This window comes from Neltuma alba, unplaced genomic scaffold (genome assembly GCF_004799145.2).
Source record: "Neltuma alba isolate B1F8T4 unplaced genomic scaffold, ASM479914v2 tig00011485_pilon, whole genome shotgun sequence".
NCBI classification, from domain to species: domain Eukaryota; kingdom Viridiplantae; phylum Streptophyta; class Magnoliopsida; order Fabales; family Fabaceae; genus Neltuma; species Neltuma alba.
The window spans coordinates 365307-507697 of NW_021636154.1; the positions used below are offsets into that span (position 1 = coordinate 365307).

A 142391-nucleotide genomic window follows, 5' to 3' on the forward strand; every position below is an offset into this window, starting at 1 on the left:
CACATATGGAAGATGTCATTCATGTGATTCATATTGAGAGAGAAGTCTAAAATTTTCCTCACAAATGGATGCATATATATGGTTACGAACATTGAATTTTGTGAAGCTGTAGTGTGAAATCAAACCACACTAATGTGCTAAAAGTTAAGAATCTCATGTTGCAGGTGTATCCACCGTGTGTTCCAGGGTTAGTGCATGAACCTTATTTCTGTGGACCTACCGATTTGAACTTGTGAGAAGCTTTTTTTGAGCGCATGTCTTAAGTCAGCAACAATAACTGTGCCAAGTGAAAAACTTTTTTTTAATGATTAAAATGTTAGAAACTGGGAATCGTCATGAATAATTAATCAAACGCGCATATGTGTGGGCGGGCATGGCATTTGTATACATGTGGATTTTTTAATTTGGTGAGACCAAGAGAGCATCCAACATACATATACTTTTTGGTCCTATCATATAACAGAAAGAGAAGATATTTTTTGTCCTATTTATAGGACACTGAAAGAAATTTTTTATATGGATATATAATTTACCCCTTATTTATTATTATATTGACTTTGTTTGTATGATGTTTATATATATTAAATAATAATAAATTAAATAGTTATTAAATTTTAAATAAAAATTAATGAGGTTTAAGATTTTTTTAGTCGAAGTATTTTATAAGAGCAGGAGAGTATTGTTCAATTCACCCAACGTGTTTCAGCTAAGCTCAGTTATATGCCGCCCATCAATGATTCTTTGTGCCCAGAGTCTTCCATTGATTAGACATCACTCGCCTGTAGCACTCATCGATCTTGCGTTCAACATATGATTCATATATTCACAATGTGCGTATCGGTATTGATGTGCGCGCGCGCGTCCGCTTCGATCAACTGCCTTTGTAAGAGCAGGACTGTTTCTTTAAAGTATACCTGTGTGAGCATCTTCAAATGTCTTAAAAGAAAAATTATATTTATTGCTTATGACGTGCCAAGAAATTAAAAAAAAAAAAAAACAGTTTCATGAAGACCATAAAAAACATGCCCAAAAAAAAACGACAGAGTAAAGTTAATTGCTCAAAATCTGAGATTAGTCACACTGCTATTTAAAAAATATTATTTTTTAATATTGTATTTATTTATTTTTTTGCTAAGCACAAGTATCTTCCAATTTGTTTGAATCACTGTCAGATAATTTCTAATGAGATCCGAATCTTAATTCATCATATTATAGGGGCTAGCTCTTTTTATTAGACTCAAATTCTTATCAGTATATTTGTATTTTATTATTGATAAATGAGGTCTTGAAATTGAGTAAAAGCTATCCGTCTCGGCAAAAGATTAAAAAAAAAAAGGGGTAAAGCTATCCGGTTTGGACGTTTGGTGTTTATTGTTCACTATTAAAGAAAGTATTATTAAGTGCATAAAAAAAAAGAAAATCTTATTAAAAATGAGTAATAAAAATAATATGATATAAGAAGTTATTACGCACTAATATCATTCTACTTTTTCCCCTTAAATCCAAAATTACTATCATCAACTCTCAATTATTTTCTTAAAAACATGTCAAGCAAAATTACGTGTATTATATCATTGTCATCCAATTCTACGCACAAACACTACATATTTCATGATGTGATAATGTTAAAAACATACATTAAGAATTATTAATATGATGAAATATTGTTTTTACATATAGTGTGCTCAAAGTATGTATGCCAAAGTAACATGTTTAATATTCAATTCGTAAAACTTGTCTTAAAGCAATGCTCCTAACTAACAATTATGTGTAACACCAAAGTTGGTTGTAAAGCGAACATGTGTTGCTCAAACTAGTTAATTCTAATGATTGAAGAACATATAGATTATATTCTCACTTCAATCACACGTCATGAATAGCATTCATATATAGCTCAAAAAAATGTTTGGGAAAGGAACATATATACAAACATATACATATATATATATATATATAAACACTGATATTTGGGTCCCCACATGCCCCTTGTATGATAATGATAATTAAAGTGGTCCTTAATTCTTATCATTTATCTTATCTCATCCCATTTACTTTACATTTCTTTTATTAAAATTGTGTTATGCCGTGGTCCTCGTGGATCTACTTTAGTTGTTGCGAAAGAAAGAAAAGCGAGGAATTAATTAATTAAGCAGACTTGAACATTCACTGACCAAGACAACAGTATATATTTAGTCATTTAATTTTATATAAAGTTTTATTTTAACTCTGTGATTTTATGCTATAGCATAACTTTTCAGTCTTTTAACTGTAATGTCACAAATAACGAATTCTAATATTGAAATTTCAAAGATTGACAAAATATTATAAAAAATTGTCATACATAAGTTTAATTTTTCAGTATTATAACTAAGGTTGTTTGGATTAGAAAATTGGAAAGAGACTTTATAAAATTAAAGAATATAATCAAACTGAAATCTTATATAAAACCAAAGCACACAATATACACTTTTAGCCTGTAATTAAATTATGTTGGCTTTTCCCCCCCTGGTCCGCTTCTTAGATTACTTTAGATCAAATAATCCACCCACAAAATCTCTTTGACGCAAAAGAAAAAACAAATAAATAAAAAAAGCACTAAAGATCTGGTGCCACATTTCGAAGCCCAACTACCAAATATCCTCAATCATGACGTATACACTATTATTTCCTGATTTCTGTGCCTATGTCGGTGTGTTTTCTTTTGTGGGGAAACTGCTGAAACCTAATTGAGACAATTTAATTGCCTAAATAAGAATAATTCTTTTGAATGTAAAACATATTTTTGTATCTGTACGAAGTACGAACTCAAAGCTGAAATATCGTGGCTAATTAAGTGACTATATCTCTTATAAAGAACCAATTTCTATTAGTTGCAGCAGACATCGTACAATTGCTTTTGCCATGTACAAAATGCTGAGTTTAAGTAAATTAAAGTTCGTGATTCGTATGTAATTAAAAATGTCAGATTTGTGGAAATTAAGGGAATCATAAATGGTGTCATGGGAGAAGAGGCAAGAGTTTAATTAAATGATGAAGGGGATTATCTGGGGAGACAGTTCCGTTCCGTTTGCAGATGGCGTTTTATTCCTTGAGATTAATTGGATATACCTTGATATATTGGATATTCATAATTTTTTTTGTAATTAATTGATGAATATTAACTGTATACATTTATTTACATGAAAAAGGAATAGCACAAATTCTATCATAAATATGAGATATGTGAGCATAATCTGATGGCTTAGGGAAAGAAAGAAATTGAGAAAGTGAATAGAGCAGCACAAGAGAAGGAAAGGGACCTATTAATGGTAGCAACTGGCAAATCCTCAGTGATGATTCCTGAAAGAGCTCCAAGGACACCACGTGATTCACAAGGACACATCCTCGTCAGCATCTTAAAAACCCACATAAATACTCCACCTTTTTAATTACCCTTTCTTACTGCTACCTTATCACAATCATCACATAATTCTTCACCTGCATCATAATGTTAACCTATTTTATTTAACCTAACACCAAAATTATAATTACATGCCGCCTGCAATATTCCAAGCCAAAAGTGAGTTTTGGCGACGATCACCAGAACAGAAAGAAGCTTCATTTTTTAGTTTCCATGAAATATGGGGCTCTGCTCTGCTCGTTGCTCCTCATGTTTGCCTGTTCATAGGAAGATCAGAGCCTCGTATGCGACCAGTTTAAGGGTAAAGCAGCATCCACATACCTTTGATTCGCTGTTTCCACATGCTTACGCTACACCCCGGCAGTTATATTATCGTTGTCGAGGCGGGTGGGGTCAAAATCGCAGACCCATCAAACAATTAATTACTGTCAGAAAGAGAAAGGAGGGTTTTCTGATGCATTTATCACATGCCTGAAAACGAAAGCCCTTTCTTTCAGCTCCAGAAGCTGCGAGTTTTTGACCCTACAAGGTCCTCTTTTCTTTTTTTTTTTTGCTCAATTCCATGTTACCAAACATAAAAAGGAAACTCTGTTTCATGAGGATCAAGGATTTCACCTTCTTCAAGACATTTAACCCCCATATGAAGTGCCAACATATTCAAACACAACTCCAGAATGACGAACAAACCGTCGTCACTGATCATATCTAAGAAATTTCATGCATTGATCAAATTTATGATAATATATACAAACACAATCTAGTTTGACAATATCGACACTAAATTACTCTATTTTCATTTCATCGAGGTACCTATCCCTGCCCACACTTGATTTGAATGACGTCCCCTGGCTCAAATCCGGCTTCCCAAATTAAATTAAATAACCTCAAGATTTAAACCAAGCTACCAAAAAACTAAAGCTACCGGAAACACTAGGACAGTAGTATGCTACAGAGTTTCTGGCGGGGAAGACTCAAAAGTATTCCATAGCCCAACACCACAAGGAATAGCCTTATATTCCCATTGTTAAGGACCTATCGGACATCGCCAACTTTGGACGACAGTGCTGAACAGAGTTGCTCCTGCGTGTAGAATTGACCCCCCATCCTCACCGTTGCTTGTTGGATCATCAAATCATTCATCACCGAGACGCTCGCGTGGCTCACATCCAGGTCTAGCTCCTTCAATGCCGCCATCAACCTTGCTGCTGGGTGGTTCTTCCGGCTGCATTGAATCCGAATCATCGCGTCCCAACCTATGATCTTCACGTCGATATCCAAATCAGTAATCTTGCCAGCATGATGATTGGGCGGCTTTGGTTCTTTCTCCCGTGGAGGTGGCGCTGAACCTTTGTGGGCCAGCTCGAGTTCCTTCTTCACAGAATCCAATTGGTTCTGCAATTCGTTCTTGTCTGATTCCGTTCTCTGAAGCTTCGACTTGAGCTCAGAGATATAAGATATGGCATCACCCAGAAGGGATGCTTTATCCATCTTTGAAACGTTTGGAACCACAGCACGAAGCGCATAGAACCGTTGATTGAGCTTCTCTCTCCTCTGCCTTTCAGCTTCAACGTGATTCAGAGGCTCCTCTCTGCCATTTGCGGGCTTTCGTCCTCTCTTCCGAGGTTTTTTCTCTGGTTCGACCACCTTACTATCTACCTCCTTCATCGCAGAAGCTTCGAGATCGGAATGATCAGAATCGCCGCCGCAGACGGTCTTCACATTTGAAGCGGGCAAAACCACACCTGAAGTGAAAGAAAGCATGCCTTCGTCATTGCTACCCTTAGACGTAGGCGACCTCCTCCTCTTCTCCTCAGCATTGAATTGACATTGACCTGAAAGTAAATTTCCATTACCATTATGACCGTTTCTCTTGCTCTCCCCGAAATTCAAAATCTCACCCGAGTCCGTCTTCAAGGAATGCGAATTACCGTTTTTCACGCCGCTTCCGTCCAATCCATAGTCCGAAAAGTTCAACTCCCGTGAAAAGCAACCCTGGTTCAGCGAATGACGCTGCTGTTGCCGTTGTTGTTGGTGGCTATGGTGAGCGTTTGGGATATGGATGGAACTTGGGGTCTCAGCTAAAGTCGTGGAACCTCTTGTGTCTAACTGCATCGGCTTCGGATTATTGTTATGACTGTTGGTAGAACTGGGCACTGAATTGGGGGCAACAGTAGTCACCGAATCCCTAATTTCAATTGCAGAAGGATCGTTGAGCCAGAGCGAAGGGTCGTTCTCACCCTGATCAGCCGCAGCTGAAGCATTTGACCCCCATAAAAAACTCCCTTCGGCGCCACTGAAATTGAACAAATCCCTGACCATATTCATCAGATCAGAGTTTTGAAATATCAGCTCCGAGGAGCCTAGTTCGACCACCCCACTCGCCGACGGTATACAAACCAAAGTCTGAAGCCCGAACAATTGACCCTGCCTCGCCCTCTCGCATGTTGAAGCTACCAGCCGGTCGGAACCTGCGACCCAAACAGGGCTCGAACTGAGGAACGCCTGCCCCGGCAATCCGCCGCCGTTGTAAAACGACTGAGTCATCGAAACCAAAAAGAACCACTCGGTATCTGTTACTTCTTCGTCTACAGCGTCATCTGGGGAGGAGGAGGACCCAGAGATGAGCGAATTAAGCTCGCGAAGAACCTTTTTCCGGTGCTCCTGCTCCGCCGCGGAAGACGCCGTCGTTTTGGCCTTCCCCTTTCCTTTTTCCTCCTCGCCTTTGTAGTAGCCATCACCCCAACCCAACACGGAAGCTCCCGAGTGATCACAAGAAGATTGCCAGAAGATAGCGTAGGTCCAGCTCTCGCTGGCTTTTTCAATCAGCGCCTGGAGACGTTGCTGGAGAGTCTCCTGATTGAAGATGCAAACCGAAAGATGGTTTTGAGAGAAAGCTTTGGTGGGGTCAGTTCCAGTGGTAGTGGTCGTTGAGGCAGAGGATTGCTGAGGAGGCCAGAGAGAAGATAGATCGGAACCAATGAAAGCGTCCATGACGGAGGAGTTATCGTCGGTCCAAATATTCATCGTTACCGGCGATCGATACTGTGTCCTTCCATGCACCAGGCGCAAGCACTGAGCCTGAAGATAAACAAGAAGCACGAAGCGCTACCGAAGGAGAATGAAGGGGCTGAGGGGGTGGGTGGTGGCGATGGAGGGAGAGGAATACGTTAAATACGAAGAACGCATTTGGATTTGAGATTTATTTGAAGCGCATTTGGGTTGAATTTTAGGCGTCGGAGGGTAGAAAAGGAAAGTTGGGGTTTCTGAAGAAAAGGGAAAGGCCATTTAATCCAAGGGTTCGGGAAAACGGCGTCGTTAGAGCGTGGTAATAGTTGAGGTGACTTGAGTGGACAATGTCTGGCCATGGCACGTTGAAGTTAGAGGACCTTGTCAATTACGCCGCAACCCGCGAGCGTGTGAGTTGGGACCCAAAGAGAGTTTCATATTGCTGCTTGAGTGACACGTGTCATTTGACGTTGGGCACCGGTAAATAAAAATTGAATCAATTTAGAAAAAAAATTAACATATTTATTTTATAAAAGTTAATCTATGCACTGCATAAAAAGAAAAGTAATAGAGGCCAGATTGAACTTTTTTAAAAGAAAATATTATCTAATTTTGCTTACATACAAGTATTAATTTTCAAAATAAATATGTGTTTAAAAAAATAATTATATCAAATTTTTATTTCTATTATAGTATTAAGTTTCTTAGGTATATGTGGTCATGGGTTCTTTATTCATGCGGATTTATAGTTCAATAATGATATTTTTTGATAAAATTCAATAATAATACTTTAAATATAAGATACATCAGCATGTATAGTTAACGAATAATGTAATAAAATTGATCTAAGTATTGTTTTTAACAAAATATTAAGGTATTCAACAATCAGCGGCGATTTAAAAATTTAAAATAAAAATAAATATTGAGATAAATTTAAATATACACACAAGCACGCCAAATATTTACAAAAAAGTAAAATATGATTATTATCTTCGTATGGCTTCTCCTCACTTTAATTTGAAAACGTTATTTGGTTTATTACTTTTAATTTCTTTTCTCCATTTAGCCTCCATTTACATAAAATGCAACGCTTAACAAGGTTTTTTTTTGGGAAAAAAAAAGCGCGGGAGAAGATTGTTCGTCACGAAATTTTCCACGCAGCCGGTCTTGCTATTTGAGTCAAAGAACCACTACAGTGATAATACAAAGAAAGTTACACATGAAGCAATCAACAGTGATTTACAAGAACGACTAAACAAGGTGAAATAAAATTTTTCTTCAAATGCCCTGTTTATATTTTGCCTCTTCAAGTGTTAAAATTTGTCTTTAATAATCTGGAAAATCTCCTCATTCTGTTCAAAATTGCGGAATTTTTTGTGAATTCGTGGATGACACTCAAGGAATTTTGTTCAAGTCATGCTTTTTATATTTATTTTAATTTTGATTCAAACATTATTTTTCATAGTGGTTTGCGTTGATTTTTTCCTTTCCTCTTTTTGTGTTTCTTTTTTTTTTTCAAGCTTATCTTTGAGTAATGGATACTAATATGGTTCCCAAAGTTGCTCACGAATTTAATAATATAGAAGAGGTATGGTAATATTGGATTAGCTAGCGGGAAAGAATGGGATTTGTTGTTAGGAAGAAAAAAACACTCTAATGAAAATAGGAAAAATAGTTTTATGACATATTACAGATTTGTTTGTCATAAGAAAAGAGTGAGAAAACTAGATTAAAAAACATTTCAAAACTAATAAGCCTTGACATGAGACGAGAATGGAATGTGAAGTCAGAATAATCATTAAAAAAATAAACAAAACAAATAAAATTACTATGTTTTGGAGATTGCTAAAGATGGGATTAAGAAAAAAGAAACTTTTAATTTAATGATTAAATATGCAGGAAGAGGACTAATTCGGGGCATGCCAAAGAAGATGTAGAGAGTTATTTAACAGCAAGAAAGAAACGCTCAAATGGATTGGGAAATAAGGCTGTAATTTTTTTTTTAAGAAAATGGTTTTAACAAATAAAAAATATTAAAAGCTGCGTTTTATGTAAATGGAGACTGAATGAAGAGATTCCGTACCACAGAGGGAGCACCGACTAATAATCTGGCTCATAAAATCAACAATTCAGGCAGATGTTTCAAGTTTTTGTGTAGGGAAAAATGTTACTATCCGATCTTAAATAAATTAGAATCGGAGGAGTATCATTTTTTTGTTGTCAGGAGAAAATAAAACTCTCAAAAACATTATGCGGTACTTTGTTTACAACTGCGACCTACGAGCGATCCAGAGCATGTCATCCCAGTTTAATTGTGCACGTGAATGCAGGTGAATAGAGGTGAGAAATTTCTTATTTACACGTTACTCATTGAATTTAAAATATAAGCATCAAATTTTTGGGAAAAAATTGATTTTTTTTTACCGCAAGCATCAAATTGGATTTGCCTGGTCATTTAATACTTTTTTTTATTTTTACTCCTGATTAATTATATGTCTCTCTTATTTTCTTTTTCGCCCATCCTCTCTCATTTTGTTTTCACTCATTCTTCCTTTTACTTACCTTTTTCCATAAATAAAGGTGTTTTACAAAAATAAGTTACTTTTCGTTTTTTTTACATATTTAGTGCTTTTAATTAATTTTAATCAATCTTTTGAGTTGCATAGTTTAATTATTTGTTGCTTATATTTTGAACTGGGGGGATTATTATGCACTGTCAATTCATCAAGGGCAAAAAGTAAGTAAATGCATGGTTTATTTTTCATTAATTACATTATGCTAGCATGCAATCTAACACAAAATTGCAAATAATAATTGTGATATACTCTTATGGTCCTATTTATAAGTTACTTCTAACATGTTTCACATGGATCAAGAAAAACATTAAACTTCATTACTCATTTAAAAGCTAATAACTTTTTAATTTTATCTCTATTTAATATACATTATACTTCGTATAAATAAAATTAACACAATAATAAATTATGGGTAAAATTGTACATTCATATAAAATTTCTCTTGTTACCATATAAATAGGACCAAAAAAATACATTTTTCTCTACTTTATAAATAGAACAAAAAGAGTGAGGTTATAGTAATTTAGATTGTTGTTGAAATTATAAGAGAAAGATAATTTGCTTGGAAAAGAACTGTTTTGTAAGTCATCATTATATTCTTATCAAGATATACCACCAACTACAGCAAGTATACAAGTTTTTCACCACCGAGAGATGGGCATATGATTTTTTACACAGCATGTTGTGATTCAAAAAATACTGAAAATTTGAAAATTGTTTGTGTTGGCACGAAATGTATTACAAGACATGCTAATCTCAAAATGCAGCCGAGTAACTCCCAAACAAATGAACTGATTCTTAAACCCCCTAAATACTGTAATTGCAATTGGCCAATTTTCGTTATGTCTCACATCTTCCATTTAAAAGTGACGCCAAAGGCTCATCATATTGTATAGAAGTGTTCAATTTGTCCCGTCTCGGTTCTGATAAGTTTGAGACGGGACCAAAAAAATTTCAAAACAGGATGACTACAAGACAAGATAGTAATTGGGACGGGACTGGACACAGGACGGGATTGTCCCGTCCCGGAGTTTTTTTTTTTTTTAAAATTATTTATTAATAATTATTATTAGATTATCCAATTCACTTATTAAATACTAATAGTTATTTCTTTTAAACTGCAGTATTGTCTCAACAAAATTTTCTTTCTCAATAAAATAATTCACAAAGCCATTATAAAATGTTTCTTTTATGGTATTTTTTTATAATATTCTTTTTACACCTTTTTATACTATGTAATTGAACTTTTTACAAATTTTTTTTTTATAATTTGTTTATCTTTAAGAGCCCAATAAAAAATAAATATTAGCACATGAAAAAAAATCATATAAAAATTATAGTGTTTTTTTTTTGAAAAAAGAAAGAGAGGAAAAAAACATCCTGTCCCGGATACAAGACAGAGATTCCGTGCTGTCCCGTTACTGTTTATCAGGACAATCTTCCATGTTAGCCCACCACCTTTATGCTCTTATCTGGATAAATCTCATTTCAGCTTTTCATTTAATACAACTAAACACACGCAAATACATAGCTTAACGCTAGATTTAAGTATGAGACATCATCTAAATGTGATGGGTTGTATTGCTAATGTGAACGGATTTTCCAGTGCTTGAACGCTGTCCCCCTCCCCCTGTTGACCATTTTTACGCCCTTTTTTGTTTCAAACAGTATCAATACATTTTATGTTGATGATTAGATTAGCATTGATAGATCCTGTACTTGGACGCTCCAAGTCAGTCACGTGTCCATAGTCGGGGTAGGGCCCAGGAACGAGCACGCGGGCACCGACCAGCAGATATCGCCTAGACGCCAAACATCGCCCAACGCGTCTCAACTAATCGCCACGCCCCTTCACCCAACTTTGGGTTTTTTTTTTTTTTAAATATTTGAATGAAATTAAAACTATAATCTTAAAAATATTTTTATGGTATACAAAATAAACATATGAATGAATTTATTTTAATTTATAAAAAATGTTTTTCATGGTAACCAAACAACTTTTTTAAATTTTAGGTTTCAGATCTATTTAACATCTCAAAATATTTTTTTTATATTTAGCACATTAAAATATTTTGTGTCTGAAACATTTTTTTAGTGCCCCTAAATAATTTTTCTTATACATCTAATAGCCCAATGTTTTGACTCGCATGTTTCAGGACTCGGATTCTTTGGTCGATGTTTCGAACGAGTGTAACTACCAGAATGGCCCTGTAAATTCGCGAAGGAAGAGGATAAAGCAGGAGGGAAGGGCACGTGGCATATCATGACAGACAATCCCGGCTGTTCAGTGGGTCCCCACTCATCAAATAATTTTTTTTCGGTTTAGGGAACATGAAATGAGACCTCTGGCCAAGTCGCCATTGCTTTGATTTTTTTTCCCTTATAATTAAATATCGGGGTCACGTTTTGCTCGATTTGGTCCTGCGTTAACAATAATTTCTTCCTCTTCTTTGTTTCGCGAGGGGCATACCGACTTTTCGTGGTGCATTATTAGAAATCTAGTTTCTATTTTCCCTCATCTGCCGCGCAACATCACTCGGCTCTTTCTGAAATGAAGTTAAATTGCATATTAATATTTGATCCGGATAATTGTCCTTTGATATTTTTTAATCTTAATATTTTCATATTCAAGACTAGTTGTTAAATTTAAAAATAATAATTTCAATTAAGCAAAAAATATTAACTTTAAACAATTTTAATTAGATTGAAACTATCTAACAAATAAACATGATACTACTTCCGGTTCTTAATATAAGAGCTAGTTGATTAGTTTGAGTACATTAAGGTAATTAGTTAAGTTAGTTATTTGTAATAAATAGATGTTGTCTTCTTTAAAATACTTTATTAATCAAGTGTCATTTGATAAAATATTTAATATGTGTAATTACTATAAGAACTATTCTAAAAAAAATAAATATGAGAAATAAAATGAATTAAAACCTTATATTTAGAATTAATTAGAGTGTGTTTGGATGAAACCAAACCATGATTTGGAGAATAGCTTTTGGAGAATAGATTCTGGGAAGAATAGATTTTGTAAAAAAGTGATTCTGAGAAGTGAGAGTGTTTGGATAATTGTTATCAGAAGTACTTTTATATATACAAATTACTAAAAAAAACACAAGTTAATATGATAATTATATAAAAAATAAATTTTATGATATATTTTAATTTGAAAGAATAAAATTGTTAATAATATATTTTTTACCAACATAATTATAATATATAAGATAATGTAATTAATAAATAATTAATATGTGTATATATGTTTATAAGATATAATGTTAAATATGTTTATTAAAAATAATTGAGAAATGTTAAGTCATATTATTGTTGAGATCTACTCTGACAGGCACAATCATCTCTTCAATTTGAGCTAGAAGCAGAATGAATTCACTTCTCCTGAAACCATGGTTTTGGATTCCAAAATCATGGTTTTGATCCAAACCATGGTTTCAGATTATTGGTCCAAAATTAATACTGTTTGGGTGACATCTCACCAGAACCATGATTTTGCCTCCCAAACTATGGTTTTGAGAGTCACCCAAACATGTTCTAAATTAAAAATCAAACTAACTTTTTATATTAATGACCTGAGGGAGTATGTCCTTATCTAGAAGGGAGGCCACCCTTGCCTACGACCTACGGTGACAATGGCATGCTGGTGACATTGATTGAAAAAGGGAAAAATTAATCTTTTGTTTTATGTAGTTTTGATGTGACTATAACTCACTCCTAAAATTTTAACTCTACGCAATCCAGTGGCTATAACTTCGACTTATCTCAGTCCTTGTATTTTAAGAAACATAAGCACTAACGTCTTAAATATTTTTTCTTTTTTCAAAATATTTAAAATGATTTAAGCCATAGGGAATGTGTTGTGTGGAGCTAAAACTCAACAACGCAGATCAATTACCATACAAGGTCGAAGTGAGAGCAATTTTATTTGGTTACAGTTATTCAACTAGCCCTAGGGTGAAGAAATTTCTCCAGAAAGGGAAGTTCGCCAAACAAGATTTTAAGTGACTTCGAAGAAGTTAAATCCCACATTGATTTGAAGGTATGACGAGATTTCATTTTTAATCTTAATTATGCGCGGCATCCCACATCGAATCTCTAATCTAATCCGAGAGATTCGGCTTTTGCACTGTGCTGTATTTTCATGTACAGTTTTGATTTAATGTTGGGCCCATGCAATTTGTCAAATAAATTAATGACTTGTTTTTCACTTTGAGTACTAGAGCGGGCTGAGGAATATGCATGTGTTTTTATTTCTTGTTGACACCCAACATGAAATGTATCAAACTAAAAAAATGTTTGGTTGGTGGTAAAAACACTGTTAAGAAATATTGTTACACATTATTTTGTACATCATAAAATCACATTTAAAATGATTATTTAATTTTTATCCAAACATCCTAAAATCTAGACATGACAAACCCCAAGTTTTGACAAAAATCATGTTAAAAAAATGTTTAACATTATTGAAACGCCGAAATTGTTTTTTTTTTCCGGGCTTATTACATAATTTAATGTAAGTTACAGTTTTGAGCAACCTTCTCAAAAAAAAAGAAAAGATATCAACTTTTAAAAATCAATACCTGATTTTCTTAGTGGGTAAGATGCGCGTGGTGTGTGTGTGTGTGTCTATATAAATATATACACACACATATTCTTTTAAAAAAAAATCCTGCGTTGTAATTTCTGGCAAAAAACAAATTTTCAGTCCGATGTGATTAAAAGAAGGTTATCATTGCTTTTCGAAAAATCGAAACAAATTTGAGTGAAGCTAGGGCGGAAGCATTTTAGGCGGTGACGATCGAGGTACTCAATATACATTAGTTTTTTTTTTTTTTTAATATCCTTTTTTCAGGTGAATTCTTAAATATCCTTTTTAGTGATTACCCCAATAATGAAAACTGCCTTTAATATATGCAGTCAATAGCTTAGGAAAAAATTATAAATCTAAAAAATAAAGTGAATTGAGATTATTTTATTCAGAACAAAAACAAAATTTTTAATTAGTTAACTCCTGCATTTAGGATTAGAACAAGAATTTTTTTTTGTAATCACGGAACAGTGATGAGATATTATTGAGTGCGAGAACATCAGTGTTGAAGACACAATAAAGCAACCAGACAACAAGCATAAGGAAAAGCACAATCCCCGTAGGGTGAGTCATGAGCATCCAGAAAACAGATTAAGGGAGTGTTTGGATAAAAACAAAACCATGGTTTCAGAAGTGCTTTTACGGATTATGAAGTAAATATGTGGAGGATGTTACCTCCTTTTACAGAAAAGTGCTTCTGAAATCACGGTTTTGGAGCATCCAAACAGAGCCTAAATGATGCAAGAAGCGAAGGATGGGAGGAGAAAATAATAATTGATGGGACGATTCATTTGGGCGCATGATACATAATTGAATTGTTGGGAGTTTACTTAGATTCCTGCACCAAGGACTGTATTTGGGCGCCTTTTAAATAAATATTTTCATTTTATGGAAAGCGGTGACCTAGCCTATTCTCGTCCTCAACTCTCAATATTCTTTAATTTTATGAACCTGTTGAAGATATATTCAGCTGTTTTTATTAAGTCCTGCTCCTGCCATTAATGCAATAATTTTATATATTTTGAGTTAATTAGGATAAACTCTTTAACTTAATATGAGTACCCATTTAAATGTTTTTTCTTTTTTTTAATTAAGACGGCAGGTATCAGTGACGTGAAATTATAAGTGGGATTGAGATTGTGATCTCTTACTTACAAAGAGAGTTTTTAGCGCCTTTAAACTACAAATTATTGGCTTAAATTAGATTTTTGTGTGACGAAATTAAAATCGAAGGTGAGGGGGGCAAGAGAGACGAGGTGGGTCATGGGGAAAGAGAGCAGAAAAATCACGTGTAAGTAGGAGGAACAGGTGAAAAGAAAACCCAGCTTTCCATTCAACTACCTCCTGTGCATGCCTTCATCAACCCTATCATTTCTTCCCTTTTCTTTTAATGTACATACACACGTAACTACCTTCGGTTCTTAATGTGAAAATTAGGTAATTAATTTAAAGAGATCAAAAAAATTAGTTAAGTTGATTATTTATAACAAATATATATTACCTTTCCTAAACTACATTTTTTTAATCATGTAAATTGAAATTATCCTTGGTGAGGACTCTTTACAATATTTAGAGGAAACATTATAATTTTTGAGAGATAAAATAAATTGAGATCTTATATTTAGAACCATATTCAATCTCTAACTAGCTGTTATATTAAGTACCGGAGGTAATACGTCGCTAGCATTTTTTTTCTTTTTAAAACGCTCTTTTTCTTTTTAAAAATACAGTATATTTTGTTATCGACATAGACTAATTTTTGTCACGTTCAAAGAGTAGAAAATAAATCTCTCCAAACTAGCTGTGTCTGCAACGTATGTTCCTATCATTTAGTCAGATGACTATAAAATACCTATTCAATTTTAAGATGATAAATACGCGGTGCTCACTATTTTTGTGAAAATATCAACTATTTTTATAAAGATTTTGACATGCTAAAATCACTGATTAGTCATTTGGAAATTTAACAAGTATTTTTGTCATTTTTCTATTCTTTTTACAATTATTTCAGATATCTATTTCTCTATTTGTTTCATTTTTGTATAAAAATATACTTCTTCTAATTCTAAATATAAAAATAAGCAATGAATCTATAAATACTAAAAAATTAATTAAGTTAGTTATTTATAATAAATATATTGACAAAACTTGTATCAAGTTCTGTATATTTATTATATCAAGTTTTTCAATCACATATGATTATATGTTGTATTTTTAAAATATTATCATTCAATTCTTTTGTTGTTGTATCTCTACTGTAAATATCTTGAATAATAAAATTCCTTTTCACTCAAAAAAATATTATCATTTATTTATAAAAATACATGAATAAAACAAGACGGATAGTTATATATTATTAGAAGGACTTGATATAATAGATGCAGGGAATTTGAACTACGTAGTTTCTTGGATATATGTTAGTTTTTCTAAAGTATTATTTTTAATTATTATCCCAATGATAAAATTTTATTTAATTCATGTAATTAACAAGAATAATTTTTAAAAATTATAAATTTAAAATTCATAAATCTAAAACCGGGGGAGTATATTAATATTAAAAAACGTTGGCAGCTGCATGTGATCCCCGTTTGCATAGAGCGATCTGGTCTGAGCATGCCAGATGTCCACCTTCCATTGATATAATATATAATAAATTTAAAAATAGCCGCCGCCTTCTCTCTACCGTCCCAATCATTCAATCTTCAAACTTCTAATACGGTGTGCTTCCGAGTCATAATTAATGTCTCAATCTTATTTTTAATTTTAATGATCACGGCAAAATTTAAGAAATATATCCCTCCATGTTTATTTAATCAATATTGCTTTACCAACCATTCGTAAAACTCGCAAGTGTGCTATAATGCATTAGATATATCCCAGCATTAGATTATAAAAATGGAGTTATGATGATAAATAACACAACCTTCCAATTAATCCCCGTGAAATAAGAGTCTAGTATCAATTAATAATACTCTTGAAGGCATATGTACTTTCTACTCTACAAAACATAGACAAGGCTTCCACACAGTCAGTATGTAGCTGTATTTTGATAACCTTTGTTCTAACAAAGGTGGAGACCATGAATTATGCCAAGGAATTCTACAATACTTGGTGGCTCAAAGATAAGTTTCACAGATGAAACCCACTAGTCACTGATCATGATTGTTCTAAACAATATTGCCACAACTACTTCTGTCATCCTGTAAGACTGAACCATCTATTTCTAATTTTACAAAGTCATCTTGAACATGGGGTGTGTCATCTCTTCCAGAGTGGAGGCTAGAATAGAATTTACAACTAATTATTCAATCTTTATCTCAGCAAACTCTGGAGAAACTATTCTGCGTATTTGAATAACTATCACTTTTGTAAGAATCAGACAGTTTGTTACAATAAGAGACCCTTAATCCCAACACATGTATCCAAAGAGGGTAATTCATTAGATCTTCTCAGGATAGGGACAGCCTGTCTCTGCAAAAAATTCCGTTAGATCTTCAGAATTTAATCTTTAAATATGCCGTTTTAGTTAACAAAATAAAAATATGTCGAGCTTGCGATTTAATAACTTTGTTTGTTACATTATGTATAATTGCTATGTGAATATTTTATAAAATAATATGCATTTTTAATAAATCTATATATAGATATTTTTATGAATTGGGGTATTTCTGGTAAAAAAAAACGAGTGTGTTCAATGACTGTAACAGTCCCCCCCCCCCCCCGGGGGGAATAAAAAAGAGTGTAACAATTTTTAATGCTGTGACAAAGCACAAATGAAGCACCGAATGGGGCTGCTAGACGACAAGTGAGCCGACCAATGAGAAAACAGAGCACGTTGTTCATGCCTTGTCTTTTAATTTTGAATGATGATGCTGACATTTTGCAACTTGTCCCTTCTTTTTCAGAATGCACTACCTCCGTGGATTTATTATTCCCTTACGGTTAATTATTCTCAACAATTTAAATCCCTATTTTATGCAATAATTCCCTCAAATTACACGCAAAACAAAATTCAAATCTTGACTATATAATTAACTAAGTAGTCGAATGACCCCCTTAATTAACTAAACAACACACAACTTGCTTTGTTTTGTTCCTTTTACATTCTATCATTACCATTGTTCCCCCTGTAGTTTTAAGGGGTGTTTGGCAAAATCAAAACCTAGGTTTCAGAAGCACTTTTCCGCAAAACGAGATAACCTCCTTTACATATTTACTTTGTAATCCGTAAAAACACTTCTGAAACCATGATTTGGTTTCTATCCAAACACCTCCTTAGTTGTACACGAGAAATCATCATGCAAAACAAAGGAAGATTTACGCGGATGTGAATCGCCCGGATCCGTCACCATCAACTCTTATCACATAGAAATTTTCACGATAGGAAAGAATCTGCATTTATCTCACACCTCTGCTAATACGTACGCACTTCTGTTTATATCATTTGCCCCGCGAGACCCCATCCCAATTTGTCCGTTTTTAAATTGTCCTTTCTCCCTCACCTAAAATTAAATCCAACCCTGTGTCTCTCCCACCACCTACTCTTCATTAAACTACCGTATAATTATTCATATACGAATACGTAACACTTATTTAATCTTAAATACAATATCTGTTTTATAGTATAATTTACATTACAAAACAGGTGTTATATTTAAGACTAAAAAAAATATTGTACATGGTAAATGTTTGGAGCGTTCTTCTTCTGTTTTCTTCCCTAGAATAACACGTGGGAGATTTTAAGAAAGAGAGGACGAAAAAAAAAGATATGGCACCAAGGGAAGCTAGGATAGTGCATGGTGGGCAATAAAAGGCGTGGAAAAGTGATAAGAACCGGAGTATAATTCTGGCTATAATCAAAACGTGGGAAAGGGAGGGCACTGTAATTGACGAGAGACGACAGGACGTGTGGTGTCGTATTGAGGGGGGATTGTTTGGGCTGAATAAGGCTGAAGGAACGATATGTAGCCAAAGATCGCATCTTTATTTTGTTGAAAGCAATAGATTTGGTGGGGATTGTTGGTGAAGACATCATTGGCCATTTATAATGTAGCATAGGATAAATATCTCTCTGCCTTCTTTACCATTACTGGCTTGTCCTATTCTTTCATCACCCTCCTATTTTTTCCTTCCTTGATTCTTTGAGTCTTATTACGACGGTCTCATTTTAATGCACAATGCGCAACTAAATAAAAGAAATTATAAATGAGAAATCTTCAATTAAAAAAAAAAACTAAAGAGGAATGACAGTAAGCTACTACCTCTGGTCTTTAATATAAGACTTTATTTGATTTTTATTTTGATCCTAAATATAAGACCCCAATCTACTTTGTCTCTTATATTTATGCCTTTTTTTCTTCAAAATAATCATTCTAACAATGGTAGTTATCGCTAATACAATATATTAATAAGGATATTTTAGAAAATATAACACCTATTTGTTACATATTTGCGTTTTTAATATCCTCAAATTAGTCAACTAGCTCTTATAATTGGGACCGGAGGTAGTGTATTCAAATAAAAATAAGATTAATCGAGTATTACATATTTGCGTTTTTAATGGAAGAAGGATATTTTCTTCCACTTGGATAAAATCAACGCTCAAATGCATGTTAGGGGTAGCATTGTGAAGCCTTAAAAGTTAGTTGGGACTAGAAAAAGCTAGTTCCATATAAATAAAAAGGACGCTTGAACTTTCAGAGCAGCTAACTTTTTACAAAAAGCCATTTCAAAGTTAGTTTAAGCAAGATCTCTTTCAGTTCTGCCTTCCTACTTTTCCTGGAATTTGAAAATTTTGAAACTAATTTTTCAATATACCATCAAAACAAGTTTATGTTGAACTTGATTTTTATCCCAACTTTAGTTTGTGAAAATTAGCTGAGATAATAGTTGTTTTTGCCAACGTTAAAAATTATAATTTGGGATTGAATTTTTTTTTTGATACAAAAAAGTTTAGGTGAGTTGGGTCCCGGGGACTCACCAGGGTCAGGGCATGCCTACAGGCTCAAAGAGCATTTACAGAGGTACTTACAGATCGCCCACCAACAAGGTCCTCACATTGGTAATGGGATTCGAACTCACAACTTTATGGGTTATGAGCTGACTCCTTACCAATTGGACCAACTCTTATTGGTAATTTGGGATTGAATTTTTATTTTGTAAAACGTGAGATTAAAATTTAAGAAGCCCATGAAGATGGAGTTGATTTGGGGCCCGTATTTGTCTGAGATTTATGGGCTGCATGAATGTAATTTTTATAAGGCCTGGATCGTCTTTCTCCAACAATTCCTCCGAACCTTCGCGCTTCGTACTTGTAAAATATCATCAATATATATTACATCAAAAATATATATTAACCAGTAGAAAAGACTAATATCTCACAGCATAACGAATAAAGGTTCAGATCACCCATAAAAGATGTGCCTACATTTAATGCCTGAAATTATATTAAACAGGATTATCATTAATAGAAAAATACTTTTTTTTTAACCAGGAGATACCAGTTCTTAGCGATATATAAAGTATAAATATACATATTAATATGCACACCAAGTATAAACCACCAAAACCCGTATTGGTTGTTAGCGCCGTCAGTCACCAGCATGACTTTTAACCTTAGCTAGCTTTTTCAACTCTCCTTCGGTGACCATGAGACAGTAATCGAAAGGCAAGACACACAGAGATGCAAACCAAATTTTCTTTTTTGCTCCATATAAAATGCAATAATGAAAAGAAAATAGTTGTTGATAATAATTACAGAGATATAACCGATGCTATTCAACATCTTGATTTTCGGCAAATCAAAATGATTACTTTTCGATACTTCAGTCGACTAGGTTTTTATTCTGCAAATTCTACTCATTGCTGAGCAGCCTCTGCTGATCAAACCTTTTACGATAGTCGTGTCATATAGATCATGCGAAGATACGAAGCCAGAACCAATTTTTATTCATATTACAATTGATTGATTGATATGCTTTAGGGCATGTTACAAAGCACGAGGCCATTATTTTTCCTTCTTTGTTTTGGCCAAAAAGGCTACTATTCATCTTAATCATTCCCATACATGCAAGTTTTGCATAAGATTTTGGTATGACTTGTTCATATTTAAAGACATGGTTGCATTCAGGACACAAATTGTAGAATTTCCAAGGGGTTCAAGTTGAGACCCCAGAATTCTTGGGAGGTGTGTTGGCGACCCTCCAGCCCAGTTTGTCCAGCTTATCAAAGTAACGATCACCTGCCACTTCATCAATAGGAACCATCTCCGAAATTTCTCTGAGGTCCTCATCTGAAAGTTTCACTGCTAAGGCACCCACATTTTGATCTAGGTTCTTAATCTTTGTTGTCCCTACGAAAAATCCATGAAAGTTACATCAGATGACAAAAACATGTAAGATTGCGACCGAGAAGATACATAATAACTCCGATGTGTACAAATGATTGGCACAAACAACTTCAACACCACGAAATATTTTAAAACTACATAGATTCTTTCCTGTTCCGAGTTTGCAGAGAAGCTTTAGACAGAGTTATGCAGAATAATGGCTTATTCCAAAAGAATCTAATTCCAGTTCTGTCCTTGGATACTGATTTAAGGAGGAGTATTGGGAGGCACTCACCAGGGATAGGCACAACATCACTGCCTTGATGGAGTACCCATGCCAAAGCCAACTGAGCAGGAGTGCATTGGTGCTTCTTAGCTAAGCCTTCCATTCCTTCATATATCTTCTTGTTCTTCTCCAAGTTCTCTGCCTTGAAGCGCGGATGTGAGTTCTGATATGTACAAGAAACAACTATCAGACAAGCCTTGGTTCTTGAAGTGAGGAAATCCAGGCCAAATTAAACGAAGAAGAACAGACTAAACTAACTTTCAACTGATGATTGAAAAACAAAACAAGAGAGTAGTTATATTGTATACCAGGCTGCTAGCCGGAGGCAGAGTCTCCAAAACTCCTCGGCCACCAAAGAAGCCACGGCCAATGGGGCTATATGGCACGATTCCAATTCCAAGCTCTCTGCAGCAAAAGTCCATCACAAGAGTGGACTCACATTATCAGCCACACTAACTGAATAGACAAACATGTAGCCAACAGTGACAAAGTAATTGTAATTTTTAACTCTATGTTCAAGCAGCTGCTTGTAATTGAAGATACTGTTCATATTATTACCTACTACGAATAAAGATTCATGACACAGAGTAGAACTAACCTACAGAGCGGAATTATCTCCTCTTCACTGTCACGAGTCCAAAGGGACCACTCTATTTGCAGAGCTGTGATGGGATGAACAGCATGCGCCCTCCTAATTGTATCTGGACTCGCTTCTGATAACCCAATATACGTGACTTTTCCTTCTTCCACTAACTTCTTCAGTTCACCTACCTATAACATGAGATGAAAAACACATTATTATATTAGTCATGTGCCTGTCAGAATTCTCCGTGGCGTTACAACTACAAATCTAAAGAGAAAATCCATCTCAAAAGACTAGCCCATTCAGTAGAGCTCCTTAAACTTGTAAATTTCATTGAGGCTTAACACAATGCCATGATAGAAATAGACAGTCATAAGGGGCAGAAACGACTAACCGTATCTTCTATAGGAACTGATGTGTCCACCCTATGTTGATAATAAAGATCAATGTACTCAACACCAAGGCGTTTCAAGCTGGCTTCGCAGCATGAACGCACATATTCAGGCGTGCCATTGACCCGGAATTGGAAATTAGAGAAATTTGCTTCTTCAATGCCAAACTTGGTTGCTAGTTGTATCTTTTCTCTAGGCAGCTCCTTCAGGGCCTGCTCAACAAAACGAGAATTTTACGCATTCGAAAGAAACTAACCCATTTGACGCAAAAGTCTTCTTCATAATAAATCGAAGAGCCTAAAATCTGGAAGGACATCGTGTTTGCTCACCTTGCCAACGAGAATTTCATTAGCATTGGCTCCATAAACATCGGCAGTATCAAAGAATGTGATTCCTTGAGCGAATGCATGCTTGATAACAGAGATTCCAACGGCATCAGGAAGAGGTTCATTGTAGCTGCCACTTAGTCCCATGCAGCCAAAACCCAGCTTTGAAACCTGTCAATTGCAAAGATTAGCCAGGCGAATGGAAAATAAAATTACATTGTATGGTACCAAGACGGTCAAAGAAAATACCTCAAAGCCTTGGGATCCAAGCTTAACGCGAGGCATGGATGGTGCGGCCATTTAAGTGATTCAAGAATGCGTGTGAGAATATATGTTTCAGTATCACAACACCGATCGATGCAAATATATATAGCAGATGAGGAAGAGATCCTGTTTCCAGGTGTCAGTGATATGGAATTTTGTGATCGTCACTGAGTATGTTAGCTTCGACGTTTTCTGAGGTCAGCGATGACTGGTAATGCGGGGACGACAGTCAAGAAATGATGAGAGTGGAATATAATAGTCAGAGTGCGGGGTGGGGAAATGATGGATTCCTGAATCTGCATTAGGATCCAATCCTCATCGTCGCTTCCTTCCAACGGCGACATTTTTCCTAGTGATCACACAAATTTTGGTTTTCTCCATTGAACTCACCAAGCCGGCCCCCTCATGATCCTCGCACAAATTTCAGCAATGGAAGAGGGATGTGAGGCAAGCATTTTTGCTTTTTAGTTTATATCAAAGGGTACAGTCAGATCTTTTTAAGTATATTCAGCATTCCGATCTTTTTTATAATGCATCTAGTATTTTGATTTTTTTTATGCATTCAACACTTTAATCTTATTTTTAGTACATTCAACATTCTAAAAATTAGGTGTTAGATGTACTTAAAAAATAATGTCGAGGTGAGATGGACTAAAAAAAAAAATCAGAATGCTAGGTGTATCATAAAAAAGATCAGAGTGCTAGATGCACCTGAGAAAAAAGATTGTGGTGCTACATGCATATTTACCATATATCAAACATATTTTTAAAACATTTTTTAATCTGTTTTTCCAATTTTATTTAATTTTACAGTTGTTTCGGATATAATTTCAATTTCAATCATTTTAAAAGTCTCCTACCATGCTAAATAGGCCCTTATATTGGATAAGAAATTATATAATTAGTCCATCAAATTATGAAAGGCATGAAAACCCAGTGAAAAAAGACACCAAAGGATGAGAACAATTTGTTCTTGTTTATTCATTTTTTACTCCGCCGAATATGATGTGATTAGATGCGACTTCGCTTTTGTTTTTTTTGTTTTCTTCTGTTTTTTTTTTTTCAAGTTAACGCTCAGTTAGTTCAACTCTTTATCTTTTAATCTTTATCTTGGCCAATCATCTTTTCAGTTTTGGCCTTTATTGAAAAAATTTCAAATATATTATTCCGTGAAATTAGATTTCGAAAATATAAAGCTCCTTGCATCTTGTATATATGTATATACTCGTATAAAAGTTAATAACAAGATAGATCATGAGATTCTTTATCTGGTTTAATAATATACACTGCATAGTCTTATATCTTATAACCTCCTTGCATCCTAAGATGAGATAAAATTGGAATAGATTTGTACACCAAAAAAAGGGTTAGATTTTAATGCTTGTTAGCATGCGACGACGTGTTGTAATTATAAGTCATGCGCAAGGATCAATGCACAAATCTTATGTTTGAAAAAAATCTTATGTTTGAAAGATACCGATTCTAGTTTGGGAAAAGAAAATCTTAAAAGTAGGAAAAAAACGAACAACTATCAATGCTCAGTTGATAACGGTATCGGTAAATAATTTTGATTTAGACTCAAGAGTATTGACTATTTGTATACATTTGCCAAAACGAGACTGTGTGTATATATCTGATAATTGATTAGAATTATTATTATGTTATAATACAATATAATTACAGTTATTATGCGTACACAAAATAAAGAAAATCGCACAAAAGATTTTAAAAATTAAAAAATTGCATGCAAACACCTATTCACAAGATTTGTCATTTACTTATTAATTATTGTCAGTGATAATAGTCTCTATTTGCAATTTTTTTTACTTTTAAAGTTTTTTGATTTTTTTAAAAAATAAGTACAGTAATTATATATTATACATGTGATGGCCAACAAAAAAAAAAAAAAAAAAAAGCAAATAAACCCACCTTCGGTCATTCCTGGTGCTCGCGCCAACGAAAAACCCTTGTCTTTGCTTCTTTTCATCGCGCCTCTTCTTTGCGTTGTCGCCCGCTGCGACCATCTCTCGCTGCCGTCAGCCATTATTTTCTCCTCCCTAACGAAGAAAGGTTGCCTTCCTCTTCCATCGTTAGTTATTGCTATGCTTTTATTTATGAGCTTTATCGCACAGCAGCATTCTCGAACTCCTTTTCCTGCTCTTAGAGTATCTACTGGTTTGGCGTGCCATCTTGAATCCCAACGTCTTTGATTGTTCTCTTTGATTTTCCAAAGTTACAGTGTGACGGTTGTGGTCACTAAAACCTTTTCATACGGGCTTTTCATTGTTTATATGCCTGACCAGCAGTTTGCGGCTCTTTTACTGTACGTGCCTTTCAACATGCATATGTTTTCATCGCAGAGTTTTTCTGCTCATTGGAAACATAATATTACAGATTTTGAAGTAAATTGAATTTTGTGGGTTTACAATGCCATCCAAACAATGCTATTTAATTGAATTCCATGGATGTTGTTGGGACTTCCTTTTCAAAGTTCAAACAGGAGAACTTGACAAATAGGTTCAAATTCATTTTATTAATAAAAATTTAGCCGATTTTCTCATGAATTTGGTTCCGAACAGGGTAACAAGGATCTCACAACTGTGTTCAGCATGGGAGGGTCCCGAGATCAAATCAATAAGCGTCACAAGTCCCGCTTCTCTTCTAAATCTTCTCGGCATCAACATAGAACCTCTGTCAAAGGTTTATATACTGTGTTTTCTCTGCCTTTGGAGTTTGTACTTCACATGTTTTTCTGATTAAATGTTATTTTTGAGTATAACAGTTTTTTTTTTTTTTTAAATGGCATTTGTTGAAGCTTTTGTGAAAGGGTGGTTGATCCGATATCTTTACACAAATTCAGGAATTTTCTTTTGATTTTTCATGCCAATTCAGTTTACTTTAGACTCTGCACCTGAGTTTTTGACTTCTGATGTGAAATCATGGTGGTACTTCCGTCTTCATCCTATCACGTAGTAACTTACTGAGATATTTATTTTTTTGTTGTGAAATTGGATTTTTTTTAGAGAAGAGTTTGATAGCAAAAACAGAGTGCAGTAATGTCAAAGGAGCTCGAGCGGCTCGATTACAGAGAAGTAAAATGGTAATCTTTCTCTCTATCTGTTTCTTGCTCTCATATTCTATCACTTTAATTCCCCCCCCCCCCTCTGTGTTACATTTGCCTCACATAGTTTGTAAATTCAGATACGTGACCAGAAAAGGGCAGCCCTTATGAAAGAAAGAAGAGAACTTGGTGGATCAAGAAATCCTCCCAGAGTAATAGTGAGTGAACCTGTATTTTTGTTGGAACGAATTTGACATTCATCAGATATTATTCTTAACTTGGTTTATTGTTTTGGTTCATTTCCACATAACTGTACTGAGTGCATTGCTAGAATGTTCTTATCTTTTATGGATGACAGGTTCTGTTTGGGCTTTCTTCTTCTGTGGATTTAGATTCAATTGCTGAAGATCTTTTATCACTACTATCTGAAGAAGCAGTTACGGTGGCATCAGGAACAGTTGCAAGTTCTGAATATAGGACTAGAGTAACTGTATGTCATATTGCCATCTTATTGTACCTCTGGTTTTTCATGTACTATTTCTTTGTATTTCTACTGCATATTTGCATATGAAAAGGCTCAGTTTGTCTGCTTTGTTGTAAACGTGTAATCTACTTAGGACATCACAGGGTTTTGAAGGTATTCATTTGCATGCGTTTAAACATAAGCCTATGCGTGGTGAACAAGTGTAGTCTATTATGATTTGAATGGAAGTCATTTTCTCAGATATATTATGGAGAATATTTTTGTTGACCAAATATTTTATACTCTAGGTACTAAAAGCACCTCATGGTGATCTACGATTGTGTCTTGAAATGGCCAAGGTATTAATTTTTGCTTGTTCTGTTTGTTTCATGGTTTCGATGGCACCTGAAGTGCAAAGCATTGGGTATTTTCTGACTATTTATTTCATAGGTTGCTGATCTGATGGCTTTTGTGGCATCTACAAACTCTTTATATGCAGAACGTGATTCCTACTACATCGATTCATTTGGAGATCAATGCCTTTCTGTCTTTAGGTCTCTTGGTTTGCCAAGTACTGTTGTCTTCATTCGTGTAAGTTAGGGTGGATGATATCTGCCAGGCTCTATAAAACAACTTACATGATCTTACTGTCATTTCCCAGAGAACTAAATCAGGTTTTGTATATACACATTGATGTGGAAAATTTTCTTTACATTCCTTTAGGATCTACCCAGTGAAATTAAGCATAGACATGAGATAAAGAAGAGTTGTATTTCTAGTCTTGCCTCAGAATTTCCAGAGGACTGTAAATTTTATCCAGCTGATACAAAGGATGAACTGCACAAGGTAATATTTCATCTAGTGTTTTGGCTGCAATATATCAATGTTAAACACAACTTTAAGCATATGACGTGATATGCCCATTTTGATGTTCTAATCCGCATGTTTCTTTCCATTTGATTGTTATATTGCAGTTCTTATGGCTCTTCAAAGAGCAGAGGCTTAAGGTTCCTCACTGGCGAACTCAACGGCCTTACCTCATGGCGCAGAAGGTTTGAACTGATTTTCATAGTTCAATCCACATGATAATTGGATTTATCAATTTTCAGCCTTCTATGTTGATTTTATTTATCTTTTTTCTTGAATTACAGGTAGATGTGGTATCTGATAACGAAAATCCAGGGAAATGCACTCTCCTTCTTACTGGTTATCTTCGAAGTCACAGCCTTTCAGTGAACCAACTGGTAATCACCATACCCATGATTTGGCTATTTTAATTTCACTGATTTATCAGATGTCTTGACTTATTTATGTTTCGGCTCAGGTTCATGTTTCAGGTGCAGGAGATTTCCAGTTGAGTAAAATTGAAATTCTCAAGGATCCGTTTCCTTTGAATTCAAGGAAAAAGCAGGACCTAATGGATTCTGATGAAGTGGATAAATCAGAGGTATCGGCTCTTCTCACATATAATCAATGGGGCTTAAATAATGGCATTAATTGTGTTTTGGTCATTCTTAACATGCCTTGTTTAAATATTGAAGTTTTTCATGTTTTTTCCCATTAGCTTTCTATGCTTTGAATTTTATTTGTTTGCTCATTTCTTTCCTTTTTTTCCCTTTGATTTTGTAGGCCATTGGTTCTCTGGTTCCAGATCCCCTTAAACAAGAGCCTTTACTTGTTGAGAATATTCCTGACCCTCTTGCTGGAGAGCAGGTGGATGATGAATCGAATTCCTTTATTTCAAGTCTCTTTTAACATTTTAATTTCTGCTTACATGCGTCACTTGTAACTATTATTGTGTTTGCCAATCATTACCTGTTTAATTTATATGCTGTTTTATAGTCCTTGCTTTTGTTGTGGTGGTTGTTGTTGTTGTAGTTTTTTTTTTTTTTTTTGTGAGTACATGGTGCAAGTTGTTGCTTGAGGGTTTAAGTTAACTGGATCACCCATAACCTCTCACCTTTAAGGGTGAAACTCATGCCACTAGTCCTAGAGGCCACTGGCATGGTCCTTGCATTTTTGTCACTGCCCTTATTAAGCGGACCCTTTTTGGTAGTTTACTGCCACCAATTTTTTGGAGTAACATTGTTTTAGTGCTTTAATAAACCAGAATTCATTTCTTCTCAACTTCCACCGGTGTAATTAAAATTATTCTGGAAAATTGTTAGACTTTTCGTTATTTACCTTCAAACCTATGACTTTAACCCGCTTGTTCCTAAATCTTCTGAATTCATTTGGTCAGCTAACAAACATGCTCTATTGATGATTTTTTTTTAGCTTCAGATTCGGGTGAAAGCCAAATGATGCAAACAACACCCCCCCCCCCCGGCCCAAAAAAAAAAAAAAGGAAAAAAAGGGAAAACGAAGAAAGAACCCTGCCATCCTTGATAACTAGCCAAAATGGCTATAAGTTATTTGTTGTTTTCTCTTCTTGGCCATGAACCCAGGTTTATTTTTTAATTATAAGCTGTCCTGGTGTTTTGGACTGTGGCCTCTTTCTGACATTTTTCCTTATAAGTAGACCTGGCCAACAGAGGCTGAAATGGCTGAAGCTGATAGAGATAAAAGACAGAGACGAAAGAGGACTCTCCCTCGAGGCACTTCAGATTATCAGGTCTAGACTTCATGAGTTCTCTTATTTCTGAGTGTCTTTTGTTCCTCTCTTTAGTATCTTTCATGATGCCTTTTTTTCCTTGTAATTTACTGATTATCAAACACCTCTATTTAATTATAGAATGCATTTTTTATTTTAATTTTCAGGCTGCATGGATTGTGAATGATACTGATGAGGAGGTATCAGAAAGTGACAATGAGGATATAGATGGCATGGTGTTGGATGAAGGGGAAAATGATTTTCCTGGTCAGGAGAGAAACAAGTACTTGGACTTTGATGGAGATGAAGCTTCCCTCAAGTTCGGAGATTCTGAGGAAGAGTTGGATAGTGATTCAGTGATGATGGTGAGCTTTTAGTTAGCTACGCCTATATTGAGTGTGTCAGAGGAGCCTAAGCCTTTTTGAAATTGCTGTTGCATCAGTTATTCTTGCACATGTAACCTACATGCATTATTTATTTAATTGAATTTTTAATTTGTGTTTGTATAATTGTGTTTTATGCATTTTTCAATTTGTTGAGCTTTAGTATGGTAGTCCTAACCCCTGGCAGTGTCATTAACTTTTTTAAACCTGTCAAGTGACAATTTTTTAGTGACATATCTATTGTTGATCAGCAAAGAATAACTTATTTTTGTTATATTGCAGGACGAAGATAGCATGACTAGAGAGAAGATAAAAGATGAACTTAAGGAAATTAAAGAAGCACATGCTGCTGATGAGGGTGATTTGTTTTTTTCCTTCCTTTGTCTTTGATATTATTAGTCACAGTGGCCACTTGAAAGAAATAGATGCATTTATGTAAACCAATGTTTGGTTTTTCATTTTGTTCTCTCTTTTTTGTTTTAGATGTGATGATCTGGTTCTTATTGAGTGTGTCTTGTTACAGAATTTCCTGATGAAGTGGATACACCATTGGAGGTTCCTGCTAGGAAGCGTTTTGCTAAGTATAGAGGACTCAAATCCTTTAGGACTTCTTCATGGGATCCTAAAGTATGTGTGTGTGTGTATATATATCTATATATTATATTGCTTTTAGATTATTTATAGTCAGCTATCTAGCCTTTGAAAGCCTAAAAACTGATGTTTTCTTTGACTATACTAGGAATCTCTGCCTCAAGAGTATGGCAGAATTTTTGCATTTGACAACTTGAAAAAGACTCAAAAACATGTCCTTGCCAAGGCTTCGGAAATGGAGCAACAAAACGGAGAAAATTTTGTCCCAGTAGGTTCATATGCTAGATTGCACATCATGGAAGTACCCTGTGGTGCTGCTTCCGAGCTTTGTGCACTAGCACAATCGGTCCCTATCACAGCATGCGGCTTGTTGCAGCATGAGTCAAAATTATCTCTTCTTCATTTCAGGTATTGTTGTTGTGTTTTTTTCCCCCTTAATATTCTTTTTTATTTCACTGTTGAATATTTATGTTATAGGTTTATATTCTTTATTTTCAGCGGAACTAATACTTGTATTCTTTCTAGTGTGAAGAAGCATGATACATATGATGCGCCCATCAAATCCAAGGAAGAGTTAATATTTCATGTTGGATTTCGCCAATTTATTGGCCGGTATTGTATTTCATTTCATAGATCATGGCATTTAAATTTTCTCTAAGGAAATGATATTGAGGTAATTGATAATTTCTGTGCAGGCCAGTTTTCTCTTCTGAGTTCATAAATACAGACAAGAACAAGATGGAGCGGTTTCTTCATCCAGGCCGTTTTTCTGTTGCTTCAATTTATGCTCCAATTTCATTTCCTCCTCTTCCTGTGATAGTCCTGAAGAAAGCTGATGAAGGTGCCAAGCTTTCAGTGGCTGCTGTTGGTTCACTGAAAACTATTGATCCAGATAGGATAATTCTCAAAAGGGTTATTTTGACAGGGTATGTTCTCTCTATATTCTTTTATGATAATCTGATTGATACCATGAAGAAAAAGTGATAATGATGGTTATATTGTCTGTTGTATAGTTTGTGGAATGATACTGGTCAAAAAAAAAGAAAAAAAAAAAAAAAAAGGAAGTTTGTGAAATGATCAGCCAATGTTTAATGATATTTGAAGTGTGTTACTTTTTTGTGGCGTAGTTACCCCCAAAGAGTGTCAAAACGTAAAGCTTCTGTGAAACACATGTTCTATAATCCAGAGGACGTCAGATGGTTTAAGGTAAGAAAATGTATACCCGGCTTTTGCCTGAATTCTAGTGCAGATAAGAGTCTCTGTCTGTCTGTCCCTCTCCCTCTCTATATGTATATATCTATCACTTAACACCCCAAGAAAATAGATTTTGCCTTCTCACTTTAACATGACCTAATATGGATGGTGATTGCAGCCTGTGGAACTCTATACCAAATGCGGTCTTCGTGGGCGGATTAAAGAACCTGTGGGTACACATGGTACGTTGCATACATTAGAGATCTTAGCGTTTTCTTCTCTCTCTTTTTTAGGGCGGAGAGTTTTTTACGTTGTGCATTTAATACGTTTTAGGCTTGTACCCGCTTCATCAATTTTCTTGCTGTTTTTGATTCAGGGACAATGAAGTGCCTTTTCAATGGAGTCCTGCAACAAAATGATACTGTATGTATCAACTTATATAAACGCGCCTACCCCAAGTGGCCAAGCCATCTTTTTCCACTCACTGACATTTGAAAGGTTGGTGATGCAAATCATGGTCCAGTTTTCAAGGATCATTTGCATTTTCACCAACAATACGAGTCATTGATAGAAGAATCAAGGAAGCAATGCATGCATTAGTAAATGAGCTGAATATCATTTTTTATTTGAGCTGATGTATTGAATTTTGTTTTTTATATAAAAGGCTTTCTTATTGTAAATGGATTACTAATCCTATTTGGGTTAGAAATCCATGTTAATTTTTGTTTTAGTCGGGCATTTTTTGGTGTAAATGAATTCTAAATCCTATCTTGGCTGAGAATTCATATTGGGTTAACATTAGTAGGTATAATCCATTAACTTGAGTTCACCTTATTTTCTTATGGTGCTTAACTTCTTAGAGGATTTAAATGAATAGTGAGTTTTCAGAAAGTTGGTAGTTGGCTTTGACGCCTAATGGGTTTGATTCCATCTATGATTTTATACCATCGGTGCTTACCCTCGAGTTGTGGTGTATGTATTGGTGTATTTATTTTTTTAAAATAAATTTTCATTATAAAATTATTTTAGAAAATTTATATTTTAAAGGATCCGAAGTCAGCGTAATGTTTGCCTCGCCCCAACCACACCACCCGAACCTCAAAGCCGAAGAAACAAAAGCAGTTACGGAGGTGGTTTATTCAATTCACAGGACTTGCTTGGCAAAATGGAACAAAATAGGGAGAAAAAAAGGTAAAACCAACAAACAAAAAAACGAACGCAAGATATCTTTTTCGAAACTTATGTCTCAAAAATAATAATAATGTTAATAGTTGAGTGATAATAAATATTTCACGTGGGATGAAAAAGGACCCCTTAAATTGTACCGAACGGAGCCTACAGAGTGCGAGAACTGGAAAATCAAATCAAAAGAGAACCCGAGAATCAGGTTTTATTTGGATTCCCTGCCCCAACTCCACATTTACCCAAAGAACAGAGAGAGGAAAATCTACCCACACGCAGGACATCAAAAGTTAAAAATGTAAAGATTAGTCATTCTCTATTCAATACACATGACACCGATGAGCTCATTGCAAGCTGGCGTAAGTAAGATTTGCCTTACAAAAAACCTAAATATATTGGCAACCTCAAAAATACCTGTGCTACATATATAAAAAGCAGACCGCCCACAAGCCTCAAAGCTACATCTTTTGTTCCCCAGAAAATTGTACAATTAAGCATTGAACTCTTTTGTTACATTCAAACATAACTGGCTGGTATTGTTTACAAACTCCAAAGATTCTCTCTGGTTGAATACAGAACATACAGAATTAAAGAATTCTGTCCTGAAGGTCCGTTAACAAATTGGAGGCCAGGGAGCTGAGCTTCTTTCCGGTCTCCCCCGCAATATTTTTAATGTTAGATATATCCTGCTGAGCCTGTTAAACAAGACAAATATAGATGTACAATGGAGGGCGGGATAAAATCGCCAAAAATCCCCCTAAAATAAAGTTCAAATGATGTTCCTCAATGCAGCAAACTGTTAATTATACCTGGAAGGACAGTCGATTTAAGAGGTCGTTAGCAGTGAGATCAATGGAGGATTTGTCATCCGAATGGCCAAAAAGATCAGCACTGGAGATGGCAGCTGAACCCTAGAATAACAAGAGGATAAGTAATGCCAAATATTCAGCATAGCCGAGCAACAGCACTTTTAACAAGAGGATAATTATTTGCAAGATTCTTCCACGCCATGTTAAATTTGGTTCAAGAGGGGATCGAAATGCCAAAACCATGCTAGGTTCAATGTTACTTCCGAAAAAATAATAAACTTCAGTGAATGAGAGGGCAACATGATTCTATCATATAGTGGTTTCTACTATCGCAACTATAGAAAATAGACAACTGCGATCCCATTAGAAGATGAGATTATTTCCTAGAATGGTTTTTCTTTCCAAATCATTTCACGTGACTTTAAGAAATCCCGATTGAAATTGTTATCAAAGAAACCACCCAACATTGGCCAAGATGTTTAATATACACAATACAAAATGCACAGCGAGTTATTAATTATAGATACACATACTGAAAACTTAGACAGAGTAACTTGAGCATCCACATCTGTGGCTCTGTTCTGATCCCCGTAGAATTGGGCTGAAGAAATAGATTTAGCATTTGAGAACTTCCTTCTCGCTTCATCAGATTCTTCAACCTGACAAGAGAAAGAAAAACAAAACAGGAGTACTAAGCATTTGTCTCAAGGTATGCAACCTAAAGACCCCCCCATCCACCAAAAAGGATGTTATCTGTGTATCATATGAAACTTAGAAAAACTAATATTGATCGAAAAATAAGCAAGTGCATATTGCTTACTTGCACTTTTGAGGAATTTGATCCATATTTCTTTGGAAAACCACTGTCCATTCCAAAATCTGCAAAGAAACTTGATGACTTTGGTGGAGCCACATGACTAATTAGATGAGACCCTCCAGAGTTTGACTCAGAAGGCTCGACATCATCAGCATACTCAAAACGAGATGTCAGGGGTGGCCCAGCAAGCAAACTGCTATTTGCTGAGGAAGAAACTGGAGCAGGTGGTTCTTCTGGCTTTTGCTCATAGAGAGACTCGCTTGGCTGCATTATATATTGTAGTATTTTAAAAGATTATATCTTCAGAGTATATCACAGAATGAAATAATGATCAACCAAGAGATGATTAAATGTGCTTCTTCAAAGTTCAAAAAATGCTCATAAGTTTACATACCTTTTTAGAAAGCTTCCGGGCACCAAGACCACTCTTCCCAGGTTTTTTTGCACCAATAGGCTTCTTTACAGCAGAAGAAACAATTGCATGTGAAGCTCTTGGTGATGCAGAGCTTTCAGGCATTTCTGTCTTCCCCGCAATGTTCTCTTTTGGTTCTTCCTTGGTTTTAACCTCAGGAGGTCCATTAGAAGTTTGTACAGACTGAGAAGCAAGAGGTGATGTTGGCAAATCAGCCTCCTCGGCCATACTTTTAGCAACTTCCTTCGAAAGAATCTGTCTATACAACTCTGCAGCTCTAGATGTATACTTGGCCTCTATTTTACCACCGTCTGTCCAACCATGTTGCTTAAAGAAAACCTGTGCACGATTATTTCCTCCAAAGCTCATCGTTCTTAGTTGCTCAGGGGTCCATGAATCCAAATTCGTAGATCTACATAGAAAAGGCATATGATTATAGGGAGACTAATATCCTTCCTTCTTCTATCATTCTTCTTCCTCCATTTTCTTTTATTTTGTTTGTGGAGTACAGTCTCATGAATATGCAAGTAAAGAAAACTTGCAGTTACCAACGCTCAGAATCACGAGGAAATACATCTAGTGTGATAAATGCATATCATTTCAATCTAGCCGGTAGCCATCCAAAAGTAAGTAATTACTCATTACCAAAGTAATACCATCATCTTATCAATATACCTTATTTTCTGACCCATAAATGTAATAGTAAACAAGAAGATCTGGAGCGTTCCTGGTTGGCTCCCTTTTTTTCAGTAAAGTAGTAAATAGTTAAGCTGTAAGACCCTACAAATCCCTTTCACATAGGACGACTGAAGAACACGACAAAGAATGGCTTCATATCACAGATCAAGTTTCCTATGCAAGTGAAGGCAATATGATATAATGGCTGTCACAACTAATCTAATGAATGCCACCTGTTATGAAGATTAAATCGAAAGAGATAATATTCAACATATGCCAGTCAAAGCCTAGAGCCAGTGACCAACACAAATTTATCATGCTATCCCCGGAAAACCCTTCATAGCTATCCCAACTAGCAAGAAAAACCCCTGTTTTGCACACTTCCGCCATTTACCTAACTGCAACCTCAAAATTCAAGTTTCAAGTTCTTCTTCATGGATCAAAAACAGTTTTCCCATTATAAAAATCCATAGCCAGCTTCTGAATGCATCCCCAATTTACTATTCGAATTTCAAAAAATTATTTGAGACGATTCAGCCACTCAGTGAGCTATCCTAAATTAATTGGCACATTCTTATCATCAAAACGTAAAAGGCATTGACTCCTTAACACTTCCCCACATACGAATCCCAACAGACAGTCGGCTAAGGAAGCAAATCAGTTCTATCGAATCCCAAATTTACGTTCTGGGCACAATAAATTCGACGTCTTCCTCCCTTATAAGAAAAAAATAACTCCCACCAAAATGTATTTAATAAGTAAATAAAAACCATCCCCTCTTCCTCCTAGAGAATTATAAGAAAGCAACAAAATCAACTTGCCTCACAAAACTTATGTGGACACCAAGACTGCGATGAACAGCCGAGCAATCGATGCAGAGAAAAATCCCATAAGTGATGGACGCCCAAGTTGGATTCTTCGCATTACAATCGAAACACATCTGAAACACAACCAAGCAAAACTAAAACTCGTATCGCAGATCTGAATCCGATCTCGCATGGTCAAAAACAATCCGAGTTCAAAACTTCAGAAAAGAATACGTTGAAAATATAAAATTAAGAGGCCAGAAAGCAGGAAGCCAGAGATGTGCTTCATAAAAGAACCTTATCACCAAAAAAAAAAACAGAGAGAGAGAGAGAGAAGAACCTTATTATCGGACTTCGCCTTCAGTTTTCTGAAGACAACGTTCTTATCGGTGAAGCTATCGGGCGCCATCAGGGAGGGGGAATGAAATCAAAAGTGGGAAGGATATCACCAGATGTGCTGGGACGCTTGAGCAACGATATATATACAAGAAACGGAGGAAATAGGAGGAAGTGAAACCGGAGAAACGAAGATCTCGGTGTGTTTCTTTCTGATCATTTCTCTGAAAAAGATCCTTTATCGGAGAAACGAATGATGACTGAAATGACGAAAGGGCCCCGGAGATTAGTGGACTCATGGCAGGCTTGACTCCAGAGACCAGAATATTTGTTGCCATTCTTTTTTATGGAACTGTTGACTTCAGATTAGAGAATCACAGCCCCTGTAACCACATAGACTATGGGAATCTCTGTTTAATTTTGTTTGGTATTCGTAAATTTTAAAATTATATATATTCTTAAATTTCTTTTTGATGTTTTTCAGCTTTTTATGAACTTAAATAGAAAGACTTTTCCTAATCATATATCAATATCCAACATAAAATATCTGTAACAAACCCCATTTTTCATAATTTATAAACAAATAATTTTTTAAATCTTCTTTAATACATAAAAATATTTTAAATTAAATTTAATAAAATTATACTTTATTTCTCACAAGAAAATATATCGTTGTGAGAAAATTGTAAATTTGATAAATTATATTAATATCTTCAAATTAAATAAATTTTTATTTGATAAACATGACACTATTTTTTTGCGTCTAAAATAGACTATAATCATATTATTCTGCCTAAAGTAGCTTTACATTAGTTGACTAGCAACAATTCTCATAGGGAAACAACTAGTTCAAAATCGCATTATATTTATGAATATATATAATAAAAAAAACGCCACGTCATACTTGCGGCCGGAGTTCAACTGAAAATTATTCTGCCTAAGGATGCATGCCAAGTTTTGATTCCCTGTTTTAATTTATGGATTGCATAGTTGTGACAGATGTTGTAGAAAATTAAAACATGAATTATTTTGGTTGTAGTTGTAGAAAAGAAGTTGAAAAAGCAGTCACAGTGAAACCTCGTAATGATGAATTGATCATGCATCAGTTAGGTTATTTGCTACCTTACAAGAACTGTATACAAATTATTTGAGTGACGTTGACTAGTCTATTGTTTGGCATATTAGTTAATGCAATTTAGGCCCTTGACAGTTATTAATATTATTAAGGAAATGTGGTGGGATCAAATTGCAAGCTAAGTAGATCCGATGAAGAATATATACGGTCAGTATGAAATATAGTAATATTGCAGTAAAATACCACCTCCTCCTCTTCCACCGTTATGACCACTGCTTGCTCTTCCTTCATCACCACCTCTTCCTCCACCGCCACCTACTCCAAGGCCACCCTAATAGCCACTTGCTTGGAGTTCTATATCTTACTACGTCCCTTTCACCACCTCCACATGCACGAGGATTAACACCGCTATCACTAGGTCCATATCCTCCATATATAGCCACCTGGACCTCCGTATCCTCCTCCAGAACCTCCCACGCCACCATTGTTCACGATATCCGAATCAAAGTTTAGATGCCCCTTGAGATCATGGATTGATCTTGCAGCAGCAACAATAAACTTACAAGTCGCCACGGGAAATTGTTGCAATCCCACCACCATGGTTTCAGCCAAGAGGTGATGGGTGCGTATATCGGCAATGGGAGGGTCCTAAGGCGTGCACCGTGCAAACTAATGACAGTACAATAGGACCTGTAGTGAAGAAAAATTTCAATTATACTAACAAGACTTTTTTACATTTATGTACCATTCCGATAATAAACATTAAAAGATTTTCCACAATGCAGCTCAGTATATAAACAAACGCATTCACGTACCATTAATGTAATTAGACACTATTGGGCCTTTTTCTTTGGGGGCCATACCCTAATGAGCTTTTGCTGTCGCCCATTTGTTTATTTGTTTTTTTTTTTTCGGCCGTCAGTTTGTTTGATCTGATCTTATTTATCATAATGATCATGAAAGGAGTTGGTTCATATTTCCCCTCTCAGTTAAAGGCTCAATATTATAACACCACTTGATTTGGACAACGCTGCCTTCGATTCATGACTTCACAAGCTTTTCTCTTTATAATAACAGACTGTAAATTTTGTGCACTACCATGCTTATTTGCTTATTGAAACCAGGGAATGAACGTTGTTATAGATGGTGTGAAGAACCCGATAAGCTAAGTGGGCATAAGGAAGGCCAAATTGCCAGAGAAGAAAGCGTGTGGCGCTGGAAGATAAATATTAATACAAACAAGAGAAAATACCATAATTGAAGTCATTAAAAGGCATGTGAGACTATGAGGCGAGGCTCTCCTTTTCTGCATATAAATGCTTAGAAAAAAGTCTTATAATTAAGACGGAAGAGAGTATTATAAATCAGACATCTTACTATATATGAATCACGAGCTTCGAATTATGTGCACCCCTTGCATTTTTATGGCTTATGATTTGGTTATTTGGGCACTGTATAACCATGGCACGCACTTAATTGAATTAGAATCCCCCCAATCTCCCATGGCACGAGGGGGGGGGGGAGGGCCGATGAAGAGGGCATGCTTGAAGTCTTCAGTAGAGGTGTCTTTTAAGAGTTACTCATTTCTGTTAAAGTCCAATTGTCCAATCGTTTTGATGTCATACTTGTAACTAGAGATTTAAACAACATTTTTTTTTATTTAAGCTTCTAACTCATGATCAATCTTAGTTCTTGTATTTCTGTGATTCAAGCTCTAACGTTAGGTTGCCTAATGGGTTATATCAATAAAGGCGAATAGTAATTGTGGTGTTATTTTGTTTTTATATATTTTCTTAACTTCGTTACTTAATTTCAATAATTTCTTAAGTGTATCCAATTTTTTTATGGAATATTAACGTTCTGATGAGAACAAGGTAAAATTAATAGATAATATATTTTCATATTTTAAGTTCAGGTTAATTTAAAATTTTTAAAAATTATATTTTTCATTGAGCTTATTTGCTTGCGTCATTTAGCTTATGTTTATTTAGGTTGGTGTCATTTGGTGAAGGATGATAAAATAGTTTGGATGAGGAGTGAGTTAGATAAGTGAAGAGTGTAAAGCATTGAGTTTATAATTTAATTGGTTGAGTTCACACGCTGCAGGATTCGATCGGACTAATTGTGATGGCCTGAAAGAGGTAATATGGAATCATCAGTATCTGAATAACCGATAACAAAACAATATATAATACTCCTCCGGTCCTAAATATAAGGCTCTTATATATACTAATATAAGAATTTTATATTTAGCCGGAGGAGTAATAGTACTCCTCCGGTCCTTATTATAAGACCCAATTTGACTTTTTATTTGGTCCTAATTATAAGACCCAATCCATTTTCTCTCTTATATTTATGCATTTTTTTCCAAGATAATCCTTCTAATAATGATAGTTTTAGCCAATATACTTAATTAGCAAGGATATTTTAGGAATAACAACACTTATTTATTATAAATAACCAACTTAACTTACTTCCTTAATCTCCTCAAATAAGTCAATTGGGTCTTATAATTAGGACCGGAGGAGTACATCACCAAATACTTCATAACCAGGCTACCATCAACTTTATACGCATTCTCTTATTGTAAATTTAATTTAATTTCTCTCTCACACACACGTTACCTTTCTTAATATGGCTGGTTATTGGTAAGACTAGGAGAGGAGCCACTCGATCTAGGACACACATAGTGTCTGTAACGTAATCTCAGGGATAATATCCACCGTGGCCGCCTCCTCCACCTCTTTCTCCACCAGCCCCATATCCACCGCCATAAGCCGCTGCCGCCATACCCTCCACCACCACCACCTCCTCCTCCGGAGCGCCACCGTCGCCAAAAGATCCTCTGCCTTATCCTCCGCCAGCTCCTCCACTGCCACAGCCACCTTCATATGCTCCCCCAGCTGAACAACCTCCTCCCCCACCTCCACGCCCACTTCCTCCCCCACCTCCATATCCTCCTCTATTTTCTCCACCATATCCGCTACCAGACCCACCTCCTCTACCCCCTCCATAACCTCCGCCTGCAGCACCACTACCTCCACCACTGCCTCCCATTTGTTTAGTTGATTTGCCGATGCTCTTATTTCTCATGATTCTCATATCCGAGATCTGGTTCACACACTCCACCACTTGTCCGTGTGTTGTGAAAGTTGGTAGGGAAATACCGGAGGCCCATAGCTATCATCCGTAAGAAAGGCAAATTGTTTGGGACCAAAGAGATCGAATTTAATAGTGAGCCGTAAACGAAAAAGAAAATAGTTGATGTATGTGCTATCCATTTTTCACATCTATTCCACTTACCGACCACATGATATAGAGTATAATATATTGTTCATTTTAATTACACCACAATTTGATGACTTGACATATATGGTAAGTATAACTTCTTTGTATTGGCAAATATTATCAACCATCATAATTAATTAATACGAATGAAACATCCTTTACACACACATTTGTGCACTTTGCATTTTTCATAGCTTAAGATTTGGTTATTGGGCAGTACCTACGTAGACATACATATTCTGAAGCGAGTATGACCATGGCATGCAACTTGAATTTCATGGCTTCCCTTCCTATTTATCTCTACCAACCCACCACCGACTCACTAGTGTCTACTTCACATCGGTTGCATCATTGCATGTTGGTTATTGTCTTCCATGATTCTTTCTTTTATTTTGTAGAATGAAAACACGAAATTCGTATCTTTGTCTTTGTAGCTCGGACAAAAACATGCTGCTGTACTATGATTTGTGAATTTATTCGGCGGATGTCCCAAATTTATATTATCTCGTAGATTTTCTTTTTCCCTTGGCCTGAATTTATATATATCTTAGAGATTCAACATTTTGTTGCTTTGGAGCAGGCTCGTCATAGAGGGTATTGTGCTCTCTCTTCTCACCGTTCAACCATTATTTACAGCTTATATATGCATTACAGGACCAACTTTTTCTTTCTAAAAATATTTTTTGTTCTACTTTCATCACTAAATTAACAAGAAGATCTTTGTCACATTTTCTTTTTTTTTTTTAAAAAAGCAATGTTTTTTTAATTAACATTATATTATCCCCATTGATGATGTTTTGCTTTGATTTTGGTTTGATAGGGATATTGCTTATTTGTTTTTAACTTCAGTGGTTAAAATCACGGGCTTCTACACATATGTCCCTTAACCAACCCGTATCATCTGAATGACCATTAGGTGGCCCCAAAAAAACACTTTATTTTATTTTTAGTGATATATGATTTTGTTTGATTGTAAGTTATAAATATAAATGCAATTAACAAACCCCTCTTGTCCATTAATCCTATTGCCAACAATATTCATATATCATTTGTTGAATGTGTTCACAAAAGTGACTCTATTATTGCCATTGCGAGCTACTGATTAAGATTGTCTGTTATCTTAGTTCCGCATTAATTGCACAATTATTGAAACTGGTAATGTACGTTATCGTCATCACTATAGGGATATACTCCTCCGGTCCTAAATGTAAGACCCTTATACTAGTGTGTATAAGGGTCTTACATTTAAGACCGGAGGAGTATATAGAGAGAGCATATGTAGCACTAATCTTGACAGCCTCTTGCTGGCACACATATTACACTTGAAAATAAAGCATAGAACGTAACTCAGTAATCGTTACTTTCTTATTATGCATATAGTTTGTTATATTAGTAGTACGAGCAAAAGGAGCTGTTGTTTCTGGACCCGATTGTTATCATCCAGTATCAGGGGTAATATCCACCGTGGCCACCTCCTTCACCACTTTCACCGCCCCCGCCATATCCACCTCCATGAGCACCTCCACCGCCATACCCCCCCCGCCGCCGCCGCCACCAGCAGCTCCTCCACCGGCTCCTCCTCCACTGCCATACCCGCCCCCATGTCCTCCACCAGCTGCACCACCTCCTCCGCCACCTCCATTTCCTCCCCCACCTCCATATCCTCTTCCATTTTCTCCTCCATATCCGCCACCAGCTCCACCTCCTTTCCCGCCTCCATAACCTCCACCGGCACCACCTGCAGAACCACCACCTCCACCACTGCCACCACCGCCTCCTCCTCCATACCCACCTCCTTGGGCTCCTCCTCCACCATAGCCCTCACCGCCACCTTTACCAGCACCCCCACCATATCCACCAGCTCCAGCACCGCCACCTCCTCCTCCTCCACTTCCACCGCCCCCACCTCCTCCTCCTCCAGGACCATATCCCGCCCCACCACCTTCACCTCCTCCATAGCCACCCGCACCATGCTCTCCTACGCCTCCATCTCCTCCACCTCCACTGCCCCCATAACCCCTGACCACCACACCACCATGATGCACAACATCTGCACCGAAGTTGAGATCCCCCTCAAGACCAAGGAGAGATCTCGCAGCAACGCAAATAGTCACACCCAATAACAGAAAGAAAGCAATACTGATAAGCTTAGAAGTTGCCATGGGAAAATGCTGAATTCCCACAACTATATGGTTTTAGCAAAAGAGGTTGTGTGTGTATAGGGAATGGGAGTGGGGATGAAGGGTCCTAAAGCGTGTATCGTGCAAAAAAGTGACAGCACAAGCTCATATAGGACCTACAAAAAAGAACATTCTCAATGACACTAAAGAATTTTTTTTTCCCCCCATAGAAACTTATATATTAGTGTTTGGGGGGAGGAGTAGTGAGCTTTGGCTGTCGCCCATTTGTTTATTTGATTGGCAAATGGTTCACACTTGGCGCCACTTGCCACTTTTGTAAGAGTTAATTAGCTAGCAGAGAAGTTCCGAATTGCACCACCAAATTATGAGCCCCTCTTGATTTAGGCTCCATGTCCAAATTGGACCACTTGGCTATGATACGTATATATCTCTCGAGCCTTTTCTTTTCAGAACACTGCATGCGTACAAATTTCTTGACTGGCTATTGAAGTTTGGGAATGAGCATAATTACATATATGGAGTGAATGAGCCATCATTAGAGGTCGGTTGTTTGAAACCAAAGAGTGTAATATTATACAACATCACAAACAAAAGAGGTTGATAGGATTTAGCTAATATAGTGTACAGCCGGAAAAGAAAAGGAAAACTGCTCATGTACGTAACATCTATTTCATCAGGCTATTCCACTGATCCAGCACACACGATTTTGTCTGTTTTAATTATGTGACAAAGTACTAATTTCTTTGTATTGAGGTAACTATATAAAATTGCCCCAATGATAGAGTGCTTTTGATGAGCTTCAACTTCTCTGGAAACATGCATTTCAAATACTCCTCCTCCGGTACTTAATATTAACCTAATTGGGAAGTCGATGTTGATCTTATATATAAGACTTATTTCACATGTTTATCAATTTTTTTCCAAATTAACCTTATTTATATTTTCTTGACAATGATCAAGTAGGAAAAGGAAGGAAAGAATTAAAAAAATATCATATTAATTAATTTAACTAACATTCTTAGTAGACTCAAATTAGTTATTAGGTCTTATATTACGGAGAGGAGGAGTATATATGTAGTTTGCACTTTTCATAGCTTATGATTTGGTTGTGAAGCACAATATTTATATATATATATATATATATATATATAATCTGTACCGAATATGTGTGGCATGCGATAACTCGATCGCATTTCATGGCTTTCACGTATGAACTCGTAATAAACCTAAACTTGGTAATTATCTCTGGCTGCCAACTACCCACTACCGACCCTCTCATGTCTACTTCGCATTGGTTGCATGTGGGCTGTCTTCCATTCTTGCTTGTTTTCATTACTTTGTATCATGATGTTCGTTACTTCGGATTTGTAACTTGGACAGAACTATACATAATTTGTGAATTTATGGGGCTAATGTCCCATGAAATTTATATTATCTCATGGATCTTTTTTTCTTGGCCTGATTAATTTATGTCATAGATTCAATAAACTTGGTGAGGGAATATTGTTATTACAATTACTTACATATATTGCCAAGTGGGGATAAACAACGACTACAATAATTTAATGAACTAGAGTGTATTTTGCTTACTTTGTTTGAAAATTTGGGATGAGGGAATAAATTATTAGTAAAACGTTAGCAGAGAGAGTTACCAATAGTTCCTGAGCGAAAATTTCCAGAGGAAACAAGATTGAACCTTAACCCTTGTTATAACAACTGCCAAGAGTTTACTTATTTACTGCTGGGGTATCTGGAACTATTTGAAGGCAAACTCAAGGCCTTCGGATCATTTATAAATATTATTTAGTATTTCTATAATAATCAAACAAGTCAGTTAAACTTCAAAGGGAAAAAATAGTTTTTTTGTTTTTGTTGACACGTCAAGAGAGTTTGAATCATGGACTTTGCATACATCCTAGCTCACCCACATATATACCATCTAAAATCTGAATCAGTATTATCATGTGGCAAGAAACAACGTTTTATATTTAATATTCTATTAATATGAAATCAAACATCTAATTGAACTGATTACTACCTTCGATTCTAATTATAAAATCTTATTTATAGACTATAAACAATATCTTATAATTAGGACCAAAGGTAATAAATGTGAGGTGATTAAATATTTTTCTTATATTTCTCATGGAGGTCATTTTACTGTCTTTTTCTGACGTACGCAGCATCATTTGAGTAGCAAGGATTTGAGTTGTGGGTGAAGTGCTAGCATTCAGTTGGCGGTAAGTATTGTTGAGCTCACAAATGTACAATAATAAACTGATTAATTAGTTGTGCTCTAGGCTTCAACTTTCACCTTTGTTACTTAATAAAAAAACTAGTTTGACATGCAATTTGGTCCTAAATACAAAATCTAATTTAATTTATCTCTCATATTTATCTTTTTTTTTTTTAAGATAGTCCTTTTAGTAGTTATACATGTTAAAAATTTGATTAAATGGTAGTTATAATTAATATATATGAGTAATAAGGATATTTTAGGAAAGACAATATTTATGTATTTCAAATAACTACCTCAACTAATTTTTTTAATATACTCAAATTAGTCGATTAGCTTTTATATCAACGTACGGAACTAGCTCTTATATTAATGACCGGAACTAGTACTTCCTAACAAATTTCCTAGTATGCTGCAACATGTCTGTGCCTGTGATTTTGTTCGATAACATATAAATATACAATATAATCCCCTCAATCTTGTCCATTTGTTCTGATGCGCGCCAATATTCGTCATTTGTGGAATCGAATTTATCCATTTCTGACATTGTAACTTAAATGAAGACTTTGTTCGTTGTCCGCGTGAACCATATATATATATGTGCGCGCGCACACACACATATATATAGCACAATTACTGAAACCGGTAATGTAATCATCAATTACTATTATGTATATATAACAATCTTGAGACGGCCTTTTGACATGATCATACACTTGACGAAAACAAAGCACACTCATTACTTTATATCAGCATCCTCGTACCCATTTTCTTATTATAAATTTTTCATAGTACATATTTCTTATCATATCTAGTTATATTAATTAGCATGAGTATGAGGAGCTCTTCTGTTTGCGCCATTGTTGTAATCCAATCTCAGGGGTAATATCCACCGTGGCCACCTCCTTCGCCACTCCCACCACCAGCTCCATATCCACCTCCATGAGCACCTCCACCACCATACCCCCCACCACCGCCACCTCCAGATCCGCCTCCACCGCCACCAGCAGCTCCTCCGCCATATCCTCCACCACTGCCATAACCCCCTCCGTGTCCTCCACCAGCTGCACCTCCTCCTCCACCACCTCCACTTCCACCCCCACCTCCATATCCTCCTCCATGTTCCCCTCCATATCCGCCACCAGCTCCACCTCCTTCTCCACCTCCATAACCACCACCAGCAGCACCACCGCCTCCACCTCCACCACTACCACCTCCTCCTCCATAGCCACCCCCGTGAGCTCCTCCTCCACCATAGCCTTCACCGCCGCCTTTACCAGCACCCCCACCATATCCGCCAGCTCCAGCACCGCCACCACCTCCTCCTCCACTTCCACCACCAGCTCCTCCTCCTCCTCCAGGACCATATCCTGCACCGCCTCCTTCACCTCCTCCAGCGCCTCCTCCATAGCCACCTACACCATGCTCTCCTACGCCTCCGTATCCTCCGCCTCCGCCAGAGCCTCCACCACCACCATGACCTCCGACTACCACACCACCATGATGCACAACACCGGCACCCAAGTTGAGACCCGCCTCAAGATCAAGGCGTGATCTCGCAGCAGCACAAATGCCCAAACCCAATAGTATGAAGAAAGCAACGCTGATAAGCTTAGAAGATGCCATGGGAAAATGGTGAAATCCCACAACCATGGTTTTAGCAAAGAAGTGGTGGGTATATATAGGGAACGGGACTCCATCATTAGAGTGGTCCTAAAGCGTGCACTGTGCAGAAAAAGTGACGGTACACCAGAACATATAGAAAAGCTACATTTTCATTCCCACTCAACAAAATAATACCATTTTCTCTTGTTGCATAATACCACTCAATTAAACATCTTGCTTTCATTTCTGCATATGCCCAAAAATCTTTTTTTCCCCCCTTTCCATACACATATATCTCTATTCCATTAACATAACCGACCTAAAACATTGTCCACTATATTGCATATACGAAGTACATGCATCTACAGTGGACACTGACGCACTAGTTAGTGAGCTTTTGCTGTCTCCCAATTGTTGATTTGATTTGACCTCATTTCTTTCTCGTCATGCTTATCGAAGAGCTGCTTCATTCATATTTCCTCTCTCACATAAAGCAATCGATACAGTTCACACTTAGCCCCCCTTCATTTCAGTTCTATATATCCTTTTGGACCACTTGGGAATTTGATGCATATATATATATATATATATATATCTCAAGTTTTTTCCTACACATATCTTCACTGCTATGATTATCTCTCTCTCTCTCTCTCTCTATATATATATATATCATGCTATTGTCGAAATTAATTAGGGTTTAAGATCTTTGTTATAGATCGCGTGAATGAGCCCGATAAGTGTCGATGAGAAAGCCAACTTGTTTGAAACAAATGAAGAAATAGGTGGAGGATAAATATAGATAATAGCCAATAATACAAACAAAAGCAAGTGCTACAACAACTTAATGCCGAGCCCGAAAAGAAAAAAAGAAAACTGTAGAATGTGCAATCCTTTTCAGACTATTCCACTGATCCAGCACATGATTGTATAATATATTGCTCATTGTATATAATTATTAATATTTTGTTAACCAGAGTGATTATCATGTGACAAAACTCTAATGTCCGTGTAGTGGCAAATATAATTATAATTCGTCATCCTAGCAACTATTGAATTGCACCAATCATAGAGAGCTAATTGTGAGCTTCAACTGTTTATAATAGTGTACCACACTGAGCTTGAAATAAATATGCATATTGGCTACAGATGTGGACTCCTTTTACCTTGAAATCTTATGATTCAGTTATTGGGCACTATATTTTGAGGTGATTATAATCATGGCATGCTTGGCGAATTTATTCTTATTGTCACACGATGTAGATATTAATTCCCCCAATCTTTATATATGTGTGATATATTTTTCATTACTTTAATTTTTGGTCCTATCCGTTGGAAGCTTGTATATTTATTTAACTAAACTTCCTTTATGTACAATTCATCTTCTCTATGAGCAAATTATTTCTAATGTTTTGTACAATCCATCATCCTAAGGACTATTTGCCAATTAATTTATTATTAATAGATTTATCCCTAATGTTCCCATCATCCTATTGGTTACATCATATGATAATTTTTTTTATGAATCATTGCTATTTTTTATCATCAAAAGTTTAGATGAGATAGAACTCAAAGGTTCACTAAGATCCAGTCCCTGAGGATCAAGAAGTGTTTATAAAAATACTTATCAGTAAGATCCTTACATTAACGATAAGTGCAAGTCCACGTACACTCAAGGATGGAGCGATGTTGAAGTTAGGGGTTCATCGATAAATAATAATTAGTTTGGAGCAATTGTTCAAATCCCTCTAAAATTATCAAGAATCTTATATGGCGTAGACATCTCTTTCTTTATTAAAAAAAAAAAAAAAAAGCCTGCTCACCCAAATAAAAAGTCTGGCGACATAGGAGTAATCATTCAGATTAAGCTCCAAAAACACTTTGCCCCTTGTACTAGCATGACTCAGTTAAAACAAACAATTAATATTCATTTAATTAATATTACTGTTATAAATGTGAGGATTTTTTTTTTTGGAGAATTACAATGAGGTTCCAAGCAAGGAAAACAATTAAAAAAAAGTCCCGGAGGTTGTCATTCTCACTATAGGACTTGTTATTATATGCTGTTGAGGTTGTTATTGGGACCTTTCAGTAATTATTTTTTTTCTGTGGGACTTATTGTTGTAATTCCTCCTTCTTTTTTTTCATCCACCACATGCGAAGATTTTATCAGTGCGTATATAATCTTAAGACCTGAATACTCATATACGTTCTCTAGACCTTAACACCTTATCACCGAAAAACAAACCCAAGACCTTTCATCATTCTGATGAGTTAAGTTTTTTTTTCCATCATGATATATAAAAAGTATTATACAAAAATGGACTAAAATTAAATGAGTTGTTTTCTTTTTAACAAGGCAGGGTTAGGTAGTGACGGAAAGGGCATTGCTTAGGGCAGGGAGAGGAGATAGGAGGGCAGTGGCTTCCAGTGGTGTGATGGTGGATACTCTAAATTGGGCAGCAGCCCGCGTGAACTTGGGACCCACCCCGCATATCCTCCCACTGGACCTTGCCTTTTCCGCCTTTTTTCTCTGCCAAAATATTGTTTTAGACCCACTAGGATATGTATTCATATTTAAGTATCTGATAGTATCTTAAATAGAATTACCTTTAATAGAAAGATACATATACTTTAGAGAAAAAAATATTGTTTTAGATTTTTTTCTTTCCTATGGGGCTATGTTTGGTATTGGAAATTTTTAAAAAAAAAAAATTAATGAGCTCAATTTAAACAATCAGAGAAATCGAGTTTTAAAATTTTAATAAATAGAACATGTAAGATAAAAGAATAATAAAAATTAATTAAAACTTTGAATCCTTATTTTTTTATTTTTTAAATTGAGCTTGTTAAAATTTTTTTCTTCCCTCCGTTTTCTTCATACCAAGTAGACCCTAGAAGATTTCAACCCATTAATTTTTATGGGCATGTATATATATTAAGATTAATTTTTTTATAATAATTATTTCATGGAGGGTCCTAATGTTATTTACCAGTAAACACCGAGGAGTAAGAAACTAATGTTATTTCTAAATATATTTTTGTGCTTGCAACTCGAGGAAACTGCGATAAGGGACCTCAAGATGCGCAAAACCGTTGAAAGTGAGGTTATTTTTCAGATAGGTAAGATATCTCAGATCTTTAGTATCAGGGGGCAGATTAGGAGTACAAGGATTTGACCAAAAAAAAAAAGATTAGGAGTACAAGGAGAAGAGCAAGTTTGAGGAGTTAAGGAATCTGGGCAGTGGCTCTGGAATATGATGGGCTGGCCCCAAGAGACAATAATAGGCCTGGGATGGGGGCCTTTATTGGGCTTGAGGCCTGGTTCGTCCCTCACAATCAACTTGCTTTCTCACATTTGGATGGGCCTTGAGAATGAAATGAACAATTTAACGGGAGATGTGGTTTGGATGCGTAATTAAGGATAGTTTCTCATAACATAGAGAATCAAAGTTCGAATTCCCGTGATAAGAGGTGCCAACATTTAGATTGTGTTTGGTAGGAAGCATTAAAAATGAAGGATTGAGATTGAGATTACTATTGAAAAAAATCATTCAAATAGTATTTAGTATGAGTAATTACTTATTATATGGGATTAAACAAACCCATAGAGGTGGGATTGGAGAATACCACTTCCCCCCATGGTATTCTCTAATCCCACATACATGGGTTTACCCAATCCCATATTACAAGCAATATTTGATACTAAACATTTTTTTAATAGATTTTCTCAATTGCAATTCCAATCTCAATCCCTCATTTTTAATGCTTTCTACCAAACGCAACCTTAGTGTCCCATAGTGTCTTGAATATGATTACTTCCAATAGAAGGATACTTATGCTTTAGCATTAAAAAAAAAAAAGAGGATACTACAGTAACAGTAATGGACAACATGGGGATGCATTTAGTTTGATTTGGGCAGTGTTGGGTGGGAGGGGGCACCGACACAAGGAAGTGAAGGGAACAACAACATATTCAGGGAAAGAGAACTGTAAGCATAAAAGCAAAAGAGCAGGAAGAGACGTGAAAAATGAAAGTGGCGCGGCCGTAGTAATATGGAGGTTTGGTTCATTGCCTTAGAGTGGGCTAAGCCTGAGGGCATGAGCACGTAGCTTTTATGTTTTGGGTACAACCTGCGACTCGTCTGCCCGCCTTCTGTGCCTGCACTCGCTTTCTTTTATTTTGTCCCAATTATAACTGTCTAGCTACTGTCTACTATAATCTGCTATTCTGATTTGCTTTCATGCCGGGGCCCAAAATAAAAAAATAAAAAATCCAGTGACCATTTTGGTTTCCTAATGCTTATCAGCTTTAATCTCGTCATTTAATATTCCCTTCAAAATTTTCAGTTTTCTTCTTTAACTGGCTGAAATTAACATTTCTACGAGCTTGCCATTTCATCTTTTCTTTTTTTCTATCGCAACAGCTGAAAGTTTATATTTTCTGAGATGAAAAGATTCACAGAATGATCACCCTCTATAATTTAACTATGATGAGACAATAAATTTATTAAAGCTGAGCCCATAAATAAAAATCATCACGCAGTCAAAACCACATACACGCAATGCCTAACAACTAGCTCGGCCTCGGCCTGAGCCCCTGGCGATTGCATTTTATGACTGAAACTGCGCCCACAAAGAGGAGGAAATTAAAAAAAAAAAAAAAAGGAGGAGAAGAAAGAAACAATAAAAGGAACAAAAACAAATATAAAAGCAAGATCGCACATTGATTTGTAGTGATATTGTGGGTCAACATTTGACTTTTCTCAAAGTGCTTCCATTTTATGACCTCAACAGTGTGAATAGAATATATGTGTGTGTGGGTAGACACAAGCACACGCTCAAAGCAAGATCCATACATGTGTGAACGATAGTTGAATTGTGGTGGTAACATTTTGACTTTTCCATGGGAATGTGAGGGCATATGTGATCAAGCAAGATATTATTCTATGACTCTTTTTTTTTCATGTTGGGTTCATATTATTATTAGTTTTTATAGTTTAATCGAATTTTAATTTTAATTTTGACCTTTTAAATCATGATTCTTTCTCTTTATAATTTTAGGGTTAATTAATCTGCAAGTCCTTATAGTTTCAACGAATTTTGAATCAGGTCCCTATAGTTTTTTTTCTTTTTATCAGGTCCTTATACTTTTACCTTTTTTTAATTAGATCCTTGTATTTATTTTTCTTTTAATAAGTCCTTATAATTTCACTAAATTTTTAATCAGGTCCATGCAGTTTTAATTTTTATTTATTAATTAAATATAAGCTTAATTAAATAGATTAATACTGAAATATAAAATATTAATAATTAAATTAAATTAATAACTATGTAATAAAAAAGTAATAGAATTAATTAATTCAGGAAATTTTTTTAGAACAATTAATTTTTTTTTGCTGAAAAAATTGAAATCATTATAATAATTCAATATCTTTATAATATTATTGTTTATAAACTAATATTAAATAATATATACTATTTTATGTTTATATAATAGTACTATTAGAATTTATAAAATAAAGAATAAAAAATTCAGGGACTTAATTAAAAATAAGGTGAACTTATAAGGACTTGATAAAAAGAAAAATAAATAGAAGGACCTAATTAAAAACAGGTGAAAGTATAAGGACCTGATAAAAAGAAAAAAAACTATAAGGACTTGATTCAAAATTAATTAAAACTATAAGGAGCTATGGATTAATTATCCATAATTTTATAAAGACTTGGTCTGAGTTTCATGGTATTAACTTTTAATAATAATGCTCAGCATATGGAACAAAATCAAAATTCATCAAAAGTATAAGGAATGAGTAGGTTTTGGTTTTGGTTCATAGCTATACTTACATGGTTAAATTATACCAAATTCTTATGAAATTATAATGACCAAAAGTCAAAACTACAATTTAAAACTGTAGGGACTGCAATTTATTTTTTGTGAGTAATTAAAAAGAGATCATATATAGAAGTTTAGCAATTCTAAGCTACATAGAATGAGTGTGTAATTGTATAGAGTTGAAGGAGATTACAAAATTCAAACCAAACACCACCGTTAAAGTTAAGCACAGTATAAACTACAATTAATGATTTGACCTTGTCAAGTAATCTCACACCTCTTATCGTAACACTTATATATAAATTATTTTAATATTTTTTATGTGTAATCGGGGTTCAAAATCAAAACAAAAAACTTAAGAATAAGATAGTTTTAAAGTAACCACCATCACCAACCTCATTCTCCATTTAATTAATATTCAGAAGCTCGTGTGTTCATCCCTTTCAATTAAATGAAACTTTTGACCGCCACTTATTTAATTGTTTTATCCTTTTGCATATTTGCATGGTCACAGGCATAGACCTAACGGCCGTTGTTTGCATAATGACAGTAGTTATTAATAGCAGCAAATATTCAAATGGAGACACTAATAATTGAAGAAAGGAGTGTCTCCATAATAAAATAAGACATCGTATACTTTTTTTCCCAATAAAAACAACATATAAATTTCAAGACTTGTCGATACAATTAAGCACATTTTTTAAAAATTTTCTTAAATGTGAGATTGTAAGTTTGACTAAGTTCAAATCATCTGTAAAGAATATGATAATAATAAATCACGGTTACTTTCAAATTATCAAATATATTGAAGGGTTTGAATGTAATTTTTCAATATATTTCATCTTGTGTCACATAAAAATCTAAAGGGAACACAATAATGATGATCAAATTCAAAGCAACCCACTACCTTCCTTATATAATTCACCAAAACCAACTTAAAATGACATGATAAGTCGATAACTTCTTTTCCAATTATAAATCCAAAGTAAAAACATAACTATTTGTATGCAACAAAACGTTTTATTGGTGCTAACAAAACTATGTTTTAGATGTGAAGAAAATACAATATCCACAAAATTTTTAAGATATTACTACTATTCATATATATCCCTGTATTATTGCACGGCGATAAATAATTTTTTCCAATTGATACTGCATGATATATATTTATCCAATTTTAGCTACTATATGTAACAATTTATTTAAATTCAGGAAAGAAAAAGAAGGATCTGGGGAATTTTGTCCAATTTTGCGCCCCTTATTCTTATCGGAAAAGGAAAAAAAAAGAAGATCTGGCTTGGAGAGCTTCTTTTGCATCAAAAAGGAGAGACGAATATCATTTTCACACATCTGTTTTCTAGCCTGTGTTTTGCTAAGCAGCATCCTTTTCTTGTACAGACAACATAATCTCTTATAATTCAATTGCCCCGTGGAGGCTTCGAAAGAGTCAGCAAGCCTTTTTTTTTTTTGGCCTTCACAATAATGACAATTCAATTAGATATTTTGGTGCTTTATTACAAAAATATCTAACATTATCTCTATTCTCTAGGGCGCATGCAAGTGCAGTAACAACTATTGGAGCTAAAAAGGTTTTTTTTTCCCCTATTCAAAATATAAGAAGGTAATCAGATAATTAATAATGATTTTTCACTTTTATCGGTTGTTACAGAGAAGAGAGAGTTTTAAAGAGAAAAAAGAAATTTTTTTCAATCACATTCTTTGATAAGGATAAATTAGGTAATTTTTATTATGATTAATATAATATTTGGTCATTTAAATTTGCATTCATTTTGGTTTTAGCCCATCAAATTTCAAATCATAGATTTTGATTCTTCAAAAGACAAAATGATCGAAGTTTTTATTGAGTTATAAGAACTAATATTATAAATGAAAAGAAACTTAAGGGACCAAAACTAATATGAAGGCAAATTTAAGGGATCAAAGTTTGTATTAACCTTTTTTATTAGTTTAAAATATATTTAATGATTTAATTAATATGCGTTAGTCTGTGAAAAAATTTAAGGCGTCTTATATTATGGATCTATCGGAAGGAGTATTTTGAATATTGTTGTATATATGCAATAATGATTTTAAGTAATCATCAGAAAACATGAGAAATGATCGAGGGACTAAAAATGAAATGGCCGATAATTTTCGAGTTTCGAAAGAACATGGGATGACCCAAGCATTATTAATTGTGTATTGTGGGGCACACTGTGTCAGGCGTCACCTTATATTTTTCAAATATATAACGTCAAATGATATTTTATTTTATTTTTTGTTCAATGATGGTCGAAGATTGAAATTTCCATTGTTCGCAAATTTAATTTTCCTAATCGTGCTTGAAAAGTACTCACCCTTAACCGTTAGCCTGGCATTTATATATATATATATATATATATATATAGACACACGTGATTAATTCTAAACACAGTATTGAAATTTGTATCTTCCCTATAAACTGACCTAATAAACCGATAATCCAGTCCCCTAATTGATCCAAAAATGAGATTGAATTGGATTAACTCAGTTAAACCGATATGATTTTGACCCTAGTGCAACTTGGTCAACTTGGCGAGCTGAACAAGTCAATCAGTTCGCGCGGCCAACACCGAAATGATGGATATTGTTTTGGCTGAGTTAATAGCAAATTTTTTTTTTTGGAATGTGCTGAGTTTAAGATAATTTTGTGGTTAAATTATAATTTTCATATTTAAGTGACTTTAGTCATTCGTGTAGTCCCAGGATTAAGTTGTTGCTTGATAATATTGTATAAGAAATTAAAACTTTCCATGACTTATAGATAAATGTTACATCTTGATGGTTAATGTCTTGCTTTTAATTCAAGTATTACTCCTCCAGTTCTTAATGTAAGACCTATTTAACTAATTTGATTAGATTAAGGAAGTTAGGTAAGTTAGTTAATTATAAAAAATATGATATGTTTTTTTCAAACACCATAATCATTTTCCTTAATATTCTCATTCCCTCTTCTATTTGATTATAGTTAAGGGAGTATCCATAGGGGTAATTTAGAAAAAATTAATAAATATGATAAATATGTCTTATATTTAAGATCAAAATCAACTTGACATTAAGTCCTATATTAAGGACCGGAGGAATATTTTTTTACAATTGTATGTAAAGATTTTTAATATTTTAATTCAATAACATTATTTTAAGCATAATCCATCCGACCCTCGTTTAAACTACTGAAACAAGGTGTAAGCGAGGCAAAAGAAACAAAGTGTTTGAGTTTAATTCCAGTTTATCAGGGAACACTGGCTCTCGCAAATACTAAATCTGGACAAATCACCAAATACTGTGCTGCCTACATGTTGCTTTGATATACAATTAGTTTAAGATTAATATCAATATAATATATAGATATTGAACCCATATATAATTGATTAACATAGTAAGTGAAGAAAGTTTATGCTCTTCTTGCCTGGCTTTATTTATTTATTGATCTTTGTGCTTGTGTTTGCAAAAACATAATAACGCAGAGCCTGAATACGCATCAGTGGCCGCCTTAATGGCATTGTGCAGAGTGAATACTTTATATATATATATATATATATTTATATATATATCCTGTTTCATTCATATAAATATTCAAACATGCTTGCAATATTGATGCTATATTGATTGATGGAGACCAAAACATGGGAAACATATGTACTCCCCAATCCGTGGGGCAAATGTATAAACTAAGGCAGTTAATAAGGCTCGCAAGCTAAAGACACTTTGCCTCTAATCATACACTTTGGTCCCTTCCTACAATAATACATCTCTAACATATGCCCCTTTTCCCTTTTCGGCCCCCCTACCACTCTTGCTTTTTCTTCTCCTCAACCAAACACGCTTCAATCGTAATTCTATCATCATTTTTTTCACATTACAAAGGAAGAAGAACAAGGCCTCATATTTTATCATTTTTATTCAAGAATATGCAGATCCGGCATGTTATACAAATATCACTCCCAAAATGGAAACCTTGTAACCAAAGGATCAATATTTGCTGAGAATTTAATCAGTAGTTAATCTCACACACAGGGCACAGCATCTCCCTTGAATTTATAAGATCTATTAGGCCTCAAATCTTAGGATTAAAAGCAATCCTCTTAATCTTTCATAGGAGATACAATATATTATTATACGTATATATATTAAGTTCTCTGTTCATGTAGAGCATTTCATTTTTATCTTAACATAGTTTCACCTCTATGCACACGCCACCGCCTCCTGAAGGATTTTCGACGTCCTGTTGGATTGCCTGAATGCCTTCATTGGACTCGGAAAGTTCCATCCCCTTCCCTTCTTCGCTCCTCTGACCTCTCCCATGCCACCGCCATCGGGAACTGCCACCGACCTCGACTTCATCAGCGTCGCCGTCTTTCCATCTGCACTCTTCACATCCTCTCCCATCACGACATTCTGACAATTCTGCTCTTGCATTCCGCTCCGACTGCTCTTCGGTGGCTTGAACATCGACCAAAACCACCTCGTCGATCGGATTCTGGTGAGACCCGGGAAATCCTTCCCAGAGGCTCCGTCATGATCGAACTCTCTGTCGCCCCCGCGGAACCTTGAGCTCGAACGGAGAAACGGAATGGCAACGGACCGCGATCGCTTCAATCCTCCGGCGGCCTCGCCTGCGAGGGAGAGTCGAGAAAGGGAAGAAGAAGTGGAGGAGGATGGAGAGGAAGAGCTGGTGGCGGCGGAGCAAGAACAGGGGCGGACGTTGGCGCAGTCAGGGCAGAGAGTGGCGAGGCGGTCGCGAAGGCAGGCGGGGCAAATTCCGGTACGGCGTCGTTTGGATGGATGCTTGGGACACTTCCAAAGCTCTTCCTCTTCCAGATAAGATCCCATTTTCGCTTGTTGGCCTGAGCTCCCTCGCGACGAAATATTTTGCTGTGATTTGAATCTGTTGCTCTTTCCGGGGGCCAAAGCCGCCAAGGTTTATATAGACTACTGAGCGAAGGAAGCGAACAAATTAACTTAACCATGGTTAATGTGGACCCGACTGGGGTTACGAGGAACGGTCGGCGTAGAATGGTTAAAGCGGGGGCAACGAATTCTGGTTCATTATGTCTAATTTAATTATTTGAATTAACATTTAAGTTAGCTCTGTTTTTTATTAAAAAAAGAAAATTAAAATGCTACCGCTGAATTGTCAAGAGGAATCCTATTAATTTATGCTTCATAAATTTAATATCCATCTTTTTTGGGGAAAAAATGTACGCTCTTTGGTTTGAAAAGAAGAAGAAGAAGAGTTAAAATGAATTATCAGTGAAGCAATTGACAAGACATCTTAATTTGGAGATCATTCTCACAAACTCTTGACGATTAGCTATTTAAGCAAACAATAACTCAAATTGTAGGAATTTTAGCTTAAATTTTTAAAATCACAATTATTTTTTAAGTTCAAGTCATGACAGTGTTGTGAAATTATAATTTTCAATATTTTTTTTCAAAAAATAATAATACGATTGCTTAAAATAATAATGACTGACTTTTAAAAGTATGCCATATAAATTTTATAAAATATGATAGCTTAAATTTAATTAGCCGTTAAAATTAGAAAAGCGAGAGGGACGGTTGAAAGTTGTGGGGTTGTTGAGAAGTTGAGAGAATGAGGGTCTCAGTTTTGGCCCTTATTTAAATTCACACAGCGTTTATCACTTCATTGAAATTAAGACCCACGTTTTCACATTGTGCATGACACGTGAATCCACAGCGTGTATAAGCAGACTGCTTCTTTTATTATTATATTCTTATTTATAAGCTATTTCGTAAATAAAAAATATATTAAATTGATAATTTTTTTCATATTTGTCATTATAAGAAAGGTATTAAGAAGTGCGCTTATATTTTCTCTTGCGTATTTAAGTTAATAAATACTTATATATAGAAATAAGCCTTTTTCTACAAATAACTCATAAAAAGTAACAAAGTAGTATTTACGTTTTAAACCAATAACAATAAACTCAATAATAAATAATAAATTAAAATTAAAATAATATATTCATATTAAAAATTTATTAAGTTATTTATAAATAAATAAATAAAACACCTCCCTACCGTATAAATTTTATAGAAGAGCATAAGGGACAGAGAAGGTTAATTTATAAATAGCACTTGAAGAGGATGAGATAAGATTCATCTACCGCCTTGATTGATGCGACGGCTGACGATATAAAGCCATCCAAGAACGCATAAACTATTTACTAATTTGCTTTATGAGAAAAACTATTTATTAATTTGCTTGTGTCTAGTCTAACAATAAAAATAATGCATATTAATTGCATGATGATCAAAGGCATTTTGTTGTTTTTTGACCCGAATGATCAAACGCATTGCCATTGAATAACACTGGAATTGTTTGACTGGGCACCGCCTTGGTTGGCTCACGCGAGGGAAGCAGCACTCTTATTTATTGGCAGCTCAGTCCTCATGTGTCATATCCTTAGTACTCTATGTGATATTTATTACGAGTTTTAAACAGATAATTCACGAATTAAAAATAAATATATAAAATTCATTAAAAATAATAAATAAATTAGAAATATAATTTTATTTTTAAATAGTCGTTGTAATAGATTAAAAAAGAACGAAAGAAAATGTCCAGAGAAATGTGACAAAAGAGTATAGCAAAAGAAATAAAATAAATAATTAAGATCTATATTAAATATTTAGACAAACTTAAATCGAAACTTATATAAAACGGACCGTATCTCTCTATAAATTTAAAACTTATAAAGAAAACTGGAAAAGCATATAATTATGCACTTTCCTTCAACTTCTATACTATTTAGAAGGTATTTTCAATATATTTTACTGAAACTAAAAAAATTTAATCTCAGCAACTATATTTTAAAATCTAATAAATTTTTAATTTTATTTCTATTTAACAATACTCTATATGTTAATAGCTGGTTCTCGTAAATAATAAATTAGCGGTACAGTTATCATAGTTATATAAGAAAATGGGCTCAATCTCAGAGCGTGAAATTCAATTTGATTTAACTGTGGCCAAATTCAACAAGGGCGTGTTTCATCCGCCCCACGTGTGATGATTTTCAACTTGAAATCATGGTATTAGTGAACAAATAGCATCATCCCCTGATTTATTGTTTATAACCGAAGCCGACGCGTTCCATATTTCGGTCCACAGCCATCTACACCGCCTTTTGGTTTGGGCGTCTCTTTTATTCTATCCCCCCCCATTTTTCCTGCTGCTAAAATCTTTTATTTTATTTTTTTTGCTGAAGAACATGTATCTTTATATTACAGGCAATCCTATTCGTGATACTGTCGGGTACTAAATATAGACATCTCTCTCAATAAGGATTCGAATGGTACATCATGTTATGAGAAACTAACTTTTTTTGCTAAATCCAAGCCGTTGGTAAAATCTTTTATTCTGTTCTCTATGTTTAAAGTCTCCCACTGATCAATTACGCCTTGAATTCCACATTAGGCTTCACTGGGTCTGGCAGCAAGCCCATATCAAATTGTATTTTAGGTCAGGATCCCATTGGGTCTGGTAGTAAGGTCCATGTCAATGTTTGGGCTCACTGAAAACAAATTCCGTGAGTTGGACTTATTGACATCGGCAGCCCATTGGGCCGCACACAGGGCAATTAGATTTTGGCCCATATCAGTGTTTGGACTCACCCAAGCACAATGAAGATGACCTGGGCTCAAAATAAATTCTCATCTAAATAATTAAATTTTTAGCTCCAAATCCAGAAAGCCGAAATGATATCCCACTTATCAAAAACAAAGTACGTCTATTACCAACAGGAGTTAAACTAACAGCAGGGACTAGTCCTTCATAATATAATATACCAAAGTTTGAATCCCTATTAGGAGAGGTGTCCACAATTAGTATTCAACAGTGTCTTAAATATGATTGCCTCCAATAAGAAGATACTTATAATTACCGAGAAAAAAAAAACTGTCTGTTAATGATACCTTCAAATCTAGTAATCACTAAACGGGCCTTTTTTAACTAAACATTTTTGGAGATAAAATTTTCATACTTTATTATTTAAAATAAACTAAACCTCAATTTAGGTGTATAATACTTTAGAGCACTATTATTAAAGTGAAAAAGAGTGAAATTAATTTAAACTATCAAAATAGAACCTGAACACTCCATAATTGGAATGGAAAAATCCATTCATCGGTTATTTTGATTGTTGGTTCTGCTTGTATACCGTAGGGTGAGTAGATCTAACCTGTTGAAATTGAGCTTGGTCATCTGAAAGAGACAGCTTGTGGCATAGTTGGGATGATCCAGAGAAAGGGAAGAAGAGGAATGATCACATGGCACTGTGTATTTCCTCAGACCCGGAAACGAAAAATAATAATCACGTGCTATTTCCATTTTTGAAGTTCTTCATTAGCAATCCATAAAGCAAGCTTTAAAAGCCGCCATGGAAGGGTCTGAGATCATGAGGAGGCTGTGTATGTGGGTGGAGAAGCAGAACCAATGTTCACATCAGAAATCTAATTCCCTGACTTCCAAAATCACCTCACGTACGCTCATACTGGTCGCTTTGAAGTCCAAGCTTTTATATTGTTCTGATCTGCAGCTCTAATTATCTATTCGAAACCAACAAATTAATTAATTGTCCCAAAATAAACATAGTCCAGGCAATAATGAGTAGTTTCTGGCACATAGAATTATGGGTCTTCACAACACGATATCAATTTCAGAGGGAGACGGGTAGCTTGTGATCGAGAGTGGGGACTGATCATCTGAATGTAAATTCAAATGGGGCTCTCAATTTATATTAAGAGAATTCCACGTGTGTCTATTGTATATGTCCCCAAACTAGGTGATGGAAATGAAAAGAAAACTTAAAAAAGAAGAAGAAAAAGAAGAAGAAGAAGAAAGAAAGAAAGAAAGAAAGAAAGGGAATCGCTCGTTCGATGTAACAATACAAGTTAATGGTATTTTATTGTATGTAGTCTTTTCATCTTTCTGTGCATCAAAAAAAGAGAAGAAAGCTCCCATTTTGGTGTTTCAGGTATGCCAAACATGGGCGAAATACGTGGAGGAAGGTGATAAAGCCGATTTTTTTTAAAAAATTAAAAAACAAAAGAAGAAGAAGAAGAGAGAGGTTAAAGTTGTGGACGAGAAGAGTTGCAAGTTGCAGAGTGGGGTCCTACTCACCACTGATAGAGACGCATAACATCTCAACTCCAAACCTACATTCGCTGAATTATGCCAATCCAAACATCCTCACTTAGCTTCCTACGACATCCATCCTTCTACTTTCACTTTCACCCTCCCTCTTTCCATTGTTTACAAACCCTAACTATCATTTTAGTTTATCTTTTTCCTTCGTCATGAAATTCATAATTTCAACGTCGATCGCTATCTTCTCCCCCCCCCCTCCCCGGCTCTCTCTATTTTTAATTATTCGGTGAAGGGTGAGACGAGAGATAAATAAAGCAAGTGGTTGATGAGAAGGGGAAGTATGTGGGAGGCTCAGTGTGATTCGCACTACGCCTCACCTTTTTGGATTTTATGAAAGTAGAAACTCGTCTCTTTCAGTCCACTTTCCCACTTTAATTACATCGTAAACATTATTTTACTTTGATTATATTGCCCTTTCATCATTTCTTCTTTCCTTCACATCCATCCATCCATCCATCCCTATTCTTCTTCTTGCCGACTCTTCTATGTATGTACTGTTTGTACGACCTTCACACAATTTCACTGCTACTATTAATTACAGCGTGCCGTGCCATGACATTCTGGTGTTGAAATTCCATCCCAACACACAAAAAGTAAACGCTGAATTTCATAACCATCATTTTTCGTTTCATACAAGGACGTTTGTCTTGATTTTTAAATTGGGTACGAAAAGTAGTTAAGCTAATAACTAGTTTGTTGGTTGCTACGTTCTTTTTTTTTTTTGGGGGCATCAGTTGCTTGGTTCATTTCTGTTTTTAAATGCACTGCATAATGGTTTATTGGCTCTTGTTTTTTTTCTATATATATTATATTGCACCTCTTTAGATGGCAAATGCTGATTGCTAATTTTAGTTAATATATATAATTAACTCTCGCATATCAAATCAATGCTTATTAATTGAATTAATGTCGTAGTTTATTTTTTACAAGCTACTACCTCCATTTCTTAATATAAACGCTCGTTTCAAATCTACTTTATCTTTCATATTTATTCATTTTCTCTTTCTATTTGTAAGAGACTAATCTGTTTATTTAAAAAAAATATTGGACCATTATATTGTTTGATGTGTTTATCGCATTTTTTATCATGCATTGCATCTATTAATTATACGAAATAATTAAGTCATTGTCAATTATTTAACATGAGCAGTTTTTTTTATAAAGAATTTTAAATTTGTAACACATTTAAGGAGGTTAACTAATTTTACTAATATTTCTTGATCTTATAACAATTCGATTACTTATTCCTATAACAAGAAAAAGTTGTGAGATATTTATTATATTATAACCATTTTTTTATTATTAGGATAATTAATAAATATTCTTAGTGTGGCTTGTAATCATTTTGGCCCAGTTTAAGATGGCCAATTGACTTAGTTAATTAAAATTAATTTTTTGATGGTGAAAAATAACATACGGTATACTTAGTCTAAAACGAAATTCTAATTCTTTTCTCTGCTTATTCTTTGAGGATTTCCCACTAGTGATGACTATACTCCAATTGCCATCACTATGCCCAATTACCAGCTGAAAGATTCTCTGTATTGTTTTCTTTGACAGTGTTCTTCTTGCAAAAGTGTAAATACCTCTTGTCGGGATACAAAAATTTCCAATGGGCAAGCCTGCCCGGGGCCGCAAAGCATTTAAAGTTCAATAATTTACCCACAATAATAACTAGCCAGCCACGATTAGTATTAATATACTATAACACAATTCCTTCAGAAGCAACGAACGAAAATTCTGCGGTATTTCTGGCGGAGACTTGTCCGGTAGGACTCATCCGAATTTTCTCGCTTTCCAAACAAACAAAGACACAGTAATTCATGGGAATTACTATTGACTATGCTGATCTCATAATTCATAATTGTGTCCTCCGCGTGGAGACCGACCGAGCTCGATTATTGCGTCCCGTCAAACCCCTTTTCTAATCTTTTTGATCCATCGGTCGACCACCATGAAATTCTTCGAAACTGATCCTAAAAATAGAAAATGCCTTGTACAATCTTGTTCTACAAGACAAGAAACAAGATACGAAATAATAATGCAGAGTGAAGGGGTGTATCAGAATACGATATGCTGAAAGCACTGTTTAGTGTTAATTATAGGGATATATGGATTCGAATTTACTTTATTCCGCTGATGGCAACAAAGTCACACTCCATAATTCATTTTTTAAATGTAGTTTTTGAACTTTGATTTGATTAAAGACCTTTTTTCAGCGTGTCGATCGGTTCTTGTTTCAGAGTGAACAAGTACATATAGTTTAGCAGATAGAGAGGCATGGACCACCCTAGAGAACTTATAATATATATAAATATCTCCCGCGATTCCCACTTACTACCGCAAAATTGAATGTCGTCCAAAATCATATATAATGACAAACCAAGTCAGTGCTTATCCTTTGATTGATTACACATTAATTAATATAAAATTGATGAAGAGGAAAACAAGAAATGTGTTGTTGGGGTCTCATCATGATGCTGTGCCATTCTGATTATACCGTCACAGTAGGGAAAAGGGAATAGTTTTCAGGGTGAGCTCACATTATAACAAATTTTCCCATGGAAGAAAGCGATGAGAAAGAACGAAGAAGCGATATGGGATAAAGAGGAAGGTAGTTTGATTTGTTGTGGGGTTGATGTATGGTTTTGTTGAGGTTGAATGCGAAATTAAAGGCAGAGGGATGGGAAAGAGAAGGCGGTGAACAAAGTTGCAACTTGCAAGTTTCGTTGACAAATGATGCAATTCGCCTTTTTCATTGTTGAAAAGTCTCTGCGATTCTTAAAAACACGACGAAGCATTGGAGGAAGCTTAAAAGCTTCATAGGATTTGCCGTCATCCTAGGCCAATTTTTCTTTTCCGCTATTTTCTTGTTTTTTTCCTGAGCAAATGAGAATAATCTGATAAATTAAAATTTTCATATTCAAGTAGATTTTAATTTTCCATTCTTTCCTTATTTCTTTCTTAAGTTTTATTTTTGTCTACTGATTTTATTTAGTTTTAACTACTTTTAATACCTCTCTCCAACTTTCCTTAACTTTGCCAGTGTTCTTCTATTCTGCCAATGAGTTTTCTATTTCTCTATTAACGATTTTCATTTCATATTTTTTGTTGCTAACATTTTCATTTCATATTATAGAAAAGTATTCGACTGATTTGACGAAAGTAATAAAATTTTTCCCCCCAGCGATTTAAAAATTTGAATGCAATCATAGCTAGATTCGGCAGAGGATCAGTGGCAGTATAAAGTCTGGTAATTAAGGATTAGTGCCATGAGTAATTATAAATTAGTGGCTGCTTTACGTTGAGCATTTATTAAGAAAAGAAATTTTCCCATCCTAACTAACTACATTGCGTGTCCTTTTTGAACTTTCACATCTTTTTTTTTTTTTTTATCGGGAACTTTGACATCTTTTTACCTACTAGAATTCTTCTTATGCCCACAAAATCGTGGAGACTAAAGATTAAAAAATTGACGAAAGATGATTTTAAAAAAAAAAATTGGATAAGTCTCATTAAAAATTTTGTTGATAAAAAATATCTAGTATATAAAAAATTTATCAGATCATTTTTAGTAATAAAATTTTAACGGGAGATTTTTTCCCTCAATTTTCCTTTTATGGGGTAAGTAATGAAAGATGATATTGAATTGCAGAGCGTGGCTTCTAGGCTTTTACCTTTTTACTTAAAACCAAATTTATTTTCTAGAAGAAGGCAGGTTTATTCCCTTTTACCCAATATTAGGTTCTTTTTATATATGTGTGTGTGTATTGTTTTTACGGTTAAGGTAATTGATTATGATTTATTTGTAATTTCATATTTAGCATTCTAAATTTCCTATTCTATTTAAGTTGATGAGTTTGTTATGTTCATACGCTGTGATTATTGTCATTAATTGTATTATGTTTTTCCATTAATTTTTCTGTTGAGTTTGCTATTCTTGTTTTGTACAAACCCACTAGACAAAACATTTACTCTTAATTAGCTTTACCACTTATTCTCTCCTGTCGTTCTTTTTATGCGCCTTTCGTTAGTTTTCGCCTTCTAAACTCCAATCATTCCAACATATATAAATTTGATTAAATTAAATACCAGTAGTTTAGTTGCATCATGAATCGTTTTGAATTGTAAGTCACATAGCATCAATTTATCAATTTAATCTTCAAATTCACGTGTACTTATAGATTTGGTATCTAACTTTTACCTTTTCCTTACGTGATGTCATCGCCAATTGTTTGACAACATTTGGAACCAGTAATTCTAATATTTTGTATAATTTCATTTATAAATAATATATTATCATTTGGATACAGATTTATCTAGCCTAATACATATGTGCGAGCGTGTATATATATTCTAATTTAAATTATATAAATATACTATACCGCCATCTAATGAAATAGACACCCTACTATCAATGGTATTTAAATTGGTTGAAATTGCCCAATATGTTTTTTATATTTAACTATCTAATTAAGTCAGATTCAAATATTGTTATGCTCAGTTGAAGTTAACTCTTTTTAAAATGTTATTTTGCACTTATTTGATTTCAGGCTTAAATTTGATACTTCATCTCTAAACGACTACTATATATAACTCCTTCCATTAGGAACAACACTTGTGGGTAAATTGACTCCATATGTACTTGTGAGTAAACATCCAAATTCAAATTTTGTGGATAAAAAAACACACATGCTAAGAAAACTATGTCTTGCATGTAAATCTAAGAATACTTTAAAAGGTGAAAATTGTTGTGCTAAAAAACTTGAGTCAGTTACTGAGCATCTTTAATGAAGGATTACTTAGCTTGTTGAAAGAACATTAATTAAAATGTGAGAGTGGGAAGAATTGAAATAGAATTTGTTGCAGAAATTGGGGATGGCCAAGCTAAGCAAGTCGACCGACCTAACCTTGCTGCATGATTAGGGTTAGCTAGGGACAAGCTTGTGGTGCCCTCCCTTCCAGCTAATACCTCTCAAATTATTTCATATACAACCTTTCTTTACCGGTGCTTGTCCTTTTTCATCATTCATCAATCATCATTCCTTTGCTCCTCAATATATATATATATATATATATATATATATATATATAGCTCGCCTTCTTCATCCCATCCTCCATTGTTTGCAAAACCCAACCTGCAGTGTTGCTTTTGGCTTGTAACATTTAAATCATCCTTCCATTGTGAACTTTGAAGACTATTGCTTGAAAGCAAACCAAATTTTAGTTTAAATCATTCATGAGATATGAAAGACGATTGACAACGCGATCAGAATTCTCAATCTTATGGACCAGATTTTTATTATTTGAAAATTTTATTAGCCATAAGAACTTGAATTTGAGTATTATCGATATTTTCTGTATATGAAATTTTACACGCAGTACCAATATTTTTTGCTGTAAAAATGTATCATGTCTTTCTAACTAATAAAACTTTCAAACAGGAATACCTTTATTTCCTCCTATGAAAATGTATTAGTTTTTTCTGGTAATTGAAATCTATAAACAGGGATTTCTTTTTACCGAATTTCATAAATAAAAATACTATAAAAAATTCAAAATTCAAAATTTGACTCCCATTGCTCATGAAGTTGACACTTTGGGAGAGCCCTACTCAATAGTCCGAGCAGGCATTCATACTGAGGACAAAACCCAAACAGCTTAGCCGAACTGGTCATCAAGTTTTTAGTGACTTAAATATTAAGGAACCAAACAAGTTGGGGACAGGACAAGAGTGGAAAGGAGCAGCCTCATGTAATGAGAATTACACTGAGAACAAACTGAGGGCGAAATTCATGTATGTGCCTAAACCGAGGCAGCAATAAAATACTATGTTATATATACCAATGCATTAATCACGAATAATAATGTCTGAGATCATAGGGTTTAATTAATTAGGGGAACTGAGGCATTAGTTTAATTAAATTAACAAAATTGATGAGACCAAAGCAAGCCGGGTAAGGAAAAATTGAAAGCGAAATAAAAAAGCAAAGAAGGAGGCGAGTTCCTTGCACCCAACGCATCTGCTTGGTTCGGGTCCGGAGTTGGGTTTGGCTGTCGACTTCGTGAGGATAAGAACGACCCCTCTCTTGTTCGCCTTCTTCTATTCCCTGTCTTAAAGCCATCATCTTCTACCGCCTCCCTTGTACATACCCTCTCTCTCCCTCTCTCGCACCAATTTCACTCTTCTAAAAGTTTCTGGTTAAATTTTCTCTCAAAATCCCTCACATTCCTCATTAGCTCATCGGAGTCTGTCTCTACTCAGTTCTTTCAAGCTGGCGATCGAAAGCAAAGACTCCTTTGTGAAGGAAATTAAACCCAAGAGCAGGAGAATCATGGTATTAGTTGATGCTTACAAATATTTCTCATTGTTTTTTGTGCTTGTGTTGATGCTCTGTTCTGCTTTCTGGGTGTGATTCTGATTGTGATTTCTGTTCTGTTGTTTGATTTTGGAAAGGGTGCTGGCGGTCCTGGCGATGAGGACAATAGGTGGCCGCCATGGTTGAAGCCTCTGCTCAGAGAGAGCTTCTTTGTTCAATGCAAGTCACATGCTGATTCCCACAAGAGCGAATGCAATATGTATTGCTTGGATTGCATGAACGGCGCTCTCTGTTCTCTCTGCCTCGCCTTCCACAAAGACCACCGTGCCATTCAGGCTCGTTCCTCACTTCATAACTCAATAAAAAAAAAAAAAACACTTTACTCTTCCTCACATTCGTGCTTCATCTCTTGGGCTCATTGTTTTCATCATCACCACTCTTGTTCTTTTTCCGGATTCTGGTGAAAAGTCACATCTTTCCCTCATTAATTGAGCTCTGTTATCATAATTTTCTATTATAAATTCTTAACTGTCAACCGTTTTCTGATTTCCACTCTCCATTCGGCATTCATTGGTTCATAAAACCGAGTGAAACTCGTGTTCTGTTACTCTTATTGATGGAAACCGAACTTTCATGTTTTTTGGCAGATTAGGAGGTCCTCATACCACGATGTTATTAGGGTCTCAGAGATTCAGAAAGTTTTAGACATAAGTGGCGTCCAGACCTACATTATCAACAGCGCAAGAGTAGTATTCCTGAACGAGAGGCCTCAGCCCAGGCCTGGAAAGGGCGTCACTAACACCTGCGAAGTCTGTGAGCGGAGCCTTCTGGATTCGTACCGTTTCTGTTCTCTGGGTTGCAAGGTACTTAAATTGCTCAATGCCTTTATAGTTTGAGTCGTGAAACCAGAAAAGTGAACAATGTCCTTCTTTGGTTAAGCTGTTGTGGAACAAATTGGGAAAGAAAAACTGAAAAAGTTTGCCTTTTGGAATTACTGGATCTGAACATGGTCTCTTTTTAACAGATCGTTGGGACGTCGAGGGATTTCCAGAAGAAGAAGAAGCAGTCGGAGGTAATGGCGTCAGACTCGGAGGATTCGTACAGCAGCAGCAGCAGCCATGGCCGGCAGAAGAACGGCAAGTGTCGGGTTCAGAGCTTCACTCCGTCAACGCCGCCTCCAACTTCGGTGAATTACAGAACGGCCAAGAGAAGAAAGGGAATCCCCCACAGAGCCCCCATGGGAGGACTAATCATAGAATACTAAGAAAGTTTAGTATTTTAGGTTAATTTGCTACCAGGTCCTCGCGCAGATATAATATTACGTACCAGTGCAAGTGTCACGACGTCGTTTCAGCAGCAATACTCGACCCTTCTGGGATCGGAGTGTTTTGTCCTGTGGGTAGTGGTTTCTAGCATTGTATATAGAAAATGCAATAGGAAGGGGGGAAAAAGGTTAAGAAAGTAGAAAATAAGGCATCTATGAAATAGTGGGTGGTGATGTGAGGAAAAAAAAGAACGGTGTAGCAAAATAATAAGGAAAGCTCCTTTCGGTGGAGCCATATATATATGATCAGGAAAATACATAGGACGGGCTTTTTACCAGTTATCATACCTAAGTTTTGGTGGTCGAGTTGTAAATATACTAAATAGTACTCCTTTGAAATAGGTGCTTGGGTGTCCCTTTAATAATATATGTGAAATGCTGAAGTTAAGAATTTTTATTAAATTCTCTCCCTGCATCCGTCCAATCCGATGCCTCTATTAGTTGATGCAATTATTTCTGTCCGTAAATACAAAAAGAATTTTTATTGAATTCTGTCCCTTATCCGTGATTTTGGAAATAGAATGAGATTGCTACTCGGATTGTGTTATGAGATCTTCAATTAGCTGGTAAAAAAAAAGAAGAAGAAGAAAAGATTTTCAATTAATTTTTGACATTATAAGAGATATTAATAATTTGTCTAAAATTTTTTAATATTATTTATTATTTTTCTTTGAATAAATTTTTTTTCAAAGGAATAAATTACACATTCTATACATTTATTGAAATTAAATAAATTTTAATTAATTTTTTAATGTATATAAAATTTGATTATTTGGACCGTGTAGAAAAGAATGGGAGTAATTTATTGAAGATCGGGTTGGCATATTATAGGACAGAATTTCTCGGAATTTTAAAAAATACAGTATAATATGTGGTGAGTGTGAGTGCCCAGGAATGCTGTCAGTGGCGAAGGCAATACAAGCGTCCCAACATTGTGGGACCCGCGGAAGCCGGTTTATGTGGGGCGGGTTGAGTTCGCGTTTGTCTCCATTCGCACGCGTCGCTCTTCTATTGGCCTGCGGGAAAGCGCGACGTATTGGTTCTTGAAAATAGCGTGCAGGTCAGCCGCCCGGCATAAGTAAATAAAAAAATATTTTTTAATGTCGTGGCGGTTCCGTAGTACGTGGGTTATAACAAAGCAAGGCCTACAATTTTTTCGCCTTGAATCAACGGTGACGATTGGCTGTCACCAAACGGCGGTGATGATGCTCAGAGCCTGAGATCAATGTAGGGTTAGATTGGGAAATTAAAAAAATTGGGGTCTGGGAATCTTGGCCAACTTTGAACGCGCGGCTTGTATTATATGAAGAGGAAAAGCGAAGTAGGATTAGTGATAACGTGAACACGTGGTGTGACTGAATATGAATGTGAACTTTTCCATAGTAGTAATTAAATTTGCCGGTGGGTCCAATCAAAGATTATGGCGGATACTGTTGATGCAGAAAGGAATTATGCTTAATGTGATATTTCCCTGCTAGAGCTGGGCCTGCACAAACTTCCCTCCCTCACCATTTTGCTCAAGTTTCCTTCCCACTCAAAGGGTTAACAAGGATTCCGTTGGCCTCCCTAGTTAAGAATGTATTACATGTAATGAAAAATACAAAATACTTCAATTGAAGAACAAAATTTTACCAACTATACTCTTACATAACATTATTAATTTTAAAATTATTAAATTTTAATTATATTCACCCTAAATATAAACGATAAATAGGAGGGAGTAGGGGCCTAAAGTGAAGGGCGTTTGGTGTCATATCACAAGGGTTGTTAGTTGTTTCTGCTTTTTATTGTGTTACCACCGGGTAGTGTGTGAGGAGGGCGGCGTCACTTCAGAGCTGACACTGCCACACGTTGAACGTGGAAAAATAGAAGTTGCACACGTGACTGGGCAATGCCTTACGTGTGGGCTCCGCCCACTGGGGACCTCTTTCCATTACTAGCTTCCGTATTCATTTGATCCTGGCACATAGGACTATAGGAGTCATATTACCGACCACGTTTCGCAGTCATACTTTTTGACCATGCTTTTTAACCCCCCTCTCTCTCTTCTGTTCTTTTCATGATCTTTTTTTTTTTAAAAAAAAAAAGAAGAGCCCGAGAATCAGCACGAGAACAAGACCAAGCGGTCCGTGCATATGAAAGTTACTCTTGTTTTGCCCAAGCGGGGACTCCGAACGTGTGTAGATTCTTCCGGGGGGTGCTGCCGACACGTGGAATGGCCATGTTACGGAGTACTAGTACTGTATGAAATTAAATAAAAAGGGTGAAATAATGGTGATAATAAAAGAAATGGGAGTGGGGGGGAGTGAGGAGTGACGCGTGGCATGACGTGTCGAGCAGCCAATGGGGGCGGGTGCATGAGATGGGTGACGATGATGGAAGGGGATTCGTTGAAGGGTGAGGAATGTGACACGTGGCATGGAAAGTTCGAGGTTTTGGCGGTCAAATGTCCGACGCATCATAAAACCATAGATAAATGAGGGAAGAAAAGGGGAGGGGGGAGGCATCGGTGCCACACAACATTCTGCTGCCATTCTCGCACTAGCCAATAGACGAAGGCACTGATGCCCACTTCCCCTCCCTCATTGGCCCACCCCACTGTCTTCATTTTTCGCCCATTTTGGCCTCCTGTTTTCATTCAACCGTCTGTTGGGATTCTTATTTAGTTTTTTTTTATCAGATTAAAAGGCTAATTTTATGCTGTATGAAATAAATATGTAAAATAATTTTGGTCCCATAAGGTGCAAACATGATTTAAAAAAAAAAAAAACTGAAGCCAAAGAGGTACTAAATATCATCAAAGCTCAAAAGAAACACGTTCGGAACTAGTGTTTCATGCTTTCATCTATTTTTACGGGCTTACATTCAAGACTTTATATTTAAATAATTATAAACTCTAACAATAGGACCAACATCTATTGGTCCCATTTTTCACCGTTACTCCTATTCCTAAGCTGATGTGCCAACTTACGTTTGATTGGGCTTTTTTCTCTTTTTTTCATATTCTTTAAGATTTCTTTTGTATTTGTTTTTCAAATTATTTTTCAGTATCAGACGGTCCAAACATTTCTTACACTAGATCATCAAATTCTTAGTAGTCATGTGCATCGCCGAGGATGAATGCCTGGTTTAACAATAAAATTATAGGTAATGGTATAGGACATCTAATTAATTTTTCTTGAGCAACTTGATTGTCTGAAAATATGTTTATCGGAGTATTACTCAAGAACGATGATTGCGTAGAATTGGGTCCATTGTAGAAGAATACACACACACACACACAGACTAGTATAATTTTATGATGTTGAGCAGGAGGGTTTTGATATTTTGACTTTTGTTAAAATATTTGGGAGTACAAGTGATGTTGGTAATAATTTCCAACTAATCATTCAGTAAGTTTGACTTCCAAAACATGACTGTTTCTTTGGGGACACCCAATGGTATGTGGTGGGACACCAACGTTGGCTTCGGCCTTTCATCTTACCCCTGTAATTATAGTCAACGTTTGAACCTTTCCCCCATTTTTTTCCCCAAAAATGGAAAAAGAAAAAAATTTCAAACATTACTAGATGTTTATTTAGGCGGCCCGTAATGTTGACTTAGTCATAGACCAAGCAAATCTCAACTGAAAAACCGTCACAAATCATATCACACTTTTCTTCACAAGTATCATCAGTTTTATGTAAAGACAAACCCTGGCCTTTAAGACTCATCAGTCCGTGACAATGTTTCATCCTTTATGGCAAATGGGATGGTTAAAAAAAAAATTACAGTACTCGTAACTTTTTTGGTTCACTTTATTTACTTCAACCAAGTGAAACATATGAGAAGTGACGTAGCATATAATCTTATGAAAAGATAAAATATTCCAATCAGTGTTGGAGCTTGATAAGAATCTCTATTATTGGCAAGCAGATACTATAGACTTAGTCATTGAAAGTAGAGAATAGAAGTTGAATATATATAATTGCCCTATATATATCTAATATATATCTCCTCTTTAACAAAACATATATATTTTTCTGATTTTACGGATCTATCCGTTTCGATATATGGATAATGGATTCGGTGGTTTGTGGCCTGCCTTATTAATGCGTCTTGATTGTACATCTCAGGACATCACATCTGCAAGACATTAAGTATTGACAATATTTTTCAAATTAAAGATTCTTTCAGAGGATTATGGAGACTTTAAAAGCTTTAAAAAAAATGCAGGGTCTGTAACTTTTGAAAGACAGATAAATATGTAGAAGCTTGGGTTCTGCATGTTAAATATATGGGGAAATGCATGCATTGTGGCAGCCATATCAGAGTACACTGTAACATGAAAAAAAAATGGTGGGTGGATTTGTCCCTCACTCTCCACATTCTATTCTTGTTATTGTTCATTTGCTCACCATCCCCACATACAACTCAGACAAATTATAAGTTAATTCGGACATAATGCCATAGTTAGATTCTAAAAAATTCAAATCTGATAATGTATCCTTCATATTTTAATCTATCATGCCCTTTAACACTGAAAAAATAGTGACGTTTAATTTTTAACTATATATCTCTTGCACATATATTCTTCCACAGCAAAAAATCGGGAATTAGCAAGGAATAGAAATAATTAATATTTTTTAAAAATTTTAAAACAGCAGTTATTTTGAAGCCAAAGTAATTAATTACTATATATTTTCTTTGGAATCAACAGATAAATATATTTCAGAAGGACATCAAACGTGATCGACTAATAAAGCATGAACTAGCTCGTTTAATAATCTTTCACGACTACACAAATGAAAAGTAAAAAACAAAACATAATAACCGGAATAAACTACTCTTCCGGTCCTAAATATAAGACCTTTATATGGACCAGAGGAGTATATTTTTAAAACTCCCTGAATTGATAATTGGGTAATTAAAAATGAATACATCCGACGTGAATCATGTTACATCTAATAATTTAATTAAGATGAAAGGATTTCCTTACATTAAATTAATGAATTAGGGTTTGCAATTTCACTATCACGCTATGCTCATCAAGCACGAACGCCGCATTAAAAGATTGAGCCATTCTTTTCACAAGTTGCTATGTGCAAGTGAATTAAGTGGGGCCTAGTTAATCAAGTTGCTTAAGCCGTGATGTCACTAATTTACTAACCCTAAATGATGATGATGATGGGTAAAGAAAAAGAAGGCCTCTTCCACGTCCATAATCTTATTCACACCATCTTCATTATCATATTCCATCATCCTTTAAGTGGGTCCTTAGCTTTGTGCTGTTGCTCTCTCATTGCCTATCTGTTTCAGGCTACCAGCAATACCTACTTTGCTTATATCTATGTCTATAATAATGCTCTCTACATGTCGTCTGTGTCTAGTAAACCTTTCTTTAAACATCAATGACACATGACGATGTGGAATATCTATAGTTTCAGTCGTTCTGTTAGGTTTAAATCTGAGTTGGAGTGAGAAGAAATTTTAGTTTGGGGGAACTTAAATTAGAAGTTAACTAAATGATTCATAAAACTAATGTTTATCTTGATGAAATTTTTCAATCAACGCTGTGCTGACTCAGGTTTTATAGTATTACAATAATTCAAAAATGTAGTCTTGACAGGTAATGATAAAACAAATGAAAGCATTGATATGAAACGTGCAGGTTATACCGTTAACTTCAAAGTACACAGTATTTTGTTTCTTAGATGTTGTAGGATATTAAAAAAAAGTGCAAATACGAAATATTCAAATCAAAACCCATTTGAGTTTCTAGTTAATACACTTAATCCTGGGTGTGATCCAATCAACTGGTTACAAACACTCAATATGTTCATTGCGTCTTTGAATAGTAATCCTAGTTTCTAAAAATATACGATTGACTTGTTGCAGGAACCAGTTGTGTAGCTGGGTTTTCTGATCAATTTTTGACAATGTGGGACAACACGGGCAGGTAGGAAGTAAGCTTTTGAAATTACAGAGGCCTGAGATTTCCCATCTTCTATAATTAGCTTGTGTTGTTCTGTTCCTTCTTTTTTGACTCTTTGCTGGCTCTGCAAATGTAAACACACCATTTATTTCCTGCCAAAAGCGCCAACGATAGAACACTACCCAAAAAAAAAAAGAAAAGGCAAGGCTTAGAAAATGAAGTGTTCTTGCTGGAGAGACAAAAGTGAAATAAGGAGTAATAGTCTAATATATGAACTTAAAATTTTAAAATGACCGAGTGATTGTAGTACTTCTCCTATAGCAATTGGTCATGCAGGGCAAAAAAAGCATAGTAATTGGGCAGAGAAGAGAAGATTGGGGGCGAATAATTGGAGAGAAGTGGGAATGAAATGGAATATGGGAGAGACGAGACTGTCACAACCAATCCCTGAGGCGGCAAAATGAGAATAACGTAACGTACGAAGGAGAAATAGGAGAGACGTGCTCTCGATCACCCATAAAAGTGCAGTTTCAAACTGGATAAGCATCATCCAAGTATTGCTGTCGAGATTTGTATGGGCCAATTGCTTTTTCATGGGGCCCATCAGACACCGTGGGCCCAAATCCATCATGATTAGGGACTTCACCATCTGATGACCGCACGCAACTCCAACTACAAATATAATTTTAATGCTTTTTATAAGATGTTGTTTTATTTAACTATGTTTTATGTTTTTTATTTTCCCCGAATTCTGGGCATGTGATATTGTGGGTGGGAGGTAGTTGGTCGTGGCACATGCAATGTGGGCAGAGGCCTGGTTCACTGAATATAAAGTATGATGGGTCAACGTCTCTCCAGTATTAAAATTTTGAGTTAATGAGTTTTATTCTGTGCGACTCGTCCTCGGGGTGAAAACTATTCTGCCTCCCGTGAATGCTTAATTACTTAATCAATCGTGTGAAATCTTATCAGTTCACAAAAATAATGTTCCTTAACTTGTCCAAACTGAAAAACGAACACTTAAATTATTTAAGAAGGCAAATAATTGCCATCTCAATGACCTTGAATCTCTCAAAGTTCGCAACATATAAAGGTCAACTTTACTTTCCAACTTAATGACTGAATGAAAAGAAGTCGTGGGGTTGTGGTTTGGATGCAACCCCCATTTCAAAACTTTAAACTAGCTACTCATTCTCGTCATTTTCTCGTGGGCGTCTCACGCTTCAAGGTTATTCCAAAAAGTACTGTGCAATTTCACATGAAACAACCTAAATATTTTTAAGCATCTTGAATTGTGCAAAGACTTTTTAGTGATGAATAGGTTATGTGGAATTATATAATAGTTTTCCTTTTTCGATTTTTGGCCAATAAGGGGCTGGTTGGTTCTATTGTATCCATCATCATAATTCGCACCCTCAGCTCATTGGTTTTTTGGATTGAATCATATGTAAAATTTGTTCTTTTGTATGTCTTCTGTTTATGCATAAATATTATATTTATCGAATAAGTGGAGGAGAGTGGATGGGCAATAAATTAAATATGGGATGGCGTGAATGGGGAAGACTGAGGTGAAAATGAAAGGAATGAATAATGAAGAGGAGGCAAAGGAACACGACAAGTGGTGCCTCTTAAGACTCGTCACGATGTCAGTTATACATAAGTCACCCTTCTTCCTCACAGTTCCTTTCAACTACCTTTGCACGTTCCTTCCTTATTCCATTTTCTTCTCACATCACTCTTCTCCAAAACTAAACAATGTCACAATCCCAACTCTCTGTTTCTCTTTGTTCCGACGCATCGGTATGGGCCGGTCCGAACCGGCCCACCCTACCCATGGACTTGAGCTCCATTTCAATAAAACTATGGGCCCAAAAGATCGGCCCAATCTCGGAACGGTGATATGACTCCCAAAATCTCCTCCAACATTAATATTGTTTCAACTTAAATTTCTAATTCCCTCATCTTTTTTCTTATTTGCTAGCTTTTCATTTGGTGTCTTGGGTCAAAACAGTGGTTATTAATACTGGCTGGTTTTATGTTTTGCGCAACATTTTGTACTGTTATTTTAACGGTTATATATTAGATTATGGATTTGGTATGCGCAGACATCACTCTTCAAGAAAGCTCTTTCTGCGAATTCTTAACATATATAAAAGTGTAGGGGGGGAAAAAAGAATTACATGAAATAACTCCACAAATAAGAAAGAGAAATTCATATAACACAGCATCACTAGTAATTAACATGAGGACATAACTAAGGTGGGATTTTGTTCATCAGGTGTAGCCTTGCCTGTACTTGCGAAAAAGCTCCTCAGTTTTGGCATTCCTAAAGGCACAAAGCCCCATCACATAAACTATAATCAGACCAACCAAAGTAATGGCCAATATCAGATTCGCCCCCCTCCATTCCTTCCTCAGATCTGCTAGCACACCAGCCTTGCAAGCATTACAGGCGTAGCACAGTTGGGTCTGGTCATTGCTCCATTTCGAGCAATCCTCATCACCTCCATTATCAATCGGACTAATCCAATACGTTGGGTTCACAAACTGGTAACCACATTTTGTCGGCGGCTTACAGCACCCAGACTACAACCCAATAAACCCAGAATCAAACACACACACACACACACACAAAACAGAGACTTTCATTTAATAAGAAGAATCCAAGTGTGTACCTCCATGGGGGAAAGGTGTGCGTTGAAGAAGTCTTGAGCCATTCTGTAACGTTGGTCCAAGTCTGCGCACATATTTGTGGAGCTAAGACACCTTCTGATGCGATCCCACTTGAAGGAACTTCTGACTCTGCGACGAAGCCACAGAGAGAAGTCATCGAGATGATATTCCAAGTAAGCACGATTAGGTTCGACATCTCCATGACCTCTGAGCGTCACCATGTAGACAAATACCACCAAGGAAAGCAGCAAAATGATCAGAATTAGCATTGCGACGAGGTACAAGAGAAGGAGTCTTGGGATTCTCCAGAAGGCTCCCACAAATCCGGCTACAGCCACTAATAATATGAGCACACCCAGTATGATCACCGGCCATTGCAGAATCTTGACGCAGGAATCGGCTGGTTCCGTCGTCAGCCAGATTCCGGCGGCAATGATCGGGATCGAGAGGAGAATGGCGATGAAGTTGATGGCTCCGACCACATTGTTGCTCAGTGGCATGTTTCTTTTTTATTTTGTTGGTTTCTGAAAGTGTCTTGTTGGTGATATCGTAAAACAATGACTCAGTGGTCTTTTGATAACATGGCGCCCCACAAAAATTTATGCCTTGCTTTGGCTCTCTGTAAGGTACTAAAGCAAGAGAGAGTAGTTTCAGATTTGGGATTTTGATGTTTGGGTCTCATGTGACATTGAGTGTGGCTTTATGAAAAGGAATACTTCGAACAGTACTAGAGAGAATATGGTAGTTGGCAGCGATCTGTTTTGCAGGTAATGCACATATTTAGAAGAAAGAATCCATGAGCACTGATAACTTTTCCAGCATGCAAGTTGACTTATTCAACGTTCCTTCTATAACATACATGATATGTATTCACATTTCTTTACTAATTAAATGTATTGACTAGAATTATCATTATTACAAAGACTTCTTGAAAAAAAAAGATAAATATGAGAGATAAAGTGGATTAGGATCTTATATCTAGAATCAAAATAAAATCAAACGAGTTCTTATATTAAAAACCGGAGGTAATATATTATATAAACTATGCGGTGAATCACAATCAAGTACCTTAATCAACTTGGTATAATGGATTAATTTAGCTACAACAACATGCAAAATTCAATGGAAATTGTTTTTTTTAAAAGAAAATTAATAAACTTTAAATGATTTTCACAATTAACATATCAAATGATATAAGATACTATCCACATGCTGTCCATATATAACAAGATATCTGCAAAAGGAAAAACTTTTACAATTTCTTGAGCACCATTGTTCTTCCGATCCATTGGTTAAGTAACTGCTGCATATTATTTGACAATAATTCTGTGCGATATTTATGTATCCAAACTCCATCTCACTCTCATCGTTTTCGAACTTCCCATTTATTGAAGAAAATCTCATGTCATTACACTATGAGAGCATTAACTCTTATTTTTATTATCTAAATAAGTTTTAGGTCTTATGCCTTCATTTTTAAGGTGTGGAGAGAAAATTATGAACAGGAGAAACAGCTGAATGCAGAAAACCTCTATAGTTGTAGGGAATAGGGACATGAAAGAAAGAAGTGGGTCTTTGTTTGATTGTGAAGAGACTCAAAAGAGGGTTGAAGCAAGGAATATATTGGCTTCTGTGCATATGATTACGTCGCTCTTAAAGCTGAACAACACTCTCCCTCTGCACAACTTTCTCATGCCATGTCCTTCTCTGGCTACTACGTTCCCCAGAAAGCCATAGACAATAATACTTGCAATAATAAGCAGGTTAAGCCCCCCCATGTTCTTCTGCATGTGGCCGATGCGTTCTTCGCAAGCCCGTTTTCTTCGTGGAGAGTCAGATTCATGAATTATTAATTAATTAAGCAACTTTAATTTGTTACTTTTTTTGATGGAGTAACTTTAATTTGTTACTTAATTCTTTATCTAAAGTACGTAAAATCAAATCATTCTCTTGTAATCAATTAACGGAACTTGCTCCTTAGATCTATCAAAAGACTCATCTCCGACTACACTTGCATATAATTATTTTGGGACCTTCACTATCATTCTCTATAATTAACTATACATAATTTCAAAATAATTATGTACTCCTTCGATCCAAGATTCATTTAACTAATTTAATTAGATTAAGAAAATTAGGTAAATTAGTTGATTATAAGAAACTTGACACGTTTTTCCTAAAATACCATAATTATCTTTTTTAATACCTTCTTTTCCTCTTCTATTTGATTATGGCTGAGGAGTATCCATAGGGTAATTTAGATAAAATTGATAAATATAAGAAATGAGTATTATATTTAGAACCAAAACCAATTTAATAATTGGATTCTATATTAAGGATCGGAGGAGTATTATATTATAGATCTTCTCCGACCACACAGATCTTCTGTTTTTTATACTGGAACTTTGTATTCCCTTAACGATGGAATGGATTCTCATGATGCCCCGTCTAATTCATCACTACATATAATTTAGATTATCAAGTGATTAAAGGCCATGGATCTGTGTTTATTTCACTTGACTCTGAATCCTGTGAAGAATATATGCAAAGCGAAATCGGATGGAGTGTCGTGAAGGCCCACAGAAAGAAGATAGACAAATGGGGTAGATGCACTATAAGTCTATATCATGTTCCCCTAAGCTTTTGATTGGATAAGCCTTATATATTTATACACATATATGTGTATTAAAAATTATTTAAAAATAATTTTCTTTTAAGAAATATATTTTGGAATGAAGTGAAACAATAGAATTTCAATTTCTTCTCTTAGAAGGGTAAAAAGCTACGTTCAAAAACATATACATAGAGAGAGAGCCGGGTGAAGCAGGTCCGCTACGGGCAGCAAGAAACAATAAACTAAGAAAAAGTGGAATGACATCTCACACCAGCAGTCTCAAAGGAAGATCAATGATGTGATGTGAAGTCTTAATTTGATGCCCCAATTATAATAAGGGCTTTCTTGTTCACGGAATTCATTACATCATCATTCAAATTAAACACATAATTTATCGTTAATTGAAACTTATAAAAACCTCAGATGTCAAATTAATAACAATAATAATAAAAGAAAAGGAATTCACAGCAATTCTAAAATAATAACCCTGAAATTCTACCTTTATAGAGTCTAGTACATGTCTCTGCTTCAGGTACAGCTAACTTGACGGCCAATTGACTCTACACAAACCTATACGTGCAGCAATGAATTTCTTGAGCAATTACTTCGGAAAAACTTCAAAGCTAAAACCTCATGCAGTGAACTCAATCAAAAAGCAGTGATTGCTCAATCAATTCCCACCCAACAATCAATACCACTTCCTTAGTCAACAAATTTTGGCTAGTTGTAACCCAGCAAGATAAGCTAGAGACGGAGAAAGGAGCTCCGAACATGGAAAGAGAAAAAGAAAAGAGGAAAGAACCAAAAACAAAAAGTTAAAGTGTCCATCACCACCCCCATTTTCCTTGTCTTTGCCTCTGCTTTTTCACACCATCTTTTCCCCTTGATAGAAACTTACCTTCTGTCTTCTTTCTCTATCTCACCCCATAATTTATGCCTCCATTGCCCTCGAATCTCTCTAACAACATAAATAAAGACTTCACAGTTCACCCACTTCATTTCTCTGCTCATTTGTGTCAGCTTGCTGCAGAAGTTCCAGTTATGCTCCTTAAAATTAACTATATCTAGCTTTCTGATATCCTTCTTCTTCTGCTAGTCTTTGTATTGTCTGACATTCTCTGAAACTAAAATTTACAAGATTGTTCATGCTTTAGTCTGCAGCTTCATCCATGGCTTCTCTTGGGAACCCCAGAAGTTGGGTTCCATACATGAACAATAAAGACTGTTCTCAAGGCTTCTGTAGTCTGTACTGTCCACAATGGTGTTACATAGTGTATCCTCCTCCTCCTCCCTTTGAATTTCCCGAAGACAATTCAAGCCCCAATTTTTCACCTCTGGTTATAGCAGTCATTGGAATCTTGGCCAGTGCTCTTCTTCTTGTGAGCTACTATACCATAATCTCCAGGTACTGTGGCAACCCAGAATCTGCAGATAGACAGCATCACGACCCTTCCAGTGATGAGTTGGAACAATTTCACGATCGTTCCCTTCATGAACCATGGCACGCATCACGTAATGGTTTAGACGAGGCTCTGATCAAGTCCATCACAGTTTGTAAGTACAAGAAAGAAGATGGGTTAGTGGCAGTATCAGATTGCTCTGTTTGTCTCAGTGAGTTCAAAGACGATGACAGTATCAAGCTCTTGCCAAAGTGTAGCCATGCTTTTCATATCCCTTGTATTGACACGTGGCTCAAATCTCACTCCTCTTGCCCTCTCTGTCGTGCCAGTATCTTCACCTTCAACGGTTCAGCTCTTCTGGCATCTGATTCCACGATGGAGAATTCAACTTTCCAGGAAAATCAACCCGGGAATGATAACAATGAAGTGGTGGGTTTAGCAGTGGAAGAAGAAAGTGAAGTAACCATACAACGCGGTACAGCTCCGAAGCCTACATTGCGTGCTATGAGCGATTTGGGGAATTTGCAGGGAAGGCATAATGTGATTGAGATTAAAGATGAAGAAGACGTTGAACCGTTTAGAAGGTCAGTTTCTATGGACCATTCATTTCAAAGTGGCAACCGAGTAGAAGAAGAAGGCTCTGTTAATGAAGCAGGTCCATCAAAGAGATCTCGAGGAGAAAGCATCAAATCTAACAGCAGAAGAAGCATGTTGCAGTGTGTATTGAGTCCGATTGTGATGAAGAGATCGTTTTCAAGTGGGGGATTCTCTATCAGCAGAGGAAGGCAAGGGATAATCCCTATCTGATAGTTAATTCCCTTGATCTTTTTCTCATTCTTTTCACGATGATGAGATTGTATGTGAAGAAGATCTTACATTGAATGTATTGAATCTGTTCCGTGTATAATACATAGTGAAGAAACTCGTTCAATTATTAGTGTACCTTCATTGGTTTGTATTTTGATCAGAGACGGTGTTGCTGGTTCTTCTGTTACTGAAGTTACGAAATTCTAGATTGAGCCATAGATGGAGGCACGCTTCATAATTGTGCATTTGTCACAGTGATGGGACAAAGGTGAGAATATTATATTGAGAGAGATTTTTCTTGAAGCATCCTTAAAATTGTATACGCGTGTAAAATGTGAAAGGGAGAAATGCTTTAAGCTCCATTCTCACAAAAGTCAGATGCGTGTTGACAATGGAATCATGGGAGCTCAAGTGAAATTCACATAGCCCTGAATTTGTATTAATTCCCCTTCCTCTTCTTCATAAGAATGAATGTGAAAACAGGAATTTATTCCATTTGTGATTTCTACGAGCTGCAATATTTGAAATGATTTTGTTATCATTTAAATCTGGGACAAAATAAAAATCAAGATTAGAACTGTTAACAATTGAACTCATAAATTCTAATTCAAGTGTCAAATTGTACTCACATTAAACTATTTTTAATTTTCCTGCAAACATGATTTTTCTTCATCACAGGTGTTGCATGGCATATTAATAAAATGAATAAATATTTTAATTTTGTATAAAAATGGTTATAAAATTGTTCAATCGTTTTTACAATTCATATTAAATGCTATTTGCTAACCTTTTCAAATTAAAAAAAAAAATTTTCTTTTTTGCTTGAGGATTTTTGTTTCTACAAGTGTTTCTCTTGGCCCATATTGAGGCCCATTTTGTGGCCCAAAAAGAAACCAGAAACTGAATAAACTGCTTCAGTTCGTCGGGGGAAGATCGCACGGAGATGGAAAACACGTCGGGGCTGGTGTTGTCCACCACCACTCTATTCACTTGTTTCTCTCCAAAGCTTCCAAGGACCCGCTTCTCTCCGAAGAGCTTCATCAATGCGCTGCGGACCTGTTCTGGCTCTCCAATGTTCCTTACGCGCCATTTCGGTCTATCTGGATCGCCTCCGATCCTTCCACTAGACCCAATTTGATCTCGCTCTTCTACGGATCCCATTTTGTGTTCCATAGCCCCACGCTCAGACGCAAGGTAATTCTTGCTTTGTTCTCCTGCTAATTTCATCACAGGAAAGATTTCTAGACGGCATTTCGGTAGATTTTGCATTGTTCTTAGGTTTGACTAGTGAAATCGGTTAGTAATTGCTTCCGAATGGGTTGGATGAGCTTACGTCGCTTGTGAACTTCACTTTGAAGCATTCGTTAATGCAGTTGATGAGTCAAAATAAACTACGATTGAAACGCACTTTTTAGCTCAACAATTTTGTCGTCAAAATTTATTCTCAAGGTATACGTCTGCAGGTCCACTAAACTTGAAATGTTTTATTGTCACATGATGATGTTCTCGTTCTGTCAAATAAAACTTGCTCATAAATCTTGATTCTCTCCTGATGTAATGCTTTTGATATGAAGAGTGAAGAACTGAAGGCGAGATTAAAGAAGGTTGAAGATATAGCAGAGAGGAATGCGTATGAAGAACTTGTGAAGGATGAAGGATGTAATCGAGCCATTATCTGCTTATACGAATCAATTGGGGTTTGGCAAAGTCTTGTACTCTCGTTCGCTTCTCTCTGTCATGGATTGCTGTGCAGTTCACTCTGGATACTACACTAAATTATTATTTGTACTGTTGTTTTTTTATTGGGTATTTAAGCTGAACCCAGCAAGTTGAAAGGGCATTATTTATCACAATGTGGCTCTGATATATCACAATATGGAAGAAGAGAGAGATATCTTTCATTCATAAGAGCAGTGTTTATACACACAGATAGCTTGGCGGAAAATAACTAACAACTGATTTTCAGATTGTTTTTAACTAGATCTGATAAAAGTTGTCTACTACCCTGTCAGTGGGTTCAGCTAGTGAAGGGGTCGGACTCTTTCACCAAAAAGAGAGGGTTCGATCCTGGAGAGTGTCATTTTGTTGTGACTCCAGTTGCGGCGCTAGAGGAGATATCGCCACAATATAGTGAAGTTGGAAGATTTCTACCTATTGGGTCAGAAAAAAAGACTTGCTTGTCATGCTCCCGTGCGAGTAAGGACAGGCTCTAGTGGATCAAGCGTTAGGTGTCCTGCCCTTGGATCTTGGGTGAACCTAACCCTTTTCCTAAAATTTGTTTATTAAAAAAAAAAAAAGTTGTCTACCAACCCTAAATCTCTGATAATATTCGTGAATTGGAAAGGAAACAGAACATTAATTCTTACGTATTTCATTCTTCATGTATCATGCATTGACTATTTGAATCTTTTGGCACAAATCCATCTGGCCTTTTCTGCTGTCTGTCATTTGCCATGTGTGAATATTTCTTGTATCTTCTATAGTCAGTGTTTTCCTATCTCTGATGTATATTTAATGTTTGACTATTGTTCTTTTCTAATTTTCTTCAGGTTTACATGTTGTACTCACCATGTTTACTGCCTATGTGCTTGGACGTGCATTATCCAGAGCATTGCTTAGCTATAATCCTGCTGCGGTAACGTCTGAAACTCAAGTTGTTCTGTAACTTGTCTTGTTTTTCCACCCTTTTCTTACTCGCTCTGATCCTTTAGAACACTGTAGGAGGAGTCATAGGGATGGTGGGTGGCGTGCTTGTGGAGACATTTCTTTTCGTTACTGGAAACTCCAAATACGATCCAGAATTCAACAAAAAAAAGAAACTCTAAACTCGAAATTAGATCTTCCATTTCCAGTTCCAAGCTAAAGAAAATTCAGTAAACTTGATTAGGCTAGTCATTCCACGAACTCAAGTTTAGACCTGATGTTTATGGTTTAAATATATACGAGTTCATGTGATTTACAGAGAGGAAATTAATCCGGTCATGTAATCAATCTGTTGTTATATATTCATTAATTAAAAACTTGTCAATATGGACAAAATGTTACTCACTAATCTTGCACAAGAAGCATCCCATAGATTGAAATCTGATTATTGAAGTTTGCAGTATATCAACAGAAATAGTAAAATCTTGGGCAATACTGCAACAAGAAGCTGACATTTCTGGTATATATGATTCAATTGGGTGTCTATGTGTTCGTCATTGAGAAGTGAATTTAGCCGAATAAGTAGCAGAAGGAAGCATGAGAAGGGGAATAAAATTAAACCCCCCCCCGGGGGGTACTAATGTGCATCGGTCCTCTAATTTCATATAACGTTCGGTTTGGTCTGTCTGTTTTGCAAAGTTTTAATCCTATAACCGTTAATTTTAAAAAGTATTTTTTTTATCAATCATTATTATTTTTATAAAATCAAACTTAATATTCATTTAATCTTATTTATAAGTCACTTTCAATATATTCTACACAGATTAAGAAAAATTTTAAACTTTATTAGCTTTGATTTAAAATTCAATAACTTTTCAATTTTATCCCTATTTAATATACATTATACCTTATGTAAATATTATCAACATAATAATAAATGAAGGGTAAAATTTTATATTAGTATAAAAAATTTCCCTCAATCTCAGTGCTTTATAAATAAGACTAAAAAAGTTTTCTCTCTTTATTTTATAAAAAGAACCAGAAAAGTGTGTCAGTATTTAAAAATGTTTTATTAACATTTAAATTTTCAATTAATGTCAATAATTTTTGTTTATGAAACTAATGGTGTCAAATTAAACGGCTTAAAAGACACTTATAAGATTGAGAAGGAAGTAAAATAAAATTTGAGTAAAATTATAAGATAAAGATGCACTTTTACTTTTAAAAATTGAGAATTGCATACAGTTTCGGTATGTTCAAACGGAGGAAATTTAATTATGGGACATGGAGATGAAAAGAATAGAATAAATATATTCAACATGCTTGAATAAGATTGTGATTTAGATTTAAGAAGTTAAATGCTTAGCCATGAGCATGAAGGCAGGAACAAAAGCATGGAGTTGCAGTACATTTTTTTTTTGCGCCGCCCAAGTATTGTTTTTAATTAGAGATGATGCTGTTTGAGATACTATTAAGTATTAAATATAGAGATATTATCTCACTAGGAATTCGAACTCTTATTCATACCTGTTCATACTACATAATAGTGGACTTTATACATTCGCTACTGGGCTTAACAATGTGCCTGTTTGGTATCACTTTTTTTGGGTTTAAAAGTATCTTATTTTCACTACAAACCCGATTGGAAGATTTATCATGTTTGGGAGAGCTTGTGTCCAATTGGACTTGCGGTTGATAAGCTGCATGACTGAGTGTTTCAAAGTAAGCTCCTAAGAGGGGCTTATTTGAAGAGCTTGTTCTGGACCATGACGTGCCAGGAATCATTTCTCTTTTATTTTTCTCTCTGCTATTATTCCCTCATTCACTTTCAAATTTTCAAAGAAGCTCTGCCCTCATCGCGGTGAGCTCCATTTAGGGTCTTTGAATATTTTTTGAGGATCGCCGAGGAAATCCCTGGCGCCACCAAGGAAATGGTTCTGCAACGATATCAAGAGCTATGACACGACCTCGTGGCGATCGAAGAAGATTGGGTGCCAATTATGTTATTTAGTCATGGAGAAAAACACATTTGATTCAGAGGAAGATGATGAACAAAAGTGCGGAGGCAAAGACAAAGAAGATAACTGAAAGGACGACGCCTATGAAACTTTATTTGTTCTGAATTGTTCTTTTTTATTTTTCAATTTTCAGTTTTTGTGATGAGCTTTGGATGGCAAATACGATGTTAATTAGGGGCGAAAAGAGTAAATAAATCTAGTTGACCTACCCTTTATTTCCGTATTATAATTTAGGTACACTATAGTTTTTTAAAAAAAATATCAGTATGTATATTATAAAATTAGAGCCCATTTTTACCTTAACCTAACTATAGGTATCCGCATCATTCTTATTTTTTAAACTTCTGTACATTTTTATTAAAAAATATTCAAAGACCCCAAACTTTAGGACTGTTATTTAATTTACTTATTAAATTTCACTTCTTCATATTAAATTAATTTAAATTCATTGTATTATGTCAATTCATTTTTTTAATCATATTTCACTTTATATTTAAAATATTTTTCATAATTTTTTTAAAAATTTTAAAATTTAATTTACTCATTAAATTGCACTTCTTTATATTAAATCATTTTAAATTCATTGTATTATGTAAAATTATTTTTTTAATCATGTTTCATTATTTATTAAAACCTATACTTATTTTTGGTCATTTTACAACTAAACTTATTTTACTCAACTATAATTCAAACAATTTTTATTAATCTGACTTTTACAAACTAACTTTTCTGAACTCCAATCTAAACGTAATTTAACTTATCCAATTTAGTTTTTATCCAACTTTACTTTTTCATAAGCCAAATTGACAATAAATTATTTTTCTAATAGCTAATCCAAACATACGTAATATGTTCTTAATAGGCTTATTTACACCTTTAGGCCATTTATTTTTGTCCCTTTTTCATTTTTAACTAGGAAGATAAGCAAACAAAATAACATTTCTCTCCTCCTCTGTGCCCAGATTTTTTATGTTCATTTATTTATATTGAAAATACTGTTGTACATTGTAAACAACGTTAAGTTATAAAGAACTCTCCTCATTTTAGGACAGTGCACTTTTTTTTTTTTGAGTTACAAAGAAACCGGATCGAACCCGCATCACGCGCACATCCACACCACTGGGCCAACAGGCCGGTGGTTAGGACAGTGCACTTTAACTTCTATCAACTTCAAAAATTGACATGTGGATGATACATCCCTCAAGTTTTAATTTTGCACAACATGATCCTCTTTTGCCGCCTTCATATTTCCGTCCTGAGTTATAATCTATGAAATATTGATTCCCAAAAAAAGAGTGATTAAACTTTTGAACAAGGAAAAGACCTTAATTTGCATCAGTTCATTGCTGTCCTTCCACGACAGCAAAAGAAAGCTTAATTAATTAATTTATTTTTTAATAATCTCATGTGACGACTTTTTATGTGACTGTGTCGCTCAAAATAGTGACACTTGTTATCAATCTTATATGAGATAGAATGATTGGGATCCTAAATAACATGAACTCGGAAGATATCTTACACAGCAAATTAACAAGTCACGTGAAATCCTTTACTTTTGTGACGAATAAATAGTTAGTTTACTTTAAGTAATTGTCTCCACAAACTTTAAGTGCATTACAAATCACCAGATAGAAAGATCTAGAATTTTATAATAATGCTTAAAGTAAATATCAAACTTAGCTTTATCAATAACACATAACTAAATTAAATTACTCCGTATATACGATAATACTGCCAAAAATATTGTGTCGCTTTGGACTGAGACTGTGATAACCTTTCGGAGAATATCCTTATTTCAAGTAACCTAGTTGGGAATCATGCTTCGTCATGGATTCCCCAAAAAAGCGTTAATTTAATAGCTAATGGAGTTGCTAAAGCTTCATTGAATTGGTGTTGCATCCGTTAATAATCATGGTCGATTTTACTTTTGCTAGTTGGGTGGTTTATGTTTTTGGGTGTTATGCTTTGTTATTGTGTTAAGGGTTAATATAATCTTTAGTTTTTCAAGTTGAGGGGTAAAATAGTCCAAATTTTTATTAAATTATAGGGATTAATTTTTAAATGAAAAAAATTAAGAGACCAAAACCTATGTTTTAAAATTTGATGGACCAAAACCAAAACAAGAACAAATTTAAAGGACTAAAATTTGTATTAACCCTTATATTAAAAATTTATCTTGGTTTCATGATATTGTTATTTTCTGGCAAAAAATGCTAAAAAAAAAATGTCATTGGGAGTTTGCTCAGGTACTCGCGATTGCGTCAAATGTCATAAATTATTTTTTCACAAATTGTTATGATTTTGGCATAAAGAAAGATAGTTTTTGATTAAATAAACCTCGACCCATTTGATTTTTTTTTTCATGACTTCATTTATTTATTTTTTATCTTTTTGCAAATTTCGGGCACTATTTTATGAATGGAATTTTTTGGCATAAATTTTAAAACAATTAAAAAAATTCAAAGTCATTAAATCTGGAATTATAGCGGGGCAACAGAAGGTCCAAAAAGAAGGCAGTGAATGATGAGGCTTATCTTGGGGGGAGCAACTTGATAGAAAAGAACAAATTTTGGAGTCAACTGAGAGAGTAGGCTGAGCCGCTTTTAACTTCACTGTCATCCTCGAAACCATTTTTGGCAAAAAACCATCGGCGAACACAGAAAGAAACAATAAACCCAGTTCTAACCATTTGCTTGCCCATTGTTATATATGCAAACCAACAACTCTCTTAGATTCATGAATCCACTCTGGCCTTTTATTAGCGAAGAGTTCAAGGCTCCATAAAAGCACAGCCAAGAAAATAATAAGTGGAAAAATAAAATTCGCTTGTGAAATTACTGCTGGATGATGACAAAAGAACAACAACCACGAAACCTACAGAGAACAAGAGCAGCGTTTTGTCGCTTCTTCAACTGGGCTTGATTCCTCACAGGGTTCAATCATAGTTATCTGACCTTTACCAAAAAGATCTGAATTTGGAAGCTTGTTTTTTCAAGGCCCAAAATGGAAACTGAAACTCAACCAATCAAGATTTGAATTTTTTACTTGAAGTGGTATTTTTAATAGAAGAATATCTGTGCTTAAAAGAAATACTAGTTTCATACAGCTAATATATATATATATATATGGGTCTATGTAATTTATGGAAGTTAAAAAAAAAATGTAACATAACAAGAAGGTCCACAATTATTTGTTTGTATCGCGATTTAATCTGGTTACTCCTTTAGCCACTTCTGAAATTTCACTATTTTCGGTTAATCAGAGCAAGAGCAAGTTTTTGTCGCCTCTTCACTTCGGCTTGATTCCTTACAGGGTTAAATTATAGTTATCTGACCTTTACCAAAACGAAAACTGAAGCTCAGCGAGAAACATTTATTCAAATGTATATTAAGATCTGTATATTAAAAAAAATTGTATATTAAGATGGGCAGTGGAGCAATCAGCTATTGTATTCACCAGCGAGTCAGTGCTGCTGAAATTTGTCGATTTTCTCCAATGCCTGAGATTTATATCTAATATTAGGCACTTTTTACTGAAACTTATTTTTAAACCGTAAATTTATCCTGTTTAAAAATTAAAACAGCCTTCCAGAGAATCTATTTTTAGTGGTCTGGATATGTTGGTTTACTAATGACCTGTTTTCGTCTTATAAAATCCAGCGCCGCCTCAACAATACTACTTCCTTAAACTGCCCGAAGTTTACTTCGATTTCGGCCTGTAATTTCTGATGTATTATGCTATGATTGGCATGGAAAAGCCACATCACATCTAAGTTTTCTAACTTAAAATGTCAATTAAGATCAAAATGATCTTTGCTCAAGTTTTTAACATAAAAGCTAATTTAACATTTAATTTAATTTTAAATATAAGATATCAAGCCATTTAATCTTTTATATTTATCAAATTTTTTTAAGATAATTTTTGTATTAGTTGTACATCTTAAAAATTTTATTAAATAATAGTTTTAGCTATTACAGATCATTATAAAGAGTATTTTAGGAAAGATAACGCCTATTTATTATAAATAACTAATTTAACTAATTTTTTTTAATCTGCTCAAATTAGTTAATTAATTCTTATATTAAAAACTAAAGACAATATTTAACATGATTTTAGAGATAAATAATTTTTTAACCTAAAAAGTCTAAACACAAACCATATCACACTAGTTAATAGTTATTCATTTTTAACTTGATTTTAATTTGTAAAAATTAATTAAAATAAAATTATTTTTATGGAGTACTTGAAATTGACTCCGCCCAATAATTTCAGGAATTTCAGAGTAATAAATGCCCCCACCACACGTGGCGTTGGATGAATGCTCGATCACGTTCTTCTCGCCTGCTGCCTCCCTCCTGGCCTCCTCCCACAGGAAAGCTCCATCTTCTCCGTACTTCCATCTCCCCTCCCCGCCTCACGGCCTCACGTGAACCCCCGCCACGTGTTCTCATCTCCTTCTCTCTCAGGTCAACCTCCTCATCCCATCCAACGACCTATATTCGCCCATGTTTCCATATATAGTCTTCCCTCGCGCTCTGCAAACTCTTGACTAAGCCAGAGCTTCCGGGTCTTCCTTCACCCTCGCTCACCCTCTCTCTTCCCACTCGAGCTTCACATGAAAGCCATGAGTGCTTCTCTCTTCAGAACCGGCTCTGGTCCGGTTCAGAAGCCGGTCTTTTCCGGTTTTTCCTACTCTTCTTTGTCCAGTCATGCTTCGCTCCCCCGCGATCACATTCCCCGTCGTTCTTCCTCGATTTCGCTGAATCTCCATTCCCCTGACCAGAGAGATACTCCTCCGAGGATGATCGACAGAGCGTTATCTGAAAGTGACGCGATTCGATCGGCTACTGAGAGTTTCGGTGTTTCCCGGAAGATGAAGCAATCTGGGTCACGTTCTTTTCCGGCCACTGTGTCGGGCGACGAAGTCCTATACGAAAGCGAATGGTGCGACATCGGAGGTAAGTCGAACTATGCCGGAGTTCGACCTGACATTGGAATCTTGACGGAGGAGTTTGGATTCGGTGGTGGAGTCGGAAGCGGGCGTGACGACGGGATCGCGACAGTCACCGGTGGAAACGATGGTGATAGGGTGAAAATAGGTGCGTACTATAAGGAAGTGCTCAAATCAAACCCAACAGACGCACTTCTGCTAGGGAATTACGGGAAATTTCTTTATGAGGTAACTTCTAGAATCTTCAATTTCCATAAGAATCTTACATGTGGATGATCTCTAAGTGAACCTATAATCATACGATCTACTGGCGCAGGTGGAGAAGGACGCTGTGAGAGCAGAGGAATATTACGGAAGAGCAATCCTTGCGAATCCTGGAGATGGCGAGTTGCTTTCTCTGTACGGGAAGCTCATATGGGAAACACAGAGAGACGAAGGCAGAGCCGAATCTTACTTCGAACACGCCGTTCATGCCTCCCCTAACGACTGGTATCTTACTTCTTCATCTTCTCCTTTAAAATATAAATTGGCTTTAGAAATTTTTCTTGAAAACCGAACACGCAATAATAACAGTCACTTTCTTACTTGAAGCTCCATTTTGGGGTCCTATGCGCACTTCCTGTGGGAAGCAGAGGAGGAAGAAGAAGAAGATGGTGCAAACAGAATGGCGACGGAGGGGACAGCTGCTCGTTAATGACATGAATATGAAACAAAAAATTTGAGATGAAGTGAATGGCGGTTTGTGCAATATATGTAAGTGGCATTGAATATGAAAATAACCCAAGAGAAGAATAATTGGCGATGTATGTATCTAACTGGAAGCTCCAAGAACGGATCCAGAGGGTGAGGGAGTGATAATGAAAGTTGAGTGTCGTTTTCTGTTCCTTGTTTCTTTACGGCGGGCACCCTGTAACTCTGTTTGCAGATAAAATGTCGGTTGAACATTATCCCTTAGAGCGGCTTTTGAGGGTATAGAGATGTAAATTTTGTACCTTACAACTAATTTTTGTTGCATGTATAATGGATATGGTAAATAAATATAAATAACTAAGAAGTCTTAAGGGGCTTCCCGTTATTATTGATGAAGATGTTTCCATTGTGCCCTCTCAAGTTTTCTACTGCTTCCATGATGAGGATTGGAGGTAGTTTCTTATTTTGATGGTCTATGTGGTAGATTTCATTGTCTCGAAGGAAAGTGAATGTTGAGATGCTTATCTATAGTTAAATGTGAGGAATACGCATGCTCCCAACAATAATTAATAATATCTTCCAAAACAGTGGAACAAATTCAATAATCAAAGATATGATTTGAACTTTACATCCAGTTTGCTCTTATCTGAATTTGAATTTGAGTTACTGATTCGTATGATCTCTTGACCAATAATAAAATGGACTGGAGCGGATGAGATCGGGGAACTGGAAACGTAGGCACACGTAGAAGTCAAGGTCTAATTAATTTACGAAGTTTCCCTGCCAAACAAAATCAGATTAGAATCCGTATGTAGTCAACCACAGCTTAATCTTTATTCATAAACTCCTCCCTGATTGAAATGAAATAAATGCTTTCTAGCCTATAAAGATGGTTATCTGAATGATTTTGTTTTGCATCCTTACACAATACGTCATGCATATGACATTGAGTTCAATCCAAATGGGGCCATTATATTTTGTTTTAATGAACTGGAAACAGCTAATCAGCACATTATTAAATAAAATACCAAATATTAATCATGGCTAAGCATTTCAGAAGAAAACGACTTTTGTTTGAATTAGTCTATAATTCCAGTAAAAAGGATAAATTCTATTACCTCCGGTCCTTATTATAAGACCCTGTTTAACTTTTTGTTTGGTCCTAATTATAAGACTCCAATCCATTTTATCTCTCATATTTATGCATTTTTTCCAAAATAATCTTTCTAATAATGATAGTTCTAGCCAATATACTTAATTAGCAAGGATATTTTAGGAATGACAACACTTATTTATTACAAATAACTAATTTAACTTACTTCCTTAATCTCCTCAAATAAGTCAACAGGGTCTTATAATTAGGACCGGAGGTAGTATTAATTCCAAACAACAAGATAAAGCCGCGGAGTAGTCAAGTCCTTACGGTTGTTGTCACCCCGCAAAAAAAAAAAAAAAAACCCCCGTGGTTGTCGTGTATTTTTTTGTTCCATTTCCAAAGTCCCTTCATGAGGGCGGTGTACCAAACGATGACAGTTGCACATGGTGGCTTGTTTCGTTGGCCTTCAATCCTGCACAAAATCAGAATATATAAATGGGATGTTTAACATTTGTACAACCATGCATATTTACTTCCTCTTGTTTTATTTATCTTTTAAACACAAACATCTTATATGATACTACCTCCGGTCCTAATTATAAGACCCAGTTGACTTATTTGAGGAGATTAAGAAAGTAAGTTAAGTTGATTATTTGTAATAAATAAGTGTTGTCATTCCTAAAATATCCTTGCTAATTAAGTATATTGGCTAGAACTATCATTATTAGAAGGATTATCTTGGAAAAAAATGCATAAATATAAGAGATAAACTGGATTGGGGTATTATAATTAAGACCAAATAAAAAGTCAAATGGAGTCTTATAATAAGGACCGGAGATAGTAGTACATTACTTTTTAATGGATAAGTTGAAAGGACGCTACTTACTAACACCTTCCCACTTGTTCAACAGTGGAACAAATAATTGGGATGACATAAAATATCTGTTCTCAATTGTGGCTTCGTTCATTCGTGTTCGGCTATTCGGTCAGCTTTCTCTGTGGCGTGCATTTTCCATCATCCGATTAATCTGACGGATGAACTTGCTTAATTAGCAAAACAACGTCGTTTTGTAACAAAATCCCCAAATTTGAGATGGGTGGGAGTGGGAGACGAGTGAATGACGAGTGTTTAGATTCCTTTCATGATGGGTGGGGTTACTACTTACTAGGAAGTTCCTTGTTGCGTTTTCGAAGCAAAGAATGAGGAATCAGATTTTGATGTTTATGACTTTTGCTGATTTCAGAATGAGCACTATTAGGAGTTCTGGCCCAAGTATGACTTTTTTTTTCCCTTAATAGAATAAAATTTATATGAATTAGATCCGGAAACTTACCAGGATCAAGATATGCTTTCAGATTTAGAGAATACTTTTAAAAATACTTACAGATTGCCTACTAATAAAGTTATCATATCAGTAGTGAGATTTAAACTCATGACTTTGTGAGTTATAAGTCAATTTTTTACTAATTAAACTAATTTTTATCAGTGGTCCAAGTAGGACTTAGGAGTTATATTCCTGGTAAACATATACCCAGACAACCCATTTTTAAAGAATGGCCCAATAACATGTGAAGGTAGGCATAACTTTTTCTTACACCACGTACGCTGCGAAAGGAAGATTAATGTCAGTTAACTACTGCAGGAATTATTTATTTTGCATCTCTTCAATGCAAGTCTTTATGATGGCACTGTGAATTTGAAGTGGATGGCTGGCCATCGCTCAGCAGCTCAATGGTCCATCTCAGCTTCCATGTAAATTTTATTTTCAAATTCTTCCAATTTTTTCCCCAAAATTTAAGCATGATTTAAATATTTGAAAAGTGGGATCGATAATTAGTTTGTGGAATGGGGGGGGGGGAATCCTAAAAGCACCACAAGAGTTACTGTTTGTGATGGGTGCTCCTTTAGGACCGTTATGGATATAAAGAGTTACTTTCCACAGGCATCAAGTCTGTGCTAGAGAAGTTACTAATAATCTTTGGATGAAGGAAAATAACAGAAGAATATGGAACCACAAGGCACAAGAAAAGGCTGGCCCCTGCAACTGCAATACTATGACTTGCTCTTGCTCATCAGTGTGGGCACAACTGAAACAATCCCAATAAGAAACAATGTAGCGATTGAGTTGAAATTATACAGATCCCTCAAAGCTTTCAACTCTCCCAGAGCAAACCTAGCCTGCTTCCACAACAATGTGAAGCTACATGAATCATATCTCCTGTTGTATAGTTCTGTTATTAAACTTTTCATGACAAATTAGTTGTATGATTTTTGCCCATGAGTAATTTTTAGTTAGATATATGATGTGGGGAAAAAAAAACCGAATGGCTTCGTACCCTAACTGTGACAAAAGCAGCTGGTATGAGTCCCACGAAAGTTCCCAGGAAAAATATATGAAAAGGCACGTCCACCATGGGCGAAGCAACATTTATGAATGTATGAGGCAACGTTGGAGTCAGTCTCAGAAAAAGCATATAGTTCAACAAATTCTCCCTTCTCTTTGCCACCTACAACTCAAAAGCACAACTTATTTCCATGTCTCGATCCCGCTTAGATTCAATAAACACTCACAGAGAGATGGAGGATTTGGATTTAACCTGGTTTTGGAAGAACCTGAGCTTGTCTGGCCAAAGAGACAACACAATGGGCCGACCAACGAGTTTTGACAAGAAATAGCAAGAAGAAGCTCCTACTGTGGCAGTGCACACGACCAGAACTAAACCTTTGAGGATCCCAAAGAGAGCTCCAGCAAGCAATGACAAGAACACAGTCCCAGGAAACATCAAAGTCTGCATGAAAATATAAACCAAGCAGCACCCCACCAGCACTTTTGCAGTGTACTCACTCGTATACCTCTCAAGGTCGTCTCTGCAACAGAAAGATCATAGTACCACATATGTTATCAACTTAGTGGCTTACCGCTCAGCACTCTTCATATTTTACCCCTGTGAGCACAATTGGCTAAATATTTATATATGGAGAAGAGGCAACATTATGTACAAAACAGAGTCAAAGGTACGTGCGTATTTCGAAATGATGGCAGCTACCATCACTTTATTCTTGGTTTGATGTTATCTTTTCTTTTCCCCTCCTTTTCTTGAATCACAGGTTAAAGTTCAACTCAAGCGTATTATTATTAACAGCTTAGATGATTATCCGCCCCATGAATTGTACTTGCAGTAACTGCTTTTCATTTGAAGCTGCTGAATATTAGGATCTATGCCTAGCATTTTTACGTCTTCCATTTTCCCTGTGAGTACTGAAATAGGAGAAAGAAAAGAGCTTAAGCGCATTGTTCCAAAATTGATCCTTCTTCGCTACATTATTCTCCACATTTTGAACGGAGGAAAGATGGGATTATGCAAGGAATCACTCGTCCGAGTACAACCCCAAACTCACCTAAATGATGGTTTTGTGCCCAAACGGTTAAAAACAAACTGTCTCTGTAAATCAGATAAAACGTACCAGCAGAACCAAGCTTACAAGTTAATACAGAGGGAAAAGCTACCGACGAAGTTATAATTACTAATGTTGGAACAATTCGCGGTGAGGGAGTGAAATCTTGAAACGGAAAATAGAATGAAACAGTTGCCGGAGGAGCTGGAGATCTTGGAGGGTACGAGGGAGCTTGAGGAATGTGTAATCAGAATCAGGCATGGTTAGGTAAAGGCAGAGAAGGCCTATGACGAAGGCCATGACCAGCGTTGAAGCCGCCGCCGCTTCCCCTATTGTCATCTGTGAACCCTTTTCCACCTTCTCGCTACTTCTGCCACAAACTCGTTGGAGCATACCTGGTCACGGGTCTCTTGATACTGTTTAAATTTTGTCTTTTTTCTGGTCCAAAGAGATTCTATCAGTGAAAAAGCAAAACCAGAGTCATTCGAAACAAAATAAAGATAACAAATCAAAGATACTTCTGATCCTCCGTCCAGGAAGGGAGTAAAAGGGGATGGGGCACCAAAGCCCAATCTCCTTAACGGCTGCAAGAACAACCCACTGAAAGCTATACTGGCTTAGTGATTGACCAAGATTAATGGAAGTATCCACGATGGTCAAGCAATCCCCTGTTGGGCATAAAAGATTGTTGCCAAACAACTCAACTAGAGGGGGGAAGATCAGAAGACACAACAACGAACCTTACCTCACCAAAATGCAGTCTTCAAAACCATCCTCCTTAGTTCCAGATTAGGCCTATCAGAGCAAAATGAAACCAAGTTTCTTTCGTCAGACACTTTATTCGATTGGGTTGTCTCAACCCACCCAGATAAGGTCAAGAACATTGTCATCTAGTTTAATTCATTTCACCTCCCTTGTAGTTTCTGTTGGCAAGTAAAGCTCCTTTAAGTTGAGGTGGTATGAATTTAAGGGGCGAGTTGCAGACATTAAATCATAGTAGTTGGTTAACATCTTGTGTTAATTAGTTTCTTTTTTTTGACCTGACTTGTGTTAATCAGTTAAGATCATATATGAATGAGTTAAAGACCAGGTCTGTTGATAATATGTTGTGTAAAGCTCAAGCTTCACTGAAGAAAACAGATGAAGAGGTACATTCTTCACAACGGAGATTAACCTTTCTTGAAAAATCTCCACTTTGAGCGGATACTTCTGTCGTCACCGCGAAAATGTCGGCAGAAAAAGTCTTGCGCCTTCTAGTGAACCTTGGAATGCTTTTTAGATACTTAATTGCCTTTTGATAACAGATCCTTAATTGTTTCAGTAAATGAGCTTTTAGTATGTATATGTATTGTTGAGCTCCTAATTTTTCTGAAGAGTTTTCGATTTTTGAACTCTGCAATGTTTCAGATAACAAAAGCATCTTATTCTATAACCATCTTTTTACTTTTAGCCAAGGATTCCATTGGATCCTTCAGCGTCATTTTAGATTAAGGTTCTTAATTATCATTATTTATCTTGTCAAGCATTAACTATCATCCTCCTTATTTAAACTATAATGTTACTGTTTATTAAATAAAAAAGTTTCATTTTCTTTTTTATTTTTCTCATTGGCAAATGAAAGTATGAAACAGAGAGGCCCCTCTGGTCAAAAACAAAACAAAAAAAAAAACAGAGAGGGCCAACATGATCGCATGCACCCTGATGATTAATTCCTTTGACGGAGAGTTGGTCCAATCCCTTGCAATTTACGGATTTATATTGGGTGCTCATCATATCTGAATCGTCCAAATCTGATCTAGACGATTCAGATTTATTTTTATTTTTTAAAAATAATTATTTTAATAGGTATAGGATAAAAAATAAAGATAATTTCTTAACTATCGTTCTTTAAAAATATAATTTTTTATTTTAAAATAATTATTTAATAATATTAAATCTGGACCGTCTAAATTAGATCTGAACGGTCCAAATTGCTCATTACCTGATAAGCACCAAATGGGGACCCCACAATTTACCCCTCTTTCGGTTTTTTTTTTTTTTTTTTTTGGTTTTGACTATTTTCACTTGGTTTTAGAATCTTTCGTCTTTCCTTCTCCTCGTTTTTTCTCATCTTTCTTTTTTTAACTCTTAGATTAATATTTCAACTGTTAAGATTTAAACCTTTTAAAAATATTATTAATTTATTAAATTATAAAAATAAATAAATAATAAATTAGAAACTATATTAAAATTTAATTCTAATGGTTTGCAAATGTACTAGATATTTTAAAAAAATTATAAATAGTTTATAAAAAATTGAAATCTGAACTATTGAAATATGTTAATCCGATTATTAGAGAAATGAAGAGGAGGGGAGAGGATACGTTCCAAACAGGTTATAACTTATTCCTTTGATCCTATTTATAAGGCACTTTTAATATATTTTACACAGATTAAGAAAAATCTTAAACTGGATTAATTATCTATCAAAATATAATAACATTTCAACTTTACCTCTATATAATATATATCTTTAAAAAAAAGTAATTATCTACACTATAATAAATGAAGGATAAAATTAGGACTGCACATGGGTTGGGCAGAGCGAAACCCTTGCACGATGCCCAACCTGAAAAATGAACGGGTTAGAAAATGCAGCCCGTTACCCAGCCCTGTCCATGAAAATGCCTATTAAGTTCGGGCTAGGCAGGGCAGGCTTCCATGCCTAACAAGTCAATATATTATATTAATTAGGGATAATTAATCCACAGCTCCTTATAGTTTCAATTAATTTTGAATCAGGTCCTTATAGTTTTTTTTCTTTTTATCAGGTCCTTATACTTTCACCTGTTTTTAATTAGGTCCTTGTATTTATTTTTCTTTTTATCAAGTCCTTATAAGTTCACCTTATTTTTAATTAAGTCCCTGAATTTTTTATTCTTTATTTTATAAATTCTAATAGTACTATTATATAAACATAAAATAGTATATATTATTTAATATTAGTTTATAAACAATAATATTCTAGAGATATTGAATTATTATAATGATTTTAATTTTTTCAGCAAAAAAATTAATTGTTCTAAAGAATTTTCCTGAATTAATTAATTCTATTACTTTTTTATTACATAATTATTAATTTAATTTAATTATTAATATTTTATATTTCAGTATTAATCTATTTAATTAAGTTTATATTTAATTAATAAATAAAAATTAAAACTACATGGACTTGATTAAAAATTTAGTGAAATTATAAGGACTTAATTAAAAGAAAAATAAATACAAGGACCTAATTAAAAAAAGGTAAAAGTATAAGGACCTGATAAAAAGAAAAAAAACTATAGGGACCTGATTCAAAATTCGTTAAAACTATAAGGACTTGCAGATTAATTAACCCTATTAATTAACTAATTATTTATGTTCCTCTAAATAATCTAACGTAGCTTTATATTAAAATGGCAACTTAGCTTTAATTTTGTTATTACTAATTAATATACTAGAAAATTACTTTTTGTAGTAGCTAGGAGAAGTGGACTATAACAAAAAAAATATTGTTTGTATATTTTATTAAACTTAATTGTTTTTCTAGTTTCTAACTCTTAAAATCATTCAAAAATAAATAAGTATAATGAACATTGACTATTAATGCAACAATATGTTTGATTCAGAAAATAAATATGAGGCAAATAAAATAATATATATTTTTGCGGGCAGGGCCAAATGGGCAGGGTAGCATACCGTGCCCGATTCCCAACCTTGTCCAACAATTTGCCCAGCCCAAACATGCCCAATAATTCTTTTGGGCCATTTTTTTAAGGGCGGGCTTGGGTGGGCATTACGGGCAACTGGGCTTCATGAACACCCCTAGATAAAATAGTGCTTCCATGTTAAAAATTTAATGAAGTAACTTATAAATAAGACCAACCTTCTCTCTCTGCCTTATAAATAAAACAATAAGAGTGGTTTTTAAATTTGGTAACTATAACTCAACTTTTAAACTTTAACTTTAATCTCTATCATTTTAAACATTTAAAACTTTTTTCCCTATATTTTTAAAAATATCATAAAATTTAGGGAACTAAATTTTAAGTAATTAAAGATATAAAGATTGGATTATAATAAATCAAAGTTTAAAAACTGAGTTACAATAAGTTAGAACAGGTCTGAATGGCATCCAATTAAAATTTAAAAACAAAGTTACAATTAAGTTAAGATTATAAAGACCAAAGAATAATTTTAAAATAATACGAAAAGGCCAGGCTAAAAGCAGTCACTCTTGAGAGAGTGCGTAATAGCTCCCTGATCAAGTATTCTTGCACCGAAAATGAATGGGACTAGGTTGAAGCTCTAGGATGTAAAAATGCTTTATACTACAAATTTGTATAATATAATCAAATTGAACATGAATTTTTTTGTTTTGTTTTGGGACTCAAAAACATGATTGGTTTGGATGCTCTTCAATGCGCTTTCATTGCAATTCTTGATCACTCACATCAAATTCAAATAGAACAAATTGGCTTGTGCTTTTAAAAATTATTAAATCTAAATAAATAAAAAATCAATCCAATAGTCCAGGGTTACAGCCATAAGTGGAGAAAAGCCACCCCCCAAATATTGCTTTACCTGAACCTTTATTCAAAAAGATTTCAAATTCAAAGTTTTATAATCTAGATTTTAGGGGGCATAAGATAAGAGCACGTGTTTTCTGCCCAAAAGGAGAAGAATCCAATCCATCCAAATTGATCCAAAAGTAAAAGACGGGGGAATCCTGATGCTACATACATTTCGTTGGCTCCATTAATACAGCCCCCACAATTCAGCTATCCACATTTTTTCTTCGGGGCTTGGGCCACCCAATTTGTCTGTGCTGCCCTTTACATCTCCATTCCCATCTTCTCATTTCTTTTATCTTTACTTTTTATTCAGTTTCGTAACTGAATTCTTATTTACTTTCTATGTTTTATATGTTTTATAAAATAAGATTACACATTTCATGAAGCTTGGGGACTAAAATTTTAAGTAAGGACTGGATAATATATAGTGAATTAAAGTTTAAAGACCGGAATTCAATTAAATCAAATGATCTTAATTGCATCAAGTTAAAATTTAAATATTAGGTTATAGCAGAGTCAAAACAATAGGAATTAAAATATTAATTTTGAGAGAATTGCAGTTAAGTCCTAAAAAAGAAAACAATTGTTATAAAGTCTCAATAACAATTAAGCAGCTTATAATGACAAGTTTCATAGTAAAAAAAAAATAATTTCTTACTTGTCATTAGGACTTTTTGATAGTTACTCCTCCGGTCTTTAATATGAGACTTGTTTAACTAATTTGATTAGATTAAAAAAATTAGATAAGTTAGTTAATTATAAGAAATATGATATATTTTTTTTAAAATACCATAATTATCTTTTTTAATATCTCATCTCCCTCTTCTACTTGATTGTGGTTGAGGGAGATCCATAAGAATAATTTAAAAAAATTGATAAATATGATAAATACGTTTTATATTTAGAATCAGAATCAACTTAATAATTATGTCATGTATTAAGGGCGGGAGAAATTTTTTTATGGGCCTCTGTTGCAATTCTCCCATTAATTTGCCCAGAGTTAAAATGCATTGACTCCGAAGGCTTGCCAAAATTAGGGTAGGTCTCACTCTACTCCAAGCTATCACGGTGTATGAATAGTATTTTTGTCAATTAGACCAACTTTGACTGCTGTCATAAATTCATACGCACGCATAAAAATATGAATTTTAAATTTGTATGTGACCCCAATTCAAGCTTCCTTTTTTGGATAATAAATAAGTTTAGGCAAATTGAGTCTTATATTAGAACTAAAATATATTTTCAGACTCATAAAATATTTACAGAGGTGAAATGAATACCTAGATTTTAAAAACATCAATCTAAATTAGAAGAATTCAAGTGCAAGGCCGAAATAGAATGGAGCGTTATGGCGGCAAAAATAGTAACATTAATTGATATAGATTTCACGATTGAAGAAAATGAATAAGTACAAAGAAAGGCAGGAAAAAAAAAATCGGAGGATTAGGAATAAAGCAAAGACAGATCTATTAATTGGGAGACACAAAATGGTCCGACTGATTGTGACTTTAATGGTCGCCAGCATCATCGGATTCAATTCATATTCCAGGAAGCTGTCAACACTGGTGGGAAAATCACAATTCAAATCACATATTAAAAAAAAATTAATAATCTCAACCTTTTAAAAGTGTAAAAATTAAGACTTCAGATCAGTAAGTCTTATATGAGATTGAGTAGTGACTATCCTAATCAGATTTTGAATTGACACGCAATTCTATTATCAACCTTGCAGGCTTCTAAAGTGTGGATGATGCCGAAAGACCACTAGAGTGAAGAAGAACATTGATGAAGTATAAATTTTTAAAGTGATGGAAAATAAGTAAGGTTGTGATTAAAAACAATAGCAAATAAATGAAATTGTCCTTAGTAAATACCAGCATGGTTTATTTATGAAATTTAGAAACTCAGTTATAAATCTTAAAAAACTAGTTGCAAATAAATTGTAAATGTCGAGATTTTGTAAATATTGAGAGCTCAACTTTGTGCAGAGTGAAAATTAGTTGATAATAATTAAGCAGCAAGTTTAGGAAGATTCGTGAATTACAAAATTTTAATTGTAATGGGAGAACAAAAGTTATAAATTGTAATAGATTTGTTTCAATTAATATTTTGATTTTTATAATTAAAAATTTATAACAGGATACTTAGGATTTACAATTGAGTCTGGACTTCACAAAGCTTCCATAATTTATAACTTATTTATAATTAAGTTGGTAAAAAACACTTATTTATAATTAATCTTTTGATTTCCACAACTAAATTATTCTACTTCTGGTTCTAATTATAAGATTTTATTTATATACTATAAATAAAATTTTATAATTAAGAGCGGATGTAGTGTTAAACTCTTGCTGATCACACATGGGCATTTTTATCCATTTTTCTTAAATCTAGGCCATTTTCTGTAGTTTCACAAGTTTACCTAGCCGTCTTTTTCTTGAATGGTCCTTTTGGGTAACTTCACCTAAATTTCTGGCGGCCGGCCTAGGAAAATTTACAATTTAGAAAGTGCTTACATAAATATTGTGTTCATATTAATAATAGTGTTTGAATCCATACAGTTATGCTTTGCAATAATTCTCAGGTAGTTCAAAATAATTCAGGGGAACAGAGATGTAAACATCAGTCTTAATAAGCAGGCTCTACTTAGATAGAGTTTTTTGTATTTAGTACGTCAAGTTTTTTAATTACATATAATTATAGGGAAAATTTTACTGTAGGGCCGCAGAAGACAATTAATATCAAAGAGCTCCCAAAACTTTCTGAAACCTCACTGCAGGACTAAGGGACCAATCTGATATTAATTTTTAGAGTGAGACTACAATAATACCCCTCCCTTTTTATTTTATTAAAAAATAAATATTTACCAGAGTTACTGTTCCGCCACCGGCGCTCAGGTGGCCGCCGTCGGGGTCTGGTCACCGGTGGCCGGAACAATAACTCCGGCGGGACCTCTGGTGGCCGGAGTTTTTTTGTTTAAAACAAAGTGGCCAAGGGAGGGTTTGAACCGAGGACCCCTTGGCACACTAAAAGAGTTGTAACCACCAACCCAAGCAACCCATTCAATCATAAAATGCAAATAAAACTACATATAACAAAATAAACACAACAGTCCAAATATAAGTGAACAAGTGAAATTAGACGATTTACAAGTGGAATTCAGAAATTTGCAACAAAAGTTAGGCAATTTACAAATAACATAATAGAAGTCATAACCCAAAATGCAAGTGTTTAGGTGCAAATGAGCAAGTAAAATTTGAAGATTTACAATAAAAGTTTATGGATTTACAACCCAAATTTGGTAAACACAAGAGAATTCACAACCCAAAATATAAGTGTTTGAGTGTAAGTGAACAAGTGAAATTAGATGATTTACAAGTGGAATTCAGCAATTTACAACAAAAATTAGGCAATTTACAAGTAACATAATGGAACTCATAATCCCAAATACAAGTGTTTAAGTGTAAATGAGCAAATAAAATTTGAAGATTTACAACAAAAGTTTATAGATTTGCAAGTGAAATTCGACAATTTCACTTGCTCATTTGCACTTAAACACTTGCATTTGGGGTTATGACTTCTATTATGTTATTTGTAAATTGTCTAATTTTTGTTGTAAATTTCTAAATTCCACTTGTAAATCGTCTAATTTCACTTGTTCACTTACACTCAAACACTTACATTTTGGGTTGTGAATTCTCTTATATTTACCAAATTTGGGTTGTAAATTCATAAAAGTTTATTGTAAATCTTCAAATTTCACTTGCTCATTTGCACTCAAACACTTGCATTTGTGGTTATGACTTCTATTATGTTATTTGTAAATTGCCTAATTTTTGTTGTAAATTTCTAAATTCCACTTGTAAATCGTCTAATTTCACTTGTTCACTTACACTCAAACACTTACATTTTGGATTGTGAATTCTCTTGTGTTTACCAAATTTGGGTTGTAAATTCATAAAATTTTATTGTAAATCTTCAAATTTCACTTGCTCATTTGCACTTAAACACTTGCATTTGGGGTATGACTTCTATTATGTTATTTGTAAATTGTCTAATTTTTGTTGTAAATTGCTGAATTACACTTGTAAATCGTCTAATTTCACTTGTTCACTTACACTCAAACACTTACATTTTGGGTTGTGAATTCTCTTGTGTTTGCCAAATTTGGGTTGTAAATCCATAAACTTTTATTGTAAATCTTCAAATTTCACTTGCTCATTTGCACTTAAACACTTGCATTTGGGGTTATGACTTCTATTATGTTATTTGTAAATTGTCTAATTTTTGTTGTAAATTTCTGAATTACACTTGTAAATCGTCTAATTTCACTTGTTCACTTACATTCAAACACTTACATTTTAGGTTGTGAATTCTCTTGTGTTTGCCAAATTTGGGTTGTAAATCCATAAACTTTTATTGTAAATCTTCAAATTTTACTTGCTCATTTGCACCTAAACACTTGCATTTTGGGTTATGACTTCTATTATGTTATTTGTAAATTGCCTAACTTTTGTTGCAAATTTCTGAATTCCACTTGTAAATCGTCTAATTTCACTTGTTCACTTACATTTGGACTGTTGCGTTTATTTTGTTATATGTAATTTTATTTGCATTTTATGATTGAATGGGTTGCTTGGGTTGGTGGTTACAACTCTTTTGGTGTGCCAAGGGGTCCTGGGTTCAAACCCTCCCTTGGCCACTTTGTTTTAAACAAAAAAACTCCGGCCATCAGAGGTCCCGCCGGAGTTACTATTCCGGCTACCGGTGACCGGACCCCGACGGCGGCCACCTGAGCGCCGGTGGTCGGACCTCCGACCTCCGGTGGCCGGAACAGTAACTCCGGTAAATATTTATTTTTTAATAAAATAAAAAGGGAGGGGTATTATTGTAATCTCACTCTAAAATTAATATCAGATTGGTCCCTTGGTCCTGCAGTGAGGTTTCAGAAAGTTTTGGGGGCTCTTTGAAATTATTTGCCTTCTGCGGTCCTACAGTGAAATTCCCCCTTTTTTTATATGCTTATTTTTGAAATATTATTGTTTGTTTATAAGCTCACATGACAAAAAATAGGATACATGACTTTGTGGACTGGAAAACCTGACATAATATATATATTACCTCTGGTTTTTTATATAAGAGCTAATTAACTAAGTTAAATAGATTAAAAAAATTAGTTAAATTAGTTATTTGTAATAAATAATTGTTCTCTCTCTTAAAGTATCTTTACTAATTAAGTATCTTAGTTAAATTAATATCATTATAAGAACCATTTTAAAAAATAAATAACTATAAAAATAAATAAAATAAAATATTATATTTAAAATTAAAATAAAAATCAAATGAGTTTTTATATTAAAGATTGGGAGGTAGTATGTATATAAATAATTTGCCTTAAATATTTTTCTCACCAAAATTATTTTTTCTGGGAAAGTGAAATTATGTCTTTTTTTCTGTGGGAACTAACATGGACGCTTTGCATTTGCAAAAGCAGCGGCATCCTCATTAATCGAAAAACTTTTGTGCACGGAATCGCCACATGACACTAATACCTATAAAGTTGGCAAAAAAAAATAAAAAGAAAAACACTCTATGCTTCTAAAAACATAGACGCAATCAAATCGTGTCAGCTAGAGAATGTTTATTCGGCTAACGTTTGTTCCTATCTTCTTTGGATAAACATGCAATAATTGCGATGGATATGCTTTTAAAATTGAAACAGTTAACTTATGACTTATGTATGGGCCAAAGAAAAACAAAAGAAATTCCCGATCCAGTTAGCTAATTTTTTTTAATGACACTGAAAAATCCAGATTTGGAAAATACTGATTTCAGATTCTCAAAACTTAAATCGATTTCAATGTCCATATCTGTATAGTTGCAGCAAAACTAACATTCGCTTCCCAAATATTTTCAAGGGAAAAATGTTGATTACCATTTACCAACACTGCAAATTGATATGCAGATTGAGGAATGGTCAGAACTCAGGTAGAATAATGATAGGATAGGATAGGATAGGATTGAACAATTTAGGGGGGTTTAGAGGGGCCCAGTCTTCTTCAATGACTTCGTAGTATATATACTCCTATAGTTCTATTTATAAGATAACATAGAAAGTTTTTTTATCCTATTTATAAGTCATTTTATTAAATTTTCAACTTGAATGTATTGTCTTATCCTTCATTTATTATAATATAAATAATTATTTTTTTAAAAAGTGTATATATTAAATATGAGTAAAGTTGAAAAATTGTTATATTTTAATAAAAAGTTAATGCATTTTAAAGTTTTATTTAGTCTATGTAAAATATGCTGAAAGTGCCTTATAAATAGGATAAGAGGAGTGTATATTTTCAGTAATTAACTGTGAGAGAGTATCTAGGTTCATAATTTATATTCACCAATCATGAACACACACCACCCATTTTAAAATTTAAGTATATAAATGTAAAAATTATTAAAAATTCAAAAATAAAATTAACATACTATTAACAATACAAATGATCATTTCTTAATAATTACTGCACTCAATACTTAATATAAGAGCTTGTTTGACTTTTATTTTAGTGCTAAATATAAGACTCTAATATATTTTGTCTCTAATATTATCTATTTTTTTAAGTTAGTCATTATAATAACGGTAGTTTTAACCAATATACTTAATTAATAAGGATATTTTAAGAAAGATAATATCTATTTATTATAAATAAATAATTTAATTAATTTTTTAAATCTACCTAAATGAATCAATTAATTTTTTTATATTAAGAATCCGAATTATTGATGAAATTGACATATAGTATAAATAAAGAATATTTCTTAGGGAAAATTACGTACAGGTCTCACAGAAGACAGTTTATTCATCTAAGGTCTCACGAAATGTCAAAATCATTGACAACTCCCAAGGGACCTCAGAGTAATATATTCTACTTGTAAAATGACATTACTGCCCTTCACATTCCAAATTCACATTTGCTCTGTCATTGCGATTTACAACCTCAGCAGCGACTATTAACAACCTAATGAGAGGGCGTTAACAACCTAAGCAGTATCCATTAGCAACTTACTTTATAGAATCATATAATCTCCATATAAGAGTAAATTATAACTAAATAGTATAATACAACAGCTTTAACACTAAAATGGAAAGCTTTTTTATATCATTAAGAATTTTAACTAAACCCAATAGGATTATAACAACATTTTAATGCGAAGATCCATTTACAACCTCAACGGTGAGTATTAATAACCCAAAGAGAGCTATTGACAATCTAGGCAGTATCTGTTAACAACTGACTTTATAGGATAATATAACATCAAACAACTATATAAGATTAACTTTAACACTATTTAGTTATAATTTAGTTAGTTATAATTAGAAGTTATATTATTCGATAAAGTTAGTTGTTAACAGACACTATTAAGGTTGTTAACAGTTTTCTTTAGATTATTAATACTCACTGTTGAGGTTATAAATAGATCTTCGCATTAAAATGTTGCTATATCTTATTGGGTTTAGTTAAAATTCTTAATGATATCAAAAGCTTCCCATTTTAGTGTTAAAGTTGTTGTATTATACTATTTGGTTATAATTTACTCCTATGTGGAGGTTATATGATTGTATAAAGTAAGTTGTTAACGGATACTGCTTAGGTTGTTAATGCCCTCTCATTGGGTTGTTAATAGTCGCTACTGAGGTTGTAAATTGTAATGACAAAGCAAATGTGAATTTGGAATCTGAGGGGCAGTAATATCATTTTACAAATAGAATATATTACTCTGAGGTCCCTTGAGACCTGTCAAATGATTTTGACATTTTGTGGGAGAATAAATTGTATTCTGTGAGACCTGTACGTAATTTTCCCTATTTCTTATAAACGCAATCTCGGCAATTAATCTCCTCTCGAATCTCACCCGGCTGATCCCAAAACCTTATTTTCACGCGCTTCGTAAAGCGGCGCGAATGCACATATTGGGCCCAAGAATAAGCCACGTGTCCTACACTGCTCTAATTTTCCACAAGCCTGGTTATTTTATGATCTCCCTCGTTCCTAACCCTAGTCTAAGCTATATATATCCGCACCGCTCAGTTTTCATCTTTCTCTTTTCTCTCTATTTCCATTCCTTCGCTTCCTCTGCATTACTCTTTCGTTCTTCAATTCTCTATTCCATCCCAGGAGCTTCCAGTTGACAAACCTTGATTAAAAACCCTAACCTATCGCATCAGAATTTTAGTTTGCTAATGTGATTTATTTTCTTCTTCTATGAGTGTTTTCGCACTCACCGATTTACATTCCCACCTCAAACTTTGAAAGAAGCTCGATCAATGGCGGAAAGGAGATTCCGGGTAGGATATGCGCTCGCACATAAGAAGCAACGGAGCTTTATACAAAACTCATTGGTGAGCCTCGCAGAATCTCGAGGCATAGACCTTGTTCGGGTCGATGCGGACCGGCCGCTGGTGGATCAGGGCCCCTTCGATTGTGTTCTTCACAAATTGTACGGTGACGATTGGAAGGCTCAGCTGCGGGATTTTGAGCGGAAATACCCAAATGCGGTCATCCTCGACTCGCCTGACGCGATTGAGAGACTGCACAATCGTATTTCCATGCTGCAGGTGGTGTCGGAGTTGAAGATTGAGGGCCAGAATGAGACCTTCGGGATTCCTAAGCAGATTGTCATATACGACAAGGAAACTCTACTTGATCGGCTTGCGTGGGAGAGTTTGAGGTTTCCGGTAATTGCGAAGCCTTTGGTGGCAGATGGGAGCGCCAAATCGCATAAAATGGCGCTTGTTTACAACCACGATGCCTTGAACAAGCTGAAGCCGCCGATTGTATTGCAGGAGTTTGTGAACCATGGTGGTGTCATTTTTAAGGTGTACGTGGTTGGCAATCATGTAAGATGCGTCAAGAGGAAGTCTTTGCCAGATGTTGAGGACAAGCTTGATTTTTCAAAGGACTTGTTGTCGTTCTCTCAGATTTCGAATTTAGCCGCCAACGAGAGGATTGATGATAAGTACTATGAGATGATGCATTTGGGTGACACAGAGATGCCCCCGCAGAGCTTCCTTACCGACATAGCTCGAGGTTTAAGGCATGCGTTGAAGTTGAACCTTTTCAACTTTGATGTGATTCGGGATTCGAGATTCGGAAATCGGTACCTTATTGTCGACATTAATTACTTTCCGGGGTATGCCAAAATGCCGAATTACGAGTCTGTATTGACAGACTTCTTCTGTGATGCAATGTGCAAGAAACAAAAAGAACAAATGGTAAAGGGTCCGGATGAGAAAGTTAGCCCGGAGATTACTGTTTTGGATCAGCGTCAGATGCATAGTTATGGCGAAGATATGAGAAAAATTGTTAGCAACACTTGTAGTGATGAGGATGAGGGAAGCCTTCCAGTTTCACCTTTCAGTATGGAGGAGAAAGAGAATTCTGTCCAAGTCTGATGCTTTGTGTCAAACACTGTGTATCTCATTCTATCATTATCATTGGTGGTTTTGGGCAACCAGAATTTGCTTAATGGACCCATGCCCCGATTTATGGATAGACGAGAGTTGCACATTCTGTTTAAATAGCCATTGGTACGGTGGTGAAATTAGTTGGTTGTTTGTGCCTAGTTTAACCTCTTAACATGTATATTCCATCCACCATTGCTCTGGAGATAGGTACTTCTCTATTACCCTGAAGGTCTAGGAAAGTCGTACTTCGAGGCTGAACTTGCAGGAAAAAAATGTTTTACTTCTTTTTTCTTTCTAGTTAGATGAAATAGTTACCATTTTGTCAATCTTATCGTCATTTTGTTTGTGCTTTGTTTGCATTGATTGTCTTCATGATCTTCTTTTTTAACTGATAATACTTAATTGAGGGTCCTGCTTGGTTTAATATTGAGAATCCTGAAGTGATTGTTTCTTAAAGATGATAAATTGAGTGAAAAAAGATAGTTTGCATTTACATTCGCCTTTCGTCTATCTGAATAAAGGATGGTATGCGATATGTTATCAGCAAAGAACACACAGATTTAAATTGCAGAAACGAGGCATGAAAATGCAAGTTCTTTATTTGTTGGCTTTCTAACTTTTATGCTGTTAAGCAATAAACTTAATCGAATAGATGAAACAAACTTTTTCCCCTTGCATCAGTTAACCCATGTACCGCAAATCATGTAGGGCTATGTTTTATTACCATCTGGTTGTATGAGATTTCTGAGATAACAATTTCATCTTCTTAATCAATTACGCTTTTAGAATGGTTGATAATTGGTCGGTCATAGACCTTCGTTGAGATGATGTCAAAATATGCATGAAAATTAATATTTTTGGGTACAGGGAGTTTCCTTTTGAAGTTTAACAGCTTTGCCTTTGTGATAAATGCATGGACTTTGGACGGGCTTATGTCCTGCATTTGTTCTCCTTGCATGTAGCTGCTTGTATGTGCTTATCAATGCTTTATCACATCTCGAATCATCATGCAGGACTTAAAACTGAAGTCTGACATGGGGTTGGATCATCCCTATAACTAGCATATTCCAACTGAAACAAATTTGTTCGAAATTTTAAATGCTACGTGCTGCTGACGGATGGCAATGCCAATTGGGTTTTGTTGCCAATATAAAGTATCACTTATTGTCATAACTAGTATTATCTTCGTTTCTGACATGATTTATTTGGTTGTAAGCCGATTGGGTTTTGTTGCCAATATAAAGCATTACTCATTGTCATAACGAGTATTATCTTCGTTTCTGACATGAGTTTTTTGGTTGTAAAGACAATGCATATTCTTTAAGGTATTTGAAATACACATCACTTCCCCCCTGCAAACATACTTTTATACTCTGAACTGTAGTCTACTGGGCATTGAAAGATCTTGTTTAGGAATGGTGCCTGAGATGGCTACAAATTTATTTTTACTTGGCTACAAATTTAGGGATGATTCTCTTTCCGAAGTTTCACATATTACTATTTTTAGATTAATAGTAGCAGATGAGACGGTGTACCTTATGATATATTCCTACTACTTCCAAAATTCCTTGTTCTTCGGCTCTTAACATTTCTAGACATTGGGGCCTTCTTCGCTTAGCTGCTACTGCCTAACAACTTTTTGCTTGGAATTTTCATATTGCTAGCCATTGGATCAGAATTTTTCCAGTGAGGAACTTTGTCAAATGTAATATTCAGGTCTTGCTTTCCATCATATGTTAACGGTTTCTTCCAATTGACATTGAATGTTTAATTCATTAATATAAAACTGCCGTGGTCAGGATCAGCCGTGTAAATGCCTGATTAGGTAACTTCGCTTGAGATATCGCTTTCTGTATATTTATACTACATATTAGGTGGACAGCAGCGGAATGTGATTTTTTCTGATGGATTCTGTAGATCACTAGTCCTTTGAAGGATTGCAAGATAAATGGGCTAACCCAAAACAAGGAAAGGCTATGTAGAATAACATATTTCCGCTGTTGTTCATTGATAATTGTGTTTAGGACTTGTTTGTCTAGAAATTTAAGGAGTGCTAGACCCCGTACCTTTTTCTATATTGTTCTGGTTCTTGTTTGAAATGAGTTCTTGTAATAACTTCTATTGCTCTTTGGTAAAAGGATTGGTCTAAGATTGAGTTGTTTCCTCAGCGGTCACATTTAAGTCTTGAGTCTCATCTTGGTATCTTGGTTTTCTCTCTGCATGTCTGCTATGCATCTTCAGACGAACTTCTTGGGTGTGCCCTGTTTTGCTGCAGCGATGACACAATCCCTTGGATTGCTTTTTCTGTTTATTGTCGGTCATGGAGTTGTGAGGCCCTCGTGCAACTGATGTTGAAGAGTCCGAATACTCTCTGTAATGTTGTGCTTCTTGGGCTAACATCTTACTTTCATCTCACCTCTGAATAAACTTTCCTAAAGAAAGGCTGTATCCTCGTGAATCAACGTGTCTTGTTTTAGAACATTGAACTGACGTGAAAGCTACGGTTCTGGGAAACGAATCCAGATGAATATATTGTCAGAGGATTGTAGTTAATCACGTGCTGTTTATCTTTATCATTATTCCCTTCCCATATCATCGTTGTACAAAGATATTTCCGAGCAGGGCGTGATTAGGAAAGTGAGTGTGCTGGTTCTTTTTTTGTTTGGGGTCCACTGAAAATGTCTTGTGTTGAAACAGCACCGTGTTGTCTCAATCAGAATCTTGAAAAGGGAAAAACGGCGATTTATGCGTTTGGAACACTGGTCTACGATATTGTGTTGTAGCGACTTGTGACTAGTGACACAGGATTGTCATAGATGAGGCGCTCCCATGCGGTATTGTTGAGTGATGAATTTTGGGCTGTCAATTTGTCTCAGAAAAAGAAGAGAAAGAACACTCACCGACATGTGAATCATGACATTATCGTTTAAAAGATCGCAAAAAAATTCATTTTTTTCCCGGAGAATCTTTAAAACAAATAATTATTGCTTTTTTAAAATTTAAATTAAAAACAAGTTTAAGAAATTATTGTTTAAGCAGAAGAGGAGAATACAGAACTACCCTTCGACAGCACTTCCTTAATCTGTGCGAGACACCCCCCCGGGGGGGGGAGGAGAATTTAGCCGTTAACCATAATTGTCGTTTTTTGGGATGTCCGGAACCAATAAAAAAAAGTGTTTTTATGAAAGTTGAGATAAAATTTTTTTTATATATTTATCTTAAATATTGTAAAATCATATTTTTAGAAAGCTAATCTAAACGCTCAAATTCCCCTACTCTTCCTTCCATCCGCATATTTCACCAAACTTAAAACGCGAGTTTTTACTGGAAAGTGAAACTCAGATGGCGTGTTAATACTTCGGAGTCTCAGTTTGGTTTTGACCTCCCTAATAGCTTAGACTTTGATTAACTTGTCCTCAGAGTGTGACGTTATCATAACCAACATTTAATTTTCGATCAGAAGATGGGAAGATATGGCCGTAGTTCTACGACTTCATACCTCATTTTTTCACAGTTTAGACCAACCAGGTAAAAATATCAACAACCACGTAAGGGAATTGAATAATAAAATTGAAACGAAAATAATATGCTACAAACGTGACATATCATTACTTATCAATCTTGGGTTCATTAAAATGAGAAGTTAAAGCGAATCCTCGCTTTGTTTGTCACTTTCGACAATGACACAAACAAGCGTGACAAACGAAAGAGGTAACGTGTGTCCTCGTGCATGAAACGTAACCTCAGAAATTAAAGTTGCATTAACTATAGAAGGTCGGTTTGTTATGCTTTAATTTAAAAATATACTACATAAAGCTGTAATTAATGACTCCTTCTAACGGTATATATCAATGTTTTTATTTAGTACTACCTTTAGTCCTACTTGTTTGGTTTTTACTTTAGTTCTAAATATAAGAATCCAATTCACTTTGTCTATCATATTTATCTATCTTTTTCCTAATATAGTCATTGTAATAATAATAGCTCTAGCCAATACATTTAAATAGCAAAAATATTTTAAGAAAAAGAATACTTATTTATGATAAATAACTAACTTAACTAATTTTTTTAATCTACTAAAATTAGTTATTGGTTTTTATATTAAGGATCGGAAGTAGTATGACAGACAAAGTGAACTGAGGTATTATATTTATGACTAAATTGAAAGTTAAATTAACTTTTATATTAAGGATAGGAGGTGGTAATTATGTTGTCAAGTTAAAATTACATAATATGGCCGCCAAATATATATCGTAGGAAGATTCCAGGCAAGCCATACATCTCCAGTAGATTATTGCCCACGCAAGACGCTTTGCTTTTACTGGTAGCATGCCGCGTTTGGATCCTCTCGTAATCTTTTTTTCTCCTATTCTTCTTAGTATCTGATTTCTACTGTTGGATTAAATAATGAATGGATCAAATTTCATACTTTATAAAACTATTATTATAATATTACATTAATAGGAAAGAGAAGGTGAACATCTGCTTTTTAAAATATTAAATCCGAATTATTTGTTATTTGATCCAACGGTAGAGATGAGATTCTCAGAAAAGGAAAAAGACAGGATTCAAACCCGTAGTATGCCAATCACCAATTTACAGCTAGCATGCTATTGATTTTTTATTGACCACAAGTATTTCAAAACTTGTCATGGCAATTTTATTAAGAGAAATGTCTATAGTTTACTTGTATTCAACTGTCATTTTTGGAAAGGATAAGCATTTTTCTTTATGTAATTATCACTTCATATTAGGCCTTAAAGAGTTAGAATTGTTTAAGTTTTGAAATTTTATAGTTAATGCTGAAAATATCATTTAAATCACTTTCTAACTGCAAGCAGTTTACGGCCTAGATTGGTATTTATGGTTGCCACATGAGGATAGAAGAGTGATTGAAAAAGATTCTTCATTATCATCATAAATTTGTTTTAATGCAAAAAGAATAAAGGACGTATAATCAAATCCAACAATGAAGCACAAATAATGTATATGAATATAACAACATCAAGCCAACTAAACGAGTTATTACAACCAGCACATACATTTTGTAGTGCACAACTTTGCAATCTGTGACTTTAATGATAAACAAATTTGAACACTAGAGAGGCAAAAGATCTTCATAATCAATGAACAAATAAAGACGGTTCGGAAGCTCTCTTTTTCCTTTTCCATCCTCTTTCCTTTTTTTTTCTTTTTCTTTTTTCTTTTTTTAACCGTTAGATTAATATTTTAATTGTTCAGATTTAAATATATTTAAAATTATTATTAAAATAAATAAATAATTTTTAAAACTATTATTAAAATATTAAATTATTAAAATAAATAAATAATAAATTATAAACTATATTGAAATTTAATTCAAATGGTTTGCAAGTGCACTAAATATTTTTAAAACTCTTTTATAAATTTTAATCTAATGGTTAAAATCTAAACTGTTGAAATATATTGGGAAAACCATACTTCTAGTCCTTATAGTTTGAGTCAACTTTGGTCTTAGTCCCTATAGTTTGTTTTTTTGGGTAGCAGTCCTTATCATTTTACTCTGTTAAACAGTTAGTCCTTCGGTGAGATGACATGGCAAACGGAGCTGATATGGCAACTAACACTGTTATTACATGCTGACATGAAACAACACATGGATAAAATAGCTGATTGGACATTTTCTCATAAAAAAAAGAAGAAAGAAAGAACTCATTAATCAAAACAAAAATTCCAGAATCAGATATTCTTTGCTTGGTTAACAAAACTCCATCGTTTCTTTTCCTTCTTTTCAAAACCAATGTGCCAGAATTGTCAGGGGGTTATTCTCTTTCTTCTTCCCCAATAAGCCCTTCAACCACCGAGAAGCCTACCCCATGATATCACATCCTTCCCGTAAAACTTTCTGAAACACCAATCTAGAGAAAGAGAGAGATTTAAAAAATGGCAGGTTGATAAAACGCAATCAGAAAAATGGGTTATGGCATTTCTCTCGCATGAATGACACAAATATTCGAAAGACAAGGGGACAAACAATGGAGTTGAGTGCAAGAAAGGGGGTCTCTAATAAATCAAGCATAATTAATGTTTACAGGTTGCAAGCAGAAAAGCAATGATAGCAGGTGGTGGAGTAGAGGGATGGATCAATGGAGAACGATTAATGAACAGTATTAGGACATAAGTATCAATCGAGGAAACCTTAAAAAATCATAAAAATCAAAACTTTTCATGAATTATAAACATTCTGACAGCACCTCTGAAGAACTGCATTACAATACTTAAAAAAAAGTATCTAGAAAGTAAAACGGAGTACTTAAACCCTCAAAATCCCCCACATTAAAAATTTGTAAACAAACAAAAAGAAAAAAGCCTACAAAGGCTCTCCCTCTTAAGTAAACAGACAACAATTTACAAAAGAAGCATAAAGATCCTGCGCTTTTGTCAGCTGGATTTTGGTCTAGCGTCACGATCTTGCAAGTTCTAAAGTTCTTATTTGTCTTTCCTTCTATAATCCCTTCCATATATTGTTCATGTGAGTCTCAAAAATTCAGGGGTAGTGAAAAATACAGCCCCGTCTTCAAACTCACCAGCGAGCCCTTCCAAGTCTACCGCTTCGCGTCTATCGAACCCAAGCATCAAGACCCCTCTTTGCTTCACCTTCACCACACAGCTGCTGCAGATCGATCTCCGCTCTTTCCACCAATCAACCCTAGCCTGCGTTTTGATGATGCTACACCGTTTTAGTTTCTTTTTTTGTTTTTGTGATTTACCTTTGCTTGCCATGTATTCTTCCATATCAGCATATAATAACGGTGTTAGTGGCCATGTCAGCTCCATTTGCCATATCATCTCACGGAAGGACTAACTGTTTAACAGAGCAAAACTAAAAGGACTGCTACCCAAAGAAATAAACTGTAGGGACTAAGACCAAAGTTGACTCAAACTTTGAGGACTAGAAGTATGGTTTTCCCAAATATATTAAGAGAAAAGAGGATAGGAAGGAAAGAGAAGAGGTTCCAAAACCAAAATAAAGAATCGATGTATTAACTGTATCCCTCCTGTGCCTTTAGTTCATGATCAAGCTGCGGAAGTGGACGTCAAGCTGCAGAAAGTAAAACAAATAAAATATAAAATCCCTCTCCAAAATGAAGACAGCATAAGCTGAAAGAACATGGAGTCCAAACGTCATAAACCTAATAGAAGAGAACCTTTAATTTTCCACACATAGTGAGTGAGAGAGAGAGACATGGCTTACTCTAAGAGTTCTTTCCAGAAGGAATCGCTTGTATCATCATCTACCAAGAGCTTCTCCCAATCAGTATCAAAGATTGTGGATGAAATTGACTGGGTTGACACTTCATCTGTGATAGGGCTAATCTCCATATGGTTGAAGGAGGCCGAGTCAAACGTTGGAAGTAGGTTTTTTGCTTGCCTTATGTCATGTGATGTTGTTCCGGGGAGGCTATTATTGGTACCCGAAACTTCTTGATCTGATGATGCTCCTTCTATGTCTGTCCATGATTCTGAAATATCCTGGCGTGATTCATTTGGTGCCGAAGGAAATAGAGCAGGGCTTTGCATATAATTCTTGATCTCTCAAGTTGTTGGGGAGAGTACTGTTTGGACCATTTGTATCTGCTTCCACTGGGTTACTGATCAAACTGTGATTGCCCAAGAGTGCGAGACTACTCTGCATGTTACTGAGCAACGATGAACTGCCATTCATAAGCTGCAACAGATTCTGCAGAAGTTGGATTTGGACCAACTGATGAGTCACATCTGGTTGCTGTAAACCCAGACCCGCATGGCCCCAATGGCTCGTCAAGTTATTATTAGCCACGCCAAGAAATTGCGAGAGGTTCAAGAGATGCTTCAAGTCAGTTCTTGGCTTGTGAGTTTCTGGATCAATACCCATCTGGAGAAGCTTCTTCCTTAAGTTGGTGTTCCAGAGATTCTTAATCTCGTTGTCAGTCCTCCCTGGAAGATGCGTTGCAATCTTCGACCACCTGCAACAACAAGGAGTTGAAGTCTTAACTAGGCAATCATATATTATTAATGCTGCCAAGTTTAAAAGACACAGATGATATATATGATGCTGAATTACTTGTTTCCAAGAACAGAGTGAAGTTTGATGATCAATTTCTCCTCTTCTTCAGTGAATTTGCCTCTCTTGATATCAGGCCTGAGATAATTGGTCCATCTTAGCCTGCAGCTTTTGCCGCATCTATTAAGGCCCGCTTGCTTTGGAACTGTTTTCCAATTTCCGCTGCCATGTTTGCTGATACAATTGAAAAGCTTCTCATCTTCTTCGGGCATCCAAGGCCCTTTCTTCACACCAGTCTCCTCGCAACACGGTGGCCTACCCATTATGCAAAGCTAGCTGGCACAGTAAATGCAATTCCAACAACAAAAACCTCAAGACCCCTCAGAAGAGATAAACTAAAGCTGAGGTCTAAGAAAAAAGGTTTTACAAGATCTCCACTGAGACAGGTTGCTTTTATAAGTGCGTCTATAAGACATCCAAATTCATGCAATGATGTCATTTCTCCGCCTTTTTTCGGGTTGACGAAACGTGAAGGAAGCAACCCAGGGCACATATATTTTACATATAATATTTGAATGCATGCCGCTTTAAATTCCATAAATTTTATTCTTTGTGGGAAATTCATTGTCGCTTTGACCAATTGGTCAACATTGAAAGATTTTCCATATAACAGGGGCATGAGATTGAAAAGTCAAAAAGCAGCGTTGGAGCCTGTGGACGTTTAGGGTTGGCTATATAGTGGTGAATATTTGCAAATATTGGAAACCTAACAACTTGGAAAACCAAATATTACTTTTTATTGTGTCCGAATCTTCTATATCACCTTATAAATTGATGCTTTGTATGCAAAGGGAAGCTGCTTTATCTGATTTGACCTTGGCATTATTCTGCACAGGCTCCTGCATTATGTTGGTTTCATCATTTGATCGATTAAGTTGCAAATTTTAGAGTAATATGTATTTATAATTTTGGAAAATCTAAAACATAATTAGGAATTTATTTTTTGCTTAACTATGCTTCAACGTATATGTCAACATATCATCAGCCAATTTATATTATAAAATTAAACAGCAAGTTGCACTATTCACAAAGTTTGAACAGTGGCTCGTTATTCAAACTCTATAATGTGTTCAAAAGGATGAATTATGGTAGGCCATTGCTTTTAGTAAACATGGGAGGTTGCTTCTGATAATAATGGTCACCCATTTGGTCATCAGTGAGGCCATATATCAACTTTGTCATTTTCTTCTTGTACACTGCGTTCTCAAATTCATTGGTATCAATGGCTGCTTTCCATTATATAATTCTCAATAATGCAACTATCTGTAACTGCTCCTTAATGTATTTATTGCGTCAATATTTGTTGATTAACTTTTCACCAAATTTCATTCCAATATCTTAATTAGGACGCTAAAAGGTTACCGAATTTTTTTCTTTTCTGAAGCATTCAAAGTCAAGGGACTAATATTATACGAGTGAAGGCTCTATCTTATAACTTTATTGATATTTCTTATGGCCAAGTTTTTATAGACAGGAATAATCGTTTAATCAGATACCATCTATCAAAATGACCGGTTAGGTGTAATGCGAAAAGGTACAATAAAAGGAAAATAATTTAGTGGCATGCTGATCCATTTGTAATAATGGATATTGAGAGCCATAACTTAATCAAGTTCTTAGACGTAACATGGGGAAGCAAAATTAATTAATAGCACAAGGAATCAATATAATAATTACATTTTCTGCGACAGATGTATTGTAATATATTGATCATTGTTGGAGATAAAATGAGTAGAAAGGGTTTTTGCAAGGCATGAAACTACAACTTGAAAAGACTCTTTTCAACCATGTGTTTTGTGTAACCAGAGAGATAAATTAAACATGATGATGGGTTTTACCTATTATGTTAGATGAACCCACCATTGTATTTAATTATTTCCCTTCAATTGATTGCGTGGACTGCATGGATAAAATGAGTTTAGATTGCACCGTATGCATTTTGGGTGTGAGAAACTAGTTTCAGTGCTCATCATCATAGTAATAAATACTACGATACTTATAAATTTTCAACTATTATTGGGTTTGGACTTGCATGTATATGAATTATTCATATGTGTTACTTTTCATCGACTTCTCTTCTTTACCAACAGGATTAGATCTAGTGAAGAGGGCTAGTTTCTTACAATGTAGCGAACTAAGGTTTGAATACTAACAGGCAGAAGAGCTCTCACATTTAGTAACTGACAGTGTCTCGAACATGATTACCTCCAATAAAAAAATACCTATGTTTAGCCCAAAAAAAAGTTCTCGTCTTCCCACCCCCGGCATAAAACGAGTTTCAAGATCTTCATAATTAATTGTACCTGGCTAAGTTATTTCTCCTTTTACTTTCTAGTTGAACCGAAAGGACGAAAGGTCAAAAATAGAAAGCAAACACGTGTGAAAACTTCGGCCAAAAAAAAACACGTGTGAAAACTAGATAATAATTTTTTATGTGGTCAAACCAAATATAAAAATACCTATAAAGATTATAGAATCCTCCTCCGGTCCTTAATATATGATCTAATTATTAAATTGATTTTGGTCCTAAATATAAGACCTATTTTTCATATTTATCAATTTTTTCTAAATTACCCCTATGAATACTCCATCAACCATAATCAAGTAGAAGAGGGAGGGAGATATTAAAAAAAATGATTATGGTGCTTTAGAAAAAACTTGTCATATTTTTTATAATTAACTAACTTACTTAACTTCCTTAATATAATCAAATTAGTTAAATAAGTATTATATTAAGTACTGGAAAGGAAAACTAAAATTTGAAATCCTCTTAGCATATTCCAAATTCAACATGCGTGCTTTTACTATACCGAGTGTTTTGACATTCATTATATAATATTTTACAGAATGTCAGTTTGACTTTGAAACCTCTCAATTCAGCTCGAGATTTGATTACGTTCTGGTCACAGTGGATTTTATATCATCAATTCATGACCAAGGTTTATTTGTCAACCAGAAAATATATACGAAAATGGTGAGATATAGATTAATGGAGCTGATTTTTCAACTTCAATTATCTCATTTGCGCTCATTTTCTTGCTTAAGTAGACAACCAACCAGAAAAATAATGAACCAAGCTAAAAGAAGAAGCATGGGAATATTGAGCGGAAGAAATATTTCTATTCTGTGTATTAGATGGCTAGTGCTTTAGATAAAAAGTTATAACGGAAAGTCAATAATGCAACTCTTTCTATTAAACCATAACGATTGGCCCAAGTGTAATGTTCAACCTGATTCTGAACTTTCATTAGCCCTCTCACTGGCAGACTCGACGTAGAAGAGCCAAGATATATCGATTGTATTTGTTTCTCCACTTTTACTCATTTACATTCAATTGTTATAGTACTACACGAACACTTAGTAATGAATGAATGAATAATGAATGTTTTATTGTATCCTTTGTGGGAATATTCCTTGAGCATCTGGGCCTTAAAATCCTCTACCATGAAACCAGCGATGAGGAAGTGGTGGCTGTCAAACTGCAAAACAAGAGAAAATAAACATTTAATCCCTCAACAAATGAAATCATAAGCTTAAGAATATGGAGGGTATGAGCATGCTTAGACCTAATAGAAGAGAACCTTTTTGTTTTCCACACACAGGGAGAGGTTTTTTTTGGGCGAGGGGGAGCTTACTCTAGAAGTTCTTTCCAGTAGGAATCGCTTGTATCATCTTCCAGGAGTAGATTTTCCCAAGCATCAAAGACAGTGGATGGAGCTGGCTGCAGGTCGGCCATTTCATCAGTATTGGATCTCTCCATTTGGTTGGCTGAATCAGTGGCAAGAAATGGATTTTCATCTTGATTCAATTCATGTGACGAAGAAGTTCTTCTAACTCTACTGTTGATATCAAAAGCTTGTTGATGTGATGCTCCTTCCAGGTACGTCCATGATTCTGAAATATCCTTGTTTGCGTCGCTTAGTGCTGGAGGAAATAGATCAGGGATTGCACGTAATTCTTGTTCTCTCAAAAAAGACTCTTTGTTGTTCGGGAGAGTGCTGTTTGGACCATTTATATCTTCTTCCACTGGGTTATTGATCAAACTTTGCTTACTCAGTAAGATCGGGAGAATGCTCTGCATGTTACTGAAGGAATTGCCGTTCATAAGCTGCAACAGATTCTGCAGAAGTTGGATTTGGGCTAACTGATGAGTCACGTCTGGTTGCTGGAAACCTAGACCCCCATGGCTCCAAGGGCTCATCAAGTTAATATTAGCCGTTCCTAACAACTGCGAGAGGTTCAAGAGATGCTTCAAGTCAGTTCTTGGCTTGTGAGTTTCTGGATCAATACCCATCTGGAGAAGCTTCTTCCTCAGATTGGTGTTCCAGAAGTTCTTAATCTCGTTGTCAGTCCTCCCTGGAAGATGCGTTGCAATCTTCGACCACCTACAGCCACAATCAATCCAAGTTTCAGCATTAACCACACGTATATAATCAATCAGCGAGCAATGATGTAACTAATTAACCATGCACTTACTTGTTTCCAAGAACAGAATGAAGTTTGATGATCAATTGCTTCTCTTCTTCAGTAAATTTGCCTCTCTTGATATCAGGCCTAAGATAATTGGTCCACCGTAGCCTGCAGCTTTTGCCGCATCTGTTGAGTCCCGCATGCTTTGGGACCGTTCTCCAATTTCCACTGCCATGTTTACTGATATAATCAAAAAGTTTCTCATCTTCTTCAGGCGTCCATGGTCCTCTCTTCACACCACTCTCATCACAACAACACGGTGGCCTACCCATTATGCAAAGGCAGCTATAGCACAATAAATGCAATTCCAACACAGAAATTAAAGGATGTCCTCTCAGAAGAGATAAAGAGCTGAGATCCAAGAAAAAGCTTACCAGATGTCTGGTGAGACACGTTGGTTTTATAAGTGCTCAAGACATCTAAATTAAAGTAATAAGGTCTTTGACTCTTCTTTCCCCTCCCTTTCCTCCTGTTTGACGAAACTTGAAGGAAGCAGCCTAGGGCATTTATACATATAATATTTGAACGCATATCTCTGTAATTCCAAAAATTTTGCAATATATGAGAAATTTAGTGTTGCTTTGACCCATCATTGGTCAACATCGAAAGAACTTCGATATGATAGATATATGAGATTGATAAGTCAACCTTGGAAGCAGCACTGAAGCCCATGGAAGTTTCATGTTGGCTATAATATATGTATGGTTTGAATATAGGAAAACTTCAAACAACATAGAATTACCGTGTCAAAGAAACTTCCGTCACCTTATAAATTGGTCATTTGCATGGTAAATTTGGATAAGGAAGGCTGCTTTATCTGATTTGATTTCAGCATCACTTCAGCTCATGCTCCTGCGTTACTTCTTTATTAATTTTCTTAATTCCAAAACTTCTTTATTTGATTAAGTTGCTAATTAATTTTAGAGTAATATATGTAAAAGTTGGGAAAATCTGAGACATATCAATATCACGTATCATTGTCAATATTTACACTAAAACATGTCGTAAGTCGCATTTTGCATTCACAAACTTCAAACAATTAATGCAGCCCATTGCTAAGACTCTGTATAATACATCTTCAAAAGGTTTGAATAATGCTAGGCAATTGTTCTTAATATCCTAAGCGTGAGAATGCTTCTGACGTGGATAAATGACCACCCATTTTGTCATCAGTGTGGTAATGAACTTTGTCATTTTCTTCTTATACGCCATCCTCAAATACTACGAATAGGGCTGCTTTCCATTATATATTCGCAATAATGCAGCTGTCTCTAACTGCTCCTTAATATGCATTCATTGCATTAATATGGCTGATTAACTTTTCACCAAATTCATTCAAATTTCTTAGGACGCCAATGGTTGCCCTCCTCCTGAGTTTCTTGCCGAATTTTTTTGAACCATTCTAAGTCAACATCGACAAATATGATACCTTTTTCTGCAGAAGAATGGTAGTACTGATTATTGGACATTAAAAAATGACTATAGAAGTTAAACTCTGAGTTTTTTCCCCTTTCTTTATAAAATTGTGAGATGGAAACGAAGACTGTTCTACTGCGCAATATGTGTGTGTGTGTGTGTGTAACTCTAAAGAGAGAGAAATATAATGATAGGCTCCATCTATTAAATGACACTCATCATTATATTTATTTCTCTTCAGTTACATATATAAAATGCCCCAATGTTCCCCCGGTCGGCGTGACATGAATGAATTGTTTATGTGCATCTCTGTATTGCCTTCTCTTCTGCATTTTATAATTACTAACACCTCACCAGTTCTACTTCAATTTGGAACCAAAAATAAAGGCCCTATTTCGTTCGGAAGTTTCAAGATCTTCACATTCTAAATGTATCTGCACTAAATTGATTTTCATTATATTATCTAGCTAGTTGAGCCAGAAGGATGAAAGGTAAAACTGGAAAAGATATGCATTTGAAAACTAGGTAATAAAAGATTATCCGGTCAAAGTAATTAGCATAAACACCTATAAGGATTATCCAGTCAAACTAACATATGTAATCCCCATAATATTTACCAAATTCAACATGTGGGCTTTTACTATATCGAAGGGTTTGACATATTAATATTTTATGGAATCTCAGTTGTGTTTTGACCTTTCAATTCAGCTCGAGCTCAATTTGATTAATTATATTCTGATCAAAGGGGATTGGCATCATTGATAATGACCAGGGTATAATAATTTTGTCAACTAGAAAATAGACATCAAAATGGTGAGGTTTTTCAACTTACTCATCTGCTCTCATTTTCGTGCTTAATAAGAGAACCAACCAGAAAAATACTATTCAACAAAGTCAAAGAAGAATGAGCGGAAAATATATTTCTAACCAGCCGGTCTGGCCGAGTGCTTATACCACTAGATCAAAAGTTATAGAAGATATAGTTTAAGGTGTAGCTCTTTCTAGCTACTTGATCATATTGGTCAGTGTTCTGGTTTAATCTGAAGCCTCTCCAGATCTTTCCAAGCCATGATCTTCGCACACCTAATCCTAGGCATTATGATCAATCCGAAGTGCGGGTGTGTTTTTTCAACGCTCCGGTTCCGCAAGGATTAATGATCTTCAAAGTACTACCTCCGGTCTTTAATATAAGAGCTAGTTGACTAATTTGAGTAGATTAAAAAAATTATTTAAGTTAGTCATTTGTAATAAATAGTCGTTGTCTTTCTTAAATTATCCTTGTTAATTAAATGTACTGACTACAATTACCATTATTACAAAGGTCACCTTAAAAAAAAAAGATAAATATGAAAGACAAAATAGATTAAGGTCTTATATTTAGAACTAAAATAAAAACTAAACAAGTATTTATATTAAGTACCGGAGGTAGTATATATGCAGGGTTATACTGAATAACTTGTTTTGTGCAGCCCGCGGATCAAATGGAATTAAGTTTTTATGATATTAGAATTGGGGTAGGTACTAATTAAGTAGAATAACATGATGACTTAAATTAAATGTTAGATTTTAAACTTTTTGGGCCCACTAAAAACTAAGAAATTTCTTTATACGTAAATTAAGAAGCTTGGAATGTGAGTATTGTGAGTGGAATTACTTGTTCTTAGAATAAATTATACAAATTTTCTCGTGTGAACAAAAATTTAGATGAAATAGGTTTTAGAAACTCATCAAGATTCATGCCTTAAGATTCAAGTAATGCTTACAAAACATATCTCATATCAGCAGTGAAATTCAAATTTATATATATATATATATATATATATATATCTCTTTGTGGGATATGAATTGCATCCTTGCCAACTATAATAATTTTCGTTGGCTACAATTCTTTTTAGATTGATTAAATTAAATTATTATATACTTTTTATTTGAAAGTTAGACTCAATTTTCTTTCACCACGTTTTATTCCGTTGAAGTTATATATATATATATATATATGGGTAAGTTTTACAAGTTATAAAATCTAAATTTCTCATATATTTATATAAATTTATTGGCTTCGTATATGCAAAGTGACACATAAGTTAAATGCCGTCATGTGCCTTGACATTGTAATTTTCTATTTTTTTGGACCAGAGAGGATCTGGTTAATTATTTTCCCATGCGAAGAGAGATGGAAAAAAAATTGCCGCCACATTAATTACAACACATATTTAGTCGGATTTGCATTGGGTGCAGCTGATGAGCACCCAGTGCTCATCAAGCTGATGAGCACCCAGTGCTCATCAGGATCTGGACCGTCCAGATCCGATCTGGACGGTCCAGATTTTATTTTATTTTTATTTTTTATTTTTTAAAAATAATTATTTTAATAGGTATAGAATAAAAAATAAAGATAATCTCTTAACTATCATGCTTTCAAAAAATAATTTTTTCTATTTTAAAATAATTATTTAAAAAATTAAATATGAACCGTCCAAATCTAATCTGGACGGTCCATATTTCTCATCACTTGATGAGCACCGGGTGCTCATCAAGTGATGAGCACCGAATGCAGGCCTATTTAGTCCCAAAAACGTGGAAAACAAATAGAATGAAATATTTTGTTTTTGATACATACAAAGAGAATCAAATATGGTGAAGTAGAATTATTACATCTTAAAAGGAACATCAGACTAAACATAATTTTGCAACAATATACCTCGTATTAGATACAACAAAAGAATCCAAACAATAAAACCCAACAGACTATCTGTAATATTGAATGAATGAATGAACAATGAATATTTTATTGTATCCTTTGTGTGCGCGCGCGCGCGCTTGTATTCAACTATTCCTTGATCAAGTCCATCTTTAAAGACACCAAAATCCTCTACCACGTAATCGGCGATGTGGAAGTGGATGTCAAACTGCAAAACAAATTAAAAGAAAACAAACGTCATAATCTCTCAACGACAAAGGTCATAAGTTGTAAGAGCACGAAGCCCATGAGCATATAAATATAAGGAAACCTTTTATCCCACACACGCAGATCGAGAGAGAGAGAGCTTACTCTAAAAGTTCTTTCCAATAGGAATCGCTTGCATCATCTTCCAAGAGTTTTTCCCAAGCATCAAAGAGTGGGGATGGAGATGACTGCAGGTGGGACCCTTCATCAGTATTAGAGCTATCCATTTGGTTGAAGTTACCTGAACTGGTTGCAGGAAATGGATTTTCAACTTGATTCATTTCATGTGATGAAGTTCTGCTGATATTATTAATACCCAAAATTTGTTGATCTGATGCTCCTCCTAGGTCTGTCCATGATTCTGAAATATCCTGCTGTGATTCACTTGGTGCTGTAGGAAATAGAGCAGGGCTTGCATATAATTCTTGCTCTCTCAAGCTGTTGGGGAGAGTACTGTTTGGACCATTATTTATAACTGCTTCCATTGGGTTATTGATCAAACTGTGAGAACCCAAGATTGGAAGAACACTCCGCATGTTACTGACCAACGATGAGTTGCCATTCATAAGCTGCAACAGATTCTGGAGGAGTTGGAGTTGGGCTAACTGATGAGTCAAATCCGGTTGCTGGAAACCTAGACCCCCGTGGCTCCAGGGGCTCATCAAGTTATTATTAGCCACGCCAAGCAACTGCGAGAGACTCAAGAGATGCTTCAAGTCAGTTCTTGGCTTGTGAGTTTCTGGATCAAGACCCATCTGGAGAAGCTTCTTCCTTAAATTGGTGTTCCAGAAATTCTTAATCTCATTGTCGGTTCTCCCTGGAAGATGCGTTGCAATCTTCGACCACCTACAACAACAACCAATCCAAGTTTCAGCATAAATCATACGTATATAATCAATCAGTAAGCGATATATATATGACATATGTAATTAATCATGCACTCACTTGTTTCCAAGAACAGAATGAAGGTTGATGATCAATTTCTCCTCTTCTTCAGTGAATTTGCCTCTCTTGATATCAGGCCTAAGATAATTGGTCCATCTTAGCCTGCAGCTCTTACCACATCTCTTGAGGCCTGCTTCCTTTGGGACTGTTCTCCAACTTCCGCTGCCATGCTTACTGATATAAGCGGTAAGCTTCTCATCTTCTTCAGGCGTCCATGGTCCTCTCTTCAAACCAGTCTCCTCGCAACATGGTGGCCTACCCATTATACTAGGCTAATTTGCACAGCAAATGTAACAGATGCGGGAGATATATGAATCTCTCTCAAGAGAAAATTTAGGTATAAGATACAACACAAACGCTTAACAGATTTTGGTAAGACCTGGATGTGGATTTATAGGGGTGCTCGGAACATCTGAATTCAAAGGAATGATGTCATTTTAATTGTTTTTATAATGTGTGGTATATTGACTATATTGAGAATACAGAAGCCAAACCCTAGCTAGGAATTGCGGAAGAAGCAACCTAGCTAGAGATAATTAAAACAAAACTAATCAGTATAGTTTAAAAGACAGTTTTTTTTTCCTCTCATAATTGAAATAACAAACGCATAAAAATCTGTTAACCTAAATATAAGTTTCATTATATTATGGTCAAAGACTTGTGGGTTTGACCGGCTGGTCAAGATAATAGAAATATTTTCGATGCTTTCGAGAATTGAGACTGCGCAGTGTTTGAAACCCCACGTACTACCCCACATGCCCATGAACTACGTATAGTGATCGATATAAACCTCCCCCCATATTTATACACTACGTGTGTGTGTGTGTGTGTACTTACGTGGTTTTGATATTGTGAAAATATCGCATCATTTGTACTCGGAAAAAAAAATATATCGTATCATATATCGACTTTAGTACCTTGGGAAGGAAATGTTAGTAGTTGTTAAATAGACCCCTGGATGCGCACTTAGCCTAACGTACGTAGTCCTCCTCTCTTGTTTATAAACAATTCCTAACATGTTTTTATTAGAATTAAGAAAAACTTTAAATCTGATTAATTTTGCTTTAAAATTTCATAATTTTTTAATTTCATTCCTATTTAATATATGTACTTTCGTAGAAAATAACAATCTACAAAACACTAAAAACTAAAAAAAAAAATTATACATTTATGTTATAAATTTAATGAAGTGTTTAAAAAAAAATACTCTGTCTCCTTTAAATAAAATGAAAGGAGCAGGTCACTCATTCATATATATCATCAATTAATAGGCATTTAGAGAAAAGAAATGTTTGTGGCCCACCGCTCTCGCTGTGTACATTAATCAAGTTTGCCATTTTCTTATTATTCGCCATTCTCAAATACTGAAATACATAATCAATGGCTGCTTTAATTGTTTTTTTCCCCGCAAATAATTAATAATTAATTCACCAATCTCCAACTGCTCCTCATTGCCCAGTTGATCACCTTTTTTGCCAAAATAATATTAAAAACTGAAATTTGATTTCCCAGAACGCCAAGAGATTGCGTTCTCTCGGGAGTTCCATACCAAATTTTCTTGGAGCCATTCAGCTTTTTCCCAGTCAAAACACTAATATTATTAATTAGTAAACATTTTTACTAATCTGAAGTTAATAGAAATAGCATAATTCAAATGGTACGTGTCACGTTGTCATCACTTATATCAACGTAATATCAAGCTGTGATTGGTACGATAAAATACGAAACTGATGGCAAAAAAAAAAGAGGATAAAACATGAAACTTCTCTGTTCGGAAAATAAATTACTGGGGATATTGCTGGGAAACCTTATGGTAGTTTTGGTTTCAAATGATAGTTCTCATTTATATATTGCAGGGGTAAGGAAATTAAAATAACAAATAAGAAAAGGAAAAAATCGATGTATATCATTTTCACTTCTGCAGATATAAGGTATTTAAAAGAATCAGAGAGAGAAAATTCGATGACCAAAAAGAATAGAGGCTGAAGAGAACAAGACATATGGATGAGAAACGAAGGAGGTGACGTGTCATTACGCTTGAAACGTAATCTCCTTTTAGAAAGTTCTAATCTACGAGTATTTCTCTTCGAGGAGGGTTCGGCTTCATCACTTGCAACAAACTTTCTCTAACTATATATTAATTTTTTATTCTGTAATTTAATTAATTGCTAAGGTTGACCTAAGATCATCAAAACCAAATAAATTTCTCGAGTTATGAAATTTATAATAACTTCATTATTTTTTCGGAGTTCTATTGTTGCTTCTTTTTTTTTTTTTTTTAAAACATTTGCATGCTATTGAAATGTCTAAAAAATTGGAGAAATAAGAAATTTTGCGCAGAAGCATATAAAAGTATGAAAAAAATAATTCATTGATGTCAAATCTATATATCTATACACAACATATATCTTGTACAAATATGAGTCACATTTGTATAAAATATAAAAACTTTAAAAAGTTGCATTTTAATTAATTATGAGCCATAAACAATACTACTTGTTTCTCAAACTTAAATACATATTTCACATAACATGCCATATAGATGCATGTCTGGAAGATTCGACGCCTAAGACACCTCATCTTTAATTAGTATAAATTAATATAATGTTTGGATTATTTATGTCTAATTGACAGTGTAGGTGACAAGAACGTTGGAACACATTACTTGGCTTGTTGATGCAACTACCAGTTAAAATATGTCAACTATGCATTTTACATTTAAGTTGAAGACACTCAATCAACGAAATGAAATACTCTGATTTGAAGTAATTTAGCAGGCAATATATATTCTCCTCCCCCCCGACCAAAGTAATTTAGTAAACAATAATTATTTAGTGAAAAAGCCCATATTTTGTTGACGATGATCATCAAATCCAGATCGGACTTTTAGAAGGGTTTAATAAAACTACTTTACAGGTTGTGTGGTCAATTTATATATGGTTAGTTATAATCTCCATGTAGTATATAACTACACACACACACACACACATATAATACTACAACCAAACATTTACCAAACTCAGAATGAAACGTGGGTCTTTTTTGGGAAGGAAGACATCAAATGTTTGACATTTTAGTATTTTATAGAACGACACCTTGGTTTTGACCTTTCAAGAAGCTCAAACTTTCGTTAAATTGTGTTCAAAGTGGAAGTGAGATACAGTGCAATTTTTTCAACTTCTTACCTCATTTTAATTTCTTTCACATTTACGTTCAGGTGGATGACCAACCAAGAAGAATAATGTGAAGTTAAATGGAACTTGGAAGGAAAATTCATCCTGCTACTATTCAAAAAAGAATGGTGTGAACAGATTTAAAAGCCATACCAATTACTTCTTTGTTTGGCCAAAAAACCATTTACTTATCCATAAGAAAGTGAACAAATTTTTAAGTTTGACTCATAACAACTTGGAGAGCACTCGTATAGGATTATAACTTTACCCCGGAAAAAAAAATGGTTAGCAGCGAAGCACTTCACTTATTTATTGAATCATCCACCAAACAGAACTACTTTCCAAAGTCCCATGGCATGCTCTTTTAGCAATTCAGATCTTTTAGATTCACTATAGTAATTAAATGCATATTGTGTACTAGAGAAAGCGATAAAAATATAAGTTCTATGCATATAAGTAATTTCCTTTGTGTCTTTTTATTATATATAGACGGCAAGAGACACCATTTTCATCATTGGGTGCTTATTCTGTACGGTTAGCAAAATAACTGCAGCACATTTATTCCGAACTCATCTAGCCGTTCTTCTGATCCAATGGTCTCCGATAATAAAATAACACTATTATTGCTCATGAATTCCAAATTCTAAATATGTTTGATATATTGATTTTCCTTTCTGTATTCAATGCTCACAGGGACAGTAGTTTTAATGTCTGAACTTTCTGCAGCTTTAAAATTAAACCTGTTCAGCAAGAAAACCAAGTAAAAAACTTGGTCAACCTACTCATTCGAGATACGTACATCTGGGAATGAACAAAACGCCCTCGGGGGCCCCAACCGATGATCATGTGAAAGTTCAGACTCCATTCACACTTGCAGAACAAATTTTGGGGTTGGGGTGACGAGGGGACCGTTTGTTCTTTTTAACATCATTTACCAACATTTGATACTTGTACATTGTTATTTATAGCAGAGACGAGCTCCCCAATAATTCACATATCATTGTGGTAAAATAATAAAATATATAAATGCAAAACTGTGTAAAATTCATGGACTGTTTATGTTCTGTGATGTCTTACGTTCTTATTTTTGATTCTGTTGCTGTTGAAGGTTGACTAATTTAAAGTATGCTCCGTTTTTGTTTTCTATAAGACTTGAGTGAGACCCTTGCTCCACTATCTTCCCATCCTGCAAAACTGAGATTTGATCTGCATTTCTTATTGTGGACAGTCTATGTGCCACCATCAATGTTGTTCTGTTCTGCATCAATCTGTCTAGTGCTTGCTGAACGACACGCTCTGATTCCACGTCCAGTGCACTTGTGGCTTCATCAAGAAGCAAGATTTCTGGGTTCTTCAGAACAGCTCTGGCTATGGCTATCCTTTGCCTTTGGCCACCAGATAGCTGAACTCCCCGCTCACCCACTTTGGTGGAGTAGCCCTCAGGAAGACCGCTTATGAAGCTGTGAGCGTTTGCGAGTTGAGCTGCTGCAATTACTTCTGATTCAGAGGCTCCTTCCTTTCCATATAGAATGTTTTCATATATTGATGTTGCAAACAGAGCTGGTTCTTGTTGCACCAGACCAATGTGTCTCCTCAGTGATTTCAGATTGACTCTCTTGATGTCCTTCCCTGTGCAAGAATTTGGCATAATCTTGTGAGCACAGCAGGAGCAAAAGGGTACTCGGGAGGCATTTGATACATGATTGCTTGACAATTCTTGGTATAAAGGAAATCAGACAACACAATGCCAATAGACCTCCAAGATACCAATCAATATGTGATACGACAAAGGTTTGCAAGAAGGTAATACAGAAGCAATTAAATTGAATGGAATGATTGAGAGCTGCTACAGAAAGTCACGACATCTTACCGTCAATCATCACCTTCCCAGAAGTTGGATCATAGAACCTGAGTATAAGGGAGACAACTGAACTTTTACCAGAACCACTTTGCCCCACTAAGGCATGACTACTGCCTGAAGGCACTTTAAGGTTAAAATCCTTAAAAACGATCACATCTGGCCTCGAAGGGTAGCTGAAATTGACACTTTTAAGCTCAATAGTTCCCTCTACCGTCTTTAGATCTTCTCCAGTATCACTCATTACTCCTGACTTTCTATCCATCAGATGAAAAACTGATGCAACCATTTGATTCCCCTTCAAAAGGTCTGGAGCGAGAGCCAAAGTCTCCCCCATGGCCAGTGCTGTTACTATCAAAACCATAAACGACTTCATTATTGATTTAAAGCTGGCAAGCTCCTTTTCCATCAGTACGGAACCATACCTGTAGAAAGGTGAAACAAATCTAAGCTCGAAGGCATACCATTTGGAGGTACAAGACAAAGAAGCTAAAGGCATATTCCTACCACAAGGCAAGACCATAAGATGAGAAAATAAAGAACTGGGAAATGCCATAGAATATGCCTGCAATGTGACCCCGGTTTAATGAACGCTTGGAAGGATCAACAAGCTCATTAGCATAAAGTTCAAGGACTTTATCTTCAGAACAAAATGCAGCAACAGTGCGTATGTTACTCACAGCCTCCCCAGCCAGCATGTTGGCCTTCAGATATGCTTTGCTCAAGTTGCCACCGTATCCTTGAAAGAAAAGTTTCTGAAATAATGGAAGTTAATTAAGATATAAAATGGGCGCTAAATTTTGATGTTAAAATTTGGGGAAGAGGCAACCTCACTAATGTGACCACTAATGACCAAAGGATATGTGGCCAAGACAACAAGCGTTAGTCTCCAGTTCAACAAGAAGGCAATAATAAATGAAGCAACGACTAGACCAACATTCTGTAAGAGAATTGTAGACCGATCAACAACTATAGTTCGTAACAAAGTTGCATCAGTCTCTAGACGTGATGAAAGCATAGAACTAGTGTTGTCCGCATCATCGAACCAGCCAATTTCATTCTTCAAGATAGCTGCAGTCAGAAGAACAGCGGCGAGTAAGTGAAAGAGAGAGATCCATCATGTTCAAACCAATGATAGCCAAATTATTTTATTTACGTATTTTAATGGAAATCTTGCAAGATGGAAATGCACAATAGATTCAGAACAAGAACAAGTAGGCAAAGCATTTATCAGTTGACGACACTTACCAGAAAACAGAGCTTCTCGGACACGAAGAGTAAGTCGCTCACCCATGATTCCAAAACAAAGGTGTTCAATTGCATGGACAATGACGGTTACAACTGCTGCCCCACAAAAGAGGAAAGCAATTTTCTTGACCTCACGACAGGTAGTATCCCAGTCCATGTAATATGATACCAGAGCATGAGATATTCCTAGAGCAAAAAGAGGCATCTGTGCTCCAGCAATAAATGCACAGAAAGTCCCTATAACCCCATAGTACCAATCAGGCCCTATCATGGAGTATAATCTTTTTGCAGAAACATGCCTTGTCTTGCCCATACTATCCACTTCATCAGCATCGACACGACCAATAGATTCTTTATCTGATCGAAAACTACCACCTAAGCTTGTCGTTGTACGGGATAATTCTCTTGAGTACCTTATGCTGCAGTCACCAGAAATAAATAAACATCACTGTGGGGAGAAGCTAGAATTTGCCAGATTAGATTTTTTCGTTAATGCCACTTGACCAAAGACAAAATTATGTGAGTTATCTTCATTGGATTAAGCTAGTTGCAAATATTCATAATCTCCAATGAAAACGAAGTACCTTGACGGCCGCCCCAAGCTAGGACCTACCGAAGGGTGTCTTTGCAAAGAAGCTGCCTCTTGGAGTTGAACAAGAGATGCATATGCACTATTCGCATTGGCAATGAGCTCATCATGGCTGCCAGTTTCAACAATCTTCCCTCCTTGAACAACGGCAATCACGTCTGCGTTTCTGATTGTGGAAAGTCTGTGTGCTACTATTACAGTTGTCCGACCTACCATGACACGATCAAGAGCCTCCTGTACGCTCTTCTCAGACTCTGCATCCAGAGCACTGGTTGCTTCATCTAATAAAAGGATTGATGGATTCTTCACTAAAGCACGAGATATAGCAATCCTTTGCTTTTGTCCACCTGATAGTTGTATCCCTCTCTCACCAACCTTCAAAACACAATAAATATCAACCATTGAAGAAAAAACATCCATCAGATTTTTATTTGCTAGCATTTATTTAAGAGAATGTTTGGCAAAATTATCACTCAATAAAGTATACTTTTTTTTTTCTGTACTTCAGGTATGCACTGTCCAATTTCTTTCTAAGAATTGATTCACCAATTAGCAATGCATTTAAATTCCCTGATGTTAAGAGTTGTTAAATGTAGCAAAAACTCGGATGAAAAATCAATTATTTATAATAACAGCATGATCATCATTTCTCACTTTCCTAGTTCCTTCTTCCTTCCTTATAGACCCCAAGTTTACTGTGAAACAATTCTAGAAATAGAAAATGAGAAGTGCTCCGCAAATACAAGGTAACATCACCAAAGGGTGAAGGCATTTTGGTATAATAGAAGGTTAAATATGCATAGATTTCATAGGTCTTGCCTGAGTTTCTAATCTATCAGGAAGATTGTTAATGAAAGACTGGGCATCTGAAAGCTTCACAGCTCGTTGAAGTTCTTCAAGAGTGGCATCATCTTTTCCATACAGTATGTTCTCCCTGATGCTTGTAGCAAAAAGGGCAGGTTCTTGATTAACCAACCCGATTTGCTGCCTTAGCCATTTGAGATCAAGTTCCGCAATGTTATTCCTGTCCAGTAAGATCTGTCCAGAAAAGGGTTCGTAGAAGCGCTCAATCAGCGATATAATGGTGCTCTTTCCAGAACCACTTCCCCCAACAAGGGCCACAACTTTCCCTGAAGGAATGTCAATATTGAGGTTGTTGAAGATAACTACTTCAGGGCGAGATGGGTAACTGAAACAAACGCCTTTGAATTGAATGTGACCCTCTACTTTGCTTAATTTATAACCAGTTTTTGAACTGATTTTGCTCACTGTGTCCCTCTCTATCATCTGAAAAATGGGATAAGCAGCTGCCTTTGCTCGTACAAATGCGGTGATATCTGGCGCTGCCTGTCCAAGTGACCTGAAAAGCAAAATATAGCCTTCACGGTACTTTATTGAGGAACGAGCTTAATCCAAGATGCTAGTTCTGCGTTAGAATCTATCCGACACTCATGACTGCAATTAATTCTATAAAATATGTCATTAATAGTTATGCACTACAAATAAGAGAAGTTGTCGGACCAATGCAGAAGATCAACCCGTACTTCCATTCCTAATCTATCCTCTAATTGTCGTCCATAAGTTTTCACCATTCATTCTATTAGAATGTAAACTCGCCCATTCTATTATATTTAGCTGGCTTCACTTCATCGGTGTGCTTATCTTTAATTAGGCTGCCATGTAATAAGGACAGGTTTGAATCTGAGGAAGACGGATTAATTATTTTCAAATTTAGTAAGATCTAAGTGCTACTTCTTCCAGTTATCATCACCTAAATGTAAATGAGCAAAGCCAGATAACGTAACTCGTTCCTGGACAATATTCTTGATTATGAAAAATAAAATATATTTTTGCTCTGGCTGTTATTTTCTGCCATGCATATCCAATCTAGGGGATAATTTTTTTGTTTAGGTAAATAAGACAGACCAGTTCAATTTAAAACGTTGCAGTGTCACCAAGAATAATTCCATCTTTTAAATACATTAAATAGTACTCATCATGAGTATCATCTAAAAGCTCAGATATGCTTACAGGCCAGCGATAACAACGTTGAGCATGGTAGTGAAAGACTCTCCACCATTGGCGATATTCTTGTGAACAACGATGCTAGTGAACCAAACAAGCAGGGACCATGAAAGAAAAAGAACACAGTGCATGGAGCCAAGTCCTAAACCCTTTGCTAATCCCGTTTTTCGACCGTTCTTGTAGGTGTTCATTAGGGCCGTTTTGTATGATCTTACAGCTCTTTCTTCTCCTGCAAATGCCTGTACTGTTCTAACATTGCCTATCACCTGAAACCCACAAACAAAAAGAAAACAAGTGCCATTCTTGAGTCTTCTTTATATACACACACACATGGACACACAATATTAAGTCAAGCATTTCGCCGAACACGAAAGGGACGGTAGTTAAATTACTTCTTCAGCGATTTCACCAGCTCTCACGTAGGATTTTCGAACTTTGGCAATTAGCCCAACTGTGACGTAAGCGTAGAGACCGCCAGCAAGGGCAATTAAGGGCACAATGGAGAGTGTCACTAAACTGATCTGCCATACTCGCGCGAATCCGATAATAAATCCCGATATGAATCTGCTAATGTAGTGGATGAAATTCCCTACCTGCAAAACCCGCCATTTCATGTGTGATTGATTTGAATATTGCACCCAATTTGAATTTGCAGTTATTGAAGTCATTGCATATAAAATAAAATCCGGAAAGAAATTAACAAAAAGGGGAAAAAATAATGAATGTAAAGCGAAAAATGATACTCCCCATAAGTTGTCTTATTCAATAACTTTGCTTCTTTCTACAGCGAATTACAGTATATTCCTTGTAATAATGATCTCCTAACGAGGAGTCAAACTTTGTGCTTTTACGAGGGAAGGTCAACAATTGAGAGAAAAGACAATAGAAAATTCATTTAGATACACCCAGGTAAATAAAAATAAAACATGGAAAAAAAGTATAATTTGATATGCTGCCATATTTATTTTTAATTAATTACATAGCTGCACTCAAAGTTCAATCTGAATTTTTAAGTCCTCAGAGCAACCAATGCCCGTAAATATAGAATCCACATTTCAAATTAATGAATAAGAATCCCATGTCGTGAAATTAAATTTATGTCATGAAGATTAGAGTTCAAAATAATAAAGTTGAACATATTTATATTGAAAGATATATAGTATAATTTTAAAAAAAATTCTAAAACTTTAAATTAAACAAACACAATATTAACTTTTCCTCATAGTATAGAGCTTGTAACAGTACGGTTCAATATTTTTCACGTCAATTTTATAAGAGAAAGACCTTAATTGTGTGTTTGCTTATCCCCATTCCAAAAGCGGCATTGCAATTTATGAGACAAAATTACTTTCACATTGCTTTGGCCGAAGTGATTTTATTGTAGTGGTTATATAATTTGAAAGCGACAAGCACGTGCAGTGAGAAATTGGAAGTAGGTGGTTTCCAATATCCAAGTAAATATTGAACCATGCATGAGCAGTTTCATATATACATGTGAAGATAGAAGAGGGAGGTGAGCAGTTAAAGTGGGAAATCAATAAACTTGAAATTAAAAGAGCATAACTAATCCCACCCGACTTATAAATGCCAACCCCACCCCCCACTGCAATTAATTCCCCTCCCATTTAAAAGCTTGTGTCAGAATTCAGAAACCTCCTCTCTTTCCTTGGTCCAACACAACACAGCACAGCACAGCACAACCACTGGCCTCTTTTTTGACAATTCCAAACAAACCTAACCAAGTTTTTGAGATTTCCATAAACGCTAAAAGTTTATATATGATTTCAACAATTCAGTGACCAAAAGTCGTCTTTTTGGAATATAAATACATACATACCTTCTCTGATAATGCATCTTGAACGACAATAATGTCACTGGTTATAGCAGAAATGACCTCTCCAGTTGAAGCCTCTGTGTCAAAAAGACTTATATCTTGACTCAGCATTGACCTTAAATACGCCATTCTCATCTTCGCCGCTTGCCTTTCTCCTGTATGCATCCAACAAGCCACCTCTGCATGCACCACCATATTCAATCAGTTTGTTAATTGATATGGCCATAATCAGTTAATTATAAGTTTATTTTATTAAGTTCGTGTGTGTGTGTGTATACCTGTCCAAGAAGAAAATAGTATTGCTATACTCAGGTACACGAAATCCAATGAATACTGCAAAATATATCACACCCGAGTGAACATTCATAGCATATATATATACCACCAAGAGCATGATAACACAGACAAAGAGAAAAAGAATTTATTGAGAGCCATCAAGGAAGGGAAACCCCAAAATGTTTCACTTTTGAAAAGGGGCATGTTCTTGTATCTGCAATTAAACCAGATTAGGAAAGCCGAAAGGCGAAGGCGAAGGGGAAAGGAGAAGAAAGAATGGCCATAAGCATGGATATATACATGATGAAGAAGAAGAAGAGTGAAAGTGGTGGGTGAGAATGAATTAAAGTTGAAACAAACCTGAGCAACTTTGAGGAGAAGCTTCTTTGGGGAAAAGATAAGCGAAGCCAATGATGTTGATCAACTTTCCGAAAAAGATGAAGAAAATAGGAACAGAAGCGCCATGAATACAAGCGCCAACAGATCCAACAGCCATGAGCACGTAATCATAAAAGTCAGCGAAGGAGAAGAGCTTTAACAAGGGAACTTTTTGCTGCTTTTTTGGCTGAGGATCTCCTTCTTCTTTTTCTCCTTGGCGTCGTCCATGGAGGTGGTGGTTTTTGGGCCCAGAAGAGGAAAAAGAGAGAGAAGCTTGATGGGGAAATAAGGAAGGAGTATAGCTGGGAGTGCCTGGAAATGGAAGGTAGAGTTAGTGAATGTGAGAGGGCGATCGATGCAGAAGAAGGGAATTAAAGAGAGGGTGGTGAGCTGTGATGTGAACGTGCAATGAAGGAACCAACAGGCAAGTTAGGAATCGGGTAGGAGGATGGATGGGTTTTTTTTTTTTTTAGTCATTTATATAATTATATAAGTCGTCTAATTTAATGCAACGCATTTTTGAAAATGAGACTTTCACTTGCCTAATGTTTTAGGGGTGCGACTATTGATTAATTTGCAGGGTTTTATATTACTAAATTATATTTCATTGTTATATCGGTGACACGTCATCTTCAAAGACAGTGATGAAAATTAATCATAACTCTAATTATGAACTAATTTTTAATTAAAAAAACTACAAGGACATTGAGTCAACTTGACCAGGGTTCTGGAATCTAAAATCTATGTCTGAAAATTAAATTATGTGCATATAGGTCATTTTGGCTTATAAATTTTGACCCCAGATCAAGATTGTAGAGGAGGAAGCTTAGTTTATAACTTTTAAATAAGAAAATGCAAGTATATGAGTGAATATCTAATAAGAAAATGGTAAGCTAGAGTATATATATGTGTGCGCGCTATCATAATACGTAATTAAGTCTATTTGTGACACCCAATGCCATTGAAGATTTGTTTCGTTGGTACTCTTTTTTCCTTTGGCACCTGTGAATGCAATGTCTATTATGAGATTGGTGTGCCTGAATTTTGTGATAACATAAGAAAAAGTAAAGAAAAGTGGCTTCGGGGTTTCCAGTTTCAGTGTTGTGTGATGAGTTGTGACCCCCCAACCATTATATTACTTACAACAACCCACCACATGAGATATTAATTGATTTTGTGTAGGCTTTAAATTAAATTGTGTGCTTTTTTTCTTTTCCTCCCCCCCCCCCAAAAAACAAAAAACCCGGGTGCATTAAATTGCTGAGAATGATCTATTGAGCTTAACTATGAGTAAGAGTAAGCTCCAGTTAGCCTTTTAAGTACCCACTCCTGGATTTGTGTCATCCCACGTCAGGGAGATTTTCTTAAGAATAGAAAGAAAAATGACAACCGCCACCAATAGAGAATTGAAGGTGAACACACATAAATTATTAATATTTTGGGTTTTTTCAACCATAATTTACACACCCGTTATACCACCGTTAATGAGAATTGAAATCACGACCTTATGCTTAAGAAAGATATTAATGAAGACATTTAATATCTCCAGCCTATAAGGCCCGAGGTTTGGGATTTTTTTATTCTGTAGAGTGTATTTTAGTATTTTTAGACTTGTAGTGTGGAATATACTCCGTTTTTTATTTTTTGCCAGCATAGAATATACTCCTATTATGATAGTATATAATATGCTGTATTTATTTAAAATTTAAAATATAAAATATAAAATAATTGCACCTTTTCATAATAATATCAAAC

The 142391-nt window shown here is 35.2% G+C and overlaps 17 protein-coding genes and 2 pseudogenes across 21 annotated transcripts; 6 read left to right on the top strand and 13 right to left on the bottom strand.

The window, feature by feature from the left end:
* Positions 1-4102: 4102 nt before the first annotated feature.
* On the bottom strand, positions 4103-6521 carry LOC114714100 (transcription factor MYC4). Its single transcript, XM_028898789.1, has 2 exons — positions 5329-6521; positions 4103-5232 (listed from the first exon to the last, which is right to left on the bottom strand). The coding sequence occupies exons 1-2, from the start codon at positions 6422-6424 to the stop codon at positions 4433-4435; spliced, it is 1896 nt and encodes a 631-aa protein (XP_028754622.1). The 5' UTR covers positions 6425-6521; the 3' UTR covers positions 4103-4432.
* A 14000-nt stretch (positions 6522-20521) lies between these two features.
* On the bottom strand, positions 20522-22832 carry LOC114714094 (probable aldo-keto reductase 1). The gene is made up of 7 exons (XM_028898783.1): positions 22755-22832; positions 22509-22676; positions 22182-22391; positions 21803-21975; positions 21513-21609; positions 21214-21367; positions 20522-20942 (listed from the first exon to the last, which is right to left on the bottom strand). Exons 1-7 carry the CDS (start codon positions 22803-22805, stop codon positions 20749-20751), a joined length of 1047 nt encoding a protein of 348 aa, XP_028754616.1. The 5' UTR covers positions 22806-22832; the 3' UTR covers positions 20522-20748.
* A 1888-nt stretch (positions 22833-24720) lies between these two features.
* Positions 24721-31888, top strand: LOC114714106 (pre-rRNA-processing protein TSR1 homolog). Of its 3 annotated transcripts, none has more exons than XM_028898799.1 (22): positions 24721-24839; positions 25358-25469; positions 25793-25869; positions 25971-26048; positions 26189-26320; positions 26602-26652; positions 26744-26884; positions 27017-27139; positions 27268-27345; positions 27445-27537; positions 27618-27740; positions 27923-28006; positions 28815-28907; positions 29054-29251; positions 29552-29627; positions 29793-29896; positions 30009-30268; positions 30386-30472; positions 30556-30786; positions 30988-31066; positions 31233-31296; positions 31431-31888. In XM_028898799.1, the coding sequence occupies exons 2-22, from the start codon at positions 25379-25381 to the stop codon at positions 31547-31549; spliced, it is 2382 nt and encodes a 793-aa protein (XP_028754632.1). In that variant the 5' UTR covers positions 24721-24839; positions 25358-25378; the 3' UTR covers positions 31550-31888. The 3 variants fall into 3 exon arrangements, with proteins under 3 accessions (XP_028754632.1, XP_028754630.1, XP_028754631.1); XM_028898797.1 differs by having other exon boundaries at positions 24727-24839; positions 25349-25469; XM_028898798.1 differs by lacking the exon at positions 24721-24839 and adding an exon at positions 25071-25092 and having other exon boundaries at positions 25349-25469.
* Positions 31889-32519: 631 nt separating this feature from the next.
* Positions 32520-36336, bottom strand: LOC114714097 (probable ADP-ribosylation factor GTPase-activating protein AGD8). Its single transcript, XM_028898786.1, has 7 exons — positions 36099-36336; positions 35774-35892; positions 34257-34686; positions 33866-34126; positions 33579-33704; positions 33046-33147; positions 32520-32931 (listed from the first exon to the last, which is right to left on the bottom strand). The coding sequence occupies exons 1-7, from the start codon at positions 36165-36167 to the stop codon at positions 32824-32826; spliced, it is 1215 nt and encodes a 404-aa protein (XP_028754619.1). The 5' UTR covers positions 36168-36336; the 3' UTR covers positions 32520-32823.
* Positions 36337-39875: 3539 nt separating this feature from the next.
* Positions 39876-42661, bottom strand: LOC114714037 (glycine-rich cell wall structural protein 1.0-like; annotated as a pseudogene).
* A 2806-nt stretch (positions 42662-45467) lies between these two features.
* Positions 45468-55029, bottom strand: LOC114714036 (glycine-rich cell wall structural protein 1.0-like). Its single transcript, XM_028898732.1, has 3 exons — positions 55025-55029; positions 48060-48066; positions 45468-46428 (listed from the first exon to the last, which is right to left on the bottom strand). Coding segments are annotated over exons 1-3 (726 nt in total). The 5' UTR covers positions 55026-55029; the 3' UTR covers positions 45468-45710.
* A 1418-nt stretch (positions 55030-56447) lies between these two features.
* On the bottom strand, positions 56448-57186 carry LOC114714104 (uncharacterized). Its single transcript, XM_028898795.1, has one exon. It carries the CDS (start codon positions 57142-57144, stop codon positions 56497-56499), a length of 648 nt encoding a protein of 215 aa, XP_028754628.1. The 5' UTR covers positions 57145-57186; the 3' UTR covers positions 56448-56496.
* A 4215-nt stretch (positions 57187-61401) lies between these two features.
* On the top strand, positions 61402-69543 carry LOC114714098 (uncharacterized). Its single transcript, XM_028898788.1, has 5 exons — positions 61402-61406; positions 67781-67824; positions 67944-68141; positions 68454-68669; positions 68831-69543. Exons 2-5 carry the CDS (start codon positions 67822-67824, stop codon positions 69068-69070), a joined length of 657 nt encoding a protein of 218 aa, XP_028754621.1. The 5' UTR covers positions 61402-61406; positions 67781-67821; the 3' UTR covers positions 69071-69543.
* Positions 69544-77271: 7728 nt separating this feature from the next.
* Positions 77272-78232, bottom strand: LOC114714034 (protein TORNADO 2-like). The gene is made up of 2 exons (XM_028898730.1): positions 77720-78232; positions 77272-77630 (listed from the first exon to the last, which is right to left on the bottom strand). Exons 1-2 carry the CDS (start codon positions 78215-78217, stop codon positions 77319-77321), a joined length of 810 nt encoding a protein of 269 aa, XP_028754563.1. The 5' UTR covers positions 78218-78232; the 3' UTR covers positions 77272-77318.
* A 2970-nt stretch (positions 78233-81202) lies between these two features.
* LOC114714033 (RING-H2 finger protein ATL51-like) lies at positions 81203-82716 on the top strand. Its single transcript, XM_028898729.1, has one exon. The coding sequence runs from the start codon at positions 81501-81503 to the stop codon at positions 82536-82538; it is 1038 nt and encodes a 345-aa protein (XP_028754562.1). The 5' UTR covers positions 81203-81500; the 3' UTR covers positions 82539-82716.
* Positions 82717-82795: 79 nt separating this feature from the next.
* LOC114714066 (uncharacterized) lies at positions 82796-85566 on the top strand (annotated as a pseudogene).
* A 6175-nt stretch (positions 85567-91741) lies between these two features.
* LOC114714035 (uncharacterized) lies at positions 91742-93236 on the top strand. The gene is made up of 3 exons (XM_028898731.1): positions 91742-92378; positions 92467-92639; positions 92742-93236. Exons 1-3 carry the CDS (start codon positions 91815-91817, stop codon positions 92842-92844), a joined length of 840 nt encoding a protein of 279 aa, XP_028754564.1. The 5' UTR covers positions 91742-91814; the 3' UTR covers positions 92845-93236.
* Positions 93237-95889: 2653 nt separating this feature from the next.
* LOC114714102 (uncharacterized membrane protein At4g09580-like) lies at positions 95890-97788 on the bottom strand. Of its 3 annotated transcripts, none has more exons than XM_028898791.1 (4): positions 97530-97788; positions 96535-96805; positions 96274-96444; positions 95890-96115 (listed from the first exon to the last, which is right to left on the bottom strand). In XM_028898791.1, the coding sequence occupies exons 1-4, from the start codon at positions 97724-97726 to the stop codon at positions 95990-95992; spliced, it is 765 nt and encodes a 254-aa protein (XP_028754624.1). In that variant the 5' UTR covers positions 97727-97788; the 3' UTR covers positions 95890-95989. The 3 variants fall into 3 exon arrangements, with proteins under 3 accessions (XP_028754624.1, XP_028754627.1, XP_028754626.1); XM_028898794.1 differs by having other exon boundaries at positions 96109-96155; positions 97530-97785; XM_028898793.1 differs by lacking the exon at positions 95890-96115 and adding an exon at positions 96124-96179 and having other exon boundaries at positions 97530-97786.
* A 12248-nt stretch (positions 97789-110036) lies between these two features.
* Positions 110037-111680, top strand: LOC114714101 (inositol-tetrakisphosphate 1-kinase 1-like). The gene has a single exon (XM_028898790.1). The coding sequence runs from the start codon at positions 110255-110257 to the stop codon at positions 111380-111382; it is 1128 nt and encodes a 375-aa protein (XP_028754623.1). The 5' UTR covers positions 110037-110254; the 3' UTR covers positions 111383-111680.
* Positions 111681-118409: 6729 nt separating this feature from the next.
* Positions 118410-118954, bottom strand: LOC114714067 (transcription factor MYB39-like). The gene is made up of 2 exons (XM_028898754.1): positions 118629-118954; positions 118410-118475 (listed from the first exon to the last, which is right to left on the bottom strand). The coding sequence occupies exons 1-2, from the start codon at positions 118952-118954 to the stop codon at positions 118451-118453; spliced, it is 351 nt and encodes a 116-aa protein (XP_028754587.1). The 3' UTR covers positions 118410-118450.
* A 10-nt stretch (positions 118955-118964) lies between these two features.
* Positions 118965-119740, bottom strand: LOC114714069 (transcription factor MYB93-like; the record flags this gene model as incomplete). Its single annotated transcript, XM_028898755.1, has 2 exons — positions 119478-119740; positions 118965-119379 (listed from the first exon to the last, which is right to left on the bottom strand). Coding segments are annotated over exons 1-2 (678 nt in total), but the record flags the coding sequence as incomplete, so codon positions are not given.
* A 3029-nt stretch (positions 119741-122769) lies between these two features.
* Positions 122770-124366, bottom strand: LOC114714093 (transcription factor MYB41-like). The gene is made up of 4 exons (XM_028898782.1): positions 124322-124366; positions 123954-124232; positions 123113-123862; positions 122770-122956 (listed from the first exon to the last, which is right to left on the bottom strand). The coding sequence occupies exons 2-4, from the start codon at positions 124217-124219 to the stop codon at positions 122917-122919; spliced, it is 1056 nt and encodes a 351-aa protein (XP_028754615.1). The 5' UTR covers positions 124220-124232; positions 124322-124366; the 3' UTR covers positions 122770-122916.
* A 4045-nt stretch (positions 124367-128411) lies between these two features.
* On the bottom strand, positions 128412-129518 carry LOC114714105 (transcription factor MYB41-like). The gene is made up of 2 exons (XM_028898796.1): positions 129256-129518; positions 128412-129156 (listed from the first exon to the last, which is right to left on the bottom strand). The coding sequence occupies exons 1-2, from the start codon at positions 129516-129518 to the stop codon at positions 128412-128414; spliced, it is 1008 nt and encodes a 335-aa protein (XP_028754629.1).
* A 3825-nt stretch (positions 129519-133343) lies between these two features.
* Positions 133344-140626, bottom strand: LOC114714092 (ABC transporter B family member 2). Its single transcript, XM_028898781.1, has 12 exons — positions 140619-140626; positions 140261-140315; positions 139986-140161; positions 138541-138741; positions 138155-138414; positions 136943-137483; positions 136119-136498; positions 135535-135953; positions 135116-135357; positions 134794-135041; positions 134299-134711; positions 133344-134057 (listed from the first exon to the last, which is right to left on the bottom strand). The coding sequence occupies exons 3-12, from the start codon at positions 140145-140147 to the stop codon at positions 133510-133512; spliced, it is 3414 nt and encodes a 1137-aa protein (XP_028754614.1). The 5' UTR covers positions 140148-140161; positions 140261-140315; positions 140619-140626; the 3' UTR covers positions 133344-133509.
* Positions 140627-142391: the final 1765 nt, after the last annotated feature.

Coding starts and splice junctions, on each gene's coding strand:
- LOC114714100 (XM_028898789.1), bottom strand. CDS start 6,424: ATGAATATTTGGACCGACGATAACTCCTCCGTCATGGACGCTTTCATT. Junction 5,233..5,328: donor CGGAAGCGGCGTGAAAAACG/GTAATTCGCATT, acceptor ATTTACTTTCAG/GTCAATGTCAATTCAATGCT.
- LOC114714033 (XM_028898729.1), top strand. CDS start 81,501: ATGGCTTCTCTTGGGAACCCCAGAAGTTGGGTTCCATACATGAACAAT.
- LOC114714092 (XM_028898781.1), bottom strand. CDS start 140,147: ATGCATACAGGAGAAAGGCAAGCGGCGAAGATGAGAATGGCGTATTTA. Junction 138,415..138,540: donor CTGGTGAAATCGCTGAAGAA/GTAATTTAACTA, acceptor TGTGGGTTTCAG/GTGATAGGCAATGTTAGAAC. Junction 135,358..135,534: donor CCGAGAAGCTCTGTTTTCTG/GTAAGTGTCGTC, acceptor TTCTGACTGCAG/CTATCTTGAAGAATGAAATT.
- LOC114714067 (XM_028898754.1), bottom strand. CDS start 118,954: ATGCAAAGCCCTGCTCTATTTCCTTCGGCACCAAATGAATCACGCCAG. Junction 118,476..118,628: donor TTCTGGAAAGAACTCTTAGA/GTAAGCCATGTC, acceptor TACTTTCTGCAG/CTTGACGTCCACTTCCGCAG.
- LOC114714098 (XM_028898788.1), top strand. Junction 68,142..68,453: donor AAGACCACCGTGCCATTCAG/GCTCGTTCCTCA, acceptor GTTTTTTGGCAG/ATTAGGAGGTCCTCATACCA. Junction 68,670..68,830: donor TCTGTTCTCTGGGTTGCAAG/GTACTTAAATTG, acceptor TCTTTTTAACAG/ATCGTTGGGACGTCGAGGGA.
- LOC114714102 (XM_028898791.1), bottom strand. CDS start 97,726: ATGCTCCAACGAGTTTGTGGCAGAAGTAGCGAGAAGGTGGAAAAGGGT. Junction 96,806..97,529: donor CAAGATCTCCAGCTCCTCCG/GCAACTGTTTCA, acceptor TTTCTGTTGCAG/AGACGACCTTGAGAGGTATA. Junction 96,445..96,534: donor TCAGGTTCTTCCAAAACCAG/GTTAAATCCAAA, acceptor TTTGAGTTGTAG/GTGGCAAAGAGAAGGGAGAA.
- LOC114714093 (XM_028898782.1), bottom strand. CDS start 124,219: ATGGGTAGGCCACCGTGTTGTTGTGATGAGAGTGGTGTGAAGAGAGGA. Junction 123,863..123,953: donor CATTCTGTTCTTGGAAACAA/GTAAGTGCATGG, acceptor TTGTGGCTGTAG/GTGGTCGAAGATTGCAACGC. Junction 122,957..123,112: donor TACTGGAAAGAACTTCTAGA/GTAAGCTCCCCC, acceptor CTTGTTTTGCAG/TTTGACAGCCACCACTTCCT.
- LOC114714094 (XM_028898783.1), bottom strand. CDS start 22,805: ATGGCCGCACCATCCATGCCTCGCGTTAAGCTTGGATCCCAAGGCTTT. Junction 21,610..21,802: donor GAGATAATTCCGCTCTGTAG/GTTAGTTCTACT, acceptor CTTTTGCTGCAG/AGAGCTTGGAATTGGAATCG. Junction 21,368..21,512: donor TGCCTCCGGCTAGCAGCCTG/GTATACAATATA, acceptor TGTACATATCAG/AACTCACATCCGCGCTTCAA.
- LOC114714097 (XM_028898786.1), bottom strand. CDS start 36,167: ATGGCGCCCGATAGCTTCACCGATAAGAACGTTGTCTTCAGAAAACTG. Junction 34,127..34,256: donor CCCGGAAGCTTTCTAAAAAG/GTATGTAAACTT, acceptor TATATAATGCAG/CCAAGCGAGTCTCTCTATGA. Junction 33,705..33,865: donor CAAATTCCTCAAAAGTGCAA/GTAAGCAATATG, acceptor TTCTCTTGTCAG/GTTGAAGAATCTGATGAAGC.
- LOC114714035 (XM_028898731.1), top strand. CDS start 91,815: ATGAAAGCCATGAGTGCTTCTCTCTTCAGAACCGGCTCTGGTCCGGTT. Junction 92,379..92,466: donor ACGGGAAATTTCTTTATGAG/GTAACTTCTAGA, acceptor CTACTGGCGCAG/GTGGAGAAGGACGCTGTGAG. Junction 92,640..92,741: donor CATGCCTCCCCTAACGACTG/GTATCTTACTTC, acceptor TCTTACTTGAAG/CTCCATTTTGGGGTCCTATG.
- LOC114714104 (XM_028898795.1), bottom strand. CDS start 57,144: ATGGGATCTTATCTGGAAGAGGAAGAGCTTTGGAAGTGTCCCAAGCAT.
- LOC114714034 (XM_028898730.1), bottom strand. CDS start 78,217: ATGCCACTGAGCAACAATGTGGTCGGAGCCATCAACTTCATCGCCATT. Junction 77,631..77,719: donor CACACCTTTCCCCCATGGAG/GTACACACTTGG, acceptor ATTGGGTTGTAG/TCTGGGTGCTGTAAGCCGCC.
- LOC114714105 (XM_028898796.1), bottom strand. CDS start 129,518: ATGGGTAGGCCACCATGTTGCGAGGAGACTGGTTTGAAGAGAGGACCA. Junction 129,157..129,255: donor CATTCTGTTCTTGGAAACAA/GTGAGTGCATGA, acceptor TTGTTGTTGTAG/GTGGTCGAAGATTGCAACGC.
- LOC114714106 (XM_028898799.1), top strand. CDS start 25,379: ATGGGAGGGTCCCGAGATCAAATCAATAAGCGTCACAAGTCCCGCTTC. Junction 25,470..25,792: donor ACATAGAACCTCTGTCAAAG/GTTTATATACTG, acceptor GATTTTTTTTAG/AGAAGAGTTTGATAGCAAAA. Junction 28,007..28,814: donor ACCCTCTTGCTGGAGAGCAG/GTGGATGATGAA, acceptor CCTTATAAGTAG/ACCTGGCCAACAGAGGCTGA.
- LOC114714101 (XM_028898790.1), top strand. CDS start 110,255: ATGGCGGAAAGGAGATTCCGGGTAGGATATGCGCTCGCACATAAGAAG.